This window comes from Homarus americanus, unplaced genomic scaffold (assembly GCF_018991925.1).
Source record: "Homarus americanus isolate GMGI-L3 unplaced genomic scaffold, GMGI_Hamer_2.0 scaffold2071, whole genome shotgun sequence".
In the NCBI taxonomy this organism is placed as follows: Eukaryota; Metazoa; Arthropoda; class Malacostraca; order Decapoda; family Nephropidae; genus Homarus; species Homarus americanus.
This window is the reverse complement of record NW_024754629.1, coordinates 75,001-210,000: the sequence shown is the minus strand read 5'-3', so window position 1 is coordinate 210,000 and position 135,000 is coordinate 75,001. Positions and strand designations below refer to the sequence as shown.

At 43.6% G+C, this 135,000-nt stretch overlaps 3 protein-coding genes across 6 annotated transcripts; all 3 read left to right on the top strand.

Moving 5' to 3' along the window:
- The first annotated feature begins 20,414 nt into the window (after positions 1-20,414).
- Positions 20,415-33,778, top strand: LOC121855877 (protein spalt-accessory-like). Its single transcript, XM_042351043.1, has 2 exons — positions 20,415-20,566; positions 33,529-33,778. The coding sequence occupies exons 1-2, from the start codon at positions 20,415-20,417 to the stop codon at positions 33,776-33,778; spliced, it is 402 nt and encodes a 133-aa protein (XP_042206977.1).
- A 327-nt stretch (positions 33,779-34,105) lies between these two features.
- On the top strand, positions 34,106-34,816 carry LOC121855876 (protodermal factor 1-like). Its single transcript, XM_042351042.1, has one exon. It carries the CDS (start codon positions 34,106-34,108, stop codon positions 34,814-34,816), a length of 711 nt encoding a protein of 236 aa, XP_042206976.1.
- Positions 34,817-37,661: 2,845 nt separating this feature from the next.
- LOC121855882 (receptor-type guanylate cyclase gcy-1-like) lies at positions 37,662-83,199 on the top strand. 4 transcript variants are annotated; one of them, XM_042351049.1, is made up of 24 exons: positions 37,662-37,908; positions 45,545-45,764; positions 52,899-52,985; positions 53,683-53,787; positions 58,631-58,767; positions 59,848-59,994; positions 60,677-60,912; positions 61,503-61,604; positions 61,885-62,010; positions 62,470-62,754; positions 62,878-63,044; positions 63,445-63,556; positions 65,393-65,572; positions 65,777-65,980; positions 67,512-67,666; positions 68,247-68,417; positions 69,764-69,976; positions 70,223-70,394; positions 71,078-71,249; positions 73,832-73,985; positions 74,339-74,451; positions 75,316-75,443; positions 75,965-76,044; positions 76,729-83,199. In XM_042351049.1, the coding sequence occupies exons 1-24, from the start codon at positions 37,683-37,685 to the stop codon at positions 77,270-77,272; spliced, it is 4,236 nt and encodes a 1,411-aa protein (XP_042206983.1). In that variant the 5' UTR covers positions 37,662-37,682; the 3' UTR covers positions 77,273-83,199. The 4 variants fall into 4 exon arrangements, with proteins under 4 accessions (XP_042206983.1, XP_042206982.1, XP_042206985.1 ...); XM_042351048.1 differs by having other exon boundaries at positions 53,680-53,787; XM_042351051.1 differs by lacking the exon at positions 52,899-52,985.
- The last annotated feature ends 51,801 nt before the right edge of the window (positions 83,200-135,000 follow it).

The window sequence follows — 135,000 nt, the reverse complement described above, 5'->3', positions numbered from 1 at the left end:
TGTATGGTCCTTTTAGCTGTATCTTTATTGTATATCATCCTTGTTCTTATTTCAATCATACATATTATTATTATTATTATTATTACATATTATTATTATTATTATTATTTTTTATATTATTATATTATTATTTTTTATTATTTTTTATATATATATATATATATATATTAAAATATTATTATATATTATTATATATTATTATTATTTTTATATTAATATATATTATATATTATTATTTTTTATATATATATATTATTATTTTTATTATTATTATATATTATTATTATTATTATTAATATTATTATTTATTCTATTAATTATTAATATTATATATATATTATTATTATTATTATTATTACATATTATTATTATTATTATTATTATTATTATTATATTATTATTATTATTATTAGTATTATTATTATTATTATTATTATTATTATTATATATATATATTATTATTATTATTATTATTATATATTAAGAAAATTTTATATTATATATTATTATTATTATTATTATTAAGAAAATTATATATTATTTTATTATATATATATTATTGTTGTTGTTGTTGTTAAGTTGTTGTTGTTGTTGTTTTTATTTGTGTTACTCGGTTTGTTACTATATGACAGGTGAGAGGGTGAGGTGTGAGAGGTAAGTGAGAGGTGAGGTGTGAGAGGTAGGGGTTAGAGGTGAGGTGTGAGAGGTAAGGTGTGAGACGTGAGGTGTGAGAGGTAGGGGTTAGAGGTGAGGTGTGAGAGGTGAAGTGAGGGTTGGTAAGTGAGAGGTGAGGGGTGAGAGGTGAGGGGTACAGGTGTTGCTTCTCTTAGTTATTTCCGCTAGCTGTTGTTGTTGTTGTGTTGTTGTTATTATTGTTTGTTATTGTTGTGTTGTGGATGGTGGTCGATATAATAGTGGTGGTAGTAGTAGTAGTAGTAGTAGTATAGTGGTAGTAGTAGTAATGGTGGCGCGTAGTAGTAGTGATTGTGGTAGCGGTGGTAGTTATGTTGATAGTGATGGTAGTTGTAGTGGTGGTGGTGACAGTGATGGTGATAATGATGGTGTTAGTTGTGGTAATGGTGGTGGTAGTGGTGGTAATGGTGGTGGTAGTGGTGGTGGTTGTATTGGTAGGTAATGGTGGTGGTAATGGTGGTTGTGGCTGGTGGTGTTGGCAGTGGTGGTGATGGTAGCTGTAGTGGTGGTGGTGGAGCAGTGATGGTGATAATGATGGTTTTAGTGTGGTATGGTGGTGGTAGGATGGGTGATGGTGGCTGTAGTGTGGTGGTGGTGGTAGTGGTGCTGGTAGTGGTGGTAATGGTTGTAGTGGTGGTGATTGTGGTTATAGTGGTGGTAATGGTGGTGTTAGTGGTGGTAGTGGTGGTGGTAATGGTGGTAGTGGTGGTGATGGTGGTTGTAGTGGTGGTAATGGTGGTGGTAGTTGTGGTGATGGTAGTAGGTATGGTGGTAGTGGTGGTGATGGTGGTTGTAGGTGGTAATGGTGGTAGTGGTGGTAATGGTGGTGGTAGTGGTGGTGATGGTGGTGGTAGTGGTGGTGATGGTGGTTGGAGTGGTGGTAATGGTGGTAGTGGTGGTCTGTGGTGGTGGTATGTGGTGGTAATGGTGGTGGTGTTATTGTTCACAAGAGGTCAGTGACACCGGGCAGGTTCGACACGCTGTTCCCTCACAAACTTCACTGGATACCTGAACACGTGGGAAAGTCTCTCTCTCTCTCTCTCTCTCTCTCTCTCTCTCTCTCGGCTATACAGGTGTCTCTGGGCCACAAGGTGTCTCAGGGCCACAAGGTGTTCACCCTGGGGCCATAGGTTTCCCCGGGGCTACACAGGTGTTCCCCTGGGGCTACACAGGTGTCCTGGGTTCACACAGGCTTTCGGGGCCACACAGGTGTCCCCAGAGCCCTACATGTGTTCCTGGGGCCACACAGGTGTCCCCTGGGCCACACAGGTGTTTCCCGGGGCCACACAGGTGTCTCTGGGGCCACACAGGTGTCCCCAGAGTTACACATGTGTCCCGGGGCCACACAGGTGACAGGGTTGATTGGAGGTGCAGGATCTCGTGGCCGCACTAGGCAGGTGGTGGCCGTGAGGCCATGTGTGGAATGTGGCTTTCCTGCTGGTGGTGGTGGTGGTGGTGGTGGTGGTGGTGGTGGTGGTGGTGGTGGTGGTGGTGGTGGTGGTGGTGGTGGTGGTAATCACAACACTGTTTTGCTCATCCTTTCCCTTCTTCCTAATCTTCCTCCATCTATCTCATCCTTCTTTCTATCTCCTCCTTCTGTCTTCCACCTCCTTCACGTGTTTATCCTCTTTTCCTGCTCTCTCCAGGTGTGGTAGGCGGGGAGGAGAAAGAGGTCACGGCGCGGTTTGTTCACACAATTCCTGTTGCTGCTGTGCTGCTGGGAGGCCTCATGTTATTATCAATATATACAAAGGTAGCGTCATCACAGGTGCAGCCACAGGTGATATACACGACACAAACATGAATGTATTCAAGACATGTGCGCTAGTTTGTGTACACATGATTAGTAATAGTTATAGGTGATTTGTACACATTATTAGTAATTCAGTGTACAAATATAAATATAGTCATAGGTGATTAATTAACAACAGGTGTGTTTTGAAGATGGTACCGATGTTTATACTTAATTGATACCTGTACACGTGTTTGATCAAGGACACACTCCAGAGAGGTTGAGGAACAGGTGTCGACGCTTGGCTTAATTTGGGCAGGTGTGTGGGATGTGGTGGTGGTACAGGTGTGGTGGTGGTGGTGGTGGTACAGGTGTGGTGGATGGTGGTGGTGGTACAGGTGTGGTGGTGGTACAGGTGTGTGGGGTGGTGGTGGTGGTACAGGTATGGTGGGTGGTGAGATGTTCCAAGGGACATTATTGACAGATGAGAGGTTCTGGACAGGTAACGAGTTCTAAATGACAGGTAAGGGGTCTAAAACAGGTGAGGGTTCTAAAATGACAGGTGAGGGTTCTAAATGACAGGTGAGGGGTTCTGAACAGGCAAGATGTTGTAAATGACAGGTGAGGGTTCTGAACAGGTAGGTGGTTCTGGACAGGTGAGAAGAGGTAGTGAATACATAGCCACTACACGTCCACCTTGAACATGGAGGTGAAGAGTTGCGTAATGGTTGTGTTGACAGGTAGATGATGGTACTCTCTCCTTGTGTAATGCCCTTTCCTCCCCCTCTCCCTCCCCCTCCCCCCTCTCACACCTCCCCCTCTCTCACACCTCTCTCTCACCCCTCGCTCTCTCTCACACCCCCCTCCTCTTAACCTACCTAGTTAAATAACGTTGGTTTATTTCGTTATTTGTGTTGGTGTAATAACGCTCGCTGTCATTTCTTGTTATTTCTATTACATAAAATAACATTGGTAGTGATGTTTATGTTATTTATATTTTGTTATTTTTACGTTATATATAAAGATTGAATAACTCTGTAGTGTGTGTGTGTGTGTGTGTGTGTGTGTGTGTGTGTGTGTGTTGAGAGTGGCGTGTAGGAGGTGGGAGAGACGCTCTTCCTCCCTTGCCTGGCACCTTGTACCCTCTGATCTCTGGTATTGAGCCAGACACCAACAACAAACCCTCCCCCTCACTCCCCCTGCCTCCCCTGCCTCTCCCCACCTCCCTCCCCCTGCCACGTCCCCTCCTCCCAGCCCCTCCCCACACACCTCTTAATGTTGCATAAGGTTTACTAGTAACTGTTGTTCCTCACCTGTCACACCTGTCACCCTCACCTGTCCATCTACCTGTATTCCTCATCTGTCACCTGTCTCACCTCCTCCCTCACGACCTCACCTCCCTCCCTCACCTCCTCCCTCACCTCCTCCCTCACCTCCTCCTCACCTCCTTCACGATCTCCTCACCTCCTCCTCACCTCCCCACCTCCTTCCTCACGATTCTCACCTCCTCCTCACCTCCTTCCTCACCTCAACTTTCTTGGAAACACGCGGATGTGGGCTTCTCTCTCTCTCTCTCCACATGCGCCAACCAATGTAATTTTAGGGCTGCAGGTGTAGTGAACAGGTGCTACCTGTCGGTATCTTTGATGCAGGTGTGATTTCAGTAAGTCCAAGAACGAAGTGTGCAGGTGTAGGTTAGGACGGGTGTAAGGTGATACTGGTGTCGGGTGATACAGGTGTGAGGTGATAGGTTTGTGGTGATACAGGTGTGGGGTGATACAGGTGTGTGGTGATACAGGTGTGTGGTGATACAAGTGTGTGGGGTGATGCAGGTGTGGGGTGATACAGGTGTGGGGTGATACATGTGTGGGGTGATACAGGTGTGGGTGATGCAGGTGTGGGTTGATGGTGGTGGTGGTGATACAGGTGTGTGGTGATACAGGTGTGGGGTGATACAGGTGTGGGTGATACAGGTGTGGGTGATACAGGTGTGTGGTGATACAGGTGTGGGGTGATACAGGTGTGGGTGATACAGGTGGGTGGTGATACAGGTGTGTGGTGATACAGGTGTGGGGTGATACAGGTGTGGGTGATACAGGTGGGTGGTGATACAGGTGTGTGTGGTGATACAGGTGGGGTGATACAGGTGTGGGGTGATAGGTGTGGGTGATACAGGTGTGCGGTGATACAGGTGTGGGGTGATACAGGTGTGGTGATGCAGGTGTGGGGTGATACAGGTGTGGGTGATACAGGTGTGGGTTGATGCAGGTGTGGGGTGATACAGGTGTGGGGTGATACAGGTGTGGGGTGATACAGGTGTGGGGTGATACAGGTGTGATTATTACCTGATCTAATTTTCAACTCTTTCTTCCTCAGGTAATTGATGACGTAACGCATGCGACAACAGGTTGGCCAGTTAGTTGGACCATCCACGTGGCCCGTTCAGGTGTGTACACGTAACCCGTTCAGGTGGGTAACTGTGCCCGTTTGAGTGTGTACATGTGGCCGTTCAGGTGTGTACATGTGGCCGTTCAGGTGTGTATATGTGGCCAATAAGGTGTGTACATGTGGCCTGTTCCGATGTGTACATGTGGCCCGTTCACCATACATGATAACGTGCTGGTGAACCGTAGTAGCGAACGTGTGTGGACCCTCACCACCACCACCTTCACTACCACCACCACTATCACCACCACCACTATCACCACCTTCACTATAAGGGGTTCAAGGTTCTATAAGTCATCAGGGGTTCAAGGTTCTATAAGTCATCAATGGTTCAAGGTTCTATAAGTCATCAGGGGTTAAGGTTCTATAAGTCATCAGGGGTTCAAGGTTCTATAAGTCCTCAAGGGTTCAAGGTTCTATAAGTCATCAATGGTTCAAGGTTCTATAAGTCATCGGGGTTCAAGGTTCTATAAGTCATCAGGGGTTCAAGGTTCTGTAAGTCATCAGGGTTCAAGGTTCTATAAGTCCTCAAGGGTTCAAGGTTTTATAAGTCATCAATGGTTCAAGGTTCTATAAGTCATCAGGGGTTCAAGGTTCTATAAGTCATCAATGGTTCAAGGTTCTATAAGTCATCGGGGTTCAAGGTTCTATAAGTCATCAGGGGTTCAAGGTTCTATAAGTCATCAGGGGTTCAAGGTTCTATAAGTCATCAGGGGTTCAAGGTTCTATAAGTCATCAATGGTTCAAGGTTCTATAAGTCATCAATGGTTCAAGGTTCTATAAGTCATCAATGGTTCAAGGTTCTATAAGTCATCAGGGTTCAAGGTTCTATAAGTCATCAGGGTTCAGGGTTCTATAAGTCATCAGGGGTTCAAGGTTCTATAAGTCATCAGGGGTTCAAGGTTCTATAAGTCATCAATGGTTCAAGGTTCTTTAAGTCATCAGGGGTTCAAGGTTCTATAAGTCATCAGGGTTCAAGGTTCTATAAGTCATCAATGGTTCAAGGTTCTATAAGTCATCAGGGTTCAGGTTCTATAAGTCATCAAGGGTTCAAGGTTCTATAAGTCATCGGGGGTTCAAGGTTCTATAAGTCATCAGGGTTCAAGGTTCTATAAGTCATCAGGGGTTCAAGGTTCTATAAGTCATCAAGGGTTCAAGGTTCTATAAGTCATCAGGGTTCAAGGTTCTATAAGTCATCAAGGGTTCAGGTTCTAAAGTCATCAGGGCTTCAAGGTTCTATAAGTCATCAGGGTTCAAGGTTCTATAAGTCATCAGGGTTCAAGGTTCTATAAGTCATCAGGGCTTCAGGTTCTATAAGTCATCAATGGTTCAAGGTTCTATAAGTCATCAGGGGTTCAGGTTCTATAAGTCATCAGGGGTTCAAGGTTCTATAAGTCATCAGCTAGGTTCTACTAAGTCATCAGGGTTCAAGGTTCTATAAGTCATCAGGGCTTCAAGGTTCTATAAGTCATCAATGGTTCAAGGTTCTATAAGTCATCAGGGTTCAAGGTTCTATAAGTCATCAGGGTTCAAGGTTCTATAAGTCATCAGGGTTCAAGGTTCTATAAGTCATCAAGGGTTCAAGGTTCTATAAGTCCTCGGTTCAAGGTTCTATAAGTCATCAGGGGTTCAAGGTTCTATAAGTCATCAGGGGTTCAAGGTTCTGTAAGTCATCAGGGGTTCAAGGTTCTATAAGTTCTCAAGGGTTCAAGGTTCTACAAGTCATCAATGGTTCAAGGTTCTATAAGTCATCAGGGTTCAAGGTTCACTTTCAGGAGTTAGTGAAGAGAACTCGGGGCTAGATGTCTCCCTTACCAGTTTGTTGAGGAGTCTGTACCTGCATGACCTCAACATTGGGGGAGGAGGGAGGGTGTGGAGGAGGTGGAGAGGTGAGGAGGAGGAGGTGGTTGTGGGGAGGAGGAGGAACCTTGAATGCCCTAAAACTGGATTAGCCGTAAGGGAAAACATACCTCGCGTCTCTCATTCCCTTAACCCCTTAACCCATAACGCTTTCCCACCGTTTCCCCACCCCCTTCCCTCCCCTCTTTCCTTCCTCCCCTCCTCTCTTCCTCCCCTCTTCCTCGACGCACCTCACCCAGGCACGCGCATACCTCAGCCCTTTATGGTGGTGCGTCGCAGATACGTTATTTACTGAGGATATCTGGGTGGTTAATGGTGCTTAATGGTGTCTGGGGTGGTTAATGGTGGTTAGTGGTGGCTAGGGGTGGTTAATGGTGGTTAGTGGTGGCTAGGGGTGATTTTTGGTGGTTAGTGGTGTCGGTTGAGGGTTTAGTGGTGCATTTTGTGGTGATTACTGGTGCTTGGGTAGTTAGTGGTTGTTAGTGGTGTCAGTGGTAGTAATGCAGTGGTTGTTAGTGGTGCTTAATGGTGGCGTTAGTGGTGGTTAATGGTGTCTGAAGATAGATATATCTCTTATTTGCACACACACACACACACAGCTGGGACTCGGGGACTCCTTGATGCGAAGTCTGTAGAGAGAAGTAATCTTATTAGCTTTATGCTGGGCAAACAGCAATGATGAGTGTGATGTTCCATATACTGAGTGGAGCTGACGCCACCCTCGCCAGGGGTAGGTCTATTTCCTGAGAGGACGGAGTCACCTACAACATCATTAGACTACTAAGCGCGTGCCAGGCATCCATTGTTGGTATTGTACAATATGAGTCATGCCGAGGGGCCAACTACCCACATCATGGACCAGCAGTATTGTTGTACCAATACCGAAAACCAGGACAGCCTGATGCCTTTCGTCCCATATCACTAACCAGGTGCTCTGTAAAACCTTTTGAGAGGATGGTTCTTGGCAGACTTATATAGAATCAGAGAAATCACATGTCTCCTCTAACATAAATGGCTTCACCCATGGTAAAGAAATATAATCATCACCGTTGATTCCTAACTGTGCATGGTGATGAAAGGTTAGATACAATTACATTTTGATGCTAAAAGTTGCATTTGATATTGCCAATAGGCACCGGATATTGTACGAACTAGCCAAATGGATATAGGAGGTCGGTTGTACACTGATAAGTGGTTACTAACTAACAGAAAGGCTGCTGCACTGTTTGTAGTTACAAAAAGTAGTTAAAGATATGCAACTTGGTACCCCCAAGGTGTAAGTACTTAGCCCCACTTTGTTCAATGTTCTTATGAATGCATTATTAAATTCTATCACCAGACAACCCCAGCAATATCTCAATCAGCTATGCTAATGATATTCTTATACATACTAAACTCATCAGAAATGCAAACCACTCCCTGAACCATGTATACGCAGCTCAGAACACCTCGGTCTTATTATCTCCACTGACAAACTAAGGTGTTCAACAAACAAGCTGGTAATCCGTAAACGCGGCCCCGCCAAGTTCAAGATAGGTAACAACACTATTGACTATGTTTCTTCTTTAAATATCTTGGTGTTTCCCGTCCCTTTGCACCTACCTGCCATACAACAGCTAACCCGCAATGTACTGACAGACTGAGCACCTTCTTAGAAGTGTAGTGGGATACAGCCCACACTATGGTGCTAACATAGAATTGTTAAAACAATGTACCTAGGCTATATAAGATCTCTTGATAGATTACCACGCACCAGCCCTTGGTCATTCGTGACGGTGTCATGTTGACAAGCCTTAGGAGAAAAATGCAAAAAAATAAAGCCCTCAGAATTATCCTAGAATGTCCCATGAGCACTGAAGTACTTAATATGTGGAAAGAACTAGGTATTACCCTACCCAGTGTTAAAGATAGAATAATTGAAGTCAACCTCATGATAGCCCTGAGGTTTGGTGTGGTGATCCTGGATAACATTGTTTCCTTAAAATTGCTAGAATGTATGAACCATGGGACTACTGAGTCTAAATGGATCCAAACTAGCGTTACACATATGAAGATGTTTTGGGACTAGACCACCTGTACAAAGCTGAGACACAACAGCGCTTCCTGCCACCCTGGCGACAGCTCCCCCGACATCACAATACCGACGTATCTGCCAAAAAATTAATTATACAAAGCATTTATCTCCAACACACTGCCAAATTGAGAGCTCTTGAACACATACACACTCTACAGACTGATGATAATATCACACAGACCATCTACACTGATGGATCTCTAACACCGCCTGCAGGGAGGGCCGGGAAGTGCTTTTTACAGACCAACCTGACGGTAATATAATTGAGAAAGGAGTTAGAATTAACAACTGGGCATCCACTCTACAAACTGAATTAGTTGCCATACTCACAGCTATTAAATTCATTGAAACCACTGTTACTGACAGTCTCATCATCACTGACTCTCTATCTCACTACTTCTGCCCTTGTACTCGACTTCAGGTTGTCACGCTCTCTTAGTCTCGAAGCCAGACACAAATATGTGCCTTTGTTGACCCGGGGTGTCAAGGTCAAACTGTTGTGGATCCCCTCACATACAGGCCTCATAAAACATGACAGAGTTGATGCCCTCGCCAAACTCTCAAGGTCTAACAAAGACACCGTTAATACAATTTGGGTCTGTCAAAAAGAACCCTTAAAACCGTAATTAGGAAAAAGAACTTATTGATGAGTTTGACGCAAGTAGACAAGTGCAACAGGCACGGAATGATCCATAGGTTACTTTAGTGGTGAGATGTATCAAGTGAAACATGTATATGGAGCAAGTAACAAGATCACTAGATTACAAGATGTTGTAAACTGCTAGATTAAGGTTAGGATATAAGTACCTTTTGGCAGTATGTTCTCAAGCAGATAAACAAAATTGGTTGTAAAGTGTGTGGCCATACATATGGCCAATAATTCTGAACACTACGTCCTCGACTGCGTGAAGATAGAACCTTTTAGACAGGTCCAAGCATTACTGTGTGTGAAATGGCACAACACTTCATCTCTAATGGCAAGATAGCCGACATATTAAGATTGTGTATCCACTTTTGCACTTTAGTAACTATATCAGCTCATGTACAGAACCAAATACGCAATGTGCTTGAATGATTCCCACGTAAATGTGAATAACAAAGTGTGAGGCCAGACATACTGCCTCACACGCCTGTACTCACGCATTTGTGAATAAGTTATCCTTTATGTATAGAACTAAACAAATAATGTAAATGAAACACTGTGTAACTTTCGTTACAATATCCTGACAACGGGGTTAATTATTATGACCCTTTGTAAACCCTACTCTGTAATCCTTTTGCGCTACCGCTCACAGGATGAGTGTGGGGTGCATTAATAAAGTAGCCGCTGCAAGCGGCAAAATCAAAATCAAAATCACAGAGCTATTTCTCTGTGAAGGATTTTCTTGGAATTTGTTTCTTGTGTTGGTCACCGATCTTTCTCTCCCTCTCTCTTTATCCTCATTATCTTTCTTATTTCTTCCCTTCCCTTCCTTCTCCTCCTAGTCTTCCTCTCTATTTTCTTCCTTGTCCCTTTGCTTGTTTTCTCTTTCTCCTTGTGAAGAGGTTGGGAGAGGCGGAGGAAAAAAGGTGTTCTTTATCATGATTGGTCGACTTGTTCTACGTCACTCATTCCTTCACCAATCACGTTGCGTCTTTCTCTGAGAGAGTCGGACTAAATTATATAAAATTAAATTAAAGAAAATTGTAATATTAACGCCGAGAAATGCAGTGCATTAGTTGAGGTAAATATTTAAAAGATTTGCAAGTATTGAATAACGTCCATTATGTTATTGGTCAGGAAAAAGGAGCCGAATTTATGTTAAGTATCCGGAAAAGGTTGTTGTAGTGAATGACGTCATAACTCGAGAAAAGCTGATGGGTCGTTCTCGTGTGACGTCATGAATCAACTGGGTTTGTTATTATTATTATTATTATTATTATTATTATTATTATTATTATTATTATTATTATTATTATTATTATTATTATTGTTGTTGTCTTGGTCGCCTGAATATCAATCTAAGATTTATAAGATCATAATGTTGTACAGGTGTAACAGGTTAATGTTGTACAGGTGTAACAGGTTAATGTTGTACAGGTGTAACAGGTTAATGTTGTACAGGTGTAACAGGTTAATGTTGTACAGGTGTAACAGGTTAATGTTGTACAGGTGTAACAGGTTAATGTTGTACAGGTGTAACAGGTTAATGTTATACAGGTGTAACAGGTTAATGTTGTACAGGTGTAACAGGTTAATGTTGTACAGATGTAACAGGTTAATGTTATGCAGGTGTAACAGGTTAATGTTGTACAGGTGTAACAGGTTGTACAGGTGTAACAGGTTAATGTTGTGCAGGTGTAACAGGTTAATGTTGTACAGGTGTAACAGGTTAATGTTGCAGGTGTAACAGGTTAATGTTGTACAGGTGTAACAGGTTATTGTACAGGTGTAACAGGTTAATGTTGTACAGGTGTAACAGGTTAATGTTGTACAGGTGTAACAGGTTAATGTTGTACAGGTGTAACAGGTTAATGTTGTACAGGTGTAACAGGTTAATGTTGTACAGGTGTAACAGGTATGTTAGTACAGGTGTAACAGGTTAATGTTGTACAGATGTAACAGGTTAATGTTATCCAGGTGTAACAGGTTAATGTTGTACAGGTGTAACAGGTTAATGTTGTACAGGTGTAACAGGTTAATGTTGTACAGGTGTAACAGGTTAATGTTATACAGGTGTAACAGGTTAATGTTGTACAGGTGTAACAGGTTAATGTTGTACAGGTGTAACAGGTTAATGTTGTACAGGTGTAACAGGTTAATGTTGTACAGGTGTAACAGGTTAATGTTGTACAGGTGTAACAGGTTAATGTTGTACAGGTGTAACAGGTTAATGTTGTACAGGTGTAACAGGTTAATGTTGTACAGGTGTAACAGGTTAATGTTGTACAGGTGTAACAGGTTAATGTTGTACAGATGTAACAGGTTATATGCAGGTGTAACAGGTTAATGTTGTACAGGTGTAACAGGTTAATGTTGTACAGGTGTAACAGGTTAATGTTGTACAGGTGTAACAGGTTAATGTTGTACAGATGTAATAGGTTAATGTTGTACAGATGTAACAGGTTAATGTACAGGTGTAACAGGTTAATGTTGTACGGGTGTAACAGGTTAATGTTGTACAGGTGTAACAGGTTAATGTTGTACAGATGTAACAGGTTAATGTTGTACAGATGTAACAGGTTAATGTACAGGTGTAACAGGTTAATGTTGTACAGGTGTAACAGGTTAATGTTGTACAGGTGTAACAGGTTAATGTTGTACAGGTGTAACAGGTTAATGTACAGGTGTAACAGGTTAATGTTGTACAGGTGTAACAGGTTAATGTTGTACAGGTGTAACAGGTTAATGTTGTACAGATGTAACAGGTTAATGTACAGGTGTTACAGGTTAATGTTGTGCAGGTGTAACAGGTTAATGTACAGGTGTAACAGGTTAATGTTGTACAGGTGTAACAGGTTAATGTTGTACAGGTGTAACAGGTTAATGTTGTACAGATGTAACAGGTTAATGTACAGGTGTTACAGGTTAATGTTGTACAGGTGTAACAGGTTAATGTACAGGTGTAACAGGTTAATGTTGTACAGGTGTAACAGGTTAATGTTGTACAGATGTAACAGGTTAATGTACAGGTGTAACAGGTTAATGTTGTACAGGTGTAGAGGTTAATGTTGTACAGGTGTAACAGGTAAATGTTGTACAGGTGTAATAGGTTAATGTTGTACAGGTGTAACAGGTTAATGTTATACTGGTGTAACAGGTTAATGTTGTGCAGGTGTAACAGGTTAGTGTTGTGCAGGTGTAACAGGTTAATGTTGTACAGGTGTAACAGGTTAATGTTGTTCAGGTGTAACAGGTTAATGTTATACTGGTGTAACAGGTTAATGTTGTGCAGGTGTAACAGGTTAATGTTGTGCAGGTGTAACAGGTTAATGTTGTACAGGTGTAACAGGTTAATGTTGTACAGGTGTGACAGGTTAATGTTGTACAGGTGTAACAGGTTAGTGTTGTGCAGGTGTAACAGGTTAATGTTGTACAGGTGTAACAGGTTAATGTTGTACAGGTGTAACAGGTTATTGTACAGGTGTAGAGGTTAATGTTGTGCAGGTGTAACAGGTTAATGTTGTGCAGGTGTAACAGGTTAATGTTGTGCAGGTGTAACAGGTTAATGTTGTACAGGTGTAACAGGTTAATGTTATACGGGTGTAACAGGTTAATGTTGTACAGGTGTGACAGGTTAATGTTGTACAGGTGTAACAGGTTAATGTTGTACAGGTGTAACAGGTCAATGTTATACAGGTGTGACAGGTTAATGAAGTATATGTGTTGTATCTTGCAGTCGACAATAGACACAAGTGACAGTCAAGTACACCAGGCTGACAGACGGCCAGTCAGCTGATACCATGACCAGGTGTCCTGTCGCGTAGAAATAATATTGTCCTCGATAGTGTGTGTGTGTGTGTGTGTGTGTGTGTGTGTGTGTGTGTGTGCACACACATACACACATGGGGGGTGAGGTGCTGGTCTACACTCCTGCACATTGAGAACCTAAGCACACATGGCTGGGTTGAGCTCCGTCAAGCCCTAGCTGCCACCACACCCGTCCGTAGATGACACCTCCACCTCCACCTCCTCACACAATGATAAACATCGCTATCTCGGGAGTCAGCTTACTGGGGTAAGGGGTGGTAGTGAGTCAGCTTAGTTTATGGGTGGTAGTGTTCAGCTTACTGGGGTCATGGGGTAGTAGTGGGGCTTACTGGGGTCATGGGGAGGTTGGGTCAGCTACTGGGGTCATGGGGTGTAGTGAGTCAGCTGTTTGATTGGGGTGGTACTGAGTCAGCTTACTGGGGTTATGGGGTAGTGAGTCAGCTTTGTTTATTGAGTGTACTGGGTCAGCTTATCAGGTCAGGTCACGTAGTCTTATGGGGCGTAGTGAGTCAGCTGAGTTTATGGGGTGGTAGTGGTCAGCTATGGGGTCATGGGGTGAGAGTCAGCTAGTTTATGGGGTAGAGGGTCAGCTTATTGGGATCGTGGGGGAGGTCTGGGGCTCAAGTGGCCCTCACCTCCCCCATCATGGCCTCACTCCCACCCACCCCTCACTCCTACCCATCATGGCCTCACCCCACCCATCATGGCCTTCTCACCTCCCCATCATGGCCTCTCAATCCTCATCATGGCCTCTCATCCTCCCCATCATGGCCTCTCACCCTCCCCCATCATGGCCTCCTCACTCCTCCCCATCATGGCCCCTCACCTCCCATCATGGCCTCTCACCTCCTCCCATCATGGCCTCTCCTCCTCCCCATCATGGCCCCTCACCTCCCCATCATGGCCTCTCACCTCCCCATCATGGCTCTCTCCCTACCATCAGCTGCCTTACATATCAACTTCTCCCTTCCTTCTCCTCCCCCCTTCTCCCTCCTCCCTCTCCCCACACCACTAATCACCACACCACTAATGTCTCCCGTCCCCCCTCTGCTCCCCTCCCCCTTGATAGTCATTGGTCAACTTAACCTTGGGATGGGGAGGAGTCAAGGACGATCTAGGAGTCGAGGACCAGTTAATTATTCTGCCCTCCTCGGCGATTTAGTTTAGTCTCTCCTCAATACTTTTTCTCTCTACCAAAGAAAACGGGAACATTATCATTTGTTATTTTATTTATTAATGTTTTTATTTATTTATGTATTTATTTATTAATCTATATCATTGATTTTTATTTGTTACTTTTATTTATTTCATGTTTTTGTTTGTTTTTCGTTATGAGAGAAATGGAAATTATTATCAATGTGTTTGTTAACTGTGTGTAGGTGTAAATTAATTCTTGTATAAAATGTGTAAAAAAGTAAATTAGTTCCTGTAAATGTGTGAAAATGAGTCAATTCGTTCTTGTAAATTGTGTAAAAGATTGTTTAATTGCGTATGTTAGTGTCTTATAGCTATATGTAAATTATATGCGTATTATAATATTTTCCTAGTTCACTTTTATCAGTTGAACCTTGAACCTCACCATATATTCTTGTCTGCGGGGCGATAAGAGATTCACGTATATGCGTATTTTCGTATTATAATTGCGTATTTGCGTATTATGACAGCGTATTTGCGTATTATGACAGCGTATTTGCGTATTATGACAGCGTATTTCCGTACTATAACAGCGTATTTTCGTATTATAACAGCGTATTTGCGTATTATGACAGCGTATTTCCGTATTATAACAGCGTATATACCTGTGTATAACAATAGCGTGGTGTATCATGTGACTGGCTATTGTATGTAACAGCCACGATAGCCGGCCTGATATAGCCACGATAGCCTGCCTGATTTAGCCACAATAGCCGGCCTGATTTAGCCACAGTGCCGGGGTTATATTATACGCATGACTATATTATTACACTATTTATAGACCCAACCAGCGGTGCGAGCACTGTACCACCTAGCTGTACCGTCCCCTGGCCTGACTGTATCACTGTACCACCTAGCTGTACCGTCCCCAGCCTGACTGTATCACTGTACCACCTAGCTGTACCGTCCCCTGGCCTGACTGTATCACTGTACCACCTAGCTGTACCGTCCCCTGGCCTGACTGTACACTGTACCACCTAGCTGTACCGTCCCCGCCTGACTGTATCACTGTACCACCTAGCTGTACCGTCCCTGGCCTGACTGTATCACTGTACCACCTAGCTGTACCGTCCCCTGGCCTGACTGTATCACTGTACCACCTAGCTGTACCGTCCCCTGGCCTGACTGTATCACTGTACCACCTAGCTGTACCGTCCCCTGGCCTGACTGTCATTGCTTAACCTAGCTGTACCGTCCCTGGCCTGACTGATCACTGTACCACTTAGCTGTACCGTCCCCGGCCTGACTGTATCACTGTACCACCTAGCTGTACCGTCCCCGGCCTGACTGTAGCACTGTACCACCCAGCTGTACCGCCCTGGCCTGACTGACACTGTACTACCTAGCTGTACCGTCCCTGGCCTGACCTGTCACTGTACCACCTAGCTGTACCCGCCCTGGCCTGACTGTGGCACTGTACCACCTAGCTGCCCGTCCCTGGCCTGACTGTATCACTGTACCACCTAGCTGTACGTCCCCTGGCCTGACTGTATCACTGTACCACCTAGCTGTACCGTCCCTGGCCTGACTGTATCACTGTACCACCTAGCACCGTCCCTGGCCTGACTGTATCACTGTACCACCTAGCTGTACCGTCGGCCTGACTGTACACTGTACCACCTAGCTGTACCGTCCCTGGCCTGACTGTATCACTGTACCACCTAGCACCGTCCCCTGGCCTGACTGTATCACTGAAACCTAGGTACCGTCCCCTGGCCTGACTGTAGCACTGTACCACCTAGCTGTACCGTCCCCTGGCCTGACTGTATCACTGTACTACCTAGCTGTACCGTCCCCTGGCCTGGATTATCACTGTACCACCTAGCTGTACCGTCCCCCAGCCCGTATCACTGTACTACCTAGCTGTACCGTCCCCTGGCCTGACTGTAGCACTGTACCACCTAGCTGTACCGTCCCCTGGCCTGACTGTATCACTGTACCACCTAGCTATCCCCGGCCTGACTGTCACTGTACTACCTAGCTGTACCGTCCCCTGGCCTGACTGTATCACTGTATCACCTAGCTGTACCGTCCCCTGACCTGACTGTATCACTGTACTACCTAGCTGTACCGTCCCCTGGCCTGACTGTATCACTGTACCACCTAGCTGTACCGTCCCCTGGCCTGACTGTATCACTGTACTACCTAGCTGTACCGCCCCCTGGCCTGACTGTATCACTGTACCACTAGCTGTCGTCCCCTGGCCTGACTAGCACTGTACCACCTAGCTGTACCGTCCCCTGGCCTGACTGTATCACTGTACCACCTAGCTGTACCGTCCCCTAGCCTGACTGTACACTGTACCACCTAGCTGTACCGTCCCCTGGCCTGACTGTATCACTGTACTACCTAGCTGTACCGCCCCTGGCCTGACTGTATCACTGTACCACCTAGCTGTACCGTCCCCTGGCCTGACTGTATCACTGTACCACCTAGCTGTACCGTCCCCTGGCCTGACTGTAGCACTGTACCACCTAGCTGCACCGTCCCCTGGCCTGACTGTATCACTGTACCTAGCTGTACCGTCCCCTGGCCTGACTGTATCACTGTACCACCTAGCTGTACCGTCCCCTGGCCTGACTGTATCACTGTACCACCTAGCTGTACTGCCCTGGCCTGACTGTATCACTGTACCACCTAGCTGTACCGTCCCTGGCCTGACTGTAGCACTGTACCACCTAGCTGTACCGTCCCTGGCTTGACTGTATCACTGTACTACCTAGCTGTACCGTCCCCTGGCCTGACTGTATCACTGTACCACCTAGCTGTACCGTCCCCTGGCCTGACTGCACTGTACCACCTAGCTGTACCGTCCCCTGGCCTGACTGTACTGTACCACCTGCTGTACCGTCCCCTGGCCTGACTGTACTGTACCACCTAGCTGTACCGTCCCCTGGCCTGACTGTAGCACTGTACCACCTAGCTGTACCGTCCCCTGCCTGACTGTATCACTGTACTACCTAATTTCGTCCCCTGGCCTGACTGTATCACTTACCACCTAGCTGTACCGTCCCCTGGCCTGACTGTATCACTGTACCACCTAGCTGTACCGTCCCCTGGCCTGACTGTATCACTGTACCACCTAAGCTGTACCGTCCCCTGGCCTGACTGTATCACTGTACCTGCCTAGCTGTACCGTCCCTGGCCTGACTGTAGCACTGTACCACCTAGCTGTACCGTCCCTGGCCTGACTGTATCACTGTACTACCTAGCTGTACCGTCCCCTGGCCTGACTGTATCACTGTACCACCTAGCTGTACCGTCCCCAGCCTGACTGTATCACTGTACTACCTAGCTGTACCGTCCCCTGGCCTGACTGTAGCACTGTACCACCTAGCTGTACCGTCCCCTGCCTAACTGTATCACTGTACCACCTAGCTGTACCGTCCCCTGGCCTGACTGTATCACTGTACTACCTAGCTACCGTCCCCTGGCCTGACTGTATCACTGTACCACCAGCTGTACCGTCCCCTGGCCTGACTGTATCACTGTACCACCTAGCTGTACCGTCCCCTGGCCTGACTGTATCACTGTACCACCTAGCTGTACCGTCCCTGGCCTGACTATCACTGTACCACCTAGCTGTACCGTCCCTGGCCTGACTGTATCACTGTACCACCTAGCTGTACCGTCCCTGGCCTGAACTGTATCACTGTACCACCTAGCTGCCGTCCCCTGGCTGACTGTATCACTGTATCACCTAGCTGTACCGTCCCTGACTGTATCACTGTACCACCTAGCTGTCCGTCCCTAGCCTGACTGTATCACTGTACCACCTAGCTGTACCGTCCCCTGGCCTGACTGTATCACTGTACCACTAACTGTACCGTCCCCTGGCCTGACTGTATCACTGTACCACCTAGCTGTACCGTCCCCTGGCCTGACTGTATCACTGTACCACCTAGCTGTACCGTCCCTGGCCTGACTGTATCACTGTACCACCTAACTGTACCGTCCCTGGCCTGACTGTATCACTGTACCACCTAGCTGTACCGTCCCTGGCCTGACTGTATCACTGTACCACCTAGCTGTACCGTCCCTGGCCTGACTGTATCACTGTACCACCTAGCTGTACCGTCCCCTAGCCTGACTGTATCACTGTACCACCCTAGCTGTACCGTCCCCTGGCCTGACTGTATCACTGTACCGCTCCCTCCTTACACACACAGAGTATCAGGTGTAAACACTCTTGTAATATGGTGTGGCAGGAGGTGGGCGGGGAGTGGGTGGGCGGGGAGTGGGAGGGCGGAGGAGGGGAGGAGGTGTGTGTGTGAACGCGACTGCGCCCTGGAAAGTGCGCAGATGTCTCGCTGACCCGCTGACGTCATACCCGGGGCTATGATGTCACGCCATCACCTATGACGTCAAGCAAGTTATGACGTAGCATGTTAGTGACGCAACGCCTCCGGCCTGATGACGTCAATACCGTGGCAGGGGCGGGGGCTCTCTCTCTCAGCGTTTTTACCTTCGTCAGCCAGTTTTGTGAATATCAATCATGACTGACTGAATGATTAACTGACAGACAGACATTTTCTTCCAGCCGCTAAGAAGCAATTCATGGTTTGGCTGAGAGAGAGAGAGCTCTCACCTGACAAGGGTCATTGTATTACTCGGAGTGGCTCTCATATTTACTGTCTCATTGGAGCAACAATACAAGTGTTTTATTTGTTAGTTTTGACGTAAGTCGTGACGCAGATAATGACGTAGAAGGTAATGGGCCAATAACGTGACATTATATTAGTGGTGACGTGTTGCAGGTGATGACGTGGGTGACTGACCAATAATGGGTCAGTACAGAGGGATGAACAGTTGCAGGTGATGACGTAGAATGTGACTGATCAATAACTTGTCTGTACCAATCATAGTTATGAAAATTTTAATGTAATGTGACGTCACTACAAAGGACCAATCATCTGGAAAAAATTATCAGTGTGACGTCATTCCAAAGCACCAATCAGCGTCCAGAGAAACAATGAATGACTATGATGTCATTAGAAGGAGCAAATTAACTTACGGAAAAAAATATACCTCCATTTGACATTTGTTGCGACCAATCAGCGCCTGAGATTTGACCCAGAATTAATATTGTTGTTGTTTATGTAATCATCAGTAATATGGACAGTATTATATCCGCCAAAAATTTGTCTGTCTGTTTGTCTGTCCATAACTAGATGAAACTTGGCGTGTGTGTCCGTCCGTCCGTCTGGCTGTATCTTTCCACTCAGGATGATTGAATGTATGTGTGTGGCCCTGAATGTATGTGTGTGGCCCTGAATGTGTGTGTGGCCCTGAATGTGTGTGTGGCCCTGAATGTGTGTGTGGCCCCACATGGTGTAGAGCACATAGTGTAGGCTAGTGTCTACCGTACTGCAGGGAACAACTTGGTGTGTGGGGAGGCCCGATGGGTGAGGGGCTGGCGGAGGAGGGCCAGGTAGGACCAGACGGGCCAGGAGGACCAGAGGGGCCAGGTAGGACCAGAGGGAGGCCAGGTGAGACCAGATAGGACCAGAGGGCCAGGTAGGACCAGGGGGGCCAGGCAGGACCAGAGGGAGCCAGGTAGGACCAGAGGGAGGCCAGGTGAGGACAGATGGGACCAGAGGGGGCCAGGTAGGACCAGAGGGCCAGGTGGGACCAGGGAGGCCAGGTGGGACCAGAGGGAGGCCAGGTGGGACCAGAGGAGGCCAGGTAGGACCAGATGGGACCAGAGGGGCGAGTGGGACCAGGGGCCAGGTGGGACCAGAGGGGCCAGGTGGGACCAGAGGAGGGCCAGGTGAGACCAGATGGGACCAGAGGGGCCAGGAGGACCAGAGGCGGAGGTAGGACCAGGGGGCCAGGTGGGACCAGAGGGAGGCCAGGTAGGACCAGAGGGAGGCCAGGTAGGACCAGAGGGAGCAGGTGGGACCAGAGGAGGCCAGGTAGGACCAGAGGGAGGCAGGTAGGACCAGATGGGACCAGAGGGGCCAGGAGGACCAGGGGGCCAGGTGGGACCAGGAGGCCAGGTAGGACCAGAGGAGGCCAGGTGGGACCAGAGGGGCCAGGCAGGACCAGAGGGGGCCAGGTGGGACCAGAGGGGCCAGGTAGGACCAGAGGAGGCCAGGTGAGGCAGAGGACCAGAGGGGCCAGGCCAGACAAGGGGCCAGGTGGACCAGAGGAGGCCAGGTAGGACAGAAGGAGGCCAGGTAAGACCAGAGGAGACCAGGTAGGACCAGATGGGACCAGGGGGGGCCAGGTAGGACCAGAGGGGGCCAGGTAGGACCAGAGGGGCCAGGTAGGACCAGAGAGGAGCCAGGTGGACCAGAGGGGCCAGGTGAGAACAGATGGGACCAGAGGGGGCCAGGTAGGGACCAGAGGGGCCAGGTAGGACCAGAGGGGGCCAGGTGGGACCAGAGGGGGCCAGGTGGACAGAGGGGCCAGGTAGGACCAGAGGAGGGCCAGGTGAGGACCAGATGGGACCAGGGGGCCAGGTGGGACAGAGGGGGCCAGGTAGGACCAGAGGAGCCAGGTGGGACCAGAGGAGGCCAGGTGGGACCAGAGGAGGCCAGGTAGGGACAGATGGGACCAGAGGGTAGGACCAGAGAGGCCAGGTAGGACCAGAGGAGGCCTGGTGGGGACCAGAGGCCGGGTGGGACCAGAGGGCCAGGTGAGACCAGATGAGGACAGAGGGGGCCAAGTGGGGACCAGGGGGCCAGGTGGGACCAGGGAGGCCAGGTGGGACCAGAGGGAGTGAGTGGGACCAGAGGGGGCCAGGTGGGACCAAGGAGGAGGCCAGGTGGGACCAGAGGAGACCAGGTGGGACCAGAGGGGGCCAGGTAGGGACCAGAGGAGGCCAGGTGGGACCAGAGGAGGCCAGGTGGGACCAGAGGGAGGCCAGGTGGACAGAGGGACCAGAGGGGGCCAGGTGGGACCAGAAGGGGCCAGGTAGGACCAGAGGAGGCCAGGTAGGCCAGATGGACCAGAGGAGGCCAGGTAAGGACCAGGGAGGCCAGGTAGGACCAGAGGAGGCCAGGTGAGACCAGATGGGACCAGAGGAGGCCAGGTAGGACCAGAGGGGCCAGGTGAGACCAGAGGAGGCCAGGTGAGACAGATAGGACCAGAGGCCAGGTGGACCAGAATAGGACCAGAGAGGGGCCAGGTGGGACAGAGGGCCAGGTGGGACCAGAGGAGGCCAGGTGAGACCAGATGGGACCAGAGGGGGAGTGGGACCAGAGGGGGCCAGGTGGGACCAGAGGGAGCCAGGTGAGACCAGAGGAGGCCAGGTGGACCAGATAGGACCAGAGGGCCAGGTAGGACCAGAGGGGCCAGGCAGGACCAGAGGAGGCCAGGTAAGGACCAGAGGGCCAGGTAGGACCAGGAGGCCAGGTGAGACCAGATAGGACCAGAGGAGGCCAGGTAGGACCAGGCCAGGTAGGACCAGAGGAGGCCAGGTAGGACCAGGGAGGCCAGGTAGGACCAGGGAGAGGTGAGACCAGATAGGACAGGAGGCCAGGTGGGACCAGAGGGGGCCAGGGTAGGACCAGAGGAGGGCCAGGTGAGACCAGGTGGGACGAGGAGGGGCCACGTGGGACCAGAGGGGCCAGGTAGGACAGAGGGCCAGGTGAGACCAGATGGGACCAGAGGGGCCAGGTAGGACCAGAGGGGCCAGGTAGGACCAGAGGAGGCCAGGTGGGACCAGAGGAGGCCAGGTGAGACCAGGAGGACGAGAGGGGCCAGGTGGGACCAGAGGCCAGGTAGGACCAGAGGGGGCCAGGTAGGACCAGAGGAGGCCAGGTGAGACCAGATAGGACAGAGGAGGCCAGGTAGGACCAGAGGGGCCAGGTAGGAAGAGGAGGCCAGGTAGGACCAGAGGAGGCCAGGTAGGACCAGAGGGAGGCCAGGTGAGACCAGGTGACGAGAGGGAGGGACCAGAGGGGCCAGGTGGGACCAGGAGGCCAGGTGGGACCAGAGGAGGCCAGGTAGGACCAGAGGGCCAGGGGAGACCAGGATGACGAGAAGGGGCCAGGGGACCAGAGGAGGCCAGGTGAGACCAGGTCGGACAGAGGGGCCAGGTAGGACCAGAGGAGGCCAGGTGAGACCAGGCAGGACCAGGGGGGCAGGTAGGACCAGAGGGGCCAGGTGGGACCAGAGGAGGCCAGGTAGGACCAGAGGAGGCCAGGTAGGGACCAGAGGAGGCCAGGTGAGACCAGGTGAGGACGAGAGGGGCCAGGTAGGACCAGAGGGGCCAGGTGGGACCAGAGGGGAGGCCAGGTGAGACCAGATGGGACCAGAGGGGCCAGGTAGGACCAGAGGGGGCCAGGTAGGACCAGAGGAGCCAGGGGAGACCAGATGGACCAGAGGAGACCAGGTGGACCAGAGGGAGAGGAGGGGACCAGGAGGCCAGGTGAGACCAGATGGACCAGAGGACCAGGTAGGACCAGAGGAGGCCAGGTAGGACCAGAGGAGGCTAGGTAGGACCAGAGGAGGCCAGGTGAGACCAGAGGAGGCCAGGTGAGACCAGATGGACCAGAGGAGGCCAGGTGGGACCAGAGGAGGCCAGGTAAGACCAGAGGAGGCCAGGTGAGACCAGATAGGACCAGAGGAGCCAGGTAGGACCAGAAGAGGCCAGGTAGGACCAGAAGGAGGCCAGGGTGAGACCAGAGGAGGCCAGGTGAGACCAGAGGCCAGGTGAGACCAGATAGGACCAGAGGAGGCCAGGTGGGACCAGAGGAGGCCAGGTAGGACCAGAGGGAGGCCAGGTAGGACCAGAGGAGGCCAGGTAGGACCAGAGGAGGCCAGGTGAGACCAGATAGGACCAGAGGAGGCCAGGTAGGACCAGAGGAGGCCAGGTGAGACCAGATAGGACCAGAGGAGACCCGGTAGGACCAGAAGAGGAGCCAGGTAGGACCAGAGGAGGCCAGGTGAGACCAGAGGAGGCCAGGTGGGACAGGAGGCCAGGTGAGACCAGATAGGACCAGAGGAGGCCAGGTAGGACCAGAGGAGGCCAGGTAGGACCAGAGGGGCCAGGTAGGACCAGAGGAGGCCAGGTGGGACCAGGGGCCAGGTAGGACCAGAAGAGGCCAGGTAGAGCAGAGGAGGCCAGGTAGGACCAGAGGAGGCCAGGTAGGCCCAGAGGAGGCCAGGTAGGACCAGAGGACACCAGGTGGACCAGGAGGCCAGATGAGACCAGATAGGACCAGAGGAGACCAGGTAGGACCAGGGGCCAGGTAGGACCAGAGGAGGCCAGGTGAGACCAGATAGGACCAGAGGAGGCCAGGTAGGACCAGAGGGGCCAGGTGAGACCAGATAGGACCAGAGGAGGCCAGATAGGACCAGAGAGGGGACCAGGTGGGACCAGAGGAGGCCAGGTGGGACCAGAGGAGGCCAGGTAGGACCAGAGGAGGCCAGGTGAGACCAGATAGGACCAGAGGAGGCCAGGTGGGACCAGGAGGCCAGTAGGAGCAGAGGAGGCCAGGTAGGACCAGAGGCCAGGTGGGCCCAGAGGAGGCCAGGTGGGACCAGAGGAGGCCAGGTGGACCAGGTAGGACCAGAGGAGGCCAGGTAGGACCAGAGGAGGCCAGGTGGGACCAGAGGAGGCCAGGTAGGCCCAGAGGAGGCCAGGTAGGACCAGAGGAGGCAGGCCAGGACCAGGTAGGACCAGAGGAGGCCAGGTAGGACCAGAGGAGACCAGATAGGACCAGAGGGGAGACAGGTGAGGACCAGGAGGCCAGGTAGGACCAGAGGACACCAGGTAGGACCAGAGGAGGCCAGGTAAGGACCAGAGGGGCCAGGTGAGACCAGATAGGACCAGAGGAGGCCAGGTGGACCAGAGGACCAGATAGGACCAGAGGAGACCAGGGTAGGACCAGAGGAGGCCAGATGAGACCAGATAGGACCAGAGGAGGCCAGGTAGGACCAGGTGAGACCAGATAGGACCAGAGGAGACCAGGTGGACCAGAGGAGGCCAGGTGAGACCAGATGGACCAGGAGGCCAGGTAGGCCCAGAGGGCCAGGTGGGACCAGAGGACACCAGGTGACCAGAGGAGGCCAGGTGAGACCAGATAGGACCAGAGAGGAGGCCAGGTAGGCCCAGAGGCCAGGTAGGACCAGAGGAGGCCAGGTGAGACCAAATGGGACCAGAGGCCAGGTAGGCCCAGAGGGGCCAGGTAGGACAGAGGGACACCAGGTGGGACCAGAGGAGGCCAGGTGAGACCAGATGGACCAGAGGAGGCCAGGTAGGACCAGAGGAGGCCAGGTAGGCCCAGAGGAGGCCAGAGTGGGACCAGAGGAGGCCAGGTGGGACCAGAGGGCCAGGTAGGACCAGAGGGAGGCCAGGTAGGCCCAGAGGAGGCCAGGTAGGACCAGAGGACACCAGGTGGGACCAGAGGAGGCCAGATGAGACCAGATAGGACCAGAGGAGACCAGGTAGGACCAGAGGAGGCCAGGTAGGACCAGAGGAGGCCAGGTGAGACCAGATAGGACCAGGGAGGCCAGGTGGGGACCAGAGGAGGCCAGGTGGGACCAGAGAGGAGGCAGGTGAGACCAGATAGGACCAGAGAGGAGACCAGGTAGGACCAGAGGAGGCCAGGTAGGACCAGAGGAGGCCAGGTGAGACCAGATGGGACCAGAGGAGGCCAGGTGGGACCAGAGGAGGCCAGGTAGGACCAGAGGCCAGGGAGACCAGATAGGACCAGAGGAGACCAGGTAGGACCAGAAGAGGCCAGGTGGGACAGAGGAGGCCAGGGAGGACAGATAGGACCAGAGGAGGCCAGGTGGACAGATAGGACAGAGGTCAGCAGGTAGGACCAGAGGACACCAGGTAGGACCAGAGGAGGCCAGGGAGGACCAGAGGACACCAGGTGGGACCAGAGGAGGCCAGGGAGGACCAGAGGACACCAGGGAGGACCAGAGGGGGCCGGGGAGGACAAGAGGGGCCAGGGAGGACAAGAGGGGCCAGGGAGGACAAGAGGGGCCAGGGAGGACAAGAGGGCCAGGGAGGACAAGAGGGGCCAGGGAGGACAAGAGGGACCAGGGGAGGACAAGAGGGCTGGGAGGACAAGAGGGGCCAGGAGGACAAGAGGGCCAGGGAGGACCAGAGGGGCCAGGAGGGATAGAGACCAGAGGGTGCCAGGGAGAGGTCAGAGGCCAGGGGAGGGACCAGAGGAGGCCAGGGAGGACCAGAGGGGCCAGGGAGGACCAGAGGGCCGGGGAGGACAAGAGGGGCCGGGGAGGACCAGAGAAGGCCAGGGAGGGACAGAGGCCAGGGAGGACCAGAGGGGCAGGGAGGACCAGAGGTCAAGGAAGACCAGGGCCAGGGACCAGAGGGCCGGGGAGGACAGGGCCAGGAGGACCAGGGCCAGGGAGGACTAGACAGACCAGAGGGTGCCAGGAGGTCAGAGGCAGGAGGACCAGGAGGCCGGGGAGGACCAGAGGCCAGAGGAGGACCAGAGGAGGTCCAAGGAAGACCAGGGCCAGGAGGACTAGACAGACCAGGGTGCCAGGGAGGGTCAGAGGGGCCAGGGAGGACCAGAGGAGGCGGGGAGGACCAGAGGGGCCGGGAGGACAGAGAAGGCCAGGGAGGACCAGAGGAGGCCGGGAGGACAGAGGCTAGAACCAGGGGCCAGGGAGGACTAGACAAGACCAGAGGGTGCCAGGGAGGTCAGGAGGCCAGGGAGGGTCAGAGGAGGCCGGGGAGGACAAGAAGGCCAAGGAAGACCAGGGGGGCCAGGGAGGGCCTGGTCGCCTGTTAACGAGTCTCGTCTGGCCCACTGGCTGGCTGGACGGCTCAGCCTCCCGCAGCACCCCGGATCCGTGCCCTCCCTCCCTCACGCCTCCCTCCCTCCTCCCACCCTCTCCTTATCCCTCCTCTCGCCTCCCTCATCTCCCCTCTGCCTCCATCCCTAACACCTCCACCTCTCATATCCCTCCTCTCGCCTCCCTCTCATCACCCCTCTCCGCCTCCCATACCCACCTCCACCTCTCCATATCCTCCCCTCTCGCCTCCCTCTCATCTCCCCCCTCTCCCTCCCTCTCATCTCCTCTCTCTCGCCTCCCTCCCTAACCTCCCACCTCTCTCATATCCCTCCCTCTCGCCCTCCCTCATCTCCCCCTCTCGCCTCCCTCCCCAACATCTCCACCCTCTCAACCTCCCTCTCGCCTCCCTCTCCTCCTCCTCCCTCCACCACCCTCTCCCATATCCCTCCCTCTCGCCTCCCTCTCATCTACCCCCTCTCGCCTCCCCTCCTCACACCTCCCACCTCTCCTCTCCCCTCTCTCTCGCCTCCCTCCCTATAACCTCCCACCCTCTCCTCTCCCTCCCTCTCGCCTCCCTCTCATCTCCCCTCTCGCCTCCCTCCTAACACCTCCACCCTCTCACTCTCCCTCCTCTCCCTTCCTCTCCCATCTCCCTCTCTCGCCTCCCTCCCCTAACACCTCCCACCCTCTCCATATCCCTCCTCTCCCTCCCTCTCATCTCCCCCTCTCGCCTCCCCTCCCCACCTCCCACCCCCTCATATCCTCCCTCTCGCCTCCCTCTCATCTCCCTCTCTCTCGCCTCCTCCCTAACACCTCCCACCCTCTCATATCCTCCCTCTCGCCTTCCTCCTCATCTCCCCCTCTCCCCTCCCTCCCCACCTCCCACCCCTCTCATCCCTCCCCTCGCCTCCCTCCCCAATACCTCCTCTCTCTCGCCTCCCTCCCCAACACCTCCCACCCCTCTCTATCCCTCCCTCTCACCTCCCCTCTCATCTCCCCCTCTCGCCTCCCTCCCTACCCACCCTCTCCTTATCCCTCCCCTCTCCTTCCTCCCTCTCATCTCTCGCCTCCCTCCCCTAACATCTCCACCCTCCTCTCCCTCCCTCCCTCTCACCCCTCCTCTCATACCCCTCTCGCCTCCCTCCATTTCCCTCTCTCTCTCCTCCCTCCTCCCTCCCCTCTCACCTCCCTCCCTCTCGCCTCCTCCTTCTCCCTCCCCTCCCACCTCACCCCTCTCTATCCTCCCTCTCATCTCCCCTCCATCTCCCCCCTCTCGCCTCCCTTCCTCCCCTCCCACCCTCTCGCCTCCCTCTCATCTCCCTCCCCTCCCTCCTCCTCTCTCTTCCCTCCCCCTCACCTCCCTCCTCCACCTCCCTCCTCTCCGCCTCCTCTCCATCTCCCCCCTCTCCCGCCTCCCCTCCCCTATCACCTCCACCCCTCTCATATCCCTCCCCTCTCCCTCCCTCCATATCCCTCCTCCCCACCTCCCACCCCTCTCACTATCCTCCCCTCGCCTCCCTCCCATCTCCCCTCTCCCCTCCCTCCCCTCACACATTCCACCCTCCTCATCTCCCTCTCTGCCTCCTCTCATCTCCCCCTCTCCCTCCTCCCTAGCATCTCCACCCTCTCCCCTCCCTCCCTCTCGCCTCCCACTCTTCATCCCTCCCCTCCCCCTCCCACCCTCCATATTCCTCCCCTCTCGCCTCCCACCCATATCCCCTCCCCCACCCCTCCCACCCCTCCCTTATCCCTCCCTCTCGCCTCCCCTCATATCCCTCCCCCTCCACCTCCCACCCTCTCGCCTCCCCTCTCATCTCCCTCTCTCTCCTTCCCTCCTTCACACCTCCCACCCTCTCGCCTCCCTCCCGCATGGCAGTGAACAGTAATATCACCCCATGACTCTGCCTATACACACTGTTAATGAATATGATGTATTTCTTTGTGTATGAACCTCTGTCCTGCGTGGCAGTGAACAGTAATATCACCCACATGACTCTGACCTGTACACACTGTTAATGAATATGATGTATTTCTTTGTGTATGAACCTCTGTCCTGCGTGGCAGTGAGAAGTAATACCACCCTCAGTGTCAAGACCTGACTGAATTACTGAGAGTGGGCAAACTGTACTACAAGCTTTGTCAGTAAATTTGTTCACCGTAAAACTTCCTCTCGTCCGTCCCCCCCACCACTCCATCCCATAACCACCACCTCTCCTAGTCTTCAGCTGCCACCACCTATGTCTGCACACACACACACACACACACACACACACACACACACACACACACACACACACAGTTCGCCCTCGTATTAATACAACTCATCGTGTTTACATTAAAGGAGGAACATAGAGAAAGAATTCAGACGTGGCAGCCTTAGCGGCGGGGAATATCGGCCTACGTGTCGCATGTTGAATGGAGATGGTTTTTCATTTGCCCAGTGCGTAGATAGGCCCCTCTCTCTCTCTCTCTCTCTCTCTCTCTCCTCTCTCTCTCTCTCTCTCTCTCTCTCTCTCTCTCTCTCCTTCAGGCTCAGCCATAGTTAATATTGTTATTATTATCCACTCTGTATCTGTGTTTTCTGGCTAAATAAACTGTTTCAATTCAAATTCAATTCAATTCAATTCAATTCCCTGCCTACCTCCCACTTTCTCTCTAACTGCGTAGGTAGGTAGGCCTCTCTCTCTCTCTCTCCTCTCTCTCTCTCTCTCTCTCTCTCTCTCTCTCTCTCTCTCTCTCTCTCTCTCTCATTGCACAACGTTTTTACATAGGTTAGGTTAGGTTAGGTTAGGTTAGGTTAGATGAATTTTGTAGGAGGATAAGTTAGAGACTAGAAAGTAGTGAAATAAATATTAATGCGTAAACAGTCAGAGAGACAGACAGACAGAGACACGTTCAGGCTGCCGTTCCTCAGACAGGGTGAACAGACACACGATCATTGAGTCAATCTGTACAGTAAATCTTGTGTGAACGTACAAGGTCGTCAGGTGAACGTCTTGCACTGAAGAATGTTAAACCTGGTGTAACTTAACCTAAGTACCTAACCTACCTAATTTAACCTTACCTGGCTTTACTTAATTTAAACTAGCCTAACCTGGATTAACCTATTCTAACCAAACTAAATGTGGTCTAACAACCTGGATTAACCTATTCTAACCAAACTAAATGTGGTCTAACCTAACCCGGATTAACCTATTCTAACCAAACTAAATGTGGTCTAACCTAATCTAACCTGGATTAACCTAACCTAACCTGGATTAACCTATTCTAACCAAACTAAATGTGGTCTAACCTAGCCTAATCTAACCCTAATCTAACCCTAATTAACTAAGTTGTTGTTTGCGTCAGCTGTATGTACACACCCAAGTCTCCCTCCCCCTGGCGTCTCTTATCTCTCTCTCCTCTTATCTGCCTGAGAACGACCTTGTGGTGAGAGACGGACAGAATGACCCCAAGCTAATCATTCATCAAAAGGAGTTGCTCGTGTTTTTGGTTTTTGACTTAAGAATCTCTCAAGTTCACTTAGATTTCTCCCACGTCGTAAAAGGAGAATACGATCTCGGTAACATTTAGCAACTGATACCCCTCCCCCCTCCCACCCCTTAAAAGACACCATGGTCGGATTTCTCTTCAGTTATCATAAAAATCATATAATTATTATTTTTTAATTAATTATCTAAAAAAATAGAGTAAATAACTACCTGTAGCATAATGTCTGAGCCAGAGTGAGTGCGGGAAAAAAGAGAGCAACTATTGGTAGACTGCAATAGAGATGGAATGTTTTGATTGTCACGTGTCATCATACTAGTGGCTGCGCGTTACGGTGACGCATTTAAACCACAACGTGACATTATAGTGTTACGAGCTACCCGGTATATTGACGTGTAATAAAATCACCACGTAACACCATAGTATTGATACACTGATGTAATAAATACCATCAAGTGGCATCATGAAATTTCAAGAGTTCTAATTCCGGGGAACGTTCTCAAGCGTTTAGAAATTTGGCGCGAGTTCTCCCTACCGTCTCGTGCAATTGCAACCTCGGGAACTATGTGATTATTGGCGATTTATGAATATTAACATAGGTGAATTCGTGTAGTTTTATTCCTAGGCGGTTGTATTAATCATTAATAAACACCCATACACCACAAGTACCCAAAAATATCAAGAATTTCCCGAGCAACAGAGGGAGGTGAGGAGGCGTTCGTGGGAAATACTTAACATACCGTCTACCTTAAACAAACGCCCATACTGTATACTCCCTTCACCTCTCCCTCTCCCTCTCCTCACCTCTCCCTCCCCTCACCTCTCCCTCCCCTCCCCCCTCCCTCTCCTCCCCCGGTTTAAGGCCTTTTAAGGGTGTACTGTATATATACTGAGTCGGTTTATACAGCTGTTGTTGTGTGAAGGCTGGGACTTTACCTGAGTACGAGAGCTGGAGTTGATTAGCTGAAGTGTTTCTTGGTTGAGGCCAGAGTACAGTTGAAAAACAAATACAGAGTGCAGGTGTAGTAGGTACAGGTGTAATTACAGGTAAAATACACGTAAGAATACAGTTACAAAGACAGATTATTACAGTTACAGAATAAGGACTCATAATTGGTGAAGGTTTGGTGTAGTCATTCATATTTCAGAATTATTTTGTATTATTACTGTATTTTGGGAGGAATTTTGCTGTTGACAGGAGAAGAATTTATATACTGTTGAATTTGTGTGTGTGTGTGTGTGTGTGTGTGTGTGTGTGTGTGTGTGTGTGTGTGTGTGTGTGTGTGTGTGTGTGTGTGTGTGTGTGTGTGTGTGTGTGTGTGTGGAAGAGGGAAAGTAGGTCTGCAGTATGAGAGAGAGAGAGAGAGAGAGAAAAGAGAGGAGAGAGAGAGAGAGAGAAAAAAGAGAGAGAGAGAGAGAGAGAGAGAGAGAGAGAGAGAGAGAGAGAGATCAGCTTTAAGACACTCCCCGCCATGCACGCTGTACGAGGCACCAGACACCCCCTCCTGGCACCCCCGGCCCCTCCTCTCTCACCCCACCAACCCCCAGCCTATGGTATACCTCTGAGGGGGGTGGGCATCCGTGACGTCATAGGTAGAGAAACGCCTTTAACAGAGGTAAATATGGCTGCCACACCTGTAATTATTTTTGTCACACCTGTACTGGTTTTGTTACACCCGTATTTGGGAGTGTGCGCCGTGGCACCCAGGATTGCATAGCGTGGCACCTAGGAGTGCATAGCATGGCACCTAGGAGTGCACAATGTGGCACCTAGGAGTGCACAGCGTTGTACCTAGGAATACACGACGTGGCACCTAGGAGTGCACAGCGTGGCACCTAGGACTGCACAGCGTGGCACCTAGGAGTGCACAGCGTGGCACCTAGGAGTGCACAACGTGGCACCTAGGAGTGCACAACGTGACACCTAGGAGTGCACAACGTGGCACCTAGGAGTGCACAGCGTTGTACCTAGGAATACACGACGTGGCACCTAGGAGTGCACAACGTGACACCTAGGAGTGCACAACGTGGCACCTAGGAGTGCACAACGTGGCACCAAGGCGTGCACAACGTGGCATTTAGGAGTGCACGGCGTGGTACCTAGAAGTACACGGCGTGGCACCTAGGAGTGCACGGCGTGGTACCTAGGAGTGCACAACGTGGCACCTAGGAGTGCACGGCGTGGTACCTAGAAGTACACGGCGTGGCACCTAGGAGTGCACGGCGTGGTACCTAGGAGTGCACAACGTGGCACCTAGGAGTGCACAACGGCATTTAGGGAGTGCACGGCGTGGTACCTAGAAGTACACGGCGTGGCACCTAGGAGTGCACGGCGTGGTACCTAGGAGTGCACAACGTGGCACCTAGGAGTGCACGGCGTGGTACCTAGAAGTACACGGCGTGGCACCTAGGAGTGCACGGCGTGGTACCTAGGAGTGCACAACGTGGCACCTAGGAGTGCACAGCGTGGCAAGGTGACGTTCAGTCGGTGTCACCTTCACCCGGCATCGTCTGGTAGCCCACAAGATCACTTTACCTCAGCGTTACACAGCATAAATGTATTTTATTATTTTTGTATTTAATTTATTTGAAAAACTCAATAAAAAGAATTGTGTCTTATTTTAATAATAGTGGAGGCGAGTGGTGTACTCTTCGTTTCATTTTATTGAGCTTTTAATTACAGGAACAATAAATTTGACTGTATTTGATATATATATTTTTTTATAGTTGATGTATTTTAACGAGCGTGGACACCTGGGGGGTCAACCATTTAGCCAATATCCTGCTGGCTGCCTCACTTATCGTACCGCCCAGCCCCGCCCCTCCTCACCCCGCCGCTGTCAGACGTACGACCAGCCTGTCTGGTGGTGATGACGCTTCTCCTGCGGCAGTCTGAGGAGGTTGTTATCTTGTCTTTGACGTCAGTACAGATCCAATGGCGTGAGCTGATGTGACTATTAACTGGCCTCATACATCAACGGCTTACAGAGTACCACGAACAGTACCGTCAGGCCATTTGTTATTATTCAGGCGAGGCGAACCAACCAAAACTACCCTGAGTCCTGACAGCTCTAAACTACCTCACAGTTCGGTTGGATAAGGTCAGGTTTGAATCTTAGGTTAGATAGGGTTAAGTTAGGTCCTATATAAGATAGGTCAGAATTTTTCTTTCGTAAAATAAAATAGCTTTTGTAGTGGCGGTCGTGGTAACTTCTTCATCATTAGCCACATTGACTGGCCGACGGAGGCTCTTAGGAGGGAACAAATTTCTGTGTTGTAATGATTGTTGTAACTGTTGTTGTTGTTGTAATTGTTGTTGTTGTTGGCTGTCTCAAGTGTTTTTCTGTCGCGGTACTTGTCAGGCTGAGAAAAAAACCCACACTTCAGATGTATCATGCGTGTCTACCAACCACCTCCTCCTCCCCCTGTACTTCTTCTTATTATTATTATTATTATTATTATTATTATTATTATTCCTGTGTATTAGTGTGAGGCAGTAGTGTTATCAGTCACCTCTAAACCTACATTTACACCTAACCTAACCTAACCTAACCTAACCTAACCTAACCTAACCTAACCTAACCTAACCTAACCTAACCTAGTCCTAACCTATCCTAACCTAACCTAACCTAACCTAACCTAACCTAACCTAACCTAACCTAACCTAACCTAACCTAACCTAGTGTCTAATTTGGACGCTGTCTATCTACCTAGAATACTTTCTGTCTACCTAGGGTACTGTCTACATTGAGCACTGTCTGTTTATCAAAGACAATTTACCCCTTAACACTGAACCGTCTGTCGAGAATCATTAAGTATCGACAGTAACCCCCCCCTCGACAGCCCCCCAGTCATGGACAGTACCAGTCATGGACAGTACACCATGGACAGTACCAGTCATGAGTACCCCAGTCATGGACAGTACCCCAGTCATGGACAGCACCCCAGTCATGGACAGTACCCCAGTCATGGACAGCACAGTCATGGACAGTACTCCCAGTCATGGAACAACCCAGTGATGGACAGGAACCCCAGTGATGGACAGTACCCTCCAGTCATGGCAGTAACCCCTGTCATGGACAGTACCCCCTAGTCATGGACAGTACTCCCCAGTCATGGACAGTACCCCATCAGACAGTAATTCTAGTCATGGACAGTACCCCCAGTCATGGACAGTACCCAGTCATGGACAGTACTTCAGTCATGGACAGTACCTCCAGTCATGGACAGTACCGTCATGGAAGCACTAGTCATGGACAGTAATTTCAGTCATGGACAGTACCCCCCAGTCATGGACAGTACCTCAGTCATGGACAGTACTCTAGTCAGACATCATGGACAGTACCCCAGTCATGGATAGTACCAGTCAGGACAGTACCAGTCAGATAGCAGTCCCCAGTCATGGACAGTACCCCCAGTCATGGACAGTACCCCAGTCATGGACAGTACCTCCAGTCATGGACAGTACCCCCAGTCATGGACAGTAATTTCAGTCATGGACATCCTAGTCATGGACAGTACCCCAGTCATGGACAGTACCCCTAAGGACAGTACCCCCAGTCATGGACAGTACCCCCATCAGTCAGGACAGTACCCCCAGTCATGGACAGTGCCCCCAGTCATGGACAGTACCCCCAGTCATGGACAGTACCCCCCAGTCATGGACAGTACCCCCAGTCATGGACAGTACCCCCAGTCATGGACAGTACCCCCAGTCATGGACAGTGCCCCCAGTCATGGACAGTACCCCCAGTCATGGACAGTACCCCCAGTCATGGACAGTACCCCCAGTCATGGACAGTCCCAGTCATGGACAGTACCCCCAGTCATGGACAGTGCCCCCAGTCATGGACAGTACCCCCAGTCATGGACAGTGCCCCCAGTCATGGACAGTCCCCCCAGTCATGGACAGTACCCCGTCATGGACAGTACCCCCAGTCATGACAGTACCCCAGTCATGGACAGTACCCCCAGTCATGGACAGGACAGTACCCCCCAGTCATGGACAGTACCCCCCAGTCATGGACAGTACCCCCAGTCATGGACAGTACCCCCAGTCATGGACAGTACCCTCATGGACAGTACCCCCAGTCATGGACAGTACCCAGTCATGGACAGTGCCTCACCTTGACGTCCACATTCTCTTGCAAAAACGAGTCATGTCTCCTTCCCCCCCCTCTCCCTCCCCCTCTCCCTCCCCCTCCCCCTCCCCATTCCTCCCTCCTCCTCCTCCCGTCCTCACTGTCTGTCTGTGTCTGGCTGGTTGACGCAGTGTCTGTGTCAGGATAATGTGCCTATGTCTGGCTTATGCTGTGTCGTGTGTGTGTGTGTGTGTGTGTGTGTGTGTGTGTGTGTGTGTGTGTGTGTGTGTGTGTGTGTGTGTGGAAAGAATTATTTCTTTTACTCCAAAGTGAAATAATAATAATAAAAAAAGGTAACTTTCTGAGACAAACTAATTACCCCAGGTGTGTACAGGTGTGGGTAGGTGTGTCTCCTTATCTGTTGTTCACCTCCAAGATGAACTAGGAGGCACTGATTTATGTGTTGACGTCATGATGAAAACACTGTGTCGTTCTTGTAAGTGGATTCACAGTGACCAGGCTTACGAGCACGTCACCCTGTTCCCTCCCGCGCCTTCCTCTCATCAAACACCTTCAATCTCAAAATCTCAAAACCCTACATATTCTTTAAATCAGCCGATCAGAACCTAACCCTACCAATCTTGGCGATCTTTAAATAAATGCATCCTCCCCCCCCCCTTTTTGTTCGTGGTAGATAAAGAACATTGATTACTTTATCCAACACTGATTAGTTTACTTTAGGTCAGGTTAGGTTAGATTATTTTTTTTATTAAGGCTTCGTTTTTATTCAGTTCTTAAGCTTTAATGGTGGCTAAACGTCCATTATATATAACTAATACACTTAAATTGAATAATAATAATGATAATAATAATAATAATAATAATAATAATAATAATAATAATAATAATAATAATAATAACCAGTTGTCATCATCATCATCACCATCATACTATAATGAATCAACTGAGTTACATACGTCACTGTATCCCAGAGTACAGTAAACTTGGTACAATACAGAAAGCATTATAGTACATAATACACCTTGTCAAGTTAACCTAAATATATCCGGTTTTTAATTAAGACAAATGAATCATCCTTGAGTATAAACGTGGTTACTGTCCTGTATCTAAGACGTGGTTACTGTCCCGTATCTAAGACGTGGTTACTATCGCATATAGCTAAGACGTGGTTACTGTCCCGTATCTAAGACGTGGTTACTGTTACACGTGATTAGCTGCAGACGCTAAAGTTAGTCGTGGTTACTGTCGCATAGCTAAGACGTGGTTACTGTCGCATAGCTAAGACGTGGTTACTGTTACACGTGGTTAGCTACAAACGCTAAAGTTAGTCGTGGTTACTGTTACATGTGGTTAGTGACAGATACAAATTAGTCGTGGTTACTGTCCCATATCTAAGACGTGGTTAGAGAGTTGCACTGGGTTGCAGACATAGGTTACACGAGGGTAGAGTTACGTGGTTACAGACACAAGTTAGACGTAGTTATAGAGATGTGGGTAGTTAGACGTGGTTACTGACACCTAAGTTATACGTGGTTATAGAAACGTGGGTACTGGGTGGTTATACGTGGTTACAGAGACTTAAGAACATAAGAAAATAAGGAGTCTGCAATAGTCCGGTTGGCCTGTGCATGGCAGCTCCTGTCGAGAGTTACTACCACTCTCTATCATCCATGAATCTATCTAGCCTCCTTTTAAAACTTTCCAGCGTTCCAGCACTTACTACAAAGTTGCTAAGCTTGTTCTACTTGGTTACAGAGACCTAATTTACACGTGGTTATAGAGACGTGGGTAGTCATACGTGGTTACAGAAACGTGGGTAGTTATTCGTGGTTACAGAGACGTAGTTACAGACACAAGTTACACGTGGTTTCAGCCTGGCACCACTGCGAGCAAAATTCAATAAAGTGGCGGAGGTGAGTGGTGGTGGTGGTGGTGGGTCGCACGCGGCGGCTGTTTACAAACAACTCGTCTGAATCCTCCCTGGGTGTGGCGGAGGCGAAGCGCTCAATGTGTGTGTGTGTGTGTGTGTGTTTTTGTTCATATGGTAACGACTTAAACCGAGGTTAACGTAACGTAATGATCCGAAAGTAGTTGCTTGTTCAGGTTATGGTTGTGTTAGGTTTGAAAATATATCGTGTTTTGATACTGTTTTCCCCTCCCGCCTTCCTGGTGCAGTTCGTGGTATCTATTATTAACATTGGCCAAGTTGCCTGTGTGAAACTTTCCCTGCATCGACGAATCATTTTCAATCAATCTTTTCATTACTCCTGCCACAGTGATTGGCTCCACGAGTTGTTGACGAAGAGGAATAAATTAAATAGTTATTAAAAGAAGTAGATTCTATAGGTACATAACGATATATACAGTACATACCAACATATTGTACAGTATAAAGGGGATGGTCCAGATAGCATGTGGCAACGAAATTCAATGTTGTGGTAAGAGAGAGAGAGAGAGAGCCAACAGGTTACACCGCCTCGCTCCAGCCATATTGATTGTTGCGTCATCACCTTAGACACTGGCAGCGGCGGGCCAGGGTTGGGGGGGGAAGAAGAGGGGAGTAGAGAGAAGTGAGGGGGGTGTGTCTGGTGAGAGGGGGGGAGAGGCGACGGCAGGCGACTTGAAAGGTTCCAAAGGTACATGACTGTTTTGGCGTGGCAGGGGGGCATTATGTGTGTGTGTGGGTGATGCAAGACGTTTAAACCCATCATGTTATCTGAACGATCGACAAACAGGCCCTGAGTAGTGTTTACATCATAGGAGGACTCTATATATCTCCTGAACACTGTATAATAATAATAATAATAATAATAATACTAATAATAATTGTAGTAATGACTGATGGAGAGTCATCTTGTTAACAGTTGTCTCTGCCCACAGGATGGTGTAGCGGCGATGAACGAACACAGCGGCAGGTGGTTGGCTGGGGTGGCGGGCCGCCCTTGCCAGCCCTGCCGCACCTTCCTGCTCCTGCTGGCGCTGCTGCTGCTAGTGAGGGCCACAGCAGGTGTCACCTCGGAGCCTCAGCACGCCAGGAGTCAGGTCACGTCCCTCCAAACACACCGGGTCGTGTCCTCCTCCACAGTGCCAAGCTGCTTCGACAATACAGAATTTCATCGTGGTAAGTGTGCTTAATGACGTTCGTTTAAGACATCCAGATATATGCTTATTGACGTTCGTTTAAGACATCCAGATATATGCTTATTGACGTTCGTTTAAGACATCCAGATATATGCTTATTGACGTTCGTTTAAGACATCCAGATATATGCTTATTGACGTTCGTTTAAGACATCCAGATATATGCTTATTGACGTTCGTTTAAGACATCCAGATATATGCTTATTGACGTTCGTTTAAGACATCCAGATATATGCTTATTGACGTTCGTGTAAGACATCCAGATATATGCTTATTGACGTTCGTTTAAGACATCCAGATATATGCTTAATGACGTTCGTGTAAGACATCCAGATATATGCTTATTGACGTTCGTGTAAAACATCCAGATATATGCTTGTTGACGTTCGTGTAAGACATCCAGATATATGCTTATTGACGTTCGTTTAAGACATCCAGATATATGCTTAATGACGTTCGTGTAAGACATCCAGATATATACTTGTTGACGTTCGTGTAAGACATCCAGATATATTTGTTGCTTATGTACAGTAAATACCCGTTGGTGTTCCTGAAAGTCGCTCGGGTACCACTGAATATAGTTGTTGACGTTCTTATAATGTGCCAAGTTATATATCTGTTGATCTTCCTGTAAGGTATTTGCTGGCGTTCTTGGAAGACACCTGGGTAAGTTTTTGTAAGTTATAAGGCGTTTGTTGTTGTTCGTGTTAGGTGGTCGATTAATTATGGAGACGAAGGGCCCCGGTCTGATGTGACTGTCGCTGAGATTGTGTTAGCGGTTTAGAGAGAGAGAGCCAGAGATATGGAATGGTTTATTTAGCTAGAGTAACAGATGCAAATTGAGTAAAAACAATATTGTCACCCTAACCTAACCTAACGTAGCTCTCCAGAAGGTACCTGATAAATATTGTCAATGTATCTTAAGAAAATTATTACATAAATGAATAGGATCTTATTTGGTCAGCTGGTGTTGGCAGGTGTTAGGTTAGGTTGGGTTGGGTTGGTTAGGTTAGGTTGGGTTGGGTTGGGTTGGGTTAGGTTAGGTTAGGTTAGGTTAGGTTAGGTTAGGTTAGGTTAGGTTAGGTTAGGTTAGGTTAGGTTAGGTTAGGTTAGGTTGTGTTGGGTTGGGTTAGGTTAGGTTAGGTTAGGTTAGGTTGGGTTGGGTTGGGTTGGCTTAGGTTAGGTCGAACCACCGTGGCCCAAACATCCTACATTCATCTAGACTTAGAGCAGTGGTTCTATACCTGGAGTCCTTGTGAAACATTTTTAAAAGTTCTTTACTGACCTCAAACACAAACGATACCACAAGTACCAAGTTTAGATGACACACTTAGTTTATTAAAGAAACATAAATATAAATGACTAAGTCGCTACTGAGAAGGAGTAGGTCACTTCTCACCGATCGACAAAGCTTCACAGACTAATATTGTGTCTGTTGGCGGTAAGTAAATACAGGGGTGACCGAGACTGGGTACACGGGGTGGAAATACTCCGACTCCTGCGAGGGTAATGAAACGTAGCACAATATTTAAGTTTAATTAGATACGCTTGTTGGTTTTGCCGTCAGCATAAGTTAGTCTAGTCGTATATTTTACAAGAATTTGGCTTAGTTGTTCCACTGATCGAGTGACCAAGTGTGGCGCCGCTCCTTGCGCTTCACCCATATGTAGACAGGGGTGACTTCTCAAGACTCGCCGGGATAACCTAACCTAACCTAACCTGACCTGACCTAACCTGACCTAACCTAACCTAACCTAACCTGACCTGACCTGACCTAACCTGACCTGATCTAACCTAACCTGACCTGACCTAACCTGACCTAACCTAATCTAATATAACCTAACCTAAGAACATGGAGGAAACTGCAGCGGGCCCTTTGGTCCATACTGGGCAGTCCCGTTTACACCCAACCCCTATCCATCCAACCTATGTTTGAAGCTATCCAGCGTGTAGAGTTAATGATGATGTTTGGTAACTTGTTCCACTCATCCACTACTCTGTTTTCAAACCAGTGTTTACCTATTTCGCGCCTAAATCTAAATTGATCTAATTTAAAACCATTGTTACGAGTTCGCTCCTGATTGGATAGTTTATTGAGTACCTAACATGACTTAACCTAACCTAACCTAACCTAACCTAACCTAACCTAACCTAACCTAACCTAACCTAACCTAACCTAACCTAACCTTACCTAACCTAACCTAACCTAACCTAACCTAAACTCACCAAACTTGGCAACCTAACCTTACCTAAACCTACCCTCATCCAAAACTAACCTCCGAGGTTAAGTTATGCTAGCTTAGGTTAGATTAGGTTAGGTTATGTTAATTTAAATTATATTTTAGATTAGGTTAGGTTAGGTTAGGTTAGGTTAGGTTAGGTTAGTTTAGTTTAGTTTAGTTTAGTTTAGTTTAGTTTAGTTTAGTTTAGTTTAGTTTATATTTTAGATAAGCTTAGGTTAGGTTAGGTTATTTTAGGCTTACGTTAGGTTAGGTTAGGTTGGGTTGAGGTTAATTAATCTTAAGATGAGCTAACCTGGGGAGGGAGAGGAGGAAAATCATCAGGTAACACAGGAAATACCTGGCATGTATAAGAGGGGGTCTTGAACCTATTGCGAGACGCTGCGTGGGTAAATATGTTGAGAAAGCACCCAGTCCCCCCACACGTGCCTACACTCCCACGTCAGTATACCAGGTTTAGGAAACACCCATTAATGTGTTTGTCCACAGATAAGTATACGTATTTACCACATGTGATATACAAGTCTTTTATTGTTCATTAATGACAGCCCAGCAGGTGAGACTTAGCAAGATAAGTGAGGGGCTTCATGGTATCCGGTTAAATATAGCCGTAATGTGTCCCTCTAGAACGGATATTATAATGAAATACAACAGCGGTGCGGAATTGTCTAGGTGGAAGAACATGTCGTTATTATTATTATTATTATTATTGTTGTTGTTGTTGTTGTTGTTGTTGTTGTTGTTGTTGTTGTTGTTGTTGTTGTTGTTGTTGTTGTTGTTGTTGTTGTTGTTGTTGTTGTTGTTGTTGTTGTTGTTGTTGTTGTTGTTGATAAGTGTGCAATAACTTGATAATTAGCTGCCGTAGAGTTTGTTATCATTACCATTATTAACAGCACTTGTAGTTAAATGTATTACTTCGCTTTAATAATTAAGGTCTTTCAAAGTACATTATGTTTTACCGTTACTCGCGATGTTGTGTGGTGTGTTTACCGTTACCCGCGATGTTGAGTAATGTGTTTACTGTTACTCGCTATGTTGTGTAATGTGTTTACTGTTACTCGCTATGTTGAGTAATGTGTTTACTGTTACTCGCTATGTTGAGTAATGTGTTTACTGTTACTCGCGATGTTGTGTGACGTCTTTACTGTTACTCGCTATGTTGAGTAATGTGTTTACTGTTACTCGCTATGTTGAGTAATGTGTTTACTGTTACTCACTATGTTGAGTAATGTGTTTACTGTTACTCGCTATGTTGAGTAATGTGTTTACTGTTACTCGCTATGTTGAGTAATGTGTTTACTGTTACTCGCTATGTTGAGTAATGTGTTTACTGTTACTCGCGATGTTGTGTAATGTGTTTACTGTTACTCGCTATGTTGAGTAATGTGTTTACTGTTACTCGCGATGTTGAGTAATGTGTTTACTGTTACTCGCGATGTTGTGTAATGTGCTTCTTATCGTTACCGCGATGTTGAGTAATGTGTTTACTGTTACCTCACGATGTTGAGTAATGCCTACTGTTACCATGATGTTATGTAACGTGTTTACTGTTATCGCGATGTTGTGTAATGTGTTTACTGTTACTCGCGATGTTGTTATGTAATGTGTTTGCTGTTACTCGCGATGTTGTGTATCGTGTTTACTGTTATCACGATGTTGAGTAACGTGGCTTACTGTTACTCGTTATGTTGTGTAATGCGTGTTTACTGTTACTCGCGATGTTGTGTACGGTTTACTGTTACTCAATGATGTTGTGTAATGTGTTTACTGTTACCTTCCGTGATGTTGTGTAATGTGTTTACTGTTTACTCGCGATGTTGTGTAATGTTTACTGTTATCATGTTGTGTAATGTGGTTTACTGCGCTCGCGATAAGTGTAATGTATTACTGTTACTTCCGCGATGTTATGTAATGTGTTTACTGTTACTCACGATGTTGTGTAATGTGTTTACTGTTACTCACGATGTTGTGTAATGTGTTTACCGTTACCTCGCGATGTTGCAATGTTTAATAATTTCGCGATGTTGTGTAATGTGTTTACTGTTACTCATGATGTTGTGTAATGCGTTTATTGTTTACCGCGATGCGAGCACGTGTTTAATGTTACCGCGATAAAGGTGTAACGTGTTTACTGTTACCGCGATGTTGTGTAATGTTTACGTTACTGCGATGTTGAGTAATGTTTACTGTTACTCGCGATGTTGTGTAATGTGTTTACTCTTACTCGCGATGTTGTGTAATGTGTTTACTGTTACTCGCGATGTTGTGTAATGTGTTTACTCTTACTCGCGATGTTGTGTAATGTGTTTACTGTTACTCGCGATGTTGTGTAATGTGTTTACTGTTACTCGCGATGTTGTGTAATGTGTTTACTGTTACTCGCGATGTTGTGTAATGTGTTTACTCTTACTCGCGATGTTGTGTAATGTGTTTACTGTTACTCGCGATGTTGAGTAATGTGTTTAATGTTACTCGCGATGTTGAGTAATGTGTTTACTGTTACTCACGATGTTGTGTAATGTGTTTACTGTTACTCGCGATGTTGTGTAATGTGTTTACTGTTACTCGCGATGTTGTGTAATGTGTTTACTGTTACTCGCGATGTTGTGTGGTTTTACTTATCGGCCCTCCCCCCCACACTGACGTCATCAGACTTCCACGAATCATCCAACTCTCCTCCCACCTCGTCTTTCCTTGATTTTTTATTAACTTATTTTACGTAATTATTGTTGGTTATCTGACTTTTTATATCATCCGTTATATATATCAGCTTCACCTATTTCTCTATTTCTTGTTAGTTTTATTTGGTCTCTGTTGAAGCCTGTGTGACCTTGTGAAGCAGCCCGTCCTTACTCCCCGTCATGGTGTCTTGTCATTCCAGCACTCTCCCTCCTGACCTCTACCACTACATGTTATTCTTCATTACTTACACAGTTTATGTATGACTATGTATTATATTAGTACTGTACACCTTTACTTATTCTATTGGTGGTATCTTTCTCGCCGCGAACATTAGTTGAATTTAATTTCTTGGAATTTGTAAATGTTGAGTTGATCATAAGTCATTTGTATATTATGATCCTGTTAAAGAGTTGCATCCTAGTCTCTCTCTTGGCTCATGTCTTATAAAAAAGTGATAGGATCTAGGCAGCTGTACAATGTGTTCTTTACAATACCAGCGCCGTTTCTCTCAACCTTTCTGATGTTTTGTTACTTTCATCTTGCTCTGGGTGTGAAGGTTTCACTTGCATTTCGCAACATACGCGAGTAAGATTAATTATTCAGTCGCTTTTTCCTGACATATACAACTCCCACACGCTCTGAATTTTTTTATTGGGGCGCCTGCCATTGCCAGAAGGACTGCTGCGCCACACTGGTATTCCGGGTACAGTTTGTGTTTATATCCCCCGCCTTTCATAGCTCTCTGTTTATATACATAATACCTCATACATTTATGGACGGTTGTGTACAAAAAAAACATTGCATAATTTGTTTTTATGACTGAGGAGCACATTGGCGCCACTTCACTGTATGCGTTTTGTATATAAGATCATGAATTATTGTCTTGAGACTATAAACAGCTCGAGCTTCATGTTTGTATACACGGTGTCTTTTATATGGCGGTGGAAGAAAATGTTAAATAACAGTTTTTTATGGTTGAGGAGAATTTTGACGCCTCTTCACCAGATGTGTTTGTATGTTGGCTTTTAATTCCTTGTCCTGATGTACAGATCGTTGCTGTTTATTTACTAAATCTTTTTTATATGTTTTTACTCTGCTACCAACTGCAACCTTACCAGCAGGAGGTGAACGTCTCTGGCTGTCAGGGTGAAGCTGTTCACCGGGCACTTGGTTAGGTTGGGTTAGGTTAGGTGGAAAGAACGGATTTGAGAGGCGTTATAACAGTGAATAGTGTTAACTTTTTGTACGACTGAACAACAACAACAACAACAACAACAACAACAACAACAAGAATTATTCCTTGGCCGCAGTTTGTGTTGTGCTCACCTTAACATGTGACGTGAGATTAATGCCTGACACCAGACCCACATAGCAGGCTTAGGTTAGGAGTAATTTAGGTTAGGTTAGGCGTAATTTAGGTTAGGTTAGGCGTAATTTAGGTTAGGTTAGGAGTAATTTAGGTTAGGTTAGGAGTAACTTGGGTTAGGTTAGGTAAGGTTAGGAGTAACTTGGGTTAGGTTAGGTTAGGTTAGGTTAGGAGTAACTTGGGTTAGGTTAGGTTAGGTTAGGTTAGGAGTAATTTGGGTTTATTTACTGATTTTTCACGTTGTTTTGAGGTAAAGGGAAGAAGTATTTTTTACGTTCCTAGTTACGACAATTTAACTTACGACTTTGTGAATATGGTCCCAGTTTACCAAATTTAAGCCACTTTTTACTCCCATGAAGACGAGAAGGCAGAGTGACGTAGTGCTTTTACTGAGTTATATTTGACCTAGTTTCTGGTAGTTCTGTCTCTGTATTCCGGTGGTTCATGGGTTGCCTGACCTTACCTGATGGGCCTTGACCTAGTTTCACCTGACTAATTTGCCATGACCATATTTTATATACCTACTTTAACCGGTCTTTTAAATAATGCCACGTAAAGTTATTAACCTAACCTAATATGGCCTAACCTAAACTAACCTAATATGATCTAACCTAACCTAACCTAACTAATCTTACCTAACCTAACCTAACCTAACCCTCGAACTAAAGAAATCAGAACGTTGAGAACCATTTGATATTGGCCCAGCCTTGGTAAATATTCGCTGGTAGGGTTAATATCCAGTTTAGATATTAATTAAAGTCAATGATGATTAATTCCGTATGCAATTGACTCGTGAAGCTCTGTTCTCTTCCCGCGTTTTGACCCTCTTGACCTAACCTAATCTAGATGTTCGTCATGTTCTGTTCAAGGTTAAGATATGCGTGACTACTTTCGTTTTACTGGTTCATGTTTGTGTATGACTTTGACCGACTATGCGTGACTACTTTCGTCTAACTGGTTCATGTTTGTGTGTGACTTTGACCGACTGAGTACAAGCTGTTGTCGATAGATCATTGAAGTTCCATCAATAGTGATCTGTGGAAACTCTTCACTGTACAATGTTGGAGAACTACCACGGACGAGACTACTGACCTATGTATTTGTTTATTTGTTCTTTGTGGTGAAGAAGAGCAGGCTATAGCCAACCAATCTAACTAAACTTAACTTAACCTAATTTACCTAAACTTAACCTAGCCAAAACCTAATTTACCTAAACTTAACCAAGCCAAGACTACCGTAATTTAGACTAACCTAACGTAACCTAGCCTGCCTTAACTTAACCTCCAGCACCATAATCTCACCACACTTTTCACTTCTCCATCATTACAGAGGTCAAGCCGCAACGCCTCTATGTTGACGAGAAGGAACAGCCACTGACAATGTTGACCTCGAGCCGCGTCCCCCAACAGTTGATGACCCGTATGGTGGCGATCTTCCTGAAGGAGTTGCTTGGCTACGTCAACCTCACCATCACCACCGTACCCGACACCTTTGATCCAGGCCGAGTTATTAATGAAATGAAACCCGATAAGCAAGATAGCAGCAGCAGGTAAGAGGGTGTGTGGGGGAGACCGCGTAATGTATGTTAAAAAAGATCTACGACGAACAGGCTTACTAAAATGTTTATTTTATTTGTTGAGATCAGATGCCTTAATCCAACCAAACCTAACTTAACCCAACTTAAATAAAACTATCCTGTTGGTCGGTTGATTAAGTTAATTTTGGTTGAATAAGGTTATCTGAGAAAATAGATGTTTTAGTAATGCTGTTCTTGGTATTTTTCCAACATATACACTTTCCTGTTGTCCTCCCTCGACAATGCCTACTAATATACTAAAATACCTACTAATAAATCATAGTTTCTCGAAAGATGTGGAAAGAAACTAAATTCCTTAAAAGAATACACTAAACAATAATTTATGTTTTATAAGTGACTGTGTTTGTGTAGCTAACTTTTTGTGCTTATATTTTGATGTAGTATAATAACTCGTTTCACTTATTGCATGGCCAAACACATTTGCAATTTATTTATTATGTTTATTGTAGAAAATTGACAAATATACTGTTGTAGAGTTAGGTTTTTTTCCTCCATGTTTACTCAAGTTACCTTTGGTGAATCTGTCTTGAATGCTGTATGGTGACACCCGGAATGTTCATTGTTAAAAGGTACCACGAACAGATCCGCTCGGCCAATGTCACTTATAATTAACAACTTCAAGCACGCGATACGAACCAACAAACCTCTCCTAGTCTAACCAAATATATCAGGAGCGTTTGGTTAGGTTAAGGTTAAGTTAATTTTTTGTGTCCTCGGAGAAATTAAATATGTTCCGGGTTGTGTTCGTGGTATTTTTTTTCAACATTGCAAGTCTTGTAACATGTATACATAGTACTGTATTATATAAGGACTGTGCATGAAAGATGTTTTGTGCATGTTTTTGTTGTTGTGTCAAGGGAGGGGAGGAGCAGCTCAGAAATAGGTATAATGAACTATCTAGGAATGTTAAGAAAAATGTAAGGAAGGCAAAAAGAGACTATGAAATCAGGATAGCAAGAGAATCCAAGGCAAATCCCATTGAACAGCTACTTTTTATCAGTTTTCACAAGAAATTCACGAGGAAATTCCAGAGGTGGAACTGATATTTAGGGGAAAGGAAGAAGAGAAATTAAAAAAAATATCACTATCGGAAAAGAGGATGTTCTTAGGGGGATAAATAAATTAAAGAAGACAAAATCCCCAGGGCCGGATGAAATTTTTCCTCGAGTCTTGAAAGAGTGTAGGGAACACATTAGCGGACCCCTCGTAAATTTATTTACAGAATCATTAGACACGGGAGTTGTGTCAGACTTGTGGAAACAGGCAAATGTAGTACCCATATTCAAAAAGGGAGACAGAGCATCAGCGTCAAATTACCGGCCGATCAGTTTGACGTCAGTGTGGGGAAATTTCTTGAATCATTTATACCAAATAGCATCCGATCGCATCTAGAGAAAAGCAAATTAATCTACGACTCTCAACATAGGTTTACAAAGGGAAAATCTTGTCTAACAAATCTGCTGACGTTTTTTTGGAAAGTCTTCGAGGTAGTAGATAATGACGAAAATTACGATGTTATTTACTTAGACTTTGGCAAAGCTTTTGACAGAGTACCGCATCAGAGGCTTCTGAGAAAAGTTAAGGCTCATGGTATCGAGGGGAAAGTTTTAAATTGGATAAAATCATGGCTCACCGATAGAACGGGGCTGTGTAACTAGTGGGGTTCACCAGGGGTCAGTACTAGGCCCACTCTTGTTTATAATCTACATAAACGATCTAGATACTGGCATCAGCAGTGACATAAGCAAGTTTGCGGATGACACCAAAATAGGGCGGCAAATTAATTCAGGGCAGGATGCAAATGCACTACAGGGGGATTTGAATAAACTTCAGGAGTGGTCAGAAAAATGGCAAATGAAATTCAACACCAGCAAGTGCAGCGTACTTAATATTGGAAGAACAAATACTGTCAATGTGTACAGCCTTAACAACATCAACCTAGGAAATCAACTTGTGAAAGAGACTTAGGGGCACTTGTACGCCCTGACCTACGGCCTAGAAAACAGTGCGTTAATGTTCGAAATAAGGCAAACAGAGTATTAGGTTTTATATCTAGAAGTGTAAGCAATAAGAGTGCAGAGGTCTTATTGCAACTATATCTTGCGCTAGTCAGGCCGCACCTCGACTATGCGGTTCAGTTCTGGTGCCCTTATTATAGAATGGATATCAATTCACTGGAGTCGGTGCAGCGAAGAATGACGAAAATGATTCCGGGACTTAGAAACCTCCCATATCCAGATAGGTTAAAGAAACTAAACTTGCATTCCCTAGAAAGACGAAGAGTGCGGGGAGATATGATAGAAGTATTTAAGTGGGTGAAAGGTATCAATAAAGGGGATGTAGATAAAGTTCTTATAATATCCGAGCAGGATAGGACTCGGAGCAACGGATTTAAGTTGGATAAGTTTAGGTTTAGGAGGGAGATAGGAAGGAACTGGTTCACAAATAGGGTGGTGGACGAGTGGAACAAGCTTAGCAACTTTGTAGTAAGTGCTGGAACCCTGGAAAGTTTTAAAAGGAGGCTAGATAGATTCATGGATGATAGAGAGTGGTAGTAACTCTCGACAGGAGCTGCCATGCACAGGCCAACCGGCCACTTGCAGACTCCTTATTTTCTTATGTTCTTATGAGTCATTGATAACCTACCCCACCCTTCCTAGCCAAACCCTACCCTAAGACCACTGAACCGTCTCAACACAGTGTAGTTCTCTCTCAAGCTTGTGATCTTAATGTTGGCTTGGACTTGTTTTCGTTTCCTAAGGTTCCATGACACATTGAGGAACATCTTCAGTCTAGGAAAAGTTGACTGTTGATGTAGCCCCTAAGTAGAGATAGTCCCAAAGTGTCTAGTGAGGTAAGCCCCTGAAGCCCAGTGAGATTTGCTTTTAATGCTTGTTGGGTTGTTATTCTTAAGACTTGGCGAGGCTATAGGGAAGGCTGAGGAGGCTGGCTGGTTTTCATTGTTGCTATGGTGACTGTCAAAACGTTGGTAGCGTCACAGGAAGTAACCCACAGACGCTATAATAAACTCTATTGGCGAGTAATTTAATGACATACCTTCACACACACACACACACACACACACACACACACACACACACACACACACACACTGGGTATACCCGGGGTCGTAGGGTTAAGTTAAGATAATTTTAGCTACGGGAGACAGTGAAGTGAACCTTTGGCATCAACTTTTTTTTTTATTACACTTGAAACACTGGTAGTATTTACCGTCGTATTATTTAAGACGCAATAGTCGCGGTGGCTTAGTTGACACAGCTCTTGTCTCCTGACCTAGGGTGTCTCTGTGGCATCTCCCGAGTCCTGACCCATTAGCTGTATACCGAAAGCTTAGTAAACAGCATATTGGATCGTCTTTCACTTTTTTTTTCCCACGGAGTATGATGCTAAGTGATCATATTATCCAAGAAGATGAGAATGTTAAACCGGCTTCTGCAAGTTTTAATTAATTCTCCTCATGTTTGATACTAAATGAAACACAACTATAAGAATATATACGGTTGACTGTGTTTGACATGAGTGAAGTATCAGGTAACAGTGAGGCCTTGTTAGTGTACACCCCAGGCCATGACCATAGATGTCTCCTCAGTATGTTATTGAAAACCTACACTTGGCGCTGTTTACTTCCCAAGCCACCACTCGCCTCACGGTGCTTAAAGAGTCTTAGTGTAATAGTTGTGGATGATGAGTAAACCAGCAAAAGTGAGTCCTGAAGAAAAAAAAAGGCTTGCACGATAACTGGCAGTGGGATTGGGCAATGGCATTCTTGCCCCGCCAGCCAGCTGCGTGTGTCAGTGGTTCGCTGTATTCACCACCGTCATGACTAGCTAACAATAGCAGTTGGCTACAAAAAGCGTCAGGTGGTCGTGAGAATCTTTTGGCAGAGGAGAGGGGAACTCTTTTGTCGCGTGAGAGGTGAATCGATGGCAGGGGTTTTATGTGTAAGTTTGAGCCAAATATAGCTACCCACTCACCTAACATCCCGGAGTTGAGATCTATATACAACCCCCACGTTATCGCCGAGCCCTGCCTGTATATTATAAACCTATTAATGCCGGGTTGAAGGGTTCCACAGTGTAAACAGCCATCCAACTGTTGCGTCAGAATTATTAATGAACTCGTAAACAAGCGCATAAAACCCACTTGACATGACGTCCATTTGCATCATTCTTGGACGCCGTAACCGTAGCTTTAGCCTTAACACATCACGGAGTCTTGACGTTGACTCAGCCAACAGTGGCACGGTCTGGCCCTCTTGGTATGGGCCACAGAGCCTAGTGTTCAGCGTACATATATCCCTGGCACTGAGGCAGCTAGACTTGGCACGCTATAAGTATATGCAGTGCTATCTTTGTGTAAAACAGAGGTTTGCCAGCTGTGTGTGTGTGTGTGAGGAGATGGACGCACCTGTTGAATGGATGGGCAGGTGTTAAGGAGGGAGATGACGTTCTGGGAGGAGAATGACAAAGTTTTCTCATTGGTCGATGGTGACGTAGTACTCTGCTTGTCCTATTGTGTGTTATGATTGGGCGAAGTAGGTGTACGTCATTCCCTCAAGTTGCACATTTGACACATACTTAAGTCGATACATTCCACATGGGGTGACGTCGCCAGGCTGGGTGTGACCTGTCCCCGCGCGCTTGTGAAGAGAGTAAATTATTTGTTTTAAGACACCGGAATCAAAGAGCCAATGGTCAGGGGCGAGTTACAGAGAAGTGTACCGGGAGGGATATAATGACGTTTCTGGTGGTGAAGTCAGATGGCCTGAGGAGGATACTAAACAAGACTACCTAATTCATTGATCTACGTTAACACATACACACACAGACACACAGACACACACACACACACACACACACACACACACACACACACACACACACACACACATTTAAGAATAGAAATATGTTTAACCTTTGAGCCTTAATAAGTGATATAAATAATTATGGTACAGTTAAACGTCCGCCTGGTTGCGTTAGCTGAATTATTTTTAATTGATACAAATTTTATGTTCCTCTCTGCAGCAGTCATCGTCTCTTGCCGCTGTGTTGGAAGGGATAATTAAAGAATACTTTAGTGTACACACTTTATGACCGTGTGTGGGTCATCAAGCTCGGAAGTTGTAAACAAGATTACTCCAACCGATTGCAATGGATTTGGACGAAGCTTAGTGTGTGAATATAAAACGACAATGTTTTTTAATAATTTGATAATCGGTATTTTATGTTTCTAATGCCCCGAGTTAGGGCCACTTGGACTTTGGTGTGGCGCAACGGAGGGGGGGCGGGGGTGTCTACCTTTACTGATAAACTTGTGGCAGTGAGAGGCTAGACCACCCCAGCTTTTAATATCTCTCTATCAGTCTTACCTCACCGCCAACTATATAATGGAGTGGGAAGGAAAGGGGGAGAGGGAGAGGGGGGAAGATAAAGGGGAGAGGGGGAAGGAAAGGGGGAGAGTGAGAAAGGAAAGGGGGCAGGGAAAGGTACCTAAACTTACTAGGAACCAATCAAAATATTTAACCATAATTATATATCAAACAAAACGAAGCATATGAAGTTTTTTCTCTTGCTGACAAACTCTGACATGTTTATGAAGTTGCATCAGTAAACACCTGCAGCTGATAAGACGTATTTAGCATGAATTTGCCTGAGCATTGTTCTGTATAGAGTTAAGGAAAGAGGATTGGAAAGAATTGAAAGACCAAATAAGCATCGATGAACCTGACAGCTACTACAACAACTAGAGTATGAGGGACATGGAGCAGTGTTTATAAAGCCTTGTCGTCTACGTACAGGGTGTTTATAAAGTCCCTTGATGTATGTGTTTATAAAGTCCCTTGATGTATGTGTTTATAAAGTCCCTTGATGTATGTGTTTATAAAGTCCCTTGATGCATGTGTTTATAAAGTCCCTTGATGTATGTGTTTATAAAGTCCCATGATGTATGTGTTTATAAAGTCCCTTGATGTATGTGTTTATAAAGTCCCTTGATGTATGTGTTTATAAAGTCCCTTGATGTATGTGTTTATAAAGTCCCTTGATGTGTGTGTTTAAAGTCCCTTGATGTATGTGTTTATAAAGTCCCTTGATGTATGTGTTTATAAAGTCCCTTGATGTATGTGTTTATAAAGTCCCTTGATGTATGTGTTTATAAAGTCCCTTGATGTATGTGTCCCTTGATGTATGTGTTTATAAAGTCCCTTGATGTATGTGTTTATAAAGTCCCTTGATGTATGTGTTTATAAAGTCCCTTGATGTATGTGTTTATAAAGTCCCTTGATGTGTGTTTATAAAGTCCCTTGATGTATGTGTTTATAAAGTCCCTTAATGTATGTGTTTTATAGAGTCCCTTGATGTATGTGTTTATAAAATCCCTTGATGTATGTGTTTATAAAGTCCCTTAATGTATGTGTTTTATAGAGTCCCTTGATGTATGTGTTTATAAAGTCCCTTGATGTATGTGTTTATAAAGTCCCTTAATGTATGTGTTTTATAGAGTCCCTTAATGTTTGTGTATATAAAGTCCCTTGATGTATGTGTTTCCCGATACACACACATCAAGGGGCTTTGTAAACACCCTGTATATAACCATGTGCATGATGTAATAAAGAATGAGTGACGTCGTGAACCGGAAACATTGGTGTTTGTGTTCTTGTTACGTTGCCACCATAAGTATACTAAGAGTTGCAACGTAAACCGTATGTAAAGTTATATTAGCATCATTGATTTCATATACTGCGTTAGTTGTGCACTTAGAAATGGGCATGATGGGTACGTCAGAGTCGAGGAAGAAGTGTGGGCATGGAGACACAAGGATATGCCAACAAGAAAATGTTTTAAGTGCATTTTTTGTCTTGATGCATTTTGAAGACTGGTCACGAGTTCCCTGATCTTTCTAATGGACTTGCCACACCTAAATGATCGCGATTTTCTTGGCCTTTTTGATGGACATGCAAAAAAAAAAAATGAGCACATGAAGTGAAAAAGCTAATAAGTTACAAGCAGACAGTAGACATGAGAGCTTACTGAAGAAGACAATGGTTCATCCCACTCATTGGTTCAGCGGGCCTCTGCCGTACGTGAACTGGGGCGCCTCGCCCTTCATCTACGAGTTCTCGGTGGTCAACGGGACGCTGGTCGTGTTCGCCAAGTAAGTTACGGCGACCTTACTGATGAATGCTTGTATCTAAGAATATGGTACAAATCACCATGTGCTCTTACATGCCAATATATAAGACAATAAGTGTTCACTAGATGGCATTATATACCGTAAGTACTGAGGCTGTACAGTACCAAGTTAACAGAGAGCCGGGAGGGACGCTCTCATACAGCCCACAGTTTCCATGTATTGTTTATCATATAATAAATTGTGAGGGTAACCTAACCATGTTTAATATACTGTATAGGGATACCAGATTACACTGATAATCAAGTAGTGTTAAACTCTACCCATACCATACATGTAGGCCTAAGTGTATACAGTATTGTATACTGTATGAATCTGTGTACATTACTGGACAGGCCTATGTAATCTGTTCTTTATGCTTTAACACTTATTCAGTGTGAAATTTCAAAGTACAGTACTTTTAATTTAAAATAAATAATTGATCACCCCTAAGAAATGTAGTAAAATTATATTAATGGAATGGAATTTATTTTTTTTAACATATCATACTTAAGTCGAAAATGATAAATTATTGTAACAATGTATGAACTAAGATGTATTGTTTTATTTTACAAGATTCACAAAAGTACCGTTGACATAATTGTATAACATAATGGGTCTGTGTATGTCATCTGTGTATGTCAGTATTTCGGAAAGTAAAACATTTTGTATATTTCAGTAGAAGCAGCATGGAGGTAAGGATACCTAAAGCCATGGTGAGCCTCGAGGTGTGGATACCGCCAGGCTACAACGTGGAGTCCCTCACCACAGACTTTGAGACCAGCAGGTTTGTCTCCCCACCTCCACACACACAGCTGAAGCTTCCGGGATGTTCTTCTCTCTCACCCCATCTCTATCTTGGACTTTCTTTCTCCCTCTTACCAACCTGCCCTGCCTTAAACTATCATCAATTCTCTCAATCATCCCCAAAGTGCCAGGGAGCGTCCCCTTGAGCTGATCTAACACGTTTCTCACTTTCTTTCCTTCGTCACACCATTTTACATCTCCATATTACAGTACACTCAAAACATATTATTTATTTTGTTTCTAATATGTTCTTACCTCCTGTTTGTAGTGCTCGTTTTTCATACTCTATATTAAAAAAAAACACAGAACAGCAATAGTTGTAGTAGTAGAAACAACCGACCATGTGTGGTTTGCAGAAAGGAAAACAATTGTCGGAACCCACGTGGCAGGCAGACACAGGGAGGCCACAGTGTACAGTGACCCCTCGTTTAACGAACACCTCGGTTAACGTAATAATTTCGATTAACGAACTGCCTTCCATAAGGATCTTCAATTCGGTTAACGAAAAAAAATTCGCTTAACGAACTTCTTACGAACCGACCTCAACATGTTTTCGCTTGCACTGACCGGGCAACCAGCTTTAGTATCAGTCCGCCAATACATTAATCGGTTCTAGGGCTTAAATTCCTTACTATTTTGTAAATATCAAGAAGTTTATACTATTCAATAATTTTAAAAGTTTAATATTCAATTTTTTAGTAATTTTAACAATTATTGAACATAATTGAAGGTAAAGTGACTAGTTTAATGCGCGGCATCCAGCCTCTTAACACAGCAAACAGGCGTCAGTCTCTCTCTGTTTTCACTGGAGGTAACATCTTGCTTGAGACTCTCTTCAACTAAACGCTTTTTTTCTGTGTTTCCAAGCAAATTATTGGTCATTTTGAAATATATTTTATATATTGACAATATATAATGCAGTGCAGCGTTGATTTAAAGAAAATAATCTTGAATTAAACCAGAGAGCTAAAATTTTATGGGTGAAATGGCACCATGGGGTGACTTCTCTTCCACCCCAATGCCTTCTCTTCTTCCTTCTCCTCCACCCCCATTCTAAATCCCATCATCATCATCATCATCCAGGAGCCTTCTACATACACACCTCAAAGTAAGTGAACTTTTCTACCATTTTTGTTGAATTTAGGAAATTTTCGGTGAGCTGGAACCAATTACCCAAAAACCCATTGAAACAATGGTTTCGGTTAACGAACGTTTTAGGTTAACGAACGACCTTCTGGAGCGGTTGAGTTCGTTAACCGAGGGAACTATATCGCCCCGGGACCCAACCGCCCGATGATATCCTAAATGATAGCAGTGAGTCTACTCAACCCGAAAATATCGTACTGTACTAATAAACGCTGCTCCAATAGTAGCAGATGTCCACGAGGTGAATGAGAGACAGCTACCACAGTGGAATGGCATGTCGATGGAAAATGCGGACATATGGGTGAAAGAAACTTACTCAGAAATTGTCAGGTGGTCGCCAGCCAACCTGTTTGAACCACCCAAGTGTGCGGCCACCAAAGAAATGATTCGGGAGATGACTCGCCTCATAACCGAGTACACTCAGGACTGCTTCCTTGCCCCTTTAGCTCTTCAAATACTGGCAATAATACCACATCTATTCTGTCAGAGGACACACACAAAGACTAAGCACAAAGAAAATGTGGCAGCAATGAAGAGAAGATTGACAATGTGGCAGAATGGGGCCCTTGATGATCTCCTATATGAAGCAAGAACACTGCAGGAGAAACTAAAATTTATAGGAGACGGAAAGCAAAACACCGATGACATTGCAAGAAAGTTTGGAAACAAAATACGTGTCGGAAAAGTGTCTTTGGCGGTAAGATCTCTCACAGAGGAATCCTCTGGTGGGGTTCTGCCAATAAACAGAGAGACATTAAAACAACTGAAGTAAAAACATCCCCCTGCAAATGAAGACGAAGGCATCAGGTTCCATGGTGACTATATCCCACCAAATGCTATCCTGTTAGAGAAATAACAGGAGGGATGATGTGGAAAAAGGCACTGAAAACTCAGGGAGGGGCCGGCCCCTCAGGTCTGGATGCAAACGGTTGGAGAGTCATCCTCAGCACTAACAAGTTTGGCCCACTAGCAAGTGATTTCTGCACTGCCATTGCCGCCCTTGCAAGAAAGCTAGCAACCTAGCCATGCTCTGATGGCCTGCCGCCTCATTCCCCTGGATAAAAATCCAGGAAGTAGGCCTATAGGGGTGGGGGAAGTGCTGAGGCGGATCATCGGAAAATGCATAATGGAGGTGGTAAAGGATGATGTCAGGGCAGCAGCAGGGAACCTGCAAATTTGTGCTGGCCACCAGGCTGGAGGGGAAGCCGCCATTCATGGCATGAGAACGATATTTGAGCAGCGTAATTGTGAGCCTTTCTCCTGGTGGACGCTTCAAACGCATTCAACATACTTAACCGCAAGGCCGCACTGCACAACATCAAGATCAAGTGCCCAAGCTTTGCAATGTATGTTGAAAACATTTATAGGAATCCATCAGACCTCTATATAGTAAACAACAAGGCTCTAAGAGGTGATACCATCTTACAGTCAACCGAGGGAACAACACAGGGGGACCCTGTTGCAATGGCAATGTACGCAATAGGCTTATCCGTGCTCCAACACACAATAAAATTTGAAACAACTGAGGTCAAGCAAGTGGCATATGCTAACGACCTTACAGGAGCAGGAAAAGTGGTGGGACCTGGTAACATCACGAGGTCCACAAATAGGGTACCACCCAAACGCCAGCAAGTCCTTCCTCATTGTGAAGCCAGAACATTATGAACGGGCAATGGAGGTGTTCGGTGGAAGTGAGGTCAAAATAACAGAGGATGGCCAAAGACACCTAGGTGCAGTAATCGGCACGATGGACTTCAAGACCGAATACATGATGGGAAAGGTGATTGTGAGTGGGTTAGGGAAATCCAAGCTCTGTCTGATATTGCTAACACAGAGCCACATGTGGCTCTTGCGGCATTTTCCCATGGAGTCAAGCATTGCTGGAACTACCTGATGCGCACTATCCCTCATATCGGACCCCTCCTCCATCCTCTGGAAGAAACTATCAGAGTCAATTTCATTCCCAAATTAGTGAAACATCTTCACTTAACCCCAGCAGAAAGATCACTCCTTGCACTACCACCGAGACTGGGAGGAATGGGATTGACCAATCCAGAGGAGTTTTCTGCCACCGAACATCAAAACTCAGTTAAGCTCATGGCAGCCCTCACTGACCACATAATAGCTCAGAACGCAACAGGTGAGGTGGATACCAGTGAAGTAAACAAGATTTGAAGGTCCATTACGACAGCACGGCCAAAGTGATATGTTGGAGCAACTGATGCTGCAAGTACCAGAGAATTTGGAAAAAAAAGTAGCTATAGCGCAGAAGGTGGGCGGCTCGAACTGGTTAACTACGTTACCGATAAGGGCAAATGGTTTCAGTCTCAATAAACAATAATTTACAAATGCCATTGCTCTAAGGTACGGTCGGCCAGTAGAAGGTTTGCCCTCCCAATGCGTGTGTGGCGTTTCCTATGACGTTGATCACGCCATGGTGTGCAAGAAAGGGGGCTTCATATGCATGAGGCATGATGAAGTAAGTGACCTTACAGCAAATATGTTGAAGGAAATCTGCCGGGATGTCATGGTCGAACCGACCCTCCTTCCATTGGATGGTGAGATCTTCCAACATAGGACTTCAAACACATCTAACGAAGCCCGTGTTGACGTCAGTGCTCGAGGATTCTGGACGCGAGGACAGCGAGCTTTCTTCGACATCAGGATTTTTTATCCCATGGCCGCATGTCACCGTAACCTAGCTCTCGATGCTGCACATAGGAGGAACGAGAACGACAAGATAAGGGCATATGGGGAGAGAATCCAAAACGTTGATCAAGGCAGCTTCACTCCTCTAGTGTTCACAACCTCTGGTGGGATGGGACCAAGTGCAAGATGTTTCTGTGCCAGACTCGCGGAGGTGATCTCCAAACAGAAGCAGCAGCCCAGAAGTTTCGTTACAGCCTGGATGAGATGTCGACTGTCTTTCTCTCTCCTTCGGTCGGCTTTGCTCTGCCTCAGGGGAACGAGAGCTTCTGCCCCAATTCCAACAACTGCTGCAGATATCGACTATGAGGCAACAGTCACTGAATGCCGCATAGATCTGCGGCTCAACTAATTTAACACACAGGATAGCTACATATGTATTAGGATATTTAATATTAAGGTAATTAAATGGTGTCGAAGGTGTGGCTATTGTAGTAGTAATCGTGTATGGAAGCCTTACTTGAGAACTATAACTATTTTTTAACAACTCAAAACTAGATGATGGGTTAAGAGAGCCGCCAAGGTACTGGTTTAGTCATTGGGAGAGGATGAGTGTGTGACATTGTTTTATATAATGAGGTCAAGTGCCAGAATACAGTATAATGAGGTCAGTGCCACAATATATTAAGCTCAGTACCAGAATATAATGAAGTCAGTGCCAGAATATAATGAGATGGGAAGGAGCCCACCAAAGAAGAAAATGTCAATTTCTGTTAATAATATATATGTGGGAGATATTAATTAGATATTGAAAAAAAATGTTGGAACATTGTTATTTTAAGAGAGTGTAATCGTCTACGGGTGACAGATGTGTACTGATAGAGTACTGTACATGACTGTACGAATGTGTAATGGTTTTGGATTCTCCTCTCTGGTGTGTATGGGTTTCAGATTTAATTTTTCTCCTTATATTTTATATTGCTGCATAATCTTAACGTCATTGATTCATTTTTTGTTTCTCCTCCTCTCAGCTACCTTGGATCAGGCGGACGGTTTGGGTGGTTCATGCCTAAGAGGTTACTGCGACCTGATTTCATCGTTGAGCACTGGAGGTCCTTCACCAGTCCAAATTCCCCAACTCTCAAACTGTTTTCTAGGACTCAAGATGGTTAGTACTGAAGTGTGTGTATATACTGTACAGTTGTTTGGAAATTTTAAGTTTGATCTGAAACTTTGTGAAGGATAATGTGAAGTTTAGTGGAGATATTTGAAAAACTACTTGTGTATTGGACCCCCTCTTTGGTGAGAAAAATCGTCTAATGTCAGCCACATACTGCAAAATATTAAAAGTGGTGTCCCCATAGTGAAGGGGTTAAGAATTAAGAAGAGACCTGCCTGGGAGACACTGTCACTGGCTCATGGAGAAAACTGCCTGATGGTAGAAGACAGTGTGATGCTTCCTCTGTGACCACAGTACTGTACAGCCAACAGATTATTGCACAATATAATTAATATTCTCTTAATTGTAACCTGAACCTGTAGACCACCAGCACCACACCTGTATACCAAGGTTGTGGTTTGTGGCAAAAAATCAAATAAAAGTAAAAAAAATCGGTAAAATAAAGAGAGTGCCTCACTCTAGGGCTTCATGGCTCATGAGCCCTCAGGACTCTCAACCTGAGACACAGGTTCAATCTTATACCAGACTGGGTTATACTGTACAGTACTGTAGTGTGTTCCGAGTGTGTCACCACGTCAGTACCTGGACCAAGCTAACACTTCTAGCTGGAGGGATTTATTTCCTCTTTGGCAGAAGATGCTGGCAGTAAAAATAGAGAACATTTGATATATTGTACATTACACCACTGTACTCTGCTGTTCATCAAGCATAACAGTTACATCAAATAATGAGAGATGCAGACAACTACCACTGTGAAGAAAAGTACAAAATATACATTTGAAATGAACGATAACCAAAATGTTTTTTGCTGTTGAAGGAAAATTATATCTGTTTGAGAGTGTAACATAGTACTGTACTTCATTTGGTCTAGTTTCTGTTTATAAATTATTCTGAAGATGTTGTGTAAATCCAGCTGAAAATATTCATAATTTTTCAAGTATACAAACCTTTTCCTGTTAAGATGTTTATGATATAGCTTATATGTTTAATTATTTACGTATTCTATGAAACACTGTATATTATTTTATGCCTTGAAATATACCAATAAAAAAATTATTTGTTTACCAGAATTGAACACTCTGTCGTTTAAAATGAGAGACCCAACAACTGGGGAGTTTTACTGCCCCGAGAGTCTGGGGTGTGAAGATGGCCTGTATGTTCCCTCTAGATGCAGTGCTCATCAACCATGTGCTGTCCTCTTTGCTTCATATGCAGGTAAGTTTTTTCTGTAGTGTCTGTGTGTGTGTGTCTGTCTCACTAAAAAATAGGAATAATCATTAAATTTAACCTTATAATTCAACATATGATTTTTCCAGAGAGAGATAAACTATTTGTTTTTAATTCTATGACTTAATGAAAATAAATTCATCAATTATAAAGTTGCTGTGTTCCACTCAAGATGTTAATTACTACCTTAGTACTACCAAGCCACACCTGAACTAGATTAGGCAATTTTAGTAATGGTGTTCTCCATATATAGTGTACAGTCTAGTGTGCACACCCACACCCACACACACACACTAATAGATGTAAGTGAAGTAACCTAAAGTAAGTAGTGCTAAGTCTTATCTCAATCTTACTTCTAATATTTTCATATAAATAATGGATGTGACTTCCAGAGGTCAGTGTCATAGTATAAAATACATATTGACAGTAATCCTAGTGACAACTCAACTCAAATTGTTGTGAATTAACAACTAATGTTACACTGTAGAACTCCTCTTATTTTAGTTATCACGTGACTGCGGTATCTAACATGAAACAAAAATGCATTAGATTCTATAGTTTACTATATAATGTACACTGTTTTTTTTATTTCACTAATATTATGAGTAAATTCTTTCCTTTATGTATACATCTGTAAAAATTTTAATAAAGATCATTATATTTATTTCAGATTATAATGTGACAAAGTTCCTTCGTGGTCAGATTGAGGCCATGAAAGCATATGTAATTGTGTCTTGGATTGGACCAAACCTCAATCACAAATTCATAAAGAACAACAGTGATCTGTCCGGGCTTGAGGGTGAAGAAGAACGTTCAATTCTCATCTTCCACTGGTGGCCGTCTGTGCTGCTCCAGCCGTTTGACTTTATATCTGTTTCCTTTCCGCCGTGCATAGACAGAACCATTGTGAGTGTTTGTTTATTTAATTTTGAAGAATTTAATAAGATAGTAATCATTTACAGTTTTTTACTCTTATTTTATGTCCAGTAGTTAAATTTTTGTGATTTATGTTGTCTTGTGATTGTGTTTGTCTGTTCATCAACATAAGATAATTAAAAAAAAATCATAGTCAAAATAAAGTGATAACTCTGTTCAGATATAAAGATTAATTATAAAGCAGCAACCATGTCAACATACTGTACTGTCCTAAGATATATTGTGATCACAGATTTATTCATCTTTATACAACGTAGTTTGCCTTAAGTACTTACCTGCATATTCCCCTGGTACTTGATGTATGCAGTAAACATATAAGGACGATGATGTCATTAATACATGTTAGATAAAGACATTAGAATTAGTGGCAGGGAAGGGATTAAGTGCTGTTGTTGTGTTAATACAGTACAGTACTTTAAATGTCTCTCAAAGGAAAAGAAACATTTTACGGAGATGTTTCTTCACATATGACTGTCAGTGTTGTGTCTTATGCCAACACAGACTTAGTGATGTGGGATCCAGTGAATCTTTAGTTTTCATAATTTCATTTTATTTTTCAGAAAGCTGATGGTGATTCTCCATATCAGTGCAAATACGAGATGCATCGGTTCCATAAATTTTTATGGAAGAAATTGAAGAGATATGCAAAATTTGCATATAATGTGAGTTTGTATTATGTATTTATCTTGTATTTTTCTTTACTAAAATGAGTTTTTACCTTTTACATTATGATAATACATGTAGTAAATACAAGTGTGTGGGACGTTAGAACTGCTCATGAAGTGTTTTTTCATTTGGTAACAAAATAAATGTATTTTTGATTAGTAATTACAGTAGTTGAAGTACAGTATATTGCTTGATCACTATAAAACTTTCTCCGTTAGTAATTAATTTACGTGTTTAGTTGATAAATCATGACCTGTGTGTTTCCTTATGTTTCAGGCCTTCCACAAGGTGCAGGTAAACCACACAGACTTCATGGATCTCTTGGACACTTACAACATGTGGAAAAACAAGTCATCCTTGGCTCTTGATGAGGTCGCCTGTCACTGGATGAAGAACAACAAGGTACGGTCAAAGTTGATTATGTGATGCAAGAAGCTAGTACTATAGTAGTCTACAATACACCTCCCTGTCTGGATTTAACACACTTATACTTCTATATTGTTTACATTCATATTTATCAGCTATCACTATACTGTACTGTGCACACACTTTTGTTATAGTTCACCTCCTGTTATCATGTATAACCATGACTCAGCTCTTTTGTTATTTGTTCTCCTACTTCCTTGTCTCCTCACTGGAACATTTCTGTCATGCTCCCAACTATACCAAGTGCTTCTCCTTATTCAAACTAACATTTGTAAGCTCACTAATCTAACCTTTTAGTTCCTTTTCTATTAATGTAAAAATAAATTTTCCTTTATTTTCTTATGTATCTGAATGTTTGCTTGACATATACAATATGCTGTATAAGATTGATATGTTAAACACAGTAATAATAGTACATTTTGATCTTTACAACAGCAACGATGGTTGACATGGCAACCGGGCAGTACTCTGCACCAACTGAAGATGGTCGGTCTCTTTCCAATCTCCACCGAAAAAAAAAACAGACGCAAGTTTATCGCTCCCGGCAATGTTCCTGCGTATTTCATGGCAGTTGAGGCCGTCAACAAAAATAAAAGCATCCTTACTGATTTTGAAATTCATCCCATTGTGTTAAACGGAGCGTGTGAGCCAGCCATGGTGATGAGGCAGTTCATAGAGATTCTCCAAATGTCTTCTAGTCAGGGATTCTACAATAATATGGTAATTGTGTGAAGAAATTATCTGAGATAAATTATTAGCTCAAACTAAAGTGTTTTGTGACTGTGTTCAGCAGATTTATTGTACTGTAATGCTGTAATTTTGACTCCTCTTTATTTTTTTCAGATTGGGTTTGTGGGTCCAGCATGTTCTGATACAGTTGAACCAATCGCTGGTGTGTCAAAATACTTCAATGTGCCAATAATCTCGTATGGTGCTGAAGGCGCCATATTTTCAGATCAAGACCATTATCCATACTTTTTTAGGACTATTCCAGAAAATAAGATTTTCCGGTAATTATCATTTACATTTTATTTGGCTAAAGTTGATGAATTTAAAGTAATTTTTGTCAATTAGATTATGTTTGTTTCTTTGATAGTAAGTTATTGCTTATAAAATACACAGTGAGTAACAGTATTGTCACATACTTCATATTAGTTATTGCATTAGATTTTATGATAAATATTTGTTGTTGTTTAAAAAGATTCTCCAAAGTGAACAACAGATTTATTTCAAGAGTTACTAGACAATAAGATGGATCTCTTCTTTACCACCAACAAAACAGTGATACATTACACACACACCAAACTGGCTGTGTGTGTGTATCATAGTGTTGGTGTGTGATAAGAGGAGGAATTAATACCACACAAACATTAGCCTGAACTTGATTGACATTTGATTTTTTTATTTCAGATACGTGTACTCCTCCTATTTTAAGAGAGAAGGGTGGAAGAGAGTTGCATCACTCACAGAAAATGGACAGAGGTACTCAGAATACTTGACGCTTCTTCGTGATAAACTGCAGGTGAGCATCATGTGTATTGTCAACTTCGGTTTCTGAAGCAACGTTCCATCACACACACACACACACACACACACACACACACACACACACACACACACACACACACACACACACACACACACACACACACACACACACACACACACACACACACACACACACACACACACACACACATACTACTACTACTACTACTACTTTGCTGTCACTCGGAATTGAATATGACGATCATCCAGCTATGAGACAATGATATGAGTTATTAAGGATGTCACCTTCGTTGGTGAGTTTTGAGGTGACTAAAGAGGTCGATACGGGACTGGCAGAGTTGTTCACAGATGTTGCACATGTGGATGGCTCCATCTAGTGCGGGAGGGGCAGCAGCAGTATCTTTCCGGCGTAGGTCCTTGTTTGCCTCTGTTTACAGTTGGGCTAACTCAAAAGTATTGACACCTACTCGTGTGGTGCTCCTCCAAGTTTTACGATGTGGAGTAATTGTATCCCATATGTGGGGGGTCGATTTGGCACCTTTTCAGGTTTGTCTTAAGACTATCCTTATACCTTTTCAGTTGCCCGCCAGTGTTACGTTTACTATTCATTAGGTGACTGTAAAGCAGCTGCTTTGGCAGTCTACTGTCGTCCATGCGGGTAACATGGCCAGTCCAACATAGTTGTTCGTGGATAATGGTAGCCTCGATACTCCTACAGTTGGTGTCAGCAAGAATACTGGCAAGTGTTCTCTTGTCTTCCCAGTGAACTAGGAGGGTGGAACATAGACTACGTTGCTGAAAGTTTTCAAGTGCCTTGAGGTGCCTCCTGTATGTGACCCATGTCTCGCTGCCATATAGCAGGGTGGAGAGGACCACTGCTCAATATACGTGTAACTTTGTACATAATCTCATTTCCCTATAGCTGAAGACACGGATACAGAGTCTGCCAAAGGCTTGAGATACACATCTGATCCGATGTTGAATCTCTTCATCGATGTCTGCGGTGGTGGACAGGTGGGAGCTGAGATACTGAAAGTGGCTAACATTAGAGAGGGTAGTATCGTTAAGCTGGATGGATGGTGGAGGTGTGGCTGAACCAGGGGCAGGTTGAAAGATAATCTGAGTCTTACGTACATTCACCTCAAGGCCCAAGTGCGCATACTCACCTGCGTAGGTGGTTAGGATCATGTTCAGTGTGAGCAACAAGGGTGAGGTCTTCTGCCTACTGAAGTTCAATAATGGAAGCTGCCGACACCTTTGTTCCTGCCTGGAGTCGTCTTATGTTGAAAAGACCCTTCATCCAGTACTCAATGTCCACCCAATCGGCTAAATTGGCACTGGTACGAGTAAGGAAGGCAGCCAAGAAAATGAAAAAGAGAGTTGGTGCCAGTACACACCCTTGTTTAACCCCTGTTTGGATGAGGAAGTGCTCAGACTGCGTGCCATTGTGCAGGACACTGCCATTCATGCCATCGTGGAGTTGCATCACAATGACGTTGAATTTTGGTGGGCAGCCAAAACAGCTGAGGGTCTGCCAGGAGGCTTTCCTGTTGACACACACACACACACACACACACACACACACACACACACACACACACACACACACACACACACACACACACACACACACACACACACACACACACACACACACCTATACTGTGAAGCAAATAAAAAATTTCATTCAAGTCCTTCTGTCTCTTCCATTATTGCCTAAAGTATTTTGTGGTTCATTTTTTTTATTATATTACTCATTATTGTTTCATATATATCAGTTGGAGCACTTTTATATTGCTTACGTGTCACTGAATATTCTCCTGTAATAATATTGTGTTTTGTATTACAGGAAGATGGTATTGAGCTGGAAACCCTTAAGTATCCCCAGGAGAGAAAGACACCTGACATGACTCAGTATCTCCTGGACTTGAAGAACAAAAACTATTACATCATCATTGGCGACTTTTACCAAGATGTTGCTCGAGAAGTTATATGCGACGCCTACCATCTGAAGATGACTGGCCATCAGGTAACGTGTTTATCAAGTAAAGTAATGTGTTAATATTGGTTATCAGGTTATGTGTTAATACTTGCCATCAGGCAATGTTTTATTGCTTAATGACTAAAATTGATAAAAGATTTTATTACACATTATATCAGGATTGGCATTGGAGTAAAATTTTAGATAAGAGAGAGAGCACTAACCATGTAATTATCACTTATCTCCCTCCAGGCTTACCTGTGGTTCCTCCCCCACTGGTTCTCGGCCGACTGGTATGATGTAGACAAGGTGCCAAGTTACACCAAGTGCACGACGGCTCAGATGCACAGCGCTCTCCAGGGACACATGTCACTCTCATACAAATATTTTGCTGAAGATAATGACATTATGCAAGAAGGAATAACAGTTGCAGAGTGGAGGAAACTTTACAGTCAGGTACAGGACCCCCCCCTTGTGTACTACTCTGTACCTGTATAAAGTTACTACATATATAGTTGGATGGATTATATATTAGATCCTTTGTATATGATAAATTCCTCTTGTCTGTATAAAAAAAACATTGTATTTAAGTACATTGCAGAAGTATGGTCTATTTTTGGACACAGATGTTTGTACATGACAGTCAGACCTGTCAGACTAGCTGTGGGATGTACATTAGATTTTTGGATTCATTTATGTCCTTGCATGAACATTATTGTATAGACTGTATATCAGTTTAGTCTGTAACCACTTTACTGTTACATACAGGGTGGTCCAATTAAAGTGAACCAGTTTTAGGTTGGCAACACTGGGTAGGGGTTTGAGTGGGAGGAGAAAGCGGGGTGGCAGTTGGTGGCATGTGGCCTTGGATTTGGTGCACAATGGATCGTTGGCCGGTACAGCAGCGTGTGTTTTCCCGAAGGCCAGAATTGACCAGGAGGTTGATGCCATTTCTCCAGATGTGCTTCGTAGTCATGCACAACTTTCTCCAACGACTGCAGTAGTGTATTGCGAAGAGGGGTGTACATTTGGATGACAACTTTCAAACATTAATAACTATTGTTTCCAAAGGTTTTCAGAAACTTGCAAACTGCTTAAATACAGATTATGTCCATTTCATGAATTTTTATTTCATTTTCAACTTGGTTCACTTTAATTGGACCACCCTGTATAATGGCAACATCTCATATTATTACTGCTAATGTCATTTAGGATTATTTAATCCCTTCTTAGAATACAGTACGAGAATTAGACTCCTTGTTAAATGCTGCCAGAGTCTGAGGTACAGTCAGCTACACTTATACCTGGTACTGTGGCTGGTGAGTTTTGTGAGATGTGGCAACTCTGTGTTTGTTTACATCATATTGAAGCTTCTGGAATGGCCCAAAGGAACCTCGGAATGGTAGCCAGACTAAGGTTGCTAGATAAGCATTCCACAGAGCTGCCACATCTCACAAAACTGTACCAGGTATAAGTGCAGGTGACTGTACATAGATAAGCTTTAGTCTCAGTACAATATCATATAATTCAGACCAGAGAAGACCGGTGGGGCAACATATGATAAGGTAATGGCTTCTGGATGCTGTATTTCCATTTGATGCAGCACCACACATAATAAATTGACAGATGCCTCAGACAATGGAAGGTTACTCGTGGTACACATACCTTTGTTGTCTGTATTGTTGGTTCCTTTTTTGAACTGGAAATATGTCATTACATTATTACCATATACGATATACAAATCCTGCACAGTATGTAGTGAGACGGCAGCCTAGAGTCTACCACTTTGGTCACCCCCTCAAAGGGAAGCTTCTTCAGGAATAATATTATAGGTAAAAGGCTGCATGAAGCCACACTTGGTCAGATAACACATTGTCTAGAAAATAGTGATTTGTTAGTTTTGTATTTACATCATAATACTTGTTTTTCTTGATTTCTAATGACAATAATGCACATTACTGAATTTGCCTCATATTTGTCTTTGCAGCGAATTAACACTACTGTTAAAACAAAAAATGCATCAGAGTCCGACTATGCTGGCTTTACCTACGACGCCGTGTGGACCTACGCTCTGGCCTTGGATAATCTGTTCAAGAAGGATCCATCGTACGCTGCTGACCTTAGAGCAACAAGCACCATTGGGTAAGTCCAGTTCAATACATTTATTTGGCATTTTAACTTCTCACTGTAAATAAATACGTATACAGCTATTGTCAGTTTACACCATGGGGGATTGAGTGTCAGTACAGGATGGGAGAGTCTTTGTTGATATTAATTCCAGCTACCTTGTGTTGTGCAGGATGAGACATAAGAGATCAGAAGAAAAAGGAAATAACCCTTTGTGTTGATTAAGCTTCACTCCCTAGAGAGAGAGAGGCACTCGACATTAATTACATTTTTATTCACAGTTCCTGTACATGTATTTGGGAATTTTTTTCATGGTAATTTGTTTGCTTTTCACATGCTAAATTACTTATGAGGTAAAAAAACAAATTAAACATGATTGTCTTTCAGTAATAATACTACTACCTGTACTGCATGTAAAACTGTAATAAATATGTGTTTTTAAGAACCGTTTTTATTTTTCTGATTCTAAATTTTTATAACATCCAGAATAAGATCCTTCTTTTCTATTTTCACTAATTTTGAGAACTTAAGATATATTAAATAAATCAGTGCAGTTATTACATTTCTTCAACATCATTGCTTGATTATTTTTCAGGGCATTCATGAAGGAGATATCAGCAATATCCTTTAATGGAGTGTCTGGTCACATCAACTTTTCCTCCGGTGCCTCAAGGATGACGGACATCATAGTGTGGCAGTTTCAGAACAAGGAGTATGTTGAGGTCGGCCGCTTTCATCCTCCTCCTTCAGTATCTGACACTGGAGAGTAAGTGTGTTAGGGCTTCACCTGTAATGTTTGACTAAGTTGAGGATATGTGTGTGTGTGTGTGTGTGTGTGTGTGTGTGTGTGTGTGTGTGTGTGTGTGTGTGTGTGTGTGTGTGTGTGTGTGTGTGTGTGTGTGTGTGTGTGTGTATAAATAAATATATTATAATAATAATAATAATTAACGGTTTATTGAAAAAAATTCTGCAGCCCTAAGGCTGAAAATATACATTGGACATAAATGACTTATTACATGCATTGGTGGTTTAACAAAAGCCTTCATTAGAGAAAGGTAAAGGAACATACAGTGAACATACAGATTAATGTAGGTGTTGAACAGTAAACTCGTAGTGTAGTAACTCCCTCCCAGACGGTGTTAGGAGGAACTCACGTGGTGTAGTAGTTCCCTCAGATGGTGTTATGAGGGACCTGGCGTGGTGTAGTAATTCCCTCACAGATGGTGTTATGAGGGGCCTCACGTGGTGTAGTAATTCCCTCACAGATGGTGTTATGAGGGACCTCCGTGGTGTAGTAATTAACTCACAGATGAAATTATGTTATGAGGGACCTCACGTGGTGTAGTAATTACCTCACAGGTGGTGTTATGAGGGGCCTCACGTGGTGTAGTAACTCCCTCACAGATGGTGTTATGAGGGGCATCACGTGGTGTAGTAATTCCCTCACAGATGGTGTTATGAGGGACCTCACGTGGTGTAGTAATTCCCTCACAGATGGTGTGATGAGGGACTTGACGTGGTGTAGTAATTCCCTCACATATGGTGTTATGAGGGACATGTGGTGTAGTAATTCCCTCACAGATGGTGTTATATGAGTGAGGTTTGGTCCCAGGCCTTCCTATCGTAGACGGATTAACACATCGGTGGTTGTTGTTGGGTCTCGCGGGGCCGTTATCACTGGGTACCTGGGACCTCACTGTGTGAAGGTTAACTTGGGTACGACTGTTACTGTTGAGTTGTTCTCACTGACTTAAGCACTGTTCACCACTGTTCACCTCTGTTTAACACTGGTTCCGTTCCTTTCCTAAATGAAATTGTAACTTCTGGCGAGAACTTGTTGATATTCCGGTGGGGAGGAGGGTTCAGGGGAGGGGGTTGGTATGGACCAACTTAACAGTTGACCTGGCTGCTCCGAGAGGAGCGCCAGGTACGTCTTGACCCTTCGGTGGTCAAGGATGCCTGCGTGAGTGCGTGCATGTGTGTGTGTGTGTGTGTGTGACAATAATAATACTGTAGCATAAAAGAGTAAAAAAGTAAATAATAATAGTAATTTGATTGTACAGTATAGTAATTGTTTGACCTGAAATACAAGGAATGAATCTATATTTCCAGAGACAAGGAGATTGATTTCAACTTCAAAATAAATAAGGATCGGTTTCTATGGCCAACCGGGGAAAAACCAGTAGATGGCAGCACATGTGCAATACAGGCGTTCAGTGAGTTTGTGAATCTGGAATGTGCATATGCCTTAATTGTCCTGTGTACGCTGTGCTTTGGCGGCCTCATACTACTGCTTTTCATCTGCTTCTGCATATTTAAGAGGAGGTGAGTTTGACCTTTTTGTCTTTATAATTAAAACAGCTTATGAAAAAATACATTTGTTTAATTATATGATAATTTAGATATTTTGTGATCAATAAGTTTTATGTGCTGTGTTACAGAGAGTTGTATGGTACATATATGTCAAAAAGTAAGGACCATTTAAAAGCAACATGATTATTATTCTAATCAATGAAAGAACAATTAATATATTGTATTACATTCATTTTCATATAACATCATCTTCCACAGGTATGAAAAGAAACTTGAACAAATACAAGAATTGTGGCGTCGGCGACCATTGTTTGAGATATTCGATGGTTGGGAGATTCCAAGAGACAAAGTTGTCATCAATCGCAAGCTTGGTGAAGGAGCATTTGGAACGGTGTATGGAGGGGAGTGCCAGTTTGATACTGAGGGATGGGTGAGTGAACTTGAATTGACATTACAGTACTGTACTGTATAGAAAAAGAATGAATAAACTGTGCACTCATACACTTACTGTATACAGTACATGCATGAAAAAAAACAACACACACACACACGCACACAATCTAAAATTAACTCTTGTTGAGTAAGGGTTAATCTTTAGGCTTTATCCATGCACACATTATAAATATTTTTACCCTAAGTGTTTCTCCATTCTTGTGCCTTCTCATAACCAAGAGAACAACAAGGCTAACCTGCAATGATGGAAAATGATCCCACCAACACAATACCTCTACAGTACTGTTATGTTATTTTACATTTGCTGGCACCTTTTATACTGTACGGTGTTTTTGTGTGAGTTATATCTTATAGTTTATGTTAATACTGTACAGCTTTACAAATACTGTAGGTTAATTCACAAAACCCCATAAGTCATATTCTTTCAATCCTTCCCGTGAGAAAATTCCAAAGTATAATCAGGTGCGGGGCTTTGTATCATGAACAATTGAACATCTAATCTGAGTCGGATAATCACCATTAATGTATCAGAAGTATGGTCCCTGTTAGGCTTAGAAATTCAATTGAGGATAACATTTCATTGTTGCTTTATTTTTTTTTATGACATTGATTTTTTAATGAGTTTATTACTTTGAGGGTTTAGTGCTCCTTACCCTGCAGGTGGCCGTAGCAGTCAAGACGCTCAAGGTTGGTTCTACCATATCTGAAAAGTTGGATTTTCTCTCTGAAGCCGAGATGATGAAAAACTTTGAACATGAAAACATTGTTCGTCTCTTAGGAGTCTGCACAAAAACTGAACCTATCTACACAGTGATGGAGTTTATGTTGTATGGTAAGATACTATATTGCATATCACTGTGCAATACTGTAATACACATTGGATACATTATACTGTAGTAGTGTCATATTACTTTAAATTATATTTTCAGATTTTAAGTAAAGCAATAATTATATTATGTGAATTTATATTGTGATGCTTCAGGAATCACATAAGATAGAATTATGATGTTACTTCAGAAAATAAGAGGTACAGTACTGTACAGTGTGTGATTTGTGTTAGACACACTTGAGTCAGTAATTGTCTTGTATAGATATTATAAAGATGGAAATATATAATCCTAAATTTACACAGTCCCATAAAAATTGACTGGCTGATAAAATTTGGCGCCCAGTAGTGTCAAAATTGGCCGCTACATATGAAAATCGCTATATTTTTTATTATAGTATATTTCGTACGGTAAGCACAACTTTGCACAGGTATTCATCAATACAGTACTTTAGGTTTTAGCAATGTTTTATTTGGTTCACTGATGTAATACAGGCTTCTTGCCTCATACAGTACAGTTCTTGCTGGTGTAGTTGTGTTTATATACTTTAGGACATTTGTACTCTAGCATTTTATTTTATTTTATTATTATTATATTGTAGCTGAATACTTGGCAGTAGTTTTATTACAGATTAAGATATATGGAGGCAGCAGCCCAGTCAGCTGGCTCTACACTGTACTGTATAGGTAGTAGGCAACTACCAAACAGGAAGGTACAGTCAACCCTCGTTAATTCGGACTAATAGGGGGTGAAGGGTGTCCGTTTTAGCCGATTGTCCGAATTAACCGATTTAGGGGTTAATATTGCATTATATTTCAAAGTCATTGTTTTCGGCACGTTTATCCCACTTTCCACTGTAATACGTACGTAATTTCAGCAAAAATATTACATTTCCGTGAATGTATTATATCAAGCACAGTATGAATAGAATATCATTGTAATATAACAGTATTTTAACTGAAAACTACTAAAAAAAACGAATAACATCTCAAGAACATCGGAAGCTTAGGTAAAGTCTTTTGTTTTCGTCACGTTTATCCCACTTTCCACTGTAATACGTACGTCATTTCAGCAAAAATATTACATTTCCGTGAATGCATTATATCAAGCACAGTATGAATAGAATACCATTGTAATATATCAGTATTTTAACCAAAAACTATTAAGAAAACGAGTAACTTCCCTAGAACATCGGAAGGTTAGGTAAAGTCTTTTGTTTTCGTCATGTATTTTATCCTATTTTACATTAAAATACATCACGTTTCAGCAAAACTACTATTTATTTCCGAGAATATATTCATTCAGGCACAGTTAAGGTAAAATATACATGTGATGTAACAGTTTTTTAACTGAAAACGATTCGAAAAACACGTGTACCGTGTAGCTAATACTCAACAGCTGGTGGTGCGTCATGTGTCGTTGTAAACAATAGGAGGTTGAAGTAGATTACCGGGTATTATATTAAGTGTGAAATATCAAAAAGGTTTTTATTACCGGTATTTTTTGTAGATCAATGAGAACTGTGATACCGTATATGATATGATAAGTTAGCCTGTGCTAAGAACTTCAACATAGACTACTGAAAACACGTTGTAAGGTAATTTAGCCTATTGTAAGTTGGTGAGCTTCATTTGCTGAAGGAACTGCACAACTTTTCATTACTAATTGGTACAAATTTTACGTTTCCATTGTTTACTGGCAGTAAATGGTAAATATTTTTCATGTCTGAAGCTAAAAGTTGCATCCCCCCCCACACTAGTGGTGATGTTACATTTGACCAAAAAGACGCTGGTGTTTTATCCCAGCAGTGGGTGGACCAGCATTTTAGCTTAAGGTCCGCGTAGGTAATATTCCTACAAATCTTAAAAAAAAAAAAAAAAGTTCGTTCAGATTTTGTCCGAATTATCCGAAATCCGGATTAAAGGGGTCCGAATTAACGAGGGTCGACTGTACTACCACCTGGGAAGATATTGGAAGTATAATGTATTGTCTAATGGTAGACTCTGCTGCCATATGGCATCACAAAAATTGTGACCAAGTCCCAGGTTGCTGATCTGACTTTCTGCCTCATTTACACACAATTGCAGGGTCTCAATTGTTTCTCATACTATTGACAACCTGTATTACATTTTTGCCCCCCAGGCCCCGATGTGGGTCAGTGACCTGTGCCCGGGAGGGCTAATCCCCGTAAAAAAAAAAAAATGTATTATGTACACTGTACAGATCACTTATCATGTACACAATCATACATCATAAGTAATTAGAGGAAAAACACAAATATGCAACAGTATTTATTTTCCAAGGTGTTTCATATTTTCTTACATTTCACAATACTGTTCTGTAATTCTAATACGTACTATCCAATACTGGATTTGTGGGAACCTTTTGTGTACAGAATATACTCACTCCCTGGTGACTTTGTCAATATATAATGTACTATATAAGTACATGATGTAAGAAACTTTTTAGTGGTAAGTTTCTATAACTATTCTTTAAATACAGTCTTTTTTTGCATCTTAATGACAATTGAATGTAAAGTACAGTACTGTACTGTGTACTGTAGTTTAAAACTTATATTTTCTCACAGGTGACCTCAAAGTATATCTTCTTGCCAGAAGAAATTTGGTAAATGAAAAGAATCGAAATGATGATGATGAAGTGAGCAACAAGAGGTTAACTTCAATGGCACTAGATATTGCACGAGGTCTTGCATATTTGGCAGACCTGAAATTTGTTCACAGGTGAGTTAATGTTTGTCTTCTGTTGCTCTTTCTTGTTCTGGGGTTGGTGATTTCTGTGTTAAAGGGGGGGAGGTATGAGGGTGGGGGGTGGGGGGGGAATGTTCACCTTACATGTGAGCGGTCAACGGTAAGATTCCTGGCCTTAACTGGAGGTTAGGGTTTACTCCTCTAACAGGATCTTTATGGACATGGCTGTAAATATGTTATCATTCTATTAACTGTATTTTTCATATTCATCTACAGTATTACACATACTGTTTATGACTATGGTTGAGATATACAGAATTAGTTACAGTACATTAAAAATGTCTTGTCTTGAAGAATTAAACAACTTTCCTTTTTCTTATTTTCAGGGATGTTGCTTGCCGGAATTGCCTGGTCAATGCAAACAGAACTGTAAAGCTCGCTGACTTTGGCATGACAAGGCCAATGTATGAAAACAATTACTACAAGTTTAATCGTAAAGGTGAGCCATACTGTATATCTCTCACTAATGTTTGGCTTACCTGATGTTGCCTGTCCTCTGTAAAATGTAACTGTAATGTTTAGAATTATTACTTTTTCATTCACTCTATTTTCACGAGTTTTGTGATAGAATACATGCTAATTTTATAATGTTTACATGGCTGAGGGTAATATTGATTAACTGTGATAGAATACATGCTAATTTTATAATGTTTACATGGCTGAGGGTAATATTAACTATATGAGATACACAATTCATTTCCTCTGTATTAGTAACATATGCTTGGTTATCATTTATAACGGTAGATTTTAACTACAGTAAACTTGGTAGTACTACAGTACAAATTTCCAAGTTAGAACTATGTATTTTAACATCAGCTGCCATAAAAATGGCCTTGTAAAGCATTGAAAGTATGGATAATTTAGTAATGATTGGTCAAGAGTTTTGCAATCATACACAAACTTTATTGGTGGCAGCAGAGAATTCACAGAGAAGTATAAAACTTAAGATGGCCAAACAAGGCCCAGGGTCACCTACACTTACTGCTACGTGAAAAACATCCTTGTACAGTCAGCCAAGTGGGAATTGTGGCAAGATGTTCTGGTGTATGGAGACATCTGGCACCCCTCTGTGTGTTTACTACCGAGTGGCTTCCACATGTCTCCATGCACCAGAACATTTGCCACAGTTCTCCATCATGACTGAAAATCTGCAGGTGTTGGGAGTGAAGGATCACCATCATCATTGCCCCAAGCCATTTGTCATTATTCAAGAAACAAATCTGTTTCTCAGAAATTTTGTTTTTAAATTTTAACACCAACCTGTAGATGTTTTTTGTATATTCACATGATTGGCTTTTTTCAGGTATGTTGCCTGTGCGATGGATGGCGCCTGAATCCCTGACAGAAGGCGTCTTTACAACAATGAGTGACATTTGGTCGTACGGTGTTTTGCTGTATGAGATCGTCACGTTTGGAGCATTTCCTTTCCAGGTAGATAGTTGGGCTTAAAACACTTACTGAATTTTTTGTGTAAATTACTTTATAGCATGAATACAAATGAGAACTTTCTATTGATGTTGCAGCAACCAGTCTTTAAATATGTAGGATAACGTGGGAGATCCCAGTAATTTTTCTCGGGTTTCTATTTGTCTCTCCTTTTATCTTTACTGTATACCTGTGCCATTTTGTTAAGGGATGGACCTGGTAAAGAGAACCCTCAAAACATGGAAGTGAAGAGTCTGGCTTGTTTGTTCTCTGGAAAGATATGTGGTTAAAGTTTGTTGGCACAGAATAGTCATTTGAAACTTATGATTCATTATAGAACAGTGAAGGTGAATGATGGTGTAATAGAATGGAGAAGTGGGAGAGTTGAACCAAATACAATAATGAATGGAAATGGAGATGTACTTTACAAAGGTATTATCACAATGAAATTGTAATTTTTTGTGTTGGTTGATTTTCAGTAACACCTGTAAGTAAACTGTAATTAATATACAATCTATTTTCTGCAGGGAATGTCAAATGACCAGGTGTTGGAGCATGTGAAGGCTGGCCATACTATTGCCATACCAAGAGGAATTAAACCTCAGCTGTAAGTTTTCACACACACACACACACACACACACAGTATTAAGGTAATGAATTAATAAGTATTTCATCTACTTTTTTAACTGCTGAGTTGTTTTAGAGGTTAACAATTTTTACACATGATAAAAGTTGGCTCAATGAAGACCAAAATATTACCAGACCCAAAATTTTCTGCTAAAAAGGAAATTAAAATGGTATCCCCCATAGTGAAGAGTTTTACAACACTGGGAAAAATATTTGCAAATTGTTTCTGATATAATTCCAAGTCTTATATATGTTTATTATAGAGTGAATACAAGAGCAAATATCATGAAATACAGCATTGGACTTATAGTGATTTGTCTTATGAAGTTTTGAAAGTACAGTATTGGGCTGAATAATTTCTAGGGGTCAACATGATGGTGATGCATGATACTGGACTGGCAGCACCATAATATAACACATTTACTCCACCTACTAGAGCAAATGACAGCAAGTGAAGGGAGATTTGGTGTTGCTTTTGATTCAAGTCACCAGTAGCAAGGATAAGACCTCAGGGGAATAAGTGTCGGGACTTAAACTGTAGTGCTTGAGTGTAGCAGTTTATACAACTTACTAACCTATATTTCTGACATAAATCTTATCCATTTCTCTATTTTGTGTCGCTATATAATACTCCCACCTATTAACAGATATTTTTATTTTTTAGGGATGTGCTGCTGAAGACTTGCTGGCATCGTGTGCCATCAAGAAGGCCACAAGTGTTACAAATTATTGAGCACTTGATCGCCTACCCACGACTGATATCACCGTCCCTGGATGGGCCCCAGTCTTCAGTGCAGATTGAAGACACTGTGTCACTGGAGATGAGAATTCCAGATAAGACAAGAAAATTGTCTCTGTCGATTAACAACCGCCTGCAGAACGTGGCATCCTCGAGCAGAAAGCGGTCAATGAGTGGAAATATGGTGATGAATATTCCACCCCTCACAACGAGTTTAAGCGAAGATGGCATGATATCTGCGCATTCCAATTTGGACGCTCTTAATTTAAATCATGTGATGGTTGAAGAAAATGAAATGGGAGAGGACCCTTTACTGCCCCCTGCCCAGTATGTCTCCTCAAGGTATATGTCTTTAACACCAAAGGAACACAAGGAGAAAGAAAAAGAAAGTTTAGTGAGCAGACAGCAGGGGGACTACTGCACCACTGATATATCTCGTGATTTATGGACTAATGTCACGCCTGTATAGGGAAAGGCTAACCTAGGCATACCTAAGTGACCAAAGTAGTGTTCTAGTGGTTTAGATTGCAGATTTATTGCTATATATTGAAGTTCCCTATTGAGGAACTCTAGACCAGATCTTAGCAGCAAAGCATGTGTGATGTACTCAAATGCTAATCTTTTTCTGGTCATTCTATTTTATATTATTTAAGTGGTATTTATAAAATTTTGTTACTCAAGATGATGTAGATATTCCTATAAAGCACTACAAGATGCTTGCTGATAATGGCTCGCACTCTTGCGCTGTGGGTATCAACACTGCAGATGGCGTCTATCAGTATTATCTCATTATGCAAGGGGATTCGTATGCAAGCTCTGATGCAATATGAATCATTGTTTTAAGACAGCTATCATGTGCCAATGCTGAAGATGAAACCTCGCGGGTGAACAGCAGTTGTTGCTGTGTATTGAAGCAATTCTGCAGCTCCTGGCCCACAATATTCCTCTCACCCCCTTCTTCACTATAGGTATTGTTGATCATGTGACTTTGTGATGTGATTTATTAATACAGAGCTCTTGGGGTCTTAGAGCATTCTTTTGCTGATTTCTTAAGAAAGTTAAGCATTTAGTTTATTACTAAATACAATGCCAAAGCTTTTAGTTTATATATTTCACCATCATTTCTTGCATGTTTTTCAAGATTTTGTTTCTTGACACTGTAACAGGGTAACTTTCTTCAACTTATTTATCTCTGGTATATCATGAAGCATCATACTTCACATTAAAAAGAATAATTTTTATGTTGCAAATAATTTGACCAATTTATGTATGTTAACCATTCTCTGATTATATTAACAAAAACTGGTGCAGATTTATCCAAGTGTTGAAAGTATTAAGTACAGGTACTTGATCTCTCTCTCTCTCTTACAAGTGAATATTTTTTGGCGTTATCTCAAACCAGTATGCAATTTTATCAAAGAAAATGAGAGAGGAGATTCTGTGTGTTTTCCTGGAATATCTTATGAATTTGACTTAGTTTTGAAGCTAACAATGATGCAATAACTGAGAGCACACTATTATCATTGACAACTCCACTTGACTTTACTGTCATTGAAGTGAAACAGTTTTGTCTTCCTTTTATGTTCTGTCTGTCTGTGTGTCACCTCAGAACAGACACCATACCAGGACATAAACCGTCTCCAAATAATACTGAAAATATAATGTAGAGGATAAATAAATGTCTCGCTTTTTAAGACTGTAAATCAATTGAAATCTTTATAACAAGATATTCTCTGTAGTCACCATAATGTTATATAACTACGTAGTGACAGCGATGATGCTTAATATCAATGCTCTGCAGAAAATGCTAAATTAGATGTCAATCCAGAGTTAATAAAATAGCCCACGATTAACACCTTCTTAACTGCAGACCAAAACTGTGGTATTAACACACTCTTGGGTGAGGTGTGACTACTGTACCATGATTTCAGTTTGTGGTAAAGATGGCAGTGATACTGAAAATTGGTTAAATGTAATCATTCTCAAGTAGATGCAACAGACATTTAGGTTGTGGTGTTAGGTGCAAAGTGGTGGCCTAAGTGTGTGCTGCTGGACTGATACGGGTCATGTGGGTTGAAGGCCGCAAATATGAGCTTCTCTCAGCTTCACTGCTCCCCTGTGGTCATTATTGTCATAGTGATAAATGTGGTATAAGGGTCACTATGCTAGGTATGTGCTAAGCACACACATCTACATATGTACAGTGCTATAGCTTGTAGGATCTAATCATGCATAACACAGTGTACATGCTTTCATCTTTCATCACCAAATTCTTGTTTTCACAGCAGTCGTGAAAAAGGTTGTGTACATCTAATTTGTGTAATTGAGTTATTTTCTAATCTTTGCTTGTAGTAAGCAATGCTTAATTTATAATAACTGCCTCTTGTCCTGACAGTTGCAGCTGTTCGTACGCCATGAATAATAAGGTTGGCTACTTATTGTAGTTTGTAGAGCTATCTTGTAGTACCAGATAAATCCCCAAAACTTGGTTTAAAATTTTTGAAATTTGTATCAAGATGTTTCACAAGTCTCAGGTCTCATGTGGAGGGATTAACTGGCTTGTCATCAACCCCTTAGAATTTTTATTATTTTTTTTTTTTTTACAGTTAAACTTTACTATTTAGCTCTTAACCTGGGGAGACTGAGGAAAACTTACATACTTGCCATCTACAGTTCAGTGCCAAGGAGGGAGGAGGGATTGACCTACTTATACATAATGTACAGCATATGTTAGTACAGTGGTCCCTGTTGCTATGGATGTACAGGTATTGCTAAGGCTGCCATGTTTGAAGTATCCTAATGACAACAAAAACAATATGCCTTATTAATGGAAAAATTCATAAAATATGACAGACAACTTTCTATTTTCCAAAGAACTTTGTGTACTGTGAATAGACAGGAAAGTGAGAACATTAACCAAGAACTTTATAATACTTGTTTCAGTTATTCTTTCTCAGCAGTTTTGAAAAATCCAGTTTGTCCAGATATAGTGTGCAGAAACAGCAGTGTGTACTGAGGTTACTTGACAAGTGTGGTTGTCCAAGAAGAATTCTTTGCTCATATCACAACTGTGTATGAGGAGGATGTTGTTTGTCACTATCAGAAAGAAATTACCTGGCTTTTCTGTTACTTCCCAACATCACTTTTTCTGGGTCACTACAGAGATGTTGATTTCAGTACTGTAGTGTAATATTGAGATCTTGCCTGAGGAGGCCTTATGGGGGTACAGTACAGTTGTGGTCAAACTTGAGTCAGTACTATTGGCAAGATGTGGTGTATTGATGTATTTATTTTGGTAAGGGGATTGGAACTCTTCTGGTTACATACTCAGATTTTTCTTTGTATTATAATATATTTTTATGTTGTTATTCAGGTATAATTGATAATGAAAACCCGCATTTACTGGCTATAAATTACAATAATGACATAGATGACCCACAAGTAAATGCCACATATGACCAAGTGTCAAATGAATTGTGGCAGCAGCTGTACCTCTGAAGAACAATACATCACTGCCTTACCTTGTCACTGTGGTTATACCAGAGCGTAGTGAGCCAGAGCTGTTAGTATTCTGTCACATCAGCTGCATGAGGAGCCAGATCATAACAAGAGATGATAACCAGTCAAGACCTGTGCAAGTTTGGGTAATGAATATAAACAGAAAAGAGTTTTATTAATGTGCCATATTTGTTTTCTGTAAAAAAAAATCAACCGAACCACACATGTACAGTACTTTGGTGTCTTGATATATACTTCAAACATGGTAATGCCCGTCTGCTAAAAGAACAGTGCTAACTTGAGTAGGTACTGAGGAACATCTGCAATCCAGGTTTATTTCACCTCACCTTCCGAAGAATCTTCCTCAAGAACTTCAACAATGCCTCTCCCTGATGCATCCCTAAGGACCTTGTGGGCATTCATACCAGTTATCTGTTGAATAATGCACACTATAAATATTTCAAAGGTCTCTTATTTTCCAATCTTTGTGCAAGTTGACTTTTATGTTAAAGACTATTTTGTATAACAGTAAGATTTTATTTTGTACTGTATCAGGAAATGTTAGGTCTGATAATTCCTTCAACCATAAGTAAGTAAGATGAGATTATTTTTTTAACTTGTTTGTAAAAGAATAACGAGTTTGACTTACGACTGGGGATGAGTACAGTACCCGGCACAGTTCTTTCCATCTTCTTACATTAATTTGAAAATGAGTTTATTTATTCTGTCCAAAAATTACTTGGTTAAAGAGAGTTTTAATTTTCTTATGCAAGATACTTTATATGTTTTAGTTTTAAGAAACTAATAACTGCAGATCATGAACATGGGTAATTAATAGTTTCCAATTGTAGGTAAATGTGTTCTACTAACTGTTCAGTCAGTTGCCAGTCTTGACTGTGTGCTGGAGGCACAGTTTGGTTTCACTACACCAGTCAACAAATTTAATCAGATTTGTGTCTACCAGTTTACCAAGTGGCTACCGGTGATGAGTGTATTTGTTTCCTCAAACTTGTGAAATATATTTTATCCAAATTTGTACAGGAAGGAAAAGATTAAGTTTTGCCTGTAGATACCAGATGTTACTTGTTGAAATTTATTATTTTACAGTTTTGAATTTGCTGAAATTTATTGAAATGAACATTTAAATGTATAAATATGTAATGAATTTTTATACATAAATTTATGTTAATCACTATACACTATGTGTAAATAAAATATAAGAGAGATGTTTATTTAAATAAACTAAATCAATAATATTTAAATGGAGCTGATAGTGATGTAAATATACGTCATCCCTGACAACTTGTACATAGTGAATGATCAGGAACTTGTGTTCTTAGCCATATCTGAGAAAACTAGCTGGATCTTGAGTTGCTGACAGTAGAAATAGATTTAATTGTGTTGCTCAGAATTCATCTTTTTCTGACTTAGTAATTCAAAATAACTCCCTGAATTATGGTACAGTACAGGAAAATTTCTCCCATGCTCGCAGGCGGGCAGTTCCAGCATACAGTACAGTACTGTAATGTATACTGTATTGTACTGTACTGTACTTGCATGTTGAGGAACTGGAAGTGAAGTCAGATATTCTGGGTTTATATTTAACAGCACTGACAGAGGAGAAGTAGAAATAGAAAACTAATGTATTGTAAGAGAGAGATGAGTGTTGGGGGAGGTAGAAGTTAGATGTGGAATATACATGAAGCTTGCATGAAGGCACCCAATAGATTGACCATTCTGTATGACTGTGAATCTATACACTTTCCAAAGCAAAGAATACACCAAGATTGAGAGCAGTAGCTATAAGAGATTTATACAGTATTATAGAAGTTAAGAAGCTTGGTAAGGTAAAGTATGGTGGTAGGAGAAATATTTGTGGAATTGAAACCCTTTGAGAAATGAATGGGTTAAGAGACTATGAATATGTGAAGCTCAAATGTTGATGTCTAGGTTGATACAGTTGATTTAATGCACATCAGGTGGTAGACTATGCAAGAGAGAATACAGTCAAGTGATATACATGGAACGGAATCGTCGTGGATTAAGATGGAACAGTGAAATGAGGTTAAGGAGTGAATGGGGATAGAAGGATGAATGAAATTGGTGAATGAATCAGCTAAATGGGTAAATGAAATAGTTGTGAAGAGATGAGATAAAGTTATGTATATGTCCTTAACAACTTTTTTTGTTTTTCTCTGAGTTGAGGAATTATTGAACTATTTCAACTTTGTGAATTATTTTTCTTGTAAACTGCTTCCCTTTTTTGAGGTAGGCTGGACCTGTGCCTCTCCGTGTACTTGCATTATGTACGTAGTTGATGGCTGTATGGGTTTTGTCAGTGATTTATTGACACATTTAGTCCTCCCGGTGATTTATTAGCTGTAGGGATTATTCCGGTGATTTGATATCGTATGGATTTTTCCCGGTGATTCATTGTCTTAATTTATCTTATCTGCTATGTGTCATTAATAAGTATAATGTACATAACTCTTTACCGTTCCCCAGGAGACTGCAGACATCTTAAACCTCGTAAATGAACTTAAAAAAAAACAAAAAACAAAATATCAACTCTTAATCCTCTTGTCGTTAGTTTAAGAAAGCTACTTTATATGTGATATTTCTGTTTCCAGTTTCCTGTCTACATTGATTATCGACTATTGTCATTCCTGTTATGTTTTTTTCACCTTATGTATTCTCAAAATTTCTTAAGTATTTCTATGTATTTCTCTAATGTGGATTTGTTGGATTCATACTGTATTTTTTTCTTGACAAGTCATTTTCTTTAGAGATTTGTAAAGAGTGAAGGGAGAAGCCTTTATTGTACTCTGAGGATAGTCCAACATTTCTTCAACACACACACTCTGCCTCCAACACACACTCTGCCATCCAACACACACACTCTGCCATCCAACACACACACTCTGCCATCCAACACACACACTCTGCCATCAAACACACACTCTGCCATCCAACACACACACTGCCATCAAACACACACTCTGCCATCCAACACACACTTTGCCATCCAACACACACACTGCCATCAAACACACAAGCATTTCTACAGGTGTTTCGTAAATTCCTTTTCTTACAAATACTTCAACAAACCTTAACATCTCCAATAAATATTCATCAGGTTGGTATTACATCTACAACTGTCCTCTTATTACATGTACAGTATATCTATAATGGGTAATCTAATGGGTACAGTGCAGCCCTTCTACATGTACAGTGCTGTCCTACAATCCTCCAACAATGTATCTCTAACAGTTGTCACACTTACCTCCAACATGACAGTATCTATCCAAAATATCCCTCATCAGTTCACCTAAAACATGTCCACTTATCTTACAAGTTCTCATAAATTACTTCATATCTCAGCAAGCTCCTCAACACATTAATAAACTTCTTTTCCTACCGTTTTACTTCTCCTTATATAGAGAGCATAAAATTAAACCAAGACGTTTTCATTAACATTCCAATAAGTCATTTTTATCTCCAACTCAACTCCAACATTTCTCCAAGACTCCTCAAATCCCATTTTTATCACATATCTTGCTTCTCAGTATGTCTCCAAAACTAACACTAACAATTTATTAATGATTTGGTACTAATTAAAAAGTCTTTCATCAACGATATTTAAAAATCAATCCATCAGTTTTTTGTCTTTTTCAATGTTTACCACAAATTTAATACCGTTTTTTCACCTCCCTCCAACACTTAGTACTTGTTCAGTACTGTTCCATCACTGCTTTACTGTCTCTATATCTCTTTGTTTTGAATAGAATATATCCACATTACTTTAATATATTATAATAGAGAAACCAAATTCTCATCTTAAACAATCTTAATTTTCCTGCTGGTAGCTTGGAAGATTCTTGAACTAACTTGTGCTTGGGTGAGCTGATTTAGTAAAGCAAGGGGTGACTATGGGCATTTCTACTCCGTTCACTCCAAGCTTACAACTGGGCCAAATCAAAGGGAGCGCAGGGCTAGTGAAATAACAGCAAACGCCGCTGATCATCTTTGCTTTTTCTTTTTCGCTTTAAGATATTGAAATTATCTATGTTTCTCTTGCTAATTTTTATATACCCAGCTTTGGATAGCTTTCTAGATCAACACTTAATACAGGTAGTATTTGCAATTACAGAATATAAAGAGAATAATTTAATATTGAAGAGTTCTAGATTAACCTAACACACCTTATTCTTTAAGCTGCATTGATCAAATCTTCTCTTGGAACATTAGATATAGAGTACAGTATTCTGTTCTTCTTAAAAGTTCTTTATGTGATACAGTTTTGATATATTAGTCATGAAATGATTTTTCTTGATGACACAATAATGACAACACAAAAGAAACACAATGTAGGTGAGGCGGCAGAACTTGTATGGTCCTAGAGATTATGGTCTATTAACTTGTAGCCAAGTATGGTACTGTACTGTACTGTACTGTATTCAGTATTCAAATTTAAAATTAATGTTTTTCATATTTACAAAAGTTTTAAATCAAAAGTTTTTCAGATGGTTTGTGAAGAATGAGACTTTTTTAGCGGAAGATCTTGATATTTCTTAGAATCATGTGGTACAAGTATATAATTGTTCTAACATTTTACTATTATCTGTCTACTTGCCAGTACAGTACAATTGTATACTAGTGTTAGACAAGAGACATAGAACTTTAACTGTGTCACGTAATGTATTTATGACCACAATTAATACATACTGTACCTATATTATTGAAAATGGGTGACTTATTATCTCCTGCTTTTAAAAAAATTAATATTAATACAAAGATTGTGACTCAGAAAATTACGCAGTATAAATAATGAAAAAGTAATGTATTAAATATTTTTATTATTAGTTTTATTGTTATTTTACATACCCGTACTGAGAAAGAAGACAGCTATCATCACACGTACTAAAAACCATGAATCATTTTCTGGTCATATTTGTGTACAGTGTGTTTGTGGCTCATGGGATATCCTGACAATTGGTAAACTCTTAAGCATGAAAAAATATGTACTGTCACCCACAAAAGTCCTGTGACACCTCTCCTCCTGAACCATGAACCCCAAGATTCAGACTCATGAATCTGAAGCATTTATGGACGGGATAATGCATTGGTGTCTACTGCTTCGGGTTTACGAGTCTGAATCTTGGGGTTCATGGTTCAGGAGTAGAGGTGTCACAGGACTTTGGTGGGTGACTGTACATAAATTTTATTCTCAACTGCTCCTCCCCATCCAGAATGTTGATTGTCTTTTGACTCGCTGTAAGTCACCCACGGAAATGTAACTTTCTGGCGGCAGCTGTTGTTTAACCTCCTCAGCATCTGTTTCTCTGATGCTGTTTATTCATTTGGCACATGCATGTTCTGGCCACCTCTAGGTACACATCCTCGGAATATAATGCAGCGGTCAAAGTCTATTTAATTGTTTATGGTTCACTTATTCTGTCTCTGCTTCTTACTTTCTTACTTTTCCTTCACTTACGATATTTCAACTATCATGCATAATCTTCAGTGAGCAGAGGATGATATATGGTCTCTGTTAAAGTGAGTGTGTGGAGGTGGCTCGGTAATCATACTTGATATATGGAGCTGGCTGATTGATCATACTTGATATACAGAGGCGGCTCAGTAATCATACTTGATATACAGAGGTGGCTCGGTAATCATGCGTGATATATGGAAGTGACGGAATCCTAACATTTGATATATGACTGTGGAGATGACCGGATTGACTGTGTGGAGTGACTGCTATGGGGGGAGGTGCCTGGTGGGACTCCTACTACTGTGTATGGGAGTTCTTAACATAGCATAGGTAGATAGAAAGTTCCTTTGAAGTATTAGATGTATTCTAGAGCTATATGTTATTTATGCCATTATTTGATACAGTATATATATGTGAAAGAATTTTTTGTTTCATAAGTATAAGCTTGTATGACTTACTGTATAACTGCAAATATGTTCAAAGTGTTTCAACCAATTAAATTTACCAAATACTGTATATTTATGTACACATTTGCATATGTCATATATTTATATTCATACATGCATATTCAGTGTTTTTTACACACACACACACACACACACAGTTCATCAATATGTACTGTAATATTTCTATGTAATCATACATATAATTACTTTTGTGTGACAGATGATTTTATGAGTACTGTACTTAAGGTGATTGGCACTAATGATATTTAGTTGTTTCTTTGATTTGTGGAACTGTAATACAGTAGTTGTCTGTATTGTTCTCTTGTTGAACTTGAATCATTCGTCAAAATAATTTATTTATAAATAAATTAGTGTTATAATGTACAGTAGTTATGAACCACAGGAAGAAGTGATCATTTTAAGTATTGTCATCATTCACTCTCAACTGTGTGAAAATAATTACACATTGATATGTCTGGGGATGTTCTGCTGTACTGTGAGAGGTGACCCATCATGTGATGAGTTAGGTGTGATGCCACACTTTGTAAAATAATCCAAGTGGCTGTTACTTGATTGTTAATGTACGTTTATATGAAATTAATACAGTATAGTATACTGTAGTATAATGTACTGTAGTGTATTCAGCACAGTTCACTCACACTGGGGAGAGATGATATTGAAAACTTTTAGACTTCATAGAAAAGATTAAAAGTTCATATACAGGTATTATCACTTCAGTGAAAGCAGAGGCTTCTTATCACCAAAATGATGTTTTAAATCTCAAATATTATACAATAATCAGAAGTTCACAATGATTTAAATGTTTAATTTTTATATGAATAAATAAATTTAAGAGTGTATGTTACCATGTCTGTGTACAGTGACCCCTCGGTTAACGAACTCAATCCGTTCCAGAAGGTCGTTCGTCAACCGAAAAGTTCGTTAACTGAAACCATTGTTTCAATGGGTTTTTGGGTAATTGGTTCCAGCTCACCGAAAATTTCCTAAATTCAACAAAAATGGTAGAAAAGTACACTTACTTTGAGGTGTGTATGTAGAAGGCTCCTGGATGATGATGATGATGATGGGAATTAGAATGGGGGTGGAGGAGAAGGAAGAAGAAAAGGCATTGGGGTGGAAGAGAAGTCACCCCATGGCACCATTTCATCCATAAAATTTTAGTTCTCTTGGTGTATTTCAAGATTATTTTCTTTAAATCAACACTGCACTGCATTATATATTGTCAATATGTAAAATATATTTCAAAATGACCAATAATTTGTTTGGAAACACAGAAAAAAAAGCATTTAGTTGAAGAGAGTCTCAAGCAAGATGTTACCTCCACTGAAAACAGAGAGGGAGACTAACGCCTGTCTGGTGTGTTGACAGGCTGGATGGCACGCCAGAAACTAGTTTCTTTACCTTCAATTATGTTCAATAATTGTTAAAATGACTAAAAAAGTTAATATTAAACTTTTAAAATTATTGAATAGTATAAACTTCTTGATATTTACTTAAATAGTAAGGAATTTAAGCCCTAGAACCGATTAATGTATTGGCGGACTGATACTAAAGCTGGTTGGCCGGTCAGTGCAAGCGAAAACATGTTGAGGTCGGTTCGTAAGAAATTCGTTAACCGAATTTTTGTTCGTTAACCGAATTGAAGATCCTTATGGAAGGCAGTTCGTTAACCGAAATTTCGTTAACCGAGGCGTTCGTTAAACGAGGGGTCACTGTATACACATGTAGGAATGTGCATTGAAATGTTAGTGTATGAGTGTGGTCCTTTATGTGTGATGACTTAAATGTACTTGCATGTGTATTTGCATGATTGTGTGTGTATGTGTGTAAAACTGTGTATATATTTTGATTTAGAAAGTATTTGCTTAAAGTACATACAGTACATTACTTATATATACAAGCTTTTATACTGACAAACCATTCATGTATCACTACAGATGCAGAATGTGCAAGATAGAATTACATTTGTTATTTTGATAATCTAAGTTGTATGGTATACGTTACTTGATTACAAAAAACAAACTGACATCTAATACACTTGGCTATTTGCATTCCAAACTTCCTTGGGCTGTCTCTTGAAAGCATTGAGCATTCAGTATCTTGTGTGCTGTTTGCTCTTGCAGGTCCATACATGGCGATCATCTCAAGAGCTTGCTCGGGTTATCTGCTGGTAGATACAGTATTTTAGTTATTCCGAATTCAGATTCAACGATGAAATAATTTTTTTTTTGTTAATGCTAGTGAGTCGGTTTTGTGTTTATTGATTAAAAAAAGTAGGTAGACATTTGTTATTATTTAATTATGCAATATTGTGAGTCAGATGTATCATTAAATCATCATTTGTATATTGTGTGAATTTACAGTATACATTGCTCAATTTGTAATGAAAGAAATACTTGATTGTTCATTTTCCCCACTAATAAAAGTCATCTAAAGCTGAAACTCTTTTATAAACTAACCCTTAAATGATTCAGATAATGTGAAGAAAATGAAGTCAAAACTGTACTAATGCATTTAAGTATGTGTTGAGTATTTCTGCTTGATGTTTCTTATACTTGTCTTGTTCCACTCCGCTAACCCTTTATCCAGCCCCCACACAACACTATATCCCTTCATCCAGCCCCCACACAACACTATATCCCTTCATCCAGCCCCCACACAACACTATATCCTTCATCCAGCCCCCCACACAACACTATATCCCTTCATCAGCCCCCACACAACACTATATCCCTTCATCCAGCCCCACACAACACTATATCCCTTCATCCAGCCCACACAACACTATATCCTTCATTCAGCCCCACACAACACTATATCCTTCATTCAGCCCCCACACAACACTATATCCTTTCATTCAGCCCCCACACAACACTATATCCTTCATTCAGCCCCCACACAACACTATATCCCTTCATCCAGCCCCACACAACTCTATATCCCTTCATTCAGCCCCCACACAACACTATATCCCTTCATTCAGCCCCCACACAACTATATTCCTTCATTCAGCCCCCACACAACACTATATCCTTCATCAGCCCCCACACACACACAACACTATCCCTTCATTCAGCCCCCACACAACACTATAACCCTTCATTCAGCCCCCCAAACAACTCTATTTCCCTTCATCCAGCCCCCACACAACACTATATCCCTTCATTCAGCCCCCACACAACACTATATCCCTTCATCCAGCCCCCACACAACACTATAGCCCTTCATTCAGCCCCACACAACACTATATCCCTTCATTCAGCCCCACACAACACTATATCCCTTCATTCAGCCCCCACACAACACTATATCCTTCATTCATATATCCCTTCATTCAGCCCCCACACAACACTATATCCTTCATTCAGCCCCCACACACACACTATATCCTTCATTCAGCCCCCACACACTATATCCCTTCATTCCAGCCCCACACAACACTATATCCCTTCATTCAGCCCCCCACACAACACTATATCCCTTCATTCAGCCCCACACAACACTATATCCTTCATTCAGCCCCACACAACACTATATCCCTTCATTCAGCCCCCACACAACACTATATCCCTTCATTCAGCCCCCACACAACACTATATCCCTTCATTCAGCCCCCACACAACACTATATCCCTTCATTCACACAACACTATATCCTTCATTCAGCCCCCACACAACACTATATCCCTTCATTCAGCCCCCCACACTATCCCTTCATCAGCAGCCCCCACACAACACTATATCCTTCATTCAGCCCCCACACAACACTATATCCCTTCATTCAGCCCCCACACAACACTATATCCCTTCTTTCAGCCCCCACACAACACTATATCCCTTCATTCAGCCCCCACACAACACAATATCCTTCATTCAGCCCCCACAACACTATCCTTTCATCCAGCCTCCACACAACACTATATCCTTCATTCAGCCCCCACACAACACTATATCCCTTCATTCAGCCCCCACACACAACACTATATCCCTTCATTCAGCCCCACAACACTATATCCCTTCATTCAGCCCCCACACAACACTATATCCCTTCATTCCCCCCACACAACACTATATCCCTTCATCAGCCTCCACACAACACTATATCCTTCATTCAGCCCCCACACAACACTATATCCCTTCATTCAGCCCCCACACAACACTATATCCCTTCATTCAGCCCCACACAACACTATATCCCTTCATTCAGCCCCCACACAACACTATATCCCTTCATTCAGCCCCACACAACACTATATCCCTTCATTCAGCCCCACACACACATATCACCTTCATTCAGCCCCCACACAACACTATATCCATTCAGCCCCCACACAACACTATATCCCTTCATTCAGCCCCACACAACACTATATCCCTTCATTCAGCCCCCACACAACACTATATCCCTTCATTCAGCCCCCACACAACACTATATCCCTTCATTCAGCCCCCACACAACACTATATCCCTTCATTCAGCCCCCACACAAAACTGGAAGAGGAATAAAGACAACAGACAAACTAAGAACTAAGGCATTAAAAAGAAACAAACACACACACACACACACACATGTAGTACACACAGTAAAGCTTTCATCTCCACAATGATTTCTAAAACATCAAGACAGTTCACCAGAAATACTAAATTGGGTCATAAGGTTTGTCCATATTAACTATCACACCTGTCAACACCTGTATCACACCTGTCAACACCTGTATCACACCTGTCAACACCTGTATCACACCTGTCAACACCTGTATCACACCTGTCAACACCTGTATCAGCTCACCATTCAAATATCTTCATGGACTCAAAGGTCGCTCCAGACAATTATGCCACTGAGTTACCCTAGATCCCTCAGCCCATGGAGGTTCTGATGGTGAATGAGTGTTCAGTGCTGTCAACACCTCAGAGGTAAGTGGCCACAAGAATGAGAACAGCTGAAGTTGCCTCAAGGTCTCATTGACGTGACTACTGGCAGGTTTTAGAGAGAAGGATCAAGGGATAATAATAATCACCAAAAATTTATCGTGTAGACCTTGTCATGTGTTTGATCAAATCCACCAAGTTCTTGAGTTGTTTTGAGGACATACAGACAGACAGACAGGGCCGACAATGATATCCTCCTTGCCTGTTGTGGGTAAGGGAATAAAGTGAGTAACAAAAACAACCTTTCGGACAGAAATTATTATATGGTATGAAAATTAAACACCAATTGAGAACCGTCACTCCTGGAGAGGATTTAAGATTTTATGAGGTGGGGAAGAGAGGTAAGATTTTGACCAATTCACCCACAGTCAGAAAGAGTTACGTGTTAGATTAGGTCACTTTAAGTGTGTTTGGGGCTGGAGGCCAGATTACCTTACTGTCCCACAACCTCTACAATACATGGTTTAGCGCCGTCTCGACTGTTTTAATTCATGTGGTCGTTGTCAGATGTTTTCTTACATTCATGGCCAATTTATAAGAGCTGCAATATACTGAGTTTGATTGAGGCATTAATAAAACGTGGCATTGTATATACCGTTGTTGACAGTGTCTGAATTACATAACATTTTGCTTCACTGTACTGTAGTAGTAGGAAAATGTTGGCCGGTAATTTGGCACCACTAAACAACCTGTCTTGAGTTGTTCAGTGTCTCATGAAATAAGGGTCGAACCTCCAGTGGATTCTCCTGGCATTATGGAATGTTATGCAGTGTATCATGAGCCAAGGATCGAACCTCTCTCAATCCATCTCTCTAATCAACACATACGGAATATTCTCGTAAACGGGACTTCGCACATCCGTCAGGTTCAGCTGGGTTTCGAACTTCGAACAGGAGTGGGAAATAATTCAGTGTTGCCAGACCACCTGCAGCGTATTTCTGGGTATGTGGGGATGTAATTTCTGGGTGTGTGATGGAATTTTTTGATAAATTTTAATCCCTCATTCTATAAGATTATTGTGTAATCGACAGTTATTAAATGTATATGTGATCTAAAAGCGATGCTTCAAGCACCCCCAAAATACTGTTATATAAGTGCTGTCAGGCACATGGTAAATGTTTCCTAGTATGATATGTTATAGTTATCCGGTGGTATAATGTTTACCTGGTATATCAAGGATTGACAATATGGAAAAGAAAGTGTATTTCGAAGGTTAAACAGTGTATTGTATAAAGAGAATTATAGGATAGGTTTACTTATTAACATAATTAAAGATGTGCTAACCGAATTTCACTTACTTTAACTATTTCATTTATTTTAGTTTCTTGCTCGTTCATGGCATGTCAAATACAAAGGGCTGCTTGGAAAGTACTGTATAGAACATTCTTCAATGTGCCTCTTGGATTTTGCATGCCTTCTCAAATCTGATCTTCTAGCTTTTAAAATAAATTTACATTACACGCTACACATTACACGCAAGTGGAACCTTTGCAGCTACTCTGAAGCCACTTTTTAAATTCTTTAATCATTTCCCCATAATTTTGAATACTTCTGACAATATTTTCGTATTCCTTTCTTGTCTGGAACACCATGAGGTGTCTCATACCTACTGCCGTCGGTATCAGAAGACATAACTTGATCCTCTCGTAACCAAAGTCAAGTCTTGAACTTAACGTGAATTCATGGATGCTAACGGTCCTGCCGCAGACGATCCAGACTGGACGAGAATCGCACTGCCCTTTCTTGGAAAAAAAAAATCTGGAATTCTGTCATTAGCTAAAAATTCTGGGGAAATTCAGACTTTTCGGGGTATCTGGCAACGCCAGGTTCAGTATGTGTGGGAGGAGGGAGTGTGAACTTTAGAGGGAAGAGAGGTGTTCACAACACACCTGGACCACCTCACCATCAGGTATGTTACCACCTTAACCTTATAAGGCTTATATGCATATACTGCTTTCCATTGTATGTCAACACTACGTATGTCAAATCCACACCTTGGTCAACTTGACCCTTGTCAACTCTATTCCTGTCAACCTGTTAACATAACCAAGTGGCCTACAGTAGCCAGCCACCTCCAAAACAACAGATTCGTGCAGTACTCTGGCACCACGCATTGCAGTGCAGGGAGAGTGCTTATTGAAGTTATATAACACGATTTACATATGTTAGAACATAAATGATTGCTAGTTGAATGTATGAGCTGTTGGGTTGACAGGAGTTAATACTCGGTAGTGACCACCCGCGCGGAACTTAATTTAGTAATTTCTGAGAACAGCACAACCACCAGAAAGAGTTGTTCGATTACATTAATTTTTACCACAGATGTTATCATTATAGTAAGTATTTTAAAATAGGTGACATTTTTTTATTTATTAATAAGTATTAATATTTAATTTCACATAGAATGGTTGATGGAAGTTATGCCGTCGGCCAGAACGTCTTTATAAAAAATCGAGAAATAAAAGTCAATTTGAAAAGTGTAATTCCTCCACCCGATTTGGTTCATGTTTAAGGTAAGAAACAAGTTTTCTTCTATAGATGATTTATGTTAGGTTACTGGTTAACCTGGGCCCTTCTTCTCTACTGTTACTTATAAATAAACATTACAGTGCAGTATAAAAAATCAATACAAACAGATAGATAGTTATATAACTTGTTAATAGATAGGTAGCTGGTCTTACTTCCACCAGCGTAAATAATAAGACACATTGAAAACTAACACCCTCGCGCGGAAAGAACAACATCAATGGTCGGTCAGTCATGTGAGATGGGCCTAAAACAGACTAAAGTAGATGATGACTATGATGACTTAACACAGGCGATGACTTAAGCAGATGGTGACTAATCTAGCCAGAATCAAGGTCACTTCTCTTTATAATATAATTTATCTCGGAATGATCATCAGTGATTCATAATAATTTTTTATGATTTTAACCTCTCCTTATGGCGAATATTTAACTAATTATTCTAACCTTTATTCTATTCATTCCTATAGTACAGTATACTAGATACTTACAGTACCTAATAACCACGACCATGATTATAACAACCACGACCATGATTATAACAACCACGACCATGATTATAACAACCATGACCATGATTATAACAACCCGACCATGATTATAACAACCACGACCATGATTATAACAACCACGACCATGATTATAACCACGACCATGATTATAACAACCACGACTATGATTATAACAAGCACGGCCATGAATATAACAACCACGACCATGATTATAACATCCACGACCATGATTATAACAACTACGACTATGACTATAGCAACCACGGCCACAATTATAACAACCACGACCATGATTATAACAACCACGACCATAATTATAACAACTATGACCATGATTATAACAACCACGAATATGATTATAACAACCACGACCATGATTATAACAACCACGATCTATGATTATAGCAACCACGGCCATGATTATAACACTAACGAGCATGATTATAACAACCACGACTATGTTTATAACAAGCACGGCCATGAATATAACAAACACGAATATGATTATAGCAACCACGGCCATGATTATAACAACCACGACCATGAGATTATAACAACCACGACCATATTACAACAACCATGACCATGATTATAACCACCACGAATATGATTATAACAACCACGACCATGATTATAACAACCACGACCATAATTATAACAACCATGACCATGATTATAACCACCACGAATATGATTATAACAACCACGACCATGATTATAACAACCATGACCATGATTATAACAACCACAAATATTATTATAACAACCGCGACCATGATTATAACACTCACGACCATGATTATAACAACCACGACTATGATTATAAAAACCACGATATGATATAACCACCATGATTATAACAACCACGACCATGATTATAAGCACGACCATGATTATAACAACCACGACCATGCTTATAACAACCATGACCATGATTATAACAACTACGAATATGATTATAACGTCCACGACCCTGATTATAGCAACCACGACCATGAATATAACAACCAGACTATGATAATAACAACCAAGACTATGATTATAAAAATCACGACTATGATTATAATAACCACGACCATGATTATAACAACCACGACCATAATTATAACAACCATGACCATGATTATAACAACCACGAATATGATTATAACAACCACACCATGATTATAACAACCATGACCATGATTATAACAACCATGACCATGATTATAACATCCACAAATATTATTATAACAACCGCGACCATGATTATAACACTCACGACCATGATTATAACAACGAGAACTATGAATATAACAACCACGACCTGCCGATTATAACAACCACGACCGATGATTATAACAACCACGGCCATGATTATAACAACCACGACTATGATTATAATAACCACGACCATGAATAACAACCACGACTATGATTATACAAGCACGGCCATGAATATAACATTCATGACCATGATTATAACAACCACGACCATGATTACAACAACCACGAATATGATTATACCAACCACGACTATGATTATAGCAACCGCATGATTATAACAACCATGACCATGATTTTGTATGTATTTATGTATGCTGTATGTATATTATGTATGCTGTATGTATATTATTATGTAGTCGCTCCATTTATATACACTATTTATTCAGCCTAGCTAGCTGGCGTGTGGCAATGTATTTACCATGTCCCACACGCTTAACTAATGTGCCTGGCGACATATGGAGTGCTAATGTATCACTTGCCACATGTCGCCTAGAGGCTGAACCCCAGACAGAGTAAGGAGGCCGCCTCGCTTGTATATCTCTGTTTATCCAGGAAATAGAACCTACGAAAACTCTACAGGTGTTTGTGTTCGCTCCTGTAGATAGAACTTGATACCCAGAACACATGCAATTATAACAACCATGACCATGATTATAACAACCACGACCATGATTATAACAACCACTGCCACGTTATAACAACCACGACCATGATTATAACAACCACTGCCATGATTATAACAACCACGACCATGATTATAACAACCACTGCCATGATTATAACACCTACGTCTATGATCATAACAACCACGACTATAATTATAACAACCACCACCATGATTATAACAACCACGACCATGATTATAACAACCACCACCATGATTATAACAACCACGACCCACGACCATGATTATAACAACCGGCCATGATCACTAACAACCACGACCATGATTATAACCGACTATAATTATAACAACCACCACCATGATTATAACAACGACGCTGATTATAACAACCACGGCCATGATCATAACAACCACGACCATCTGGAAAACGATGTCGCTATGCGTATCAGCCGGACGGCGGTGCGCGCCTAGCCAAGCACGAGCGTTCTTTTACTTTTATCCTCTTCGCCACTGATCGGCTTGTTAGCCGCGCCGGGCGTCGGTCTGACTTCTTTCCTTTATATTTCTTCACCAAAAGGTCGGCTCGCTAGCCGCCCGGGCGATCGGTTACGTCTCTGTCACGCACTGTTGGCAAATACTGGGCATGCACCGGCTCCTGAATGTACCTGAACCCGCTCCAGTGTTGGTCAAGTCTTCTCTTGAAAGAGCTCACACTCGGTGCCGTCACAACACTTTCTGGTAGATTGTTCCAAGAGTTTACAACCCTCACTCCGAAAAAGTTTGCCCTCACGGTTTTCCGGACTTGCGGCTTCTTCAATCTTGAGCTATGACCCCTTGTGGGGCGAGCGTCCGCCAGCTCCAAGTAAGGACACTCGACTGAGTAGTGCCCCCTGAGATGCTTATAAACCTCAACTAGGTCCCCCCTTGCCCGTCTGTAGTATAAGCTAGGCAAGTTCAGGCGCTCCAATCTCGCAGGGTAGCTGAGATGCCGAAGTGCAGGCACCAGCTTGGTGGCCCTCCTTTGAACATTTTCAACCAACTGACAGTCCCTAGCATATCTCGGGAACCAGATGGGGTGACAGTACTCCAGATGGGGAAGCACTTCACTCCTGAAGATCGTCACGAGGGACGGACCGTCTAGATATCTGAACGACCTTCTTATAAGACCCAATAATTTATTTGCCTGATTTACCTTCTTCTCACAATGGCCCGAGAACTTCAGCTCATTGTCAACATACACACCTAGGTCCTTCTCACACACAGTCTCAACTAGTACATTTTCTTCATCCCGTTAGGACATATGGTACGCCTCCTTACCGTTGGTACGCCCCAGGTGCATCCTCTTACACTTCGTGACATTGAATCTCAGCAGCCATTCCTTCGACCATTCCTGGAGCCCACAGAGGTCCTTCTGCAGCTCTTCACAGTCCGCTTGGTTCTTAATTTCCCGAAATAACTTGGCGTCATCGGCAAACATTTGTATGGAGGAGTGTACAACGTCAGGCATATCATTTATGAAACAAACAAACAACAGCAGGCCCAATACACTACCCTGCGGTACCCCACTTGTTACAGGTACAGATGACGATTTCGTGCCATTAATCACCACACATTGCTTGCGGTCATGTAGAAAGTCTTCTATCCACGCTAGGACATTTCCCCGAATTCCGTACCCTTCCAGTTTGATTTTCAGCCTTTCGTGGGGTACAATGTCGAAAGCCTTGGCAAAATCTAGGTAAATATTGTCGATATTACCACCCCGTTCTAGAATATGGGTCCAAATATCCAATACCTTGAGCAATTGTGTCAAGCAAGAGCGCCCCGGCATAAAACCGTGTTGGCAATCTTTTACAAGGTTGTTTCGTAGTAGATGTTCCATCGCTGCATCTCTGATAATACTCTCAAGTACTTTACATATTATGCTGGTCAGGCTCACCGGTCTATAGTTGTTCGTGGAGTGCCTATCGCCCTTCTTGAAGATAGGACTCACATAAACCACTTTCCATTCACTGGGGACCATTTGTTCATCCAGGCATTTACAAAACAGAATCTTCAGGGGCTCTGCAAGCTCGTTGCACAGCTCCCTTAGCACTCTAGGATGCACCATGTCAGGTCCAGGACTCTTATGGACCTTTAGCCTGGACAGTTTATTTCTAATACCCTCTTCTGTGAACACAATGTGGGTCAGTGCTGTGTCGAACCGTCTGTCCTCAAACGCAGGAAGGTTAGTTGCATCCTCTCTTGTGAACACTGAGGAAAAGAAGCTGTTCAATGCCTCAGCTTTATCCTGGTCAGAGTCTGCGTAACTACCATCTTCAAGCCTCAGGTCTGATACTCCTACTCGCGTTTTCAATTTCGACTTTGCATAGCGGTAAAACGCTTTTGGGTTTGACTTGACCTCGCGTGCAACCAGCCTTTGGAACTCCTTTTCAGCCCTCCTACACTCTATCTTTGCTTGGTTTCTGGCTCTTGCATACATCCTCCTGTCTTGCTCATCGTTTGACCCAACCCACATCTTGAATTTCTGGGTTTTCTTCTTAATTTTGTCGACCGCCGCATGGTTCATGTGTAGGGATCCCCTCGTATTCCTAGAAGCACTGGGTTTGGTCTTGGGTATATATTTATCGATCAAATGGGTCATTTTACTAGTTATGATATTCAGCGTAGTGTCTGCGTTCTTGTACCTTAATAAGTCAGGCCAGTTGATACCCCTCATCTCTTCCCTCATCCCATTGTAATTTCCCTTGTATTATTTGCACCTTGGCCTGGCCTTATCTTGAACTAGGTAACAGTTAAATCTGAATGACAACACTGTATGGTGACTGGTGCCAACTGGGGCAAGGTGTTCCAGTTTGGCCACCATACCCTCCTCGTTTGTTATGATAAGGTCAAGTGGCTTGGGTGTTTGCTCCCCTCTGTAATGTGTCGGGTCTCTCACATGTTGGAACAGAAAATTATCTCTCAGAGTTTCTACAAAAAGAGTAGCAGGATTATTCAAGTCATTCGGGGTTGACTCGTTTCTCAAGTCGATGTCTCCATAGTTAAAGTCCCCCATGATAAGGAGGTGGCTGGGGTTGAGCATTGCCGCATTGTTTATTAAGGTTCTTAAGTTCCTTTGATTTAGTGGGCCACAGTTCGGGGATCTGTAGATACACCCGACGATAAGTAAGTCCCCTCCCTTTAATTTAATTTTACACCACTTGGACTCTTCAAAGACATCCTCTCCCTGTACCCTCGCCTGGCTGGCTCTAAGGTCTTGCCTAGCGTAGATAACCACCCCCCTCCTGCAGGATTCTTGAGTTAGGTTCGTAAATGAGTCATATCCAGCAATACTGAACTCACATTCCTCTGGGTCGATTCTCCTGTTCTTGTACAACAGTTCTACAACTCCTACAATATCTGGTTGGTGTACTCTTAGTAGTGTTTCAAACTCCTCCCTCTTATCCAGGAACGTGTCGGTATTAGTGTACATGACATTCAAGCCAGAATTTGTTCTCGGTAACGTCTCTGCTCTTAGTAATAAACCCGCTCCACCCACATTCTCAGAAGCTGCAGCATTTGCTAAGTACACTGTATTTTGCAGGGTGTGGTTAAAAATTTCATTGTTTACACGGCGCTCGTTCCCTCCTGTCCGGTAGGCTGAGCCGGTGCCGCCCCCCGGGTGGGGGGTTGAGTGGGTGGAGGGTGCACTGCTGCCCCCTGGCCCTGTGTCGGCACACTTGTTTCCACTACCCTCCCCCTGAGTATAACCCATGTGCACCTGTCCCCGTTCCTTCTCGACTCCTCCCTCTTCTGCTTCAAGTCCAGCAGGAGCTTCTTGTGCTGTTCCCTCTGCATTACCGTGCGGTCTGGGTGAATAAATACATCTCGAAATGCCTCGCTCCTTGCTAAGTTTTTTGCCTGCCGGATGACTTGCCATTTTTCCTCCTCACTCCCTAGTGTGATCCTGAGGGGGCGAGGCTTAACCCCCTGCTTTTGTCCCAGTCTCCTCACATCCTGAGGGGTTGCTGGAATCTTCAGAACCTCGGTAAACTGTACCACTGGACTCGCCACCGGGCGCGAAGGGCCCACGATCACGATATATATAATGACACTTAGACAGATAGACTTGCAGATTGATAGACATTTATAGAAAGGTACTGTAGATGCTGGCAAATATAAAAAATTACAGATATATAAATATATATAGATCTTCATTCAGAAACTTGCCATGTAATTTCACATTATTTCAGCATGCACAGTAGCAGACATTGCAGGTACACTGTACACAGTTTGTATAGATATTGCAGGTGTACAGTGTGTATGGCAGACTTTGATTTTCCAGTCATTTTTCTTTTTGGTTCTTTCGGGAATCTGCATAATCTAACCCCATTCCCAGACAGATGCTACAGAAACATGACATTTAAAGTGAAGTGTCTATCAGGCCTCGTATGTTTCTACGGTTGTTCAGTGTTTGAGCGAGGGTGCAAGATGGTGCCAGGATATCATGCGACTTGGCTCATCTAGCTTGGGAGGAGTTGGCCAAACTCTTTCTACTCTGTGGCATTTGTCGGTGCTGGACAGTGCAGGTTAACGAGCCATGTTAGGAAATTTTGCAATATAATAAAACTTATTCCTTTTCTCAAGAACATGCTAAAAATGGCAGAGAAATAAACTTTTATCAAACCAAACCTAACCAAAAAAAGAAAAACCAAAAGAACCAAATCTAACAACTCATATATACCTTACTTAACACCGCCGGTCTACCCACCCAGGAATTCCCTGCTAAGTAGCCTCTTAAAAAAGAAAGAAAAATCCATGAAACGCTCCGATTCCACGCATTGCAGTAACTGATACTGGTGATATTCAGTGCGCGGAAGTGCTAATATATCAGGATTTACTAATGTTCATTAACATAAATGCTTGCTAATTGACTTTGAGAGGTTCAGTTTTGACCAGAAGCCAAATTGTTTTGATTGGGGCCGGGTTCTTTTGACGAGTCCAGTTGTTTTTACCGGGATTGAGTTGACATGGAACAATTATTTAAACTTTAAAGCCATTCAGATTATATTTAGTACATAACACTGTACACCTGTCGCCTAACACCCGAGAAATCTTGAACCTTACCTGATGAGTCAAAGGTCATGAAGCAGTTCTAGAATCATTACCGCTATAAATAGTGTATATCACTTTTAGTGTGAAATAATCTTGCAACCCGATAGTGTATATACAAAATTTGTTCTACTTTTTTCTTGAGAAATGTAAACAATTACAATGGTCTCGAAATATAAGTTAAAAGTGTTTAGTCTGATACCATCTGGACCTTTTCTAGGAGCTATGAGGACTTGGGCATCTCCACTACCAGCTGTTGAGGCCTCGTCCAGTGTGGGGACCAAGACTGACAGTCCTCTTGTGGAGTTTATCCTTGCCCTCAGGAGGGTGTTTGTGTCGCTACACCAAACTGCTGCTGTTGATTGATTCCTGTCAGGTAAGAAAGACTGTTGTATTGTAAAAAACATGTGGCGGGTCATGCACCAAGACTCGGGTAGATACAAGTGTCTTTTTCTTGTCACCCGGCAACATGTGAGGATGGGTGGTGTTGTGTGTAAGCTGGGTAGGTGGGTGGGTGGTGTTGTGTGTAGGCCGGGTGGGTGGTGTTGTGTGTAGGCTGGGTGGGTGGGTAACTAATGTTGTGTGTAGGTGGGTGGTGGGTGGGTAGTGTTGTGTGTAGGCTGGGTGGGTGGGTGGGTAGTGTTGTGTGTAGGCTGGGTGGGTGGGTGGGTAGTGTTGTGTGTAGGCTGGGTGGGTGGGTGGGTAGTGTTGTGTGTAGGCTGGGTGGTTGGGTAGTGTTGTGTGTAGGCTGGGTGGCTTTTTGTATACACTATAGAGTAGTACAAGTTGTTGTTACCGAGGCTTCAACAAGCTGTATCGTCCAACCCTTTGTGGTTCATGTGATGCGCGACTTAGTGTTAGTTGCAGCTGGTGGGAAAACTGTTTAAAAGAATATTTAGTGAGTTTTAAATTCATTTAGTCAAAGTATAGGTTTTTAATTGGTAATGGTCTGTTGTATTAGTTCAGTCATTAAGCCGTTATGTACGCAGAGTTGTAAAGTAACGAAATAAATTACTTGAGTACTGTTCTTGGGTAACATTTTTGGGTATCTACTTTTTAAAAAATACTGAAATTTTTAGTTTTTTTACTTTTACTTAGGTATGGTTTTCTACTTTTACTGCAATACAATTGAAAAAAATGTTTACGCATTACATGACCCAAACAAACAAACAAACAAAGAGTTTTAATGTCTGTGGCAAACTATTAATATATTTTAAATTAATTAATGAATTAATTATTAACCATAATAAAAGATTTGTGAGGGTGGAGGGTATGGTGTGAATGGAGCCATGAAGGGCACGGTGTGGGGAACACAGCGATCACATATAGTAGATTAGGTTTTCTCTTTAGATTGCCCCGAGGGGGCAAGTTTATTGGGCACCTCCATACATCCTGTGCAAGGTGAAGTGCAGAAGCGTTTACAGCGCTCATCTGGGAAGCATGCGGAGTTCATGCTTGTCTTTATGACTCATGCATTAAGGGCGTAAAAGCCTGAAGGGTCATGGGTTTTGTCAGCAAGTTACATAAAGTGACAGAATGATGAGCGTGTGTGGGGAAAATTCCCAGTAAAATTTATCTGTTTATGGCAAAGCGTGGCAGGTCCCTAATAATGTCAAGTGCCAGGCCACAGGCATTGACAATATTGGGGAACATACCTTTAGTGTGATTGTGATGGCGTGTACGTCGGTAGTGTCGGCTTCAAGGGGGACGTCGAGAGGTTGGTAGGGGACGTCCTTCTTGGCGTAGATACGTAGTCCACTAGCATGTCCGCTTGGTGGTCAATTGATGTGCAGAACTGGAGTGGATGGGCCCCAGGTGCCGGCATGCCGGTGGGGGACAGGGAGCTGGGGGTGGTGCCCTCGGGTCCATGAGCAGACGCAGCTTGGGGTGGGTGGACGGGGACAGCAGGGCACACCGGGGCAGGCTCGGTAGGTGCCACGTCAGCAGTGATGCCAGGCGGTGGTGGACTAGGCCGTGGGCAAGAGGGGCACACAGGGAGGCTACCAGGTTGTGTCAAACCAGAAGAGGGGGTGACTGAGTAGCAACTGGATGCAGGGGTAGTCTGTGTAGGTTGGAGATGGCGGTACAGAGTGTATCAAAGAGTCTTTCAACACGGTTGGTAAATTCGTGTAAGAGGGATATGATCTGTGTTGTGTCACCGGAAGGGGGTTGTGGGGGGGCACCGGTGGGAGCACAAGGCCTGGCAGCGTCAGAGTAGAGACGGGGAGGGGGATGCCCGGTAGTAGTTGAGTTAGGAGACGGCCGGGACTGCTTTGTTGCAGCCAGGTGAGGCAGGTGTACTTGAAGAAGGCATTACCAGAGGAGGGGACACAGAGGGAGGCGGCCCAGTAGACTGGGGGGGGGGGGGGTGGTTGTGGTAGACACGGCCTTCGGGGAGGCTTTTCTCCTGGGACAGGCGGACATTTGTTTGGGGCATTGCCATGAGTCAGCATTGTGCCAGCCACCACAATTACAACACCTGGGGTCAACAACATAGCCCACACCACCCCCATTGAGGTGGTCTTTGATTTTCTGGGCACAGACGGAGGAGTGATGGTTACGTGAACAGAAGCGACATCTGGGACAATCACATCGGCAGCAGGTGGTGAAGGTGTGACCCCAATGGGAGCAGATGACACAAAAAGCAGGCCTGAGGCGATAGGGTTCTGCATACAGTTGTGGGAGGACTGGGTGGGCCTCAACAGTGGTTGGGGACTACCTCCCCTTCCATTTAACTATGACAGCTGCTTGTGGGGTCTTCCCTCGGTAGTGTCGACGTATACTGAGTATACTTGGATTAAAGTTACGAGTATCTTCGACTTCAGCGTATAGGGGGAACTGTTTAACTAGGATGTGGCAACATTCCGCTGCGTCAGCAAGTGGAGGCACGAGGACAACCCCGTCAAATCCAACAGTACTGAGTGTTTCATAGACCTCGGGTGTCTGACACTTGATAAAGTTACGGTTCTTACCTTTTCGGAATTGAATGGTGAAACCGCGTTGTCTCCAATACTTTGTTGTCCGATTAAACCGTTCCTCGACGGTTTTCAGTGAATCTTTGGGGAAGTGCAGATTCAGCTTACTTGGTTGGATGGCAGAGGGGCGGGTGGTGAGGGGAAGCTCGCAACCCTTGGCATTGGTGTTGCCACTTCGGCAAGTGTTTCTCATAGAAAAATTACTGTTACTGTCACTATCACTAAGGCCTGACACTTGCAGGGTGTGGGATGCACTATGACTATCTGTATCAGAAATGTCTGTATCCAGGAGAGAGGGGACGCCTCTTCTGGCGTTTACGTCAACCCCGCCCCCCATCGCTGGCAACACTTGCCGGCGAAGTGGTAGGTAGAGACTGAGGTGGCCTTTGTGTGACGATCGAGAGGACAGGAGGACCTATGGGCACATGTCTGTCCCCTTACGTGGTCAGACAGCGACTGCACATACAGTACCGACAGGTCTCGTGAGACGAAGTGACGTCAGGTCAGGTGGCAGTGGCCATAACAGCGGACTTTCACCTTTGATCTTCTTGTGTCCATTAGCACCTTGACCACCCCACCTCACCCAGCCCACCCTCTTATACCCCCCTCCCCCCCAATCCCCTCTCTTCTCCCCCACCTTTTCGTTAGATGTCAGTTGCTCTTTGCGTATACCTGTACCTAAAATTAATTTCAAAGAGGCTGTGATTCCAATATACTTTACATAATTCCATCTAAGATATAAAGCAGACATATGTGTGAGACTGAGTGTATTTAAAATTCTGCTTAAAAAACAAAATACCACTGCCCCCCTCCCCCCTCCCCCCAACACCCGCCAGATATTCTGTGGTGCGAAAAATTCAGCCACTCATCAATTAGAATCGAAGAGTGACGTCAACACAGACACACCCCCAGTTAGAGGGGCAGTTCACGGTGAGTCTTAGTCAGACTCAGTCACTATGGAGGCAACAATCATCCACAAACTCCTCAACTGAAGGAGCTTGATCGCTACTTGGCCTATCCAGGGGAAGGAATGGAGCTACTGAGGTCTTTCCTGACATAATGTGACTTATCTCTGAAGCTTAATACCCCACTACCTGCATCTGGTGCTTGTGAACGTCTGTTTAGTCATGCTGGGCTTATTATTTAATTCAGTTATTACACCCCAGGGGGCGACAAGCCTAGTCACAAGACCAAAACCACCAAAGCGTGGGTAGCATACAAGAATTACATCTAAATTATTATGAATAAGTAGGTGGTGACATATAGTGGTTAGTGACTCTCCCTGTGGTAGGAGGTCCCTGACAGTGGGACAGTCAAGGCAGTACAGAAGTGTTGAAGGGTGTTAGTGTTGATACAGTTACAGAGTTTACAGTGCGGGTCATCCCCCGCCTCAGATACTTGCCAGAGTGGTCTTTATCCTAACCTAATGCGAGCAGACAACATTATGTCTGCAGACTGTATGTTCACGTCGACGGTACTTGTGTGGATAAGGAAGAAAGTGATCATAGTGTGGGATGGATATATTTTCAGCCCATTAACCATCCCTGCGATGGATTGTAGGGAGAAGAGCGGCTTAACGTACGAGTATCCTCTTTCGGGAGGTCATGCTGGGCTTATATTTAGACCAAAAAGATCTGGAATGGACAGCCATAATTTTGAGAATCAAAATAGAAAGATTAGCAAATAAACATGTGAAATGTTGTCTTTAGTTAATGTTTTATATATAATTTCCTGTGAATTATTTTAATATTTGAGACAAATAATAATTTTGTTACTTCTTACTTTCAGTGCTTGAGTAACTTAAGAATGAGATACTTTTTTACTTCTACTTGAGTAACATGTTGCCAATGTAACAATACTTTTACTTAAGTAACAAAGTTAAGTACTTTTTACAACTCTGTATGTACGGGTGCTTCTCTGTGCTGGGTAAAATTGTCTGGCGTTTGTCAAATAAAATATTAAAAGTGACGTCCCTGTAGTGAAGGGGTGAGGGAGTATAGTCTATTAATCTCTCGATCTACAGTAATGATTTATATATATACGAAGGTTTCTGTTAACTTGTATATTTGAGGTTTTTAGAATACATTATTAAGTCTCAGGCAGTTGGGTCACGCTTGTGGTGGTGACCCGTTGCACCACCATCATAACAACGACAAACATCAATAGTAATACCTTCCCGGAACAGTGAGTGATGTAGCCATATATGCTGAATAAATCTACACACTAATATGTTATTGATGGCTTCGAACGACACGACTGAAGCCTCGACACACTGAACCATATAACCAGTCCAACACTCGACACATTGAACCACATAACCAGTCCGACACTCGATACACTGAACCACATAACCAGTCCGACACTCGACACACTGAACCACATAACCAGTCCGACACTCGACACACTGAACCACATAACCAGTCCAGCACTCGACACACTGAACCACATAGCCAGTCCAACACTCGATACACTGAACCACATAACCAGTCCGACACTCGACACATTGAACCACATAACCAGTCCGACACTCGACACACTGAACCCCATAGCCAGTCCAACACTCGATACATTGAACCACATAACCAGTCCGACACTCGATACACTGAACAACATAACCAGTCCGACACTCGACACACTGAACGAACCACACAACTCGATACACTGGACACTCGACACACTGAACCACATGACCAGTCCGACACTCGACACACTGAACCACATGACCAGTCCGACACACTCACTTCTGGCAGACACCCTTGTGATGACGAACACCTCTGTTGTGGACGACTGACGGGAAGTTAACAACCTGAGTTAGTAATTCTGCCCCAATAACAACGAGCGACTTTCTTTACTCAGATAACCCCCCAAAATCTCTAATGATTCATAGAGAGAAGTCGTTTCAAGGTTCGATTCATGATTTGATATTTCGCTCGTGGAGTTTGAGTCATTGTTAACTCTTGGTGTAAATAGCTGTAAGAGTGTGTGTATAAGGGACAGGTACACGCGCCACCAGAGTCTGTTGTAAATGTTAAAACCTTAATCGTTGTTTACTGTTTTATTATGTCAGGTGGTGTAAACAAACTATTAATTTTTACGAGACAAAACCACTGTACTGACTGCTGGTGAGGGGGGTGCACTGAGCTGTTTTTTTTAACATCTGCTTAATTATTTTGTTAACCTAACCTAACCTTTACTTATCTAACCTAACCTAACCTAACCTAACCTTCACCTAACCTAACCCTAACCAAGCAACCCGTAACCTAACCAACCCGTAACCAACTTTATCCTAGCCAAAATCTATCTCTAACCTAACCTAACCAAATCTATCCCTAACCTAACCAAACCAAATCTATCTCTATCCTAACCTAACCAAGTCAAGTCACTAGTACGGTTCTTCCCTTAACTTCCTACAGCTTACAGAGAGTGAGAGGAGAACTAAGAATTATTCACACTCAATAAAACAGTGTGTGGAGGACATTAAAATGAATGTCCTTGTTGAGCCGAGGTGAAATGAAGATAAACTTGGTGAAAAATGTTGATATACACTTTGTGGTGCATTAAATGGTTAGGTTAAGTTAGGTTAAGTTGGTTAGGTTAAGTTAGATTGAGTTAGGTTATATAACGTTAGATTTGATCAGGTTAGGATTGATCAAATTAACGTTAGGTTAGACTAGGTTTGGTTAGGTTAGGTTAATCTTGATCAGGTTAGGTCAATCTTGATCAGGTTAGGTCAATCTTGATCAGGTTAGGTCATACCCACTTGGAGTATAGTGTTGAGGATAAATGGATTGGTCCTGTGGGGTAAATTTGTCGCTTGGCTTTGAATGGATACGGAGAGGAAGTCATCTGAGAATTTAAATGACACGGAGGGAATTGAGAAGAGAAAAAAGGAGTGATTTTTTTTTGTTCAGTGGGAAGGGAAGGTGTTGTGGATATATTGTCATTTGCCCCCTTTCTTCCCTTTCTAAATCAACACCCCTCTCTGCCTCTCCCCTTTCTAAATCAACACCCCTCTCTGCCTCTCCCCTTTCTAAATCAACACCCCTCTCTACCTCTCCCCTTTCTAAATCAACACACCTCTCTACCTCTTCCCTTTCTAAATCAACACCCCTCTCTACCTCATGCCCTTTCTAAATCAACACCCCTCTCTACCTCTCCCCTTTCTAAATCAACACACCTCTCTACCTCTTCCCTTTCTAAATCAACACCCCTCTCTACCTCATGCCCTTTCTTAATCAACACCCCTCTCTACCTCTCCTTTAAATCAACACCTCTACACCTCCCTACTCGCTTAACCTCTTCACCTGTACAAACACTCCAAACTTTCCCATCCATCTCTTTCACTTCTTCAAGATCGTAAACAGAATATAAAATCCCTGTAAACATTCGACCGAAAATAGGTAATGTTTTCGACGAGGTGACTGCGACTTTACTTCACACTTTACGAGCGACAAAGTCAATTAAAGAAGCAAATAAGAATCTTGACTCAAATGTTCCTTCTCCTGGCACAGTAGAGGAAGGTCCGTCTGTTTCAAGGTGTGGGTGTTGGTCTTGTTACTCCGCAGTTCAAGACCTTAGCTGTTGAAGCGTAGTGATAACTTAATGGCGTCAATGCCCCACAAGACGGAGATGTATTTGTTGTGGATTGACTATAGTGTACTGTAAGGTGTGTCAGTGTCCGAATACTTAACTCTGACTTAAACTGACCAGGTAGATTATATAGAAGACAGGGCTGAGGTCATCCTCTGTGTTATATAAGACTGATTACTAGTTTAAGTTTCTCTTTCCACGAGTTATAGATTATTTATTGTGTTTACGATTAGTTATTGTGTTTACGATTAGTTATTGTGTTTATTAACTATACGACGGTGTAAAACTTCCCTTCTTGTGCGTTGTCTTAGTAGTTTATATAAGATAATGTCCTCAAGTCAGAGTCACTCGTCAGTCAGTTCAGAACACTCACCAACCTGAGGCCTCGCTCGCTCAAAACCCGACTAAGTGGCTAAATTATCCAACACAGATTCATATCAAACTTTGTCCGGGGAAGCTTCATAAGGGAAAGGAACACCTGCTTACTAGAGGGAAAACTTTACACTCCTTCTCTTGAACTTGACGTAAAGGTTCCGACCCCTTCCTCACTAACCCCTTCCCCACCCCACCTCGCCCCACCCCACCATACCCCACCCCACCCTACCCCACCCCACCCCACTGCCACCTCACCCTATCCCACCGCCTTGTATCATAGTGAAAAAACGAACTAAAACTCAGACCCCAACATCTGGCTGGGAAAGTGAAACAGTTTTTCTTCCCAGTAGTCGTCGTCGTCATCAAGCTGTGGCGTGAACGACAACTTAACTTTTTATAATAATAGACGCCAACGATTCTTAAAAGTCCGTACGTTAATTTTTCCCCTTAACTAGAGATACGAGAGTGTATATTAATTTATTGGCTGAAGTTTCGACACATGGGTGGATTCTTAAAATTTCTTACGTTAATTTTTTTACCCTTGACTAGAAATATAACAGTATTATTATTATTATTATTATTATTATTATTATTATTATTATTATTATTATTATTATTATTATTATTATTATTATTATTATTATTACCAATATGTCACTACAATACTCCTGAATTCACTGGTGTTGAATCAAAAAGTAAACAACTGGTGTACTCTAGAGACCAAACTTACATTATAAAAATCAAAGACTTAAACTCAAACAATAACGTAACTAATGATGAGTGACGTGAGTGTCCACTTCGTCACTCCCATCACAGGAGGGAGGTGGTTATCGTGGCTACTTTGTGATGTAAATATAAGTCTTTTTAAAGCCACGACTTGATGTACTCTTTATTGGGAATTTTGTCGAGGTGAATTGGTCTGGTCACGCTTGGTTGAATGACGTTTGTTTCTCAGTGTTTAGCACAAATTGATTTTTTTTTATCTTGATTTATTTACAAAAGTCTTCGATTCTTCACCTTCCTTCTCCGCTCCTTCCTCCTCCGCCCCTTCCTCTTCTCCATTATCTCCTCCCCACCTTCCTTCCCTCTTCCTCCTCCTCCCCTATTCTTTCCTCCTTCCCTATTCCTCCTCCTTCCCCTTTCCTCCCCCATATCCTCCTCCTTTTCTATTTCTTCCGGCAAAGACCTAACATAGAACTATCTGTTATTTTTATATAAACTCTGAGACATAGAGAGTATTCGTGTTGCTACAAATAATTATCCTTACCAAGGTGTGGGCTTTATCAAGGTAAACTGAAGGGATGTTTCTCACTAACCCCGACAGATGGAGTGTCTTGAAGGTGAGACATAAACTCATATAAACATAAACATAACTGAGACACCTGAAGATTAGACACCTCAGCTTATTTCACCTGAAGATTTATCACCTTAACACTACCTGGGTGGTGGCTCAGGTTAGCTTTTGTTAGCCTTAGGGAGGGTTCTTAAGAGGAATAAGCTAGGGAGTTTAATCTTCAGGTGCTCCAAACTACTTTACTCTACTTGAGGAGTCCGGGGGAGGGAGGAGGGGGGTGCATTGGTGGGCCTTTTGGGGGATGTTGCTGGCAGGATCCTAGGGTGTTGGTGGGTCTTGGGGGATGTTGTGGTTCTGGGGGGTGTTAGTGGGGTCCTGGGGGTGTTGATGGGTCATGGGGGGTGTTGGTGGGTCCGGGGGTGTTGATGGGTCCGGGGGGGTGTTGATGGGTCCTGGGGGTGTTGGTGGGTCTCCGGGGTGTTGATGGATCCTGGGGTGTTGGTGGGTCCTGGGGGGTGATGGTGGGTCCTGGGGGATGCTACAGGATCCCAGAGGTGTTGGTGGGGTCCTGGGGTGTTGGTGGGTCCCGGTGGTGTTGGTGGGTCCCTGGCGGTGTTGGTGGTCCCTGGGGTGTTGATGGGTCCTGGGGGGTGTTGTGGGTCCTAGGGATGCTGATGGTCCTGGGGGTGCTGGTGGTCCTAGGAGTGTTGATGGGTCCTAGGATGTTGATGGTCTTGGGGTGCTGGTGGGTCCTAGGGGTGTTGATGGGGTCCCTGTGCATGATGTCCTGGATGTTGGCAGGATCCTTGGGGTGTTGATGGGTCCTGGGGGTATTGATGGTCCTGGGGGATGTTGGCAGGATCTCACAGGTGTTGATGGGTCCTGGGAGGTGTTGATGGGTCCAGGAGGTGTTCTGTCCTGGGGGTGATGATGGGTCCTGTGGGTATTGATGGGTCCTGGGGGTGTTGATGGGGTCCTGGGGTGTTGATGGGATCCTGTGGTGTTGATGGGTCCCGGGGGTGTTGATGGGTCCCGGGGTGTTGGTGGTTCTGGGGGATGCTGGCAGGATCCCAGAGGTGTTGGTGGGTCCTGGGGGTGTTGGTGGGTCTTGGGGTGTTGGTGGGTTCTGGGGGTTAGTGGTCCCACGATGGGTCCTTGGGTGTTGATGGGGTCCTGGAAGTGCTGATGGATCCCGGGGTGTTGGTGGGTCCTGGGGGTGTTGGTGGGACTTGGGGGATGTTACAGGATCCTAGAGGTGTTGTGGGTCCTGGGGTGTTGGTGGGTCTTGGGGGTGTTGGTGGGTTCTGGGGGTGTTAGTGGGTCCCTGGGGTGTTGGTGGGTCCCGGGGGTGTTGGTGGGTCCTGGGGGTGTTGGTGGGTCCCGGGGGTGTTGATGGATCCTGGGGTGTTGATGGATCCTGGGGGTGTTGATGGGTCCTGGGGGTGCTGATGGGTCCCAAAAGCTGGATGGGTCCTGTGGGTGTTGATGGGTCCTGGGGGTGTTGATGGGTCCTGGGGGACAGGGTCCTGGGGGTGTTGGTGGGTCCTGGGGATGCTGGCAGGGTCCTAAAGGTGTTGATGGGTCCTGGGAGGTGTTGATGTATCCTGGGGGATGTTGGTAGGATCCTTGGGGGTGTTGGTGGGTCCCAGGGTGTTGATGGGTTCTGTGGGTGTTGATGGGTCCTGTGGGTGTTGATGGGTCCTGGGGTGTTGATGGGGTCCTGTGGGTGTTGATGGGTCCTGGGGGTGTTGTTGATGGGTCCTGTGGGTGTTGATGGGTCCTGGGAGGTGTTGGTGGGGTCCTGGGGATGCCAGGTCCTGTGGGTGTTGATGGGTCCTGTGGGGTGTTGATGGGTCCTGTGGTGCTGATGGGTCCCTGTGGGTGTTGATGGGTCCCTGGGGGTGTTGATGGGTCCTGTGGGTGTTGATGGGTCCTGGGAGGTGTTGGTGGGGTCCTGGGGATGTTAACAGGGTCCTGGGGTGTTGATGGGTCCCTGTGGGTGTTGATGGTCCTGTGGGTGTTGATGGGGTCCTGGGGGTGTTGATGGTCCTGTGGGTGTTGATGGGTCCTGTGTGTTGATGGGTCCTGGGGTGTTGCTGGGTCCCAGGAGGTTGTTGATGGGGTCCTGTGGGTGTTGGATGGGTCCTGTGGGTGTTGGTGGGTTCTGGGGGTGCTGGTGGGTCCTGGGGATGTTGGCAGGATCCTTGGGTGTTGGTGGGTCCCAGGAGGGTGTTGAGGGTCCTAGGAGTGGTGTTGATGGATCCTGGGGTGATGTGATGGGTCCTTGTGGGTGTTGCTGGGTCCGTGGTGCTGATGGGTCCTGGGGATGGTGGTGGGTCCTGGTGTTGATGGGTCTTGTGGGTGTTGATGGGTCCTGTGGTGTTGATGGGTCCTGTGGGTGTTGATGGGTCCTGTGGGTGTTGATGGGTCCTGGGGTGTTGATGGGTCCTGTGGGTGTTGATGGGTCCTGTGGGTGTTGGTAGGGTCCTGGGGATATTGATGGGTCCTGAGGGTGTTGGTGTCCTGGGGGTTAAGGGTCCCGGGGTGTTGATGGGTCTTGGGGTGTTGTGGGTCCTGGGGGTTGGTGATCCTGGGGTGTTGGTGGAATCCCGGGGTGTTGGTGGATTCTGGGGGTGTTAGTGAGGCATTTAGTGCTGGTGGGGTCGTATGGGGGGTGTTGGTAGGGTCCTGGGGGTGCCAGGTCCCAAAGTTGGTGGGGTCCTAGGGGTAAGCAGGATCCTGGGGTGTTAGTGAGGATTAGGGGTGTTGTGGGTCGTATGGGGGGTGCCAGGTCCTGTGGGGTGTTGTGGGTCCTAGTAGGGGGTGTTGTGGTCCTGGGGTGTTGGTGGGGTATTTTAGGGTGTGTTGGTGGTCGTATGGGGGTGTTGTGGGGTCCTGGGGTTAGGTCCTGGGGTGTTGGTGGGGTCCTGGGGGTGCTATGGGGTATTTAGGGGTAAGCAGGGTCGTATGGGGTGTTGTGGTCCGGTGTTGTGGGTCCTAGGGGTGTTGGTGGGTCCTGGGGGTGTTGGTGTGGGGCATTTAGGGTGTTGGTGGTCGTATGGGGGTGCTAGGGTCCTGTGGGGTGTTGGTGGGGTCCTAGGGGTAAGCAGGGGTCCTGGGGGTGTTGGTGGGGTATTTAGGGGTAAGCAGGGTCGTATGGGGTGTTGGTGGTCCTGGGGTGTTGGTTGGTCCTAGGGGTGTTGGATGGGTCCTGGGTGTTGGTGGGTCCCAGGGGTGTTGGTGGGTCAAGGGGGGCAGGGTCCCAGAGGTGTTGGTAGGGTATTTAGGTGTTGGTGGGTCAAAGGGGGTAAGCAGGGTCGTATGGGGGTGGGCAGGGTCCTGGGGGTGTTGTTGGGTCCTGGGTGTTGGTGGGTCGTATAAAGCAGGGTCCTAGTGTTGGTCCTAGGGGGTGTTGGTGGGTCTTGGGGATGTTGGTGGGTTCTAAGAAGCGTAGGGGAAGGGGGAGTGTTGGCTCAGCTAATGAGTGTCAAAATGTCAACAAAGATGAGAGCATTCATAGCTGGATGAAATTATATCATTCATAACTGAATCGGTTATATACAAACATAAAAAAAACAAGAAACACCAACACTGTATAATAATAGACACGTGCGTTTTTCGTTATACAAAAGCTGGACGAAACAAAAAAAAAATACTGTTTCGAACTTTGTCGTTTTTCTCGGGTACTGTTATATTTCACTTTTCATACGGGTGTACAATTCACTTTTATCACTGTATTGGACTTTTAAACTTCCTACTCATATTTTCTGTACCATGAACAATACTTTATGGTGTTATGGAAATAGTTTATTAATTTATGAAAGAAAGAGGAGATTAATTACCCTCTGTGTGTGAGTGTTTAGGTGATTAGGGATGGTCGGGAGGGGAGGGATGGGACCGGTTGTTACTTTACATTTAACTTACCTGCTGCTATTTCGAGTACACCTGTGTCACTTCTCCTGTTTTACTGTTGTCTAGTTTATCACATGTCTTTCTCTCCTCCTTTCTTGCCCTCTCTCATCTTTTATCCTTCTTCTTCTTCCTTTCCCTCCTTTTCTCATTTTATCCTCTCTCCTTTACCCTCTTCCTTTCTCCCTCCCTCCTTCCTTCCTCTCACTCTTCTCTTTTCCCCCCTTTCTCCTTCTTCCTCCCTTTCTCCCTCTCTTCTTTTCTTTCTCCCTCTAAGCTTTCTCAATAAATTTGTGAAACTATAACTCTCCTTTGTCCTATTCCTGTACTTAATTATGGCAACTGTACTTAATTATGGCAACGGGACTTAATTATGGCAACGGGACTTAATTATGGCAACGGGACTTAATTATGGTACCTGTACGTAGGAAGCACAAAGGCGTTCATAGATTCCCGAACCGCCCAAGAAATAATCGGATTTCAATTCTTTGGACGAGAATGAAAAAACAACAATTATCCATATTTCTGTTTCCTTTCCTTCCTTCCTTCCTTCCTTCCTTCCTCCTTCCTTCCTTCCTTCCTTCCTTCCTTCCTTCCTTCCTTCCTTCCCTTCCTTCCTTTTCCCTTCCTTCCTTCCTTCCTTCCTTTTTCCTTCCTTCCTCTTTTCCTTCCTTCCTTCCTTCCTTCCTTCCTTCCTTCCTTCCTTCCTTCCTTTTTTCCTTCCTTCCTTCCTTCCTTCCTTCCTTCCTTCCTTTTCCTTCCTTCCTTCCTTTTTTGTGTGTTATACAGAGATGAAATACACGTAGTAATTTGTAGATGGCAGACGTCATCCTCCAATCATCTATACTATACCTACACATGACCCTCCACCCCCACACATCTCACCCTCCACCCCCACACATCTCCCCACACATCCCCACCTTCACCACACATTTCCACCCTCCACCCCACGCATCCTCACCCTCCACCCTCACACTCTCTGCACCCACCCACACATCTCACCCTCCACCCCCCACACATGTCACCCTCCAGCCCCACACATGTCACCCTCCACCCACACACACATCCCCACCCTCCACACATCCCCACCCCCACACATCTCACACCCCCTCCAGACTCCACCCCACGCATCCCACCCTCCACCCCACACATCCCCACCCCCCACACACATCTCACCCTCCACCCCCACACATGTCACCCTCCACCCCCACACACACACATCTCACCCTCCACCCCCACACATGTCACCCTCCACCCCCACACATGTCACCCTCCACCCACACATCTCACCCTCCACACATCTCACCCCCCACACATCTCACCCTCCAGACCTTACCCTCCACCCACTCCAGCACCGCGTCGTCGGGTGGTTGTGGTGTAGCAGTGAACAAGTCGTCAGTCATCCGCTAGACGTGAGAGAGAGAGGACGTTGCCGCTCTTGCTCTGCCCGTGTAGTGTTTGTAAACATAGTGTAGTGTTTGTAAACATAGCGTAGTGTTTGTAAACATAGCGTAGTGTTTGTAAACATAGTGTAGTGTTTGTAAACATAGCGTAGTGTTTGTAAACATAGTGTAGTGTTTGTAAACATAGTGTAGTGTTTGTAAACATAGCGTAGTGTTTGTAAACATAGTGTAGTGTTTGTAAACATTGTGTAGTTTTTGTAAACATAGCGTAGTGTTTGTTAACATAGTGTAGTGTTTGTAAACATAGTGTAGTGTTTGTAAACATAGCGTAGTGTTTGTTAACATAGTGTAGTGTTTAACATAGTGTAGTGTTTGTAAACATAGTGTAGTGTTTGTAAACATAGCGTAGTGTTTGTTAACATAGTGTAGTGTTTAACATAGTGTAGTGTTTGTAAACATAGTGTAGTGTTTGTAAACATAGTGTAGTGTTTGTAAACATAGTGAAGTGTTTGTAAACATAGTGTAGTGTTTGTAAACATTGTGTAGTGTTTGTAAACATAGTGTAGTGTTTGTAAACATAGCGTAGTGTTTGTAAACATAGTGTAGTGTTTGTAAACATTGTGTAGTGTTTGTAAACATAGTGTAGTGTTTGTAAACATTGTGTAGTGTTTGTAAACATAGCGTAGTGTTTGTAAACATAGCGTAGTGTTTGTAAACATAGTGTAGTGTTTGTAAACATTGTGTAGTGTTTGTAAACATTGTGTAGTGTTTGTAAACATAGTGTAGTGTTTGTAAACATAGTGTAGTGTTTGTAAACATACTAGAGAAGGTTTTAATCAGTGTTAATGAATTAGTGATTAACTAAGTACACACACACACACACACACACGCAAAGACAAGTTCATTAGCGACATCATTCATTTATTCAGAGGAGCAGAAACGTAAAAGCGAAGAAATGTTACACTTTAGACTTTTAAGAGTGAAGAAAAGTATAGCTACGTTTCTTTCTACTCTTATTAATGTACTTATAACTTATTTTCTCTTCTACACAACCAATAAGTGTCTCTGTTTTGTCTTGTAAGTAGAAGAAGTCGTTGTTCATATTTTATAAGTGGGTTCAGTGTTTGTGAAGTGCGTCTGAAAGTGAAGCTATTATTATTATTATTATTATTATTATTATTATTATTATTATTATTATTATTATTATTATTATTATTATCATTATATTATATTTTATTTTTTTTATGTTTTTTTTAGTTTCGAGTCTCAAGTTTGTTCAAGACTGTAACATGAACCTGATTTAAGATTATCATCGTTGATTCCTGAACTAAGCTGAACAGAAAACGGGAAGAGGTATGTGTTGTTTTTTTGTTTTTGTTGTTATTTGGGTGTAGGTGCTTCAGGGTTATGAAACACCGTTCACTTGGTGTTAGTTTTAGGTGCTTCAACTACCAGGGTTATGAAACACCGCTCACTTGGTGTTAGTTTTAGGTGCTTCAACTACCAGGGTTATGAAGCACCATTCACTAGGTGTTAGTTTTAAGGTGCTTCAACTACCAGGGTTATGAAGCACCATTCACTAGGTGTTAGTTTTAAGGTGCTTCAACTACCAGGGTTATGAAGCACCGTTCACTCGGTGTTAGTTTTAGGTGCTTCAACTACCAGGGTTATGAAGCACCGTTCACTCATGTTAGTTTTAGGTGCTTCAACTACCAGGGTTATGAAGCACCGTTCACTCTTCAACTAGCAGGGTTATGTTCAGGTGTTAGTTTTAGGTGCTTCAACTACCAGGGTTATGAAACACCGTTCACTCGGTGTTAGTTTTAGGTGCTTCAACTACAGGGTTATGAAACACCGTTCACTCGGTGTTAGTTTTAGATGCTTCAACTACCAGGGTTATGAAGCACCGTTCACTCGGTGTTAGTTTTAGGTGCTTCAACTACCAGGGTTAACTGAGTTTTAGCTTCACCCAGGGTTCACTTCACCGGTGTTAGTTTTAGGTGCTTCAACTACAGGGTTATGAAACACCGTTCACTCGGTGTTAGTTTTAGGTGCTTCAACTACCAGGGTTATGAAACACCGTTCACTCGGTGTTAGTTTTAGGTGCTTCAACTACCTTCAACTACCAGGGTTATGAAACTCCATTCACTAGGTGTTAGTTTTAGGTGCTTCAACTACCAGGATTATGAAGCACCGTTCACTAGGTGTTAGTTTTAGGTGCTTCAACTACCAGGGTTATGAAGCACCGTTCACTAGGTGTTAGTTTTAGGTGCTTCAACTACCAGGGTTATGAAACACCGTTCACTCGGTGTTAGTTTTAGGTGCTTCAACTCCCAGGGTTATGAAACACCGTTCACTCGGTGTTAGTTTTAGGTGCTTCAACTACCAGGGTTATGAAGCACCGTTCACTAGGTGCTTCATTGTTACACCACTTGCCCCTCACGCTTCACGACTTGTCAAACCAATAAACAATCCCACATGATAAACAACAATGCCAAGGTGTGTTATTAGTTAACAAAGATAATTACCTCTAACTGCACAGGTGTACATCAGGAGTTATTATGGAGTTGAGTACCTGTGTCATCTTGATAATTATTTCAACCATTATCTTAGACTGTTTCTGGGTTAAATACGTCTTAAGAACATAAGAACATCAGAAAATAAGGAGTCTGCAATTGGCCGGTTGGCCTGTGCATGGCAGCTCCTGTCGAGAGTTACTACCACTCTCTATCATCTATGAATCTATCTAGCCTCCTTTTAAAACTTTCCAGCGTTCCCGCACTTACTACAAAGTTGGTAAGCTTGTTCCACTTGTCCACCACCCTATTTGTGAACCAGTTCCTTCCTATCTCCCTCCTAAACCTAAACTTATCCAACTTGAATCCGTTGTTCCGAGTCCTATCCTGCTCGGATATTATAAGAACTTTATCTATATCACCTTTATTGATTCCTTTCATCCACTTGAATACTTCTATCATATCTACCCGCACTCTTCGTCTTTCTAGGGAATGCAAGTTTAGTTTCTTTAACCTATCCTGATATGGAAGGTTTCTAAGTCCCGGAATCATTTTCGTCATTCTTCGCTGCTCCGACTCCAGTGAATTGATATCCATTCTATAATAAGGGCACCAGAACTGAACCGCATAATCGAGGTGCGGCCTGACTAGCGCAAGATATAGTTGCAATAAGACCTCTGCACTCTTATTACTTACACTTCTAGATATAAAACCCATTACTCTGTTTGCCTTATTTCGAACATTAACGCACTGTTTTCTAGGCCGTAGGTCCGGGCTTACAAGTACCCCTAAGTCTCTTTCACAAGTTGACTTCTCTAGGTTGATGTTGTTAAGGCTGTATACATTGACAGTTTTTGTTCTTCCAATATTTAGTACGCTGCACTTGCTGGTGTTGAATTTCATTTGCCATTTTTCAGACCACCCCTGCAGTTTATTTAAATCCTCCTGTAGTGCATTTGCATCCTGCCCTGAATTAATCTGCTGCCCTATTTTGGTGTCATCCGCAAACTTGCTTATGTCACTGCTGATCCCAGTATCTAGATCGTTTATGTAGATTATAAACAAGAGTGGGCCTAGTACTGACCCCTGGTGAACCCCACTAGTTACACAGCCCCATTCAGATTTAACACCATCTACGCTGACCCTCTGTGTTCTATCGGTGAGCCATGATTTTATCAAATTTAAAACTTTCCCCTCGATACCATGAGCCTTAACTTTTCTCAGAAGCCTCTGATGCGGTACTCTGTTAAAAGCTTTACCAAAGTCTAAGTAAATAACATCGTAATTTTCGTCATTATCTACTACCTCGAAGACTTTCCTAAAAAACGTCAGCAGATTTGTTAGACAAGATTTTCCCTTTGTAAACCCATGTTGAGAGTCGTAGATTAATTTGCTTTTCTCTAAATGCGATCGGATGCCATCTGCTATAATTGATTCAAGAAATTTCCCCACTAATGACGTCAAACTAATCGGCCGGTAATTTGACGCTGATGCTCTTGGTGTTTGCCATTGTGTATATACCTGCACTGTCTATACACCTGCACTGTCTATATACCTGCACTGTCTATACACCTGCACTGTCTATACACCTGCACTGTCTATACACCTGCACTGTCTACAAACCTACTGGATCAATGTGAACTTGTATGACGATTTTACTTGGTATCTGTCTGTGTGTCTGTCTGTTATTCGGTTAATTAATCTAATTATGTATTTGTATACCTGTCTATCTCAACACCCATCCATCCAATTATCTATCTATCTATCTGTCTGTGTCTGTCTATCTATCTTTATCTATGTCTGTCTGTCTGTCTGTCTATCTATCTATCTTTCTGTCTGTCTGTCTATCTTTATCTATCTATCTGTCAGTCTGTCTGTCTATCTATCTATCTATCTTTCTGTCTGTCTGTCTATCTTTATCTATCTATCTTTCTGTCTGTCTGTCTATCTGTCTGTCTGTCTGTCTATCTTTATCTATCTTTCTGTCTGTCTGTCTGTCTGTCTGTCTGTCTATCTATCTATCTATCTATCTGTGTGTCTGTCTGTCTATCTTTATCCGTCTATATGTCTATTCATCTGTCTCAGCACCTCTTGGGACTTGTACCTCCTTCAATAATATAAACAGCTTCTCATGTTGGTACAGACGTCCCAAGGTCAGGTCAGGTGAGTTAGGTCAGGTCAGGTCTTGGAGTCAGGTTACAGTCAGCTCAGTATGGAAATACATAAAATGATTCTTTTTTTGTAATATATTATTAGGATTTATGAGTATAAGTTCATGGTATTACACACATTAATTCTCAACTTCATTTGGTGCTTGCTGTGTATGTGTGTGTGTGTGTGTGGGGGTAGGGTGTGTGTGTGTGGGGTAAAGGGGCGTGACGCTATTGGGGGGTGAGATGTGTGTGTGTGTGGGGGTAGGGGTGTGTGTGTGGGGTAGGGTGTGTGTGTGTGTGTGGTTGCGTTTGAAGTGAGGTACTGTGTGTTTGTGTAAGGTGTGTATGTGTGTAAGGTGTGTGTGTGTGTGTGTGTGTTTGTGTAAGGTGTATTTGTGTTTGTGTAAGGTGTGTGTGTGTGTGTTTGTGTAAGGTGTGTGTATGTGTGTGTGTGTGTGTGTGTGTGTGTGTGTGTGTGTGTATCGGATTAAGTTAATTATATTGAAGGAAATATCTTTGTCGGTCTGTCTGTCTATCTCTCCTTTGTCTCCCTATGTCTGTCTTTCTGTGTGTCTGTCTGTGTCTCTCTCTCTCTCTCTCTCTCTCTCTCTCTCTCTCTCTCTTTCTCTCTTAAACAAAATCAAAGGAAAAATATAATTGGAATTTTTAATCAGGGCGAATATTCCTACAACTAAAATGAGTAATTAAGGTGTAATAAATTCCAGGTGAAATTACAGGTGCGTTTCCTCTTGTACGGTTTAATGTTGCCGCCATTAACCTACAGATTAATGAGAGGTCAAGGGGCAATTAATGTTTTGTTTCTCATTAATTATTATCTTCGATCCCGTCTGATGGTGTCTGGCAAATACTGTGTCTAACCTAACCTAACCTATTCTAATCTAACCTAACCTAACCTAGCTTAATCTAACCTAACTTAATCTAATCTAACCTAACCCCCAGGTAGCGTTAGGGTGTCTAATTTTCAGGTGATTCTTTGTCATAAATTAATATCGTCACACCTGTTCTACCTGTCTGGTACCTTCTACACCTCAGCTGGGTATTATTGGATCACCTTGAGTTGAGCTCTTGTCTCTGAAGCCAGATACAAATATGCGTGCCTTGTTGACCGGGGTGTCAGGGTCTAACTGTTGTGGATCCCCTCTCACATAGGCCTCATAAAACATGACAGAGTTGATGCCCTCACCAAACTCGCGTCTAACAAAGACACCGTTGAATACAATCTGGGTCTGTCAAAAAGAACCCTTAAAACTGTAATTAGGAAAGAACTTATTGATGAGTTTGACGCAAGTAGACAAGTGCAAACAGGCACTAGTCGATCCATAGGTTACTATGATGGGATGTATCCAAGTGAAACATATATGGAGCAAATAACAAGATCACTAGATTACAAAGATATTTGCCAACCGCTAGATTAAGGAATTGGGATATAAGTACCTTTGGCAGTATGTTCCTCAAGCATATGTAAACAAAACTAAATGTAAAAATTATTGTGGCCATACATATGGCCACCACCTTAGCTACTACGTCCTCGACTGTGAAGATAGAACCTTTTAAGGGACAGGTCCAAGCACACTTAATGTGTGAAATGGCACAACACGCCTTCATCTCTAATGGCAAGATAGCCGACATATTAAGATTATGTCCACTTTTTGCACTTAGTAACTATATCAGTTCTCATGTACAGAACCAAATACGCAATGTGCTTGAATACCTCCCACGTAAATGTGAATAACAAAGTGTGAGGCCAGACATACTGCCTCACACGCCTGTACTCACGCATTTGTGAATAAGTTATCCTTTATGTATAGAACTAAACAAATAATGTAAATGAAATACTGTGTAACTTTCGGTGCCATAATATCCTGACAACCGGGGTTAATTATTATGACCCTTTGTGACCTCTACTCTGTAATCCTTTTGCGCTACCGCTCACAGGATGAGTATGGGATGCACAATAAACTAGTCGCTGTAATTGGCAAACTAAAATAAATATTGGATCACCTGACCTGATGATTAGACACTCCAGCTTATTTCATCTGATGATTAAACACCTTAACGCAACCTGGATTAGGTTAAGTTTGGTTATAGGTTAGGTAAGGTTAGGTTAGTTAGGTTAGGTAGGGTTAGGTTAGTTAGGTTAGGTAGGGTTAGGTTAGTTAGGTTAGGTAGGGTTACGTTAGGTTACAACAGTGAAAGAAACTTTGACTTAGAAAAACAATGAATAAAACATTTTTGATATTCACCAACATTTAAAAATTCAATATTGAAATTCTTTTATTCATGAGACAAGTATATGAGTTAAAGATCTCTCTCTCTCTCTCTTACAGAGCTAACACTTCAAGAGAACCAACAATAAAGGGTTAATAACATGGTAGACAGTAGAGAGAGAGAGACAGATGGTAGGGTAGACAAGAATAATGAAGAGTAAGGAGAGGGAAGGTGAGAGGGCTGTAACATGACGTAGAAACACCCCACTCACGTTACTGAGAGGTAAAAGCCACTTCCCCACTCATGCCAGTAGAAAGAGGGAATGTGTGTGTGTGTGTGTGTGTGTGTGTGTGTGTGTGTGTGTGTGTGTGTGTGTGTGTGTGGTACTACTACTACTAGGTCGGATTAGTTAGGTTAAGTGCGGTTATATTTAGGTCAGGTTAGGTTAGGTTAGATCATGATAGGTTAAGTGAGGTTATATATAGGTCAGGATAGGTCAGGTTAGGTTAAGTGAGGTTATATTTAGGTTAGGATAGGTCAGGTTAGGTTAGATCATGTTAGGTTAAGTGAGGTTATATTTAGGTCAGGATAGGTCAGGTCAGGTTAGGTTAGGTTAGATCATGTTAGGTTAAGTGAGATTATATTTACGTTAGGATAGGTCAGGTTAGGTTAAGTGAGGTTATATTTAGGTTAGGATAGGTCAGGTCAGGTTAGGTTAAGTGAGGTTATATTTAGGTTAGGATAGGTTATGATAGGTCAGGTCAGGTTAGGTACAAGTTACATGGACGTAAAATAACAAGTCTCTGACATTTAACTTTTCCCTTCAGTAAGTTCTGAGCCAAACTTTCTCTGGACCCCCACCACTTTTTTTTCTTCTGATATTTTTTTCCTTTTTTGTCTTTTTTAACTTTATTATTATTAATTTTCTTCCCTTTTTTTCTATCATAATTTTATTTTTTTCTATTTATTTTTTTTACTCATTGGTGAATATTTTTGTTTTTTCTGTTTTTTTTTGTGTGATTTTTTCTTTGTTTTTATTTGTTTTTGTTTGTTTTAATCATCCTGAAGACCAAAGCAAAGCCAGATTAAATAGAACCCAAATTAAACCAGATTAATTTGACCAAAATAAACCTAGATTAAACCGATGAAAACAAACCCAGATTAAACTGAAACAAACCCAGATTAAATCGACGACCGTAACATAAGACTCGTACAGGTATATGGAAAAACACACTGCCTTGACGCTTGTGTTAATCTGGTTAGAAAATCTTACCTCACGGGGACATAATCTTGATTGGGTTTCTCACCTGGCGGGGCTCAGGTAAAGGTAGGGAAGGAGATTACAGGTGAGAATTTCTCGTGTGTGTGTATATGGAGAATAGGGAGTGGGGGAACTAATCTAACCTAATCTAACCTCAGGGAGAGACAGAAACAGAGAGAATGGATTTTTTAACACCGACTCACTTAGGGATAACTGCAGTAAATTACAGCTCCAGCTTCTCTCTCACTCCATCTCCTCCGGGTCATTAAAATGCTTGCGTAATCTTGCATGATACTCCCTGGCTTCATCATATAATGCTTTCAGGGTGATAATCATTTTATCATTGAAGTCTGCTTGGTGTTAACTACTCTGTCACTAATGTATAATGCTTGGGTTTTGTGTGATTTCGTCTTATAAGACTTTTAATCACTGAGAGAAAGTTAATTATGCTTTCACTGTATGGTAAGTGTCGTGTAAAGTTTAAATTAATTAATGATTTATCGTTTAATGATCATAATTACCCTACAACAAACTTTAATTGGTCTTTAACTAAACTCTTTTAAGTTCTCATTTGACTCTTGCTTACGTTATAACTCCTCAACTATTTAATAACTCTTGTTAATCAATTATCTCGTCATCCACTGTAGAAACCTAACCTAACCTAACCCTACCTAACCTAACCTTGTCTCATCCACAGTAGAAACATTAACCTAACCTAACCTAACCTCCCACTAACTATTTTCAACTATATCTTGGATTAAAAACAAAAGTTCAGGTCTTTTTTCTGCGATAACTTTAAGCCTCTTACATGAAACTGATGATGATGATAATAATAATAATAATAATAATAATAATAATAATAATAATAATAATAATAATAATAATAATGATAATAATAATAATAATGATAATAATAATAATAATAAAAATGATGATAATACCAACATACAATATGGCTGCGAAAATTCTCCCCTCCCCTTCCCTCCACCTTCCCCTTCCCACCCTCCACCTCCCCCTCCCCCTTCCCACCCTCCACCCTTCCCTCCCTCCCCTTCCCTCCCTCCTCCTTCCCACCTCCACCCCTCCACCTCCACCTTCCCACCCTCCACCCTTCCCTCCTTCCACCATTCCCACCCTCCCCCTCCCCTCCAAACAATAGTTCTCCTCATTTGAACTTGGTCACCTGACGACAAACACTCACACTATGATGCCCACAACTGTCAACTAACAGCATAACTGACAGATAGACAGACTGACCAAGAGACAGACAGGTGAACTAATGAGGTCAAGGGGGAGGGGGGGGTCAGATGAAGGTGAACTCTGAGGTTAGGACGTGGGGGGGAGGTGGAGTGATTGAACCTTTGTGAACTCTCGGTCGACTCAGTTTAAGAAAGTGAAAAGTGAGTTGTTTCCAAGTCTTGTGTGTGTGTGTGTGTGTGTATGTGCGTGTGTGTATGTGTATGTGTGTGTGTGTGTGTGTGTATGTGTGTGTGTGTGTATGTGTGTGTGTGTGTATAGGAATTGTATCGAAATGTTTATATATATGGATACTTTATGTATGTATGTATGTATGTATGTATGTATGTATGTACGTATGTATGTATGTATGTATGACGGAACACACATTACCAAGACCAGCATTAATATTCAACAGTAAAACGGCAATTTTTAGTGTAATTAATCTAGTAATTACATTGATTGTATTACAGAACAAATTATACATATTTTTTTTTTCTGATCAAGTTATCAAATATTAGAGTCACGGTGAACAGGGTGTTGACGCCTCACTGAAAAGCTTCGCCTAGTGTCAGAAGCTTTCGTGTAGCTCCGGGTGATCGCTCCTTAGCTCAACGTCTCAGTTAATATTTACCTTTTTAGCTCACCTCCACGACCTAAATAAGCACCTGTCACACACACACACACACACACACACACACACACACAGTCGAGTAAGTTGATCATACAGAGGTGAGAAAATTATTGTTATTTTTTTTTTCATGAAGTCACCTTTGTTAATGAGCTGTAAGGTGGCCTGGACATTGGACCGGCAGTACTGGATCACAGGTACTGGGTGTGTGGAGAGCTGTATCTATAGTTGGTGTGTGTGTGTGTGTGCGTCTGTGTGTGTGTGTGTGTGTGTGTGTGTGTGTGTGTGTGTGTGTGTGTGTATATTTAATACTTCTTTTTAGGTTAGTCTTGAGAGTATCCTTGTACATCAGTGTTGCCCACCAGCATTACGTCCGCCACTCCTCCGCTGAGTGCAGAGTAGCTGCTTTGGTAGTGTACTGTTGTCCATTGTGGGTAACGTGGCTGTCCAAAGTTGATGGTGAAGGTTAATAGTTATCAGCCTCGATGCTCCTACAGTTGGTGTCACCGAGAATATTGGCATTTGTTCTCTTGTCTTCCCAGCGAACTCGGAGGATGGAACGTAGACTACGTTGGTGAAAGTTTTCAAGTGCCTTGAGGTGCCTCTTGTATGTGACCCATGCCTCGCTGCCATATAGCAGGGGTGGGGAGGACCACTGCTTGATATACATGTAACTTTGTAGATAATTTCAGCTCCCTACAGCTGAAGATGCGGGTACAGGTCTGCCAAAGTCCTGAGATGTACATCTGATCAGATGATGAATCTCTTCATCGATGTCTGTGGTGGTGGACAGGTGGGAACTAAGGTTGAAGAGGATAGTACCGCTAACCTGGATGTATGGTGGAGGTGTTGCTGAACCAGGGGCAGGCAGGAGGAGAATCTACGTCTAGCATACGTTCACCTGGAGGGGGATGTGTACGTTCACCAAAAAAAGTATCTAGACCCCATGGTCGGGTGGAATCGAGAATGAGCAATAACTTGAGACTCGTTGATGTACCGGACAGGTTGGCACCTCTGACTATAGAAGGTCGTTCCTCGTACACTGTTCTGTGATAAAAGTTTATTAACTATTTCCACAGATGATCATAGCTGGTATTAGGAGAGCATTATTTGGTTTGGGGAAATAAAATGAAATGCATAATTCTTCTCCGTTACCAAGACGATGAACGTAAGACAGTGTTGGTGGTTGAGGGTTATAAGATACCAAGTATTTATGTAATCGATGTTTTGTTCATTTAATCTAACATGACTTAGTAGGTAGTTTTTATTTATTTATTTATTTATATGGGAACAAGCCCATCCAGTCACAGGTCATATGATTCCCCCACGAAGCTGAGTATATAATGTATACCTTTCCTCAAACCCATGACTAAGAAGCATCACAAACAGAATTATTAACCATTATTAAATACAAACATTGCCCGACTGGTCCTGACTACACACAACACAACACGCAACACAACACTCTTCGAACACACATATGAAGCATCAGATCACTTCTCTCTGACACTGACACATCACCAACACTTATAATTCAACACCATTATGACAACAGAGTAGCTACTGTATGTCCTGACCACACAAGAGCAGCAACACACCTACCAACTCACCACGATGACCACTGCAATACGTTAACATTCTTCGCCCGATGGTTCAGAGTGTTACGAGTGGTAGGGGTAGAGATAGTTTTTTGGGCTGGCTTTACATACGCATCTGCATAAGTGTTTGGTGATGGTAGCGGCTGATACTCTGACCTCGGCCGGAGTTGTCTTATGTTGAAAAGTTCCCTCATCTTGTACTGGATGTCCAACCCGCCCCAGCTAGATTGGCACACACACACACACACACACACACACACACACACACACACACATACACACACACACACACACACATGGTACCTTGTGAAAAAACATCAGATCACTTGAAGATTAAACACCCTAACGCTACTTAGCCTAACTTCTCCCGTCGGTGGCATTAGGTCATCTAATCATCAAATTGAATTAATCTGGGGGCCTAATCTGCAGGTGACCAGATACTCTCTCTCTCTCTCTCTCTCTCTCTCTCTCTCTCTCTCTCTCTCACACACACACATTGCATTACCTGGAATTTTCACCTTTTGACCTCAGAAATGTCAAGGCCTTTCTCATCACCTTGTTTTGTAACCCTAACTAGCCTAACCTAGCCTAACCTAACCTAACCTAACCTAACCTAACCTAACCTCAAATATCTCCTAAAAATTACACTCCTCGATGAGAGGTAGTCTCATCAGAAACTACTACTTAAACCACCTCGTCAAGGACCAGCTGTAAAAATAGTAATACTGGTAATTACTGTGGCTAATGGCCCTTGAATTAATTTCCAATCGTTGCCAGCGAGCAGGTAGTGGCGGGGCTTCTCTCGGTGTTTTTATCCGGATACCATTTTTATCAACCGGTAATAAATCGGTTAAGTCTCGATGATTTCCAATTCCCAAAACCAAACTTTATTTCTACTAACCAATCTCTATCTTCCTCTCTCTTCCTCTCTCTTCTTCTCCTTCCTCTCCCTTCCTCTCCTTCCTCCTCCTTCCTCTCTTCTTCCCTTCCTCTCCCTTCCTCTCTCTTCTCCTTCACCTTCCCTTTTCTCTCAACCTCTTCCTTCAACATCCTTCTATCCCATCCTTCCCCCAACCCCTCCTTCCCTGCCTCCCCAACACCCCAGTCTCCTCCCCTAACCTCCCCCCTCCCCAACACCCCAGTCCCCTCCCCTAACTTCCTCCTCCTCAACACCCCAGTCTTCTCTCCCCTAACCTCCCCCCCTCCCCAACACCCCAGTCTCCCTCCCCACCTCCCCCTCCCCCACACCCCAGTCTCCCCTCCCCTAACCTTCCCCCACACCTTCCATCCTCCCCAACACCCCAGTCTCCCCTCCTCCCTAACCCCTCCCCAACCCCAGTCTCCCTCCCCCCTAACCTTCCCCTAACTTTCCCACCCCTCCCCAACACCCCAGTCTCCCCTCCCCCCTAACCTCCCCCCTCCCCAACACCCCAGTCTCCCCTCCCCTCCTCCCTCCCCAACACCCCAGTCTCCCCTCCTAACCTTCCCCCCTAACCTTCCACCCCTCCCCAACACCCCAGTCTCCCTCCCCCTAACCTCCCCTCCCCAACACCCCAGTCTCCTCCCCTAACCTCCCTCCCTCCCCAACACCCCAGTCTCCCCTCCCCTATTCCCCCCTAACCTTCCCATCCCTCCCCAACACCCCAGTCTCCCTCCCCTAACCTCCCCCCCCCAACACCCCAGTCTCCCTCCTCCCTAACCTCCCTCCCTCCCCAACACCCCAGTCTCCCTCCCCTAACCTCCCCCTCCCCAACACCCCAGTCTCCCTCCCCTAACCTTCCCCTAACCTTCCACCCTCCACAACACCCCAGTCTCCCTCCCTAACTCCTTCCCCTAACTCCCCCCTCCCCAACACCCCAGTCTCCCTCCTCCCTAACCTCCCTCCCCCAACACCCCAGTCTCCTCCCTAACCTCCTCCCCAACACCCCAGTCTCCCTCCCCTAACCTTTCCCCCTAACCTTCCCTCCCCAACACCCCAGTCTCCCCTAACTCCCCCCTCCCCAACACCCCAGTCTCCTCTCCCCCTAACTCCTCCCTCCCCAACACCCCAGTCTCCCTCCCCTAACCTCCCTCCCCAACACCCCAGTCTCCTCTCCCCTAACCTCTCCCCAACACCCCCAGTCTCCTCTCCCTAATCCTCCCCCAACACCCCAGTCTCCCTCTCCCTCCAGCTTCCCTAACTCCTTAAAGAAAATAATACCTGACTCAATCGTTTATATATTATTGTTGTTGTTGTCGTTGTTGTTGTCGTTGTTGTTGTTGTTGTTGTTGTTGTTGTTGTTGTTGTTGTTGTTGTTGTCGTTGTTGTTGTTGTTGTTGTTGTCGTTGTTGTTGTTGTTGTCGTTGTTGTTGTTGTTGTTGTTGTTGTTCTGTGTTTCGGAAACATGAACATGATTGAGATAAATGAAGAGCTAATGAATACATCCAATGATAAAGAGAGAGAGAGAGACTTGTTGAGGATGCACCTGGCTGTATATACTCATCACACCTGAGTTGTTAAATCATTTTCTTCTTTTTATTAATTAACAAATTTCAAAGAAAACATTTAAGTGACTTCCAAGACTAAAACACAAAAATTGATAACGTTGAATAAAATGTTATAAATTATGTTTGACAATTAATTTAAATACCAAGAGAGGATTAATACTCAAACACTTGTGCAAATATGTGAAAGACCTAATTAGCAAGATGATGCTCACCTGACAGAGTAATTAGCGAACGTTGCTCAGAGGTAATCACCATAATTAATGATGCCTGCAGCGACTCTCTCTCTCTCTCTCTCTCTCTCTCTCTCTCTCTCTCTCTCTCTCTCCCCAAATCAGCACTCTTGGTCGGTTATACTCTATGTATAAGTTTTAATTCAGGTCATTATAATGCTATTTTTACCTGCTTAATTGACCCCAAAATCACCTGTAATTATCTTGGTGTGTGTGTGTGTGTGTTACCTTGTTACCGTGGTGACTGAGGTGACTACTACTACAGTAGCCTCCAGCCTCCCCCAATAGCCACACCTTCGCCACCATTTAATTACCTTAATATTAAATATCCTAATACATAAGTAGCTATCCTATCTGTGTTAAATTAGTTGAGCCGCAGATTTATGCTGCATTCAGTGACTGTAGCCTCATAGTCAATATCGGCAGCAGTTGTCGGGATTGGGGCAGAAGCTCTCGTTCCCCTGAGGCAGAGCAAAGCCGACCGAAGGAGAGAGAAGGACAGTCGGCATCTCATCCAGGCTGTAACATAACTTCTGGGCTGCTGCTTCTGTTCGGAGATCACCTCCGCGAGTCTGGCGTAGAAACATCTTGCACTTGGTCCCATCCCACCAGAGGTTGTGAACACTAGAGGAGTGAAGCTGCCTTGATCAACGTTTTGAATTCTCTCCCCATATGCCCTTCTCTGTCGTTCTCGTTCCTCCTGTGTGCAGCATCGAGAGCTAGGTTACAGTGACATGCGGCCATGGGATCAAAAATCCTGATGAAGAAAGCTCGCTGTCCCCCGCGTCCAGAATCCTCGAGCACTGACGTCCACACGGGCTTCGTTAGATGTGTTTGAAGTCCTGTGTTGGAAGATCTCACCATCCAATGGAAGGAGGGTCGGTTCTACCATGACATCCCGGCAGATTTCCTTCAACATATTTGCTGTGAGATCCCTTACCTCGTCATGCCTCATGCATATGAAGCCCCCCTTCTTGCACACCATGGCGTGATCGCCATCATAGGAAGAGCCACACACGCATTGGGAGGGCAAACCTTCTACTGGCCGACCGTACCTTAGAGCAATGGCATCTGTAAATTCTTGTTTATTAAGACTGAAACCATTTGCCCTTATCGGTAACGTAGTTAACCAGTTCGAGGCGCCCACCTCCTGCGCTATAGCTACTTTTTTTTCTTCAAATCCTCTGGTACCTGCAGCAACAGTTGCTGCAACTTATCATTTTGGCAGTGCTGTCGATCTGTCGTAATGGACCTACGAATCTTATTTACTTCACTGGTATCCACTTCCCCTGTTGCATTCTGGGCTACTACTACTACTACCACCATCAACTACCATCCTCTTCCCTTCTATCATCCAAAAGTATACATAATTCACCCAGAGTATACATAATTCACCCAAAGTATACATAATTCACCCAAAGTATACATAATTCATCCAAAGTATACATAATTCACCCAAAGTATACATAATTCACCCAAAGTATACATAATTCACCCAAAGTATACATAATTCACCCAAAGTATACATAATTCATCCAAAGTATACATAATTCACCCAAAGTATACATAATTCACCCAAAGTATACATAATTCACCCAAAGTATACATAATTCACCCAAAGTATACATAATTCACCCAAAGTATACATAATTCATCCAAAGTTTACATAATTCACCCAAAGTATACATAATTCACCCAATGTATACATAATTCACCCAAAGTATACATAATTCACCCAAAGTATACATAATTCACCCAAAGTATACATAATTCAGTATTCGTGAAGCCTTTAATGCCTATTCCTGCGTCAACCCTTGCATTGACGATTACCAGAAGCCTAGTTAAAGCGGCCAGTCATTATACGCAGTGTGTCATTGTAAACGGGTGGTCATTATACGCGGTGAGTCATTGTAAACGGGTAGTCATTATGCGCGGATTCATTATATATGGGTCGGCGTTGTTATAGTATAGTTCGTTATATAAAGTCAGCATTTATACACGCGTGGAGAGAAGATAAGTATGAAGGAGAGAAGAGAAGAAGGATGTGGGGGGGAAGGAAGGAGATGTAGGGGAGACGAGAGGGAGGTGAGGGGGAGGAGGAGGAGGAGAGGGGAGGTAAGGGGAGGGTGAGAATGAGGGGGGAGAGGGTGAGAGGAGAGAGGGAGGGAGGTAGGGAGAGGGGGAGATGGGGAGAGGAGAGGTGAGGGGAGAGAGGGGAGGGAAAGGGTGATGGACGGTGGGTTTGAGGGAGATGACATTGGCGGGAATAATTCACTTCCCTTACTGCAAGGTGTCACCAGGATACAGTCATCAGGACAGTCAGCAGGATACAGTCATCAGGATACAGTCTAGGGATACAGTCAGCAGGATACAGTCATCAGGATACAGTCATCAGGATACAGTCAGCAGGATACAGTCATCAGGATACAGTCAGCAGGATACAGTCATCAGGATACGAGCCAGGATACAGTCATCAGGATACAGTCATCAGGATACAGTCAGCAGGATACAGTCATCAAGATACAGTCACAGGTCAGCGGATACGTCACAAGATACAGTCACAAGAATAGTCACCAGGATACAGTCATCAGGATACATCATCAGGATACGTATGGATACAGTCATCAGGATACAGTCATTAGGATACAGTCATCAGGACAGGATACAGTCAGAAGAGGAACAGTCATCAGGATACAGTCAGCAGGATACAGTCATTAGGATCAGTAAGGTTACAGTCATCAGGATACAGTCAGCAGGATACAGTCATCAGGATACAGTCAGCAGGATACAGTCATCAGGATACAGTCAGCGGATACAGTCATCAAGATACAGTCACTAAGGATACAGTCAGCAGGATACAGTCATCAAGATACAGTCACAGAATAGTCACCAGGATACAGTCATCAGGATACAGTCATCAGGATACAGTCATCAGGATACAGTATAGGATACAGTCATCAGGATAGTCACCAGATACAATCACAGAATAGTCACAGGATACAGTCACGATCCAAGAAATCACAACACCAGGATACAGTCAGCAGGATACAGTCATCAGGATACAGTCATCAGGATACAGTCATCAGGATACAGTCATTAGGATACAGTCAGCAGGATACAGTCACTAAGATACAGTCAGCAGGATACAGTCATCAGGATACAGTCATCAGGATACAGTCATAAGGATACAGTCATCAGGATACAGTCATTAGGATACAGTCATCAGGATACAGTCATCAGGATAGTCACCAAGATACAATCACAAGAATAGTCACCAGGATACAGTCACCAGGATACAGTCACCAGGATACAGTCATCGGGATACAGTCACCAGGATATAGTCACCAGGATACAGTCAGCAGGATACAGTCACCAGGATACAGTCATCAGGATACAGTCAGCAGAATAGTCAGCAGGATACAGTCAGCAGAATAGTCAGCAGGATACAGTCAGCAGGATACAGTCAGCAGGATACAGTCATTACAGGGGCATCATCATCTCTCTAGGCTTCGTTTAATGTTGCCAATTAGGACGTGAATTTACCTTAATGCACCATAGTAATGATCGTTCAGGTCTGGCTAAGTGAATTCATGTTACGACCCAATTGTGGTTGTTTATACTCTCTTGGATAATGTGAAATTGTGGTTGTTGACCCAATTGTGGTTGTTGACCCAATTGTGGTTGTTTTCACCATTTCACAACCTAATCGAACCTAACCTAATCGAACCTAATCTAATCGAACCTAACCTAATCGAACCTAATCTAATCGAACCTAACCTAACCTAACCTAACGAACCCAGAAGAAGAGAGACGGAGAGAAAGAGAAATCACAGCAACAAAAGGAGATAACTTTTTTTTTTTTACGGGAATTAGCTCACCCGGGTACAGGTCAAACGACGCACAACGGGGCCTGGGGTGGGGGAAGAACAGGAAGAAATTGAAAATAGAGAACAAAAAGGTTATACTGTGTTAATCTACACCAAGAAGATGAAGGAAAACCAGCTTTATAAAGTGAGACAGATTGTATAAGTATGGAGACACAGAAAAAGGCAGAGCATTCCACAGTTTGGCTGTGTGAGGAAAGAAGGAAGTACTATAACGGGTTATTCTAGTGTGGCTGACTGAGGGAATTGATGGTAACAAGGAGAGAGAGAGAGAGAATGAAAGGGAGTAGGAGAAGGGGGAGGAAGATAGAGAGAGACGGACTAAGAGGAGGAAGAGATGGAGGGGGAAAGGAGAAGCGAAGGAGGTTAAAGAGGTGGAGGAGGAGGAAGCAAGAAGAAAGGAAGGAGGAGGAAACAAGAAAGAACGAAGGACGAGGAGTAGGAGGAGGAAAGAAGAAGGAATGAAGGAGGATGAAGAGAGGGAGGAGGAAGATACGAGGTTAGAATATAATGAAGGTGAATCAGGTGAGGTGGACAAGTGGTCAGGTGATAAACTGATTAATTACCTATGAGACGGCCGGTGCTGAGGCCAGGTGATGCTGTTACCTGTCCGGCCCACTCCACATACCTGCTGGCCCACTCCACACACCTGCTGGGTCAGTCCACACACCTGCAGTTTTGTCCGAAAATTATCATGTTTGTCCGGTTTTTTCACATTTGTCCGGATTTTTCATATTTGTCCGGATTTTTCACATTTGTCCGGATTTTTTTTTTGTCTGGAATTTTTGGTCTTTGAGAGATAATTTTTACGTTTTATCCGGAATTATAAAGTTTTTTTTTTCTGGATAATTTTTTTTTTCATTTATATCTGGAATTTTTGGTCGGGAATGTGTGGAGTAGGAGGGAAAAATTCTTGATCTAATGTTGAGAAATATTGAGGAGTTTTCTGCAGCGGTGAAACTTTCTCTGCTAAAAATACTTTCTAATTTGGTTTTTAATTTAATTGTTTATGAAGGTGGT

Excerpts from the sequence above, each read along its gene's own strand:
- LOC121855877 (XM_042351043.1), top strand. The coding sequence starts at position 20,415 with ATGGGACCAGAGGGGCCAGGAGGACCAGGGGGCCAGGTGGGACCAGGA. Across the intron at positions 20,567-33,528 it reads GTAGGACCAGAGGAGGCCAG|CCCCCCAGTCATGGACAGTA; the intron begins GTGAGGCAGAGG and ends CCCCCTCGACAG.
- LOC121855876 (XM_042351042.1), top strand. The coding sequence starts at position 34,106 with ATGGACAGTACCCCAGTCATGGACAGTACCTCCAGTCATGGACAGTAC.
- LOC121855882 (XM_042351048.1), top strand. The coding sequence starts at position 37,683 with ATGAACGAACACAGCGGCAGGTGGTTGGCTGGGGTGGCGGGCCGCCCT. Across the intron at positions 37,909-45,544 it reads CAATACAGAATTTCATCGTG|AGGTCAAGCCGCAACGCCTC; the intron begins GTAAGTGTGCTT and ends CCATCATTACAG. Across the intron at positions 73,986-74,338 it reads GACCTGAAATTTGTTCACAG|GGATGTTGCTTGCCGGAATT; the intron begins GTGAGTTAATGT and ends TCTTATTTTCAG.